The 140,494-nt window shown below is 37.1% G+C and overlaps 14 protein-coding genes, 1 non-coding gene and 3 pseudogenes across 21 annotated transcripts; 6 read left to right on the top strand and 12 right to left on the bottom strand.

Moving 5' to 3' along the window:
- The first annotated feature begins 864 nt into the window (after positions 1-864).
- Positions 865-22,314, top strand: LOC149013280 (3-hydroxyisobutyryl-CoA hydrolase 1-like). Of its 2 annotated transcripts, none has more exons than XM_089158655.1 (14): positions 865-1,108; positions 2,315-2,398; positions 2,615-2,683; positions 7,820-7,883; positions 8,085-8,164; positions 8,317-8,400; positions 9,954-10,038; positions 10,282-10,367; positions 11,786-11,907; positions 13,242-13,302; positions 13,500-13,598; positions 21,245-21,346; positions 21,431-21,472; positions 21,570-22,314. In XM_089158655.1, exons 1-14 carry the CDS (start codon positions 1,070-1,072, stop codon positions 21,705-21,707), a joined length of 1,155 nt encoding a protein of 384 aa, XP_089014781.1. In that variant the 5' UTR covers positions 865-1,069; the 3' UTR covers positions 21,708-22,314. The 2 variants fall into 2 exon arrangements, with proteins under 2 accessions (XP_089014781.1, XP_089014782.1); XM_089158656.1 differs by having other exon boundaries at positions 2,318-2,398; positions 21,570-22,311.
- Positions 22,315-24,716: 2,402 nt separating this feature from the next.
- Positions 24,717-27,882, bottom strand: LOL1 (lsd one like 1). 3 transcript variants are annotated; one of them, XM_089158660.1, is made up of 6 exons: positions 27,555-27,733; positions 27,288-27,441; positions 26,716-26,829; positions 26,450-26,563; positions 26,099-26,208; positions 24,717-25,132 (listed from the first exon to the last, which is right to left on the bottom strand). In XM_089158660.1, exons 2-6 carry the CDS (start codon positions 27,343-27,345, stop codon positions 25,094-25,096), a joined length of 435 nt encoding a protein of 144 aa, XP_089014786.1. In that variant the 5' UTR covers positions 27,346-27,441; positions 27,555-27,733; the 3' UTR covers positions 24,717-25,093. The 3 variants fall into 3 exon arrangements, with proteins under 3 accessions (XP_089014786.1, XP_089014785.1, XP_089014787.1); XM_089158659.1 differs by lacking the exon at positions 27,555-27,733 and adding an exon at positions 27,746-27,875 and having other exon boundaries at positions 24,718-25,132; XM_089158661.1 differs by lacking the exon at positions 27,555-27,733 and adding an exon at positions 27,746-27,882 and having other exon boundaries at positions 25,121-25,209.
- A 5,702-nt stretch (positions 27,883-33,584) lies between these two features.
- EYA (eyes absent-like protein) lies at positions 33,585-40,530 on the bottom strand. Its single transcript, XM_089159519.1, has 7 exons — positions 40,422-40,530; positions 40,220-40,295; positions 39,643-39,940; positions 39,327-39,494; positions 37,911-38,004; positions 35,662-35,844; positions 33,585-34,241 (listed from the first exon to the last, which is right to left on the bottom strand). Exons 3-7 carry the CDS (start codon positions 39,898-39,900, stop codon positions 33,988-33,990), a joined length of 957 nt encoding a protein of 318 aa, XP_089015645.1. The 5' UTR covers positions 39,901-39,940; positions 40,220-40,295; positions 40,422-40,530; the 3' UTR covers positions 33,585-33,987.
- Positions 40,531-44,178: 3,648 nt separating this feature from the next.
- On the bottom strand, positions 44,179-46,803 carry LOC149013277 (uncharacterized). The gene is made up of 3 exons (XM_089158873.1): positions 46,185-46,803; positions 44,770-45,680; positions 44,179-44,653 (listed from the first exon to the last, which is right to left on the bottom strand). The coding sequence occupies exons 1-3, from the start codon at positions 46,660-46,662 to the stop codon at positions 44,549-44,551; spliced, it is 1,494 nt and encodes a 497-aa protein (XP_089014999.1). The 5' UTR covers positions 46,663-46,803; the 3' UTR covers positions 44,179-44,548.
- Positions 46,804-50,017: 3,214 nt separating this feature from the next.
- On the bottom strand, positions 50,018-52,110 carry LOC149013276 (E3 ubiquitin-protein ligase PUB23-like). Its single transcript, XM_089159470.1, has 2 exons — positions 51,549-52,110; positions 50,018-51,332 (listed from the first exon to the last, which is right to left on the bottom strand). The coding sequence occupies exons 1-2, from the start codon at positions 51,930-51,932 to the stop codon at positions 50,634-50,636; spliced, it is 1,083 nt and encodes a 360-aa protein (XP_089015596.1). The 5' UTR covers positions 51,933-52,110; the 3' UTR covers positions 50,018-50,633.
- Positions 52,111-58,758: 6,648 nt separating this feature from the next.
- LOC149013275 (MND1-interacting protein 1-like) lies at positions 58,759-62,244 on the top strand. The gene is made up of 3 exons (XM_089160175.1): positions 58,759-58,922; positions 59,025-60,741; positions 61,293-62,244. The coding sequence occupies exons 2-3, from the start codon at positions 59,098-59,100 to the stop codon at positions 61,809-61,811; spliced, it is 2,163 nt and encodes a 720-aa protein (XP_089016301.1). The 5' UTR covers positions 58,759-58,922; positions 59,025-59,097; the 3' UTR covers positions 61,812-62,244.
- Positions 62,245-80,129: 17,885 nt separating this feature from the next.
- LOC149013274 (aluminum-activated malate transporter 12-like) lies at positions 80,130-83,312 on the bottom strand (annotated as a pseudogene).
- Positions 83,313-87,035: 3,723 nt separating this feature from the next.
- On the bottom strand, positions 87,036-90,065 carry LOC149013273 (aluminum-activated malate transporter 12-like). The gene is made up of 6 exons (XM_089159405.1): positions 89,709-90,065; positions 89,478-89,618; positions 89,083-89,352; positions 88,641-88,762; positions 88,320-88,463; positions 87,036-87,802 (listed from the first exon to the last, which is right to left on the bottom strand). The coding sequence occupies exons 1-6, from the start codon at positions 89,986-89,988 to the stop codon at positions 87,164-87,166; spliced, it is 1,596 nt and encodes a 531-aa protein (XP_089015531.1). The 5' UTR covers positions 89,989-90,065; the 3' UTR covers positions 87,036-87,163.
- Positions 90,066-93,224: 3,159 nt separating this feature from the next.
- LOC149013272 (aluminum-activated malate transporter 14-like) lies at positions 93,225-97,087 on the bottom strand. Of its 2 annotated transcripts, none has more exons than XM_089158495.1 (7): positions 96,546-97,087; positions 95,861-96,148; positions 95,627-95,767; positions 95,238-95,510; positions 95,023-95,144; positions 94,663-94,806; positions 93,225-94,047 (listed from the first exon to the last, which is right to left on the bottom strand). In XM_089158495.1, exons 1-7 carry the CDS (start codon positions 96,730-96,732, stop codon positions 93,418-93,420), a joined length of 1,785 nt encoding a protein of 594 aa, XP_089014621.1. In that variant the 5' UTR covers positions 96,733-97,087; the 3' UTR covers positions 93,225-93,417. The 2 variants fall into 2 exon arrangements, with proteins under 2 accessions (XP_089014621.1, XP_089014622.1); XM_089158496.1 differs by lacking the exon at positions 96,546-97,087 and adding an exon at positions 96,441-96,534.
- Positions 97,088-97,640: 553 nt separating this feature from the next.
- On the top strand, positions 97,641-98,692 carry LOC149013271 (TLDc domain protein). The gene is made up of 2 exons (XM_089158497.1): positions 97,641-97,874; positions 97,957-98,692. The coding sequence occupies exons 1-2, from the start codon at positions 97,709-97,711 to the stop codon at positions 98,475-98,477; spliced, it is 687 nt and encodes a 228-aa protein (XP_089014623.1). The 5' UTR covers positions 97,641-97,708; the 3' UTR covers positions 98,478-98,692.
- A 7-nt stretch (positions 98,693-98,699) lies between these two features.
- On the bottom strand, positions 98,700-99,844 carry LOC149013270 (putative glutathione S-transferase). The gene is made up of 2 exons (XM_089158499.1): positions 99,401-99,844; positions 98,700-99,172 (listed from the first exon to the last, which is right to left on the bottom strand). Exons 1-2 carry the CDS (start codon positions 99,716-99,718, stop codon positions 98,813-98,815), a joined length of 678 nt encoding a protein of 225 aa, XP_089014625.1. The 5' UTR covers positions 99,719-99,844; the 3' UTR covers positions 98,700-98,812.
- A 3,111-nt stretch (positions 99,845-102,955) lies between these two features.
- Positions 102,956-104,093, bottom strand: LOC149013269 (putative glutathione S-transferase). Its single transcript, XM_089159294.1, has 2 exons — positions 103,723-104,093; positions 102,956-103,488 (listed from the first exon to the last, which is right to left on the bottom strand). Exons 1-2 carry the CDS (start codon positions 104,038-104,040, stop codon positions 103,129-103,131), a joined length of 678 nt encoding a protein of 225 aa, XP_089015420.1. The 5' UTR covers positions 104,041-104,093; the 3' UTR covers positions 102,956-103,128.
- A 1,856-nt stretch (positions 104,094-105,949) lies between these two features.
- On the top strand, positions 105,950-108,561 carry LOC149013268 (phospholipase D alpha 1 pseudogene; annotated as a pseudogene).
- A 2,181-nt stretch (positions 108,562-110,742) lies between these two features.
- LOC149013266 (P-loop containing nucleoside triphosphate hydrolases superfamily protein) lies at positions 110,743-120,698 on the bottom strand. Its single transcript, XM_089158570.1, has 8 exons — positions 120,336-120,698; positions 119,993-120,097; positions 118,254-118,331; positions 117,559-117,709; positions 117,364-117,434; positions 115,832-115,928; positions 115,209-115,423; positions 110,743-114,873 (listed from the first exon to the last, which is right to left on the bottom strand). Exons 1-8 carry the CDS (start codon positions 120,495-120,497, stop codon positions 114,622-114,624), a joined length of 1,131 nt encoding a protein of 376 aa, XP_089014696.1. The 5' UTR covers positions 120,498-120,698; the 3' UTR covers positions 110,743-114,621.
- On the top strand, positions 111,486-113,938 carry LOC149013267 (phospholipase D alpha 1 pseudogene; annotated as a pseudogene).
- Positions 120,699-123,312: 2,614 nt separating the features above from the next.
- LOC149013265 (NAC domain-containing protein 71-like) lies at positions 123,313-126,080 on the bottom strand. 3 transcript variants are annotated; one of them, XM_089159056.1, is made up of 5 exons: positions 125,369-126,080; positions 124,589-124,866; positions 124,175-124,504; positions 123,871-124,036; positions 123,313-123,675 (listed from the first exon to the last, which is right to left on the bottom strand). In XM_089159056.1, the coding sequence occupies exons 1-5, from the start codon at positions 125,523-125,525 to the stop codon at positions 123,509-123,511; spliced, it is 1,098 nt and encodes a 365-aa protein (XP_089015182.1). In that variant the 5' UTR covers positions 125,526-126,080; the 3' UTR covers positions 123,313-123,508. The 3 variants fall into 3 exon arrangements, with proteins under 3 accessions (XP_089015182.1, XP_089015183.1, XP_089015184.1); XM_089159057.1 differs by having other exon boundaries at positions 124,175-124,495; XM_089159058.1 differs by having other exon boundaries at positions 123,595-124,036; positions 124,175-124,495.
- A 2,936-nt stretch (positions 126,081-129,016) lies between these two features.
- TRNAE-UUC (transfer RNA glutamic acid (anticodon UUC)) lies at positions 129,017-129,088 on the top strand. Its single transcript has one exon. It is a non-coding gene; the product is annotated as a tRNA-Glu (tRNA).
- A 164-nt stretch (positions 129,089-129,252) lies between these two features.
- On the bottom strand, positions 129,253-138,178 carry LOC149013263 (protein phosphatase 2C 29-like). Its single transcript, XM_089158669.1, has 4 exons — positions 136,035-138,178; positions 132,215-132,328; positions 131,324-131,588; positions 129,253-129,993 (listed from the first exon to the last, which is right to left on the bottom strand). The coding sequence occupies exons 1-4, from the start codon at positions 137,904-137,906 to the stop codon at positions 129,869-129,871; spliced, it is 2,376 nt and encodes a 791-aa protein (XP_089014795.1). The 5' UTR covers positions 137,907-138,178; the 3' UTR covers positions 129,253-129,868.
- Between the last annotated feature and the right edge of the window lie 2,316 nt (positions 138,179-140,494).

Genomic DNA, 140,494 nt, shown 5'->3' with positions numbered 1-140,494 from the left:
CTTGTAAGATATGAAACCAAAATTGAAGAGAAATGGAAGAAAATAGCCACAAAACTAAAACAATTGATTAGAACAAGACCAAGTTAGTAACTAATATACACTAGTAGATGAAACCGAAGACGAAGATTCAAAGAGATGAAGGCGAATATGCCTGTTTACTAACTGTAACTAGTACTATGGAGGAATGGATAAGCGTGTTTACTAACTGTAACTAGTACTATGGAGGAATGGATAATGGTAGGAATTGATACTATCCATTTGGTGTTTCAATTTCCGTCACTGAAGACGAAGAGCCAAAGAGAGTCGAGAAATGAAAACAAAGTCACAAAGACATATGATAAAACTTAGCCTTAGGATTTATAAGTTTTAATTGATAAATTACAAAAATAACCCGATTTGGTACGATATTTGGTTTTGTACAATACATACCATCGGTACGGTTTCAATATATATTGACGGTATGGTACGTGAGACCAATACCGTATTGTATTTTATTGTTAAATTCAGTTTTTGTATATATTGTAGTGATTTTAGAACAATGTGGTTCGGCATGATTTAAACGGTATGATTTTAATATCGATTAATGGTTTCAGTACACAATTGACACCCTTAAGATTGGGTCTGCGTGGACGGGTTTTCTAATCATTTTACAAATATACTTAATACCTCTTAAATGTTATTGGTAGCTATGAGACCCAGGTATAATTTTTTGTAGTACAGGACCTAAAATTAGTTTATATTCCTAGAGGACCCACGCATCAAAAACTTTTTTTTTTTACTTTGTTTATATTACTTTTTATTAGAGTATAAATTTATAAATTTTCATATGTCGGGATCGGATACTCCTATCCGTATTTTCGGGTTGAAGCGCGCGAGACAATTGCCACGGCAGAGCATTTTAATCCGCCAAAGTGGGATACCAAACTGGCTCCGTGCCGGCAAGCATTTAGATAATAGATGATTCCAGAAAGACTCGAAACGGAACTCCGGCACAATTAACGTGATCAGCTTTTTACTCTACTTTGTTTGTAAGAAAAGAGGATTTGTGATAGGGCTTCACGTAGCAACTATGGCGTCTGGCTATTCAGCTACCAACAGTAGCGACCAGGTATAAAAGATGTTACCGCTTTATGATTCGTCTTTTAATTTATTTTTTATTGAATTGAAAATTTTTGCATGAGTAAATTTAAAAATGTGTATTCGTTGGGTCTGTCATGGCATAATTCGATACGCTTTCTGAATTATCGTTCTTATTAATTTGGTTGAGAAATCATTTGATTCAGTGGCTTGAGTGTGGCTTAATTTTTGTCTATCATGGCATATTTCGATACGCTTTCTGAATTATCGTTCTTATTAATTTGGTTGAGAAATCATTTGATTCAGTGGCTAGAGTGTGGCTTAATTTTTGTCTATCAGGTAAAAGGATGTATGAATTTTGTCTTGTGATTTAGTTTCAGTCAAGACTTGGGGCCTCACAATCACTAGCCAATTTGCTTTTCTCTCTAGTTTCAGTCAAGACTTGGGGCCTCACAATCACTAGCCAATTTGCTTTTCTCTCATGCCTTTCTTCCTTCATGGTTCGATATTCTGGTGTCCTGGGCTTATTGCAACCACACCAATCCATTTCGAAGTTGGTTTTTTCTATCAATTATCTTTTGATAATTGGTTTGAAACAGAGACGTTGTATTCTAGTTTGGCATTGTAGAAGACTCATGTTTTCTATCGGTCCCATTATTACTTCTAGTAGGGTTTCTTCCAAGCACTGTGCAGGTCCTAGTCTAATACTAATAAGACTCAGTTTCTTTTTCTTTGGTGGTTTGGGGGGGGGGGGGGTTATGCAGTGGGGGCTGGGGAAGTAGATTATAATTGGTTATGGTCCTTGTACCAGAATATCAGCTTGAAATCTAGCTTATGATAGAGAGGATACTATAGTCCATCTTAGAGTCTTAGTAATCCATTTCGGTTAGAGATTTCAGTTTTGTCTCCTTAGAGATGCTACAAGTTAGACTATGTTTGGCCTTCTTGACTTATCTATTTGCAATTCAGGCATCATATACTTGGTTAATAACTGAAATGCAGTAATATGTATTTGGATGATGACAGGAATTTATCTAATTAATGGACACAATTACAAATAAGAAAAACTTAAAAACATAATTCAGTTCAATAATGTACATATATATTGCCAGAAATGACACAAATTTCTCAATTTCTTGCATTATTTATTTATTTATTTTTTAATATCTTGGGATGCTGTTATTTCTTCTGTGCATTCTTTTTAAGTTAATTCGATTATTGTCCTTCCTTGGTTTAGCAGGTCTTGGTAAAAGAGAACTTGAGTGTGAGGACATTAATACTGAATAGGCCCCGACAGTTAAATGCACTCTCATTTCAAATGGTATGCTTACTGATATTTTGGATGTTTTATTTTCCCATAGAATGTCATTGAATATTTGTGTGTGTGTGTGTGTGTGTGTGTGTGTGTGATTCTTACTATTTTCTTTGGTCTGTAGAGTTATGTTTATTGTCCTTTTCTTTTACATCTATATATATTTTTTATTCGCATAAAATCTGTGACACCAGCATTTGGTTATTCTTGATTGTTCCTTTTCAGGTTGCTCGGTTATTGGAACTTTTTCTTGCTTATGAAAAGGATCCTAGTGTCAATGTAATTATTTTGAAGGTAATTTGCAAAAGCATGATGACACTAATTTCTTGACATTTAGAACTGGAGAAACTTGGGTGAAAATGCAACATTTCTTTTCTGATAACTTCAATGTAATCCCATTTTAGATAGCACAATATGGTGTTCCATCCCCATTTCAAAAAATATCAACTGCACCCCTGAACTAGCGGGGTTAACTTCAAGCATGAAACAGAAAAGAAGAAGACATCTTTGCCCCTTTTACATCCTTTCTTAATCCATCTTGATTGACTACGCTATATATTCTTTTATTTAACAGCTTCCATCAGTGGTATAAATAGAATTTGTTTATTTTTTTAACAGATGAAATTTTGGAATTATGAATGATATTGGTGTTTCAAAAAGTTTTAATTAATTAATTTATTTGTTTGGTAGGAGAAAGGGTTAAATGTATAGGTAACAGGTAGATTTCTTCTTTATATTTTCTTGTATTTGTCTTGTATAAATTATATTCATTTTCAATTTCAAACGAATAAACATTTATTAAAAGAATAAATGCACATCCTCCTAGAACAGCACCACCCACCATGATGTCAATCTCATCAATGGTAAAGTTTCCACGTCTGGTGGAAGTGGAAGAGAGTAGACTTACCCTTTGACAAGCATAGTAGCAGGAATACTGTGAAATATAACTTGCTGATGCCATCACTTAACAAGAGTCTACTAACGGAGTGGACTAATTTGATATTGAGCATAGAAATGGGAATGGTATATGATACTTTTTACAAGAAAGAGATAAAACACTATGTTACTTCTTTTACATGAAATTTACCCTTTCTTTTACTATGCTTGATGTGCAAAGTCTTCACAAAAAGAAGGATTGAATAATATAAACGAACACCTAATTATGTTCTTGATTTGGTGGGCACATGGCTAGTGCATCTGCTGCGGAATTAGCCATGGAAATTTATCTTTTCATGTGTTCGTAGTGAGGATTTTGTAGTGATGGCAAGGGCAAGGTCGAGCTGGGAAGGAGTGGTGGTGAGAGATTCTATGTTTTAGTTTAGAAGGGGGTATTTCTTCACCCACCTGTATGAGGTCTGGGATGAGTGATGGAGATATATCTTCAACCCCCCTTCCCCCCAAAGAGGTTTGAGATGAGGGCACTTTGGCTTTTAAATGAAAAAATTGACAATGATGTCATCACTTGACAGTTTTTTTAACAGAATGGGTTTTTTGTTATATTTGATGCAAAAGAGGGGAAGCTTGTGTCATTTTCAGATTAAGAGAGAGATGAGGCGGGTTGGCAATATGTAAGGTACTAGGAGATGGAAGATTCATTTACCCAAAATTCAAATCAAGTGAAGGCAGTTCAAAGGCCCTAGAACGACTACTCAAAACGATAAGCTTACAGAAAGCAAAGAAAACTGTGCAGGAAGGCTCTGTTCGGAACTCCTTCAAGCCCCTTGCATGGTTGAATCCACAGAACAAAAAGAACCCTAACAAAGAAAGTGAAGGCAGGTGGTTAGCATTATGTAAGGTACCAGGAGACGGAAGTGTCATTTACCCAAGTATCAATAAAGTGAAGGCAGTTTGAAAGCCTTGGAGCAAACACCTAAAAGGCCAAGAAAAAACACAAAGAAAACTGTACAGGAAGGCTATGATCGAAACTCCTTCAAGCCCCTTGCATGCTCGAGTCCACTGAACAAGAAAAACCCAGACAAATAAATGCTCTAGGAAAACTGAGTCCAGAGAATGGATCATTAGACACTCAGAAAAGTTAACTGAAAGGGGGTTTGGGAAAGATGAAGGCGGCTTTAGCCTGTGGCACTTTATTCATTGATTTATGCCTTGGCCATAACCGAAACCTTCTCTGTAAGCACTCCTACCTGATGGGAGCTGCAAATTGGAGAGACACATTGAGCTGATGGTGAGCCACATGTTGAGGGAAGAAGGGAGGGAAAGAGCTATGGACTGATGGTTCCAGATATGTCTGGTTGGACAAGGGGAAGCAAACAATTAGGTTGTATCTGATGAAATGATGTTTTCCAATATATTCAATGAATAACACATTACATGTATTTATAGGATAATTGAGATAACCGTGATCAGCTAGAGGACAGCTGTACGGTTGATCTCTCCTTTACATGCCCTCGCAAGCGTAACGGATCCTGAACCGTAAGCTTGTCCCGGAGTAGAAGAAAACGTGAATGAGGTAACCCCTTGGTAAAAGTATCTGCTATCTGATCCAAAGAGGAAATATACCGAACAATAAGCTGCTTAGTGGCCACCAAGTCACGAACAAAATGGAAATCAATCTCAATGTGTTTGGTGCGTGAATGAAAAACTGGATTGGCTATCATATACGTGGCCCCAATATTATCACACCAAATCACAGGAGCGGTGGGAAGAAATGCTCCAATCTCACCTAATAGAGATCGTAACCAAAGAAGCTCTGTTGAAGCAGCAGCAATAGCACGATACTCGGCCTCGGTAGAAGAACGAGAAACCGGTTCGTTGCTTGCGTGAGCCCCAAGAGATGAGATGAGAACCCATATAGACACAATATCCGATGAGTCGAGCGTCTATCATCCGGACACCCAGCCCAATCAAGCATCGAAAAGGCGATCAAGGAAATAGTAGATCAAGCGATTGAAATATATGCCATGAGAAACGATTGCCACAAAGATAGCGAAGAATACGCTTAACTCGCAGTCCGGTGAATATCCGTTGGACAATGCATAAATTGGGCCACTTTGTTAACAAGAAAACCGATATCGGGCCGAGTGTTGGCTAAGTATTGAAGAGCCCCAACGTGTGACGATACAAAGTACCATCGGGCAAAGGATCACCGAGAAGTGATACTAATAGAAGTCCCAGAGGCCATTGGAGTTGGCATAGGCTTGGCCTCATGCATGTTAACATGGCGAAGAAGATCCAAAATATACTTACGTTGAGTAAGTAGTAGCCCATCAGCTGTACGAGTAGCCTCAATACCCAAAATATAATGTAAATCACCTAAGTCTTTAAGGGCAAAGGCAGTGGAGAGAACCTTAAGAAGATCAGAGATAGCCTCAAATTGGTTGCCACAAGTATATCATCTACATAGATGAGGATATAAAGAGTGATGAGATCCGCTTTGTAGATGAACATAGAGGTATCCGTTCGTGAACCCACAAATCCAAGAGAGGTGATAAAAGTAGTCAATTTTTGAAACCAAGCGCGTGGGGCTTGCTTGAGACCATAGAGAGACTTGCGAAGATGACATACATGATCCGGATACATGGGATCCACATGACCCGGGGTGAGCCATATAAACGGTCTCATCTAAGTCACCATGCAAAAATGCATTGGAAATATCCAATTGACGAATGGGCCAATTCTGAGAAAGAGCCATTGAAAGAATAACTCTGATGGTGGTATGCTTTACCACGGGGCTAAAAGTATCTCCAAAATCGATACCAGGCTGTTGATGAAAACCCTTAGCAACGAGACGTGCTTTATAGCGATCTATTGAACCATCAGAACAACGCTTCACACGAAATACCCACTTGCATCCTATAATATTTTGTGTGGATGTAGAAGGAACCAAGGTCCATGTACCATTAGCTAGGAGAGCATTAAACTCTTCTTGCATAGCTTGCCGCCAATGAGGGGAGCGAACCGCTTGTGTATAACAAGTAGGAACCATGGAGTCATCAGAGGTAGCAACTAAATTCAAACGAGTGATGGATTTTAAAGACCCGGTTTTGGAGCGTGTGAGCATAGAGTGGGCTGGGGCAATATTATTATCCACTATTTCAAGTGGGCCCGTAGTAGATAGTGGTCCAATAGTTGAACTTGTATGGTGTGGGCCATGAATTGCTGGAGTTGGGCTTTGTGGAAGTGCCATGGATGGGCTTACAGGATCCATGGAGCATGCCAAGGGTCCAGATTGAACCATTAGGGGAGGGGGAATATCCACTATTATGAGTTACTGACTTGAAATTACAAGAGAATTATTATTACATGATGGGCTAGGGATAACAACAGAGGGAATACATGTATTGGGGTTGGGTGGAGATGGTACTATTGGGGTTAGGGAAATACCAACAGAGAGCCAAGTATCCTTTGAAAAATTCCCAATTTGATGCTGAAAATTGGAATAAGGAAAGATAGCTTCTTCAAACACCACATGCCGTGAAATGAAGATCTTCCCAGTTGATGGATCATAGCACTCATATCCTTTGTGAGCTGTAGCATAACCAACAAAGATACATGCTCTAGATCGTGGTTCCAATTTATTTTTATTGTATGGACGAAGCCATGGGTAACACAAACACCCAAAAATTTTGAGAAAGTGCAAATCTGGAGAGGTGTCAAACAAGGCCTTAAGAGGCGAAACATTACTAAGACACCGCAAAGGTAAACGATTAAACAAATAGACAGCAGTTTGAAAGGTTTTGGTCCAGAATATTTGTGGCAGATGTGAATGAAAAAGAAGAGACAAACCAGACTCAGTGATGTGGCGATGTTTACGCTCAGCCACACCATTCTGAGCCTGATTATAAGGACACGAGTGTCGATGAGTAATACCTGAGTTAGCAAATAATGGAGCCAACAACTTATACTCACTGCCTCCATCAGATTGAAACGAACAAATTGAACTATGAAAATAATTCTCCACAAGATTTTTGAAACGAGTGAAAACAGCTAACAAGTAATTCTAATAACACATTACATGTATTTATAGGATAATTGAGATAACCGTGATCAGCTAGAGGACAGCTGTACGGTTGATCTCTCCTTTACAGTATCAAGTAATTCTACTGTTTGTCCTCAAAGTTGAAGTGTTTTGGTTATTAATTGTGTTATTCCCCATCCCCCCCCCCCCCCCAAGAAGAAAAAAACAAAAAAAAGTTCATCTCTCACATCACCCAATATGATTACTGAAAGTTATTTTCATATATTTCCTTTTTTTGACCATTTTTTTTTTAAATTATTACTTTTGAGTTCATCTAGAAGGCAGATAATATTCTTAAATGCTAAATATTATTAATGTAGATGTGCTTTTGGAATTAGGAAGTCCAATAGCATGCTTTTGTGCTGATGTTTTCCCATGTGGGTTTAATATCTCTGCCCTTTTTGTGTTCCCGTCCCTTTTGGTTCTTTAATCCCTATTGGAGTTGGTTTCAGGGAGAAGGAAGAGCATTTTGTGCTGGAGGGGATGTTGCAACTGTGGTTAATGATGTTGTTAAAGGTAAACAGAACTTATCGCCTGCAATATCCTTGTGCTAGGGTCCTTGAGTGTAGGGTAAGGTTATATTTGCTGCCTTCTTTTATCATCTCTGATGGGAGGAAAGCTGTATTCTGTCATGGAACTTGAACTTCCCTCCTGTACTTGATTCACTGGTGACTGGAGAGAAGTTGGTACCACCTTGTAACTATCTTTATTCATCAGGTCACTGGAAATCTGGTGCAAAGTTTTTCTGGACCGAGTACATCTTAAATTATCTTATGGCAACATACAGCAAACCCCAGGTGGTTCATTATGCAGTTTTTAGATTCTTATTTTAGTTACATTTTTATGATCTTTATCATCAAGGTTTTATCATCATCTTTTCTTTTTTCTTCTTAATTTTGGTTTTGGATGTAACATCAAGGCCTTATGATCAAGATTTAAAATATTGAAGGTTTCACTTCTTAATGGAATTGTCATGGGAGGTGGTGCTGGAGCTTCTATACATGGCAGATTCCGTGTTGCAACAGAGAATTCGGTGCTTTACTCTTTCATTCTCAGAACTGTGATTTATTTATTTATAAATGAAGAAGAAATCCAGTATAGCAGAGTTTCTTTTAATTTTTTTCATAGCACTGAACAAGTTTGTGTATAATTAGAGGTCAGCCAAGGCTAAAACACACCATAACAGTTCACTGGCTGTTTCTGACCTGTTGTAGGTTCCCCTTGACATGACTCATGGTCAATATTCCACCCTCTTGCTGCTTGCTCTGTATTCTTGCTTTCTAGTAGTTCAGATCCTGTATGTTCTGTTTCGTATGACCACATGGGCTATTTTGGGAATTCGGTTGTCTAGTTGGAAGTTTATATGTATTGTAGTTATCAAGGTTGTCAAGGCGGCAAGACAACCAAAGCGATTGGGGCTCTGCGTAGGCGATTAGGCGACAAAGCTGCGCCTAGGCGGCAATAAGGCAACTAAAGTGGTTTGGTCAAAAATTTTTAATACAACTACTTTCTATAATACACTAAACAAACATTTAATAGTCACATTCATCCAAAAAAGAAAGTATTCAAGAATCATAATTATAAAAAATTATCCAAAAAAAGAACACAAACATAAGTTCATCTCATCAAGCATCATAACAATGACTATGTACTAACAGGGCCAACACGATAAATTAATAGATCTCATTATTCCTATTTCCAAGTCATTGTCCATTTAATGATTCATTGATTATTGATGTTGAGTATGGCTTGTGCTTCACATTCTGTTGCCGACGGGCACGGGGTGTGCCCCCGGAGCTTGTAGACGGCCTATGTCACTTTGGGCCTTGGAGTTCCTTTGCAATTTGGACCTTCATTACGAAATGATTAAGCTATTAAATTTATATACGGCTTTGTAGGATAAATTTTGATTTAAAAAATAAAGTTAAGAAAAAAAATATTATGTACAAAATGTAAAAAAAAGCGTCTGTTTTAGCATCTAGGCGGCAATAAGGCGCACAACGGGACAAAGTGGTAGCGCTTAGGTGAAAAAGCGGCAAAAAATAGCGCGTCAATTAAGCTGTTCCAAACAAGGCAGTTGAAAAATCACCTTGTTGCCTAGGCGGCCGCTTGACAACACTAGTAGTTATATCAAAAGTATACTTGTCCTTGTATGTATTTATTACATATAATTATAATCTAAATGGCTAACCCAGTGCCGAAGGCTTCCACACAAGCAGAGTGGGGAGGGGGGCAGTTTCCCAATGCAGTCTTACCCCCAACAATTTTCTGGGAGGCTGTTTCGATGCCTTGACCTCAGGGCCACAACAGTGGTCCACCAACTGTTGCACCAAGGTCTGCCCCACATATAAGTATAGTCTGACGACCACAGTTGGAGTATTCTGCCCAGCTATGAGCAACAGTCGTCGATCCACATGGCTTGTGGCTTTTATCTTTCTCTCTCCCTTCCATATATATATATATATATATATATATATCAATGTATATATTACTTTTCGTTTGTTAGATTTTCATACATGAGGTTGCATAATTAAATGTGGTTACTTTGACTTAGTTGCATTTCGTATTACAATTGACATTGTGCAGGTGTTTGCCATGCCAGAAACATCTCTAGGACTATTCCCCGACGTAGGTGCTTCTTTTTATTTGTCCAGACTCCCTGGCTTTTTTGGTAAGGTTAATTCCATGCTTGCTTTAACATTATACTTCCTAGAGCTGCTTTTATACTTCAGCTTCTCCTTTCATCTTCTTCCCTCAAGGCACTTGTGATTCTATCTTTCGTTTCTTTTTTTCGGGGGGTTGGGGGTTTCTAGGGGGCATGTTTCTTTGCTCATTTTAGGATTAGTTGGGATAATTATTACATTGTATATTCATCAATGCTTTATCGTCTTTGTCCTGATATGTCTCTTGTCAGGGGAATATGTTGGTCTTACTGGAACAAGATTGGATGGTGCTGAAATGCTTGTTTGTGGCCTTGCAACTCATTTTGTCCCTGCCATGGTATAGTTCTCGTATTGTTAAAAACTCTGCAGAGTGTACACAAAACTGCAAGCATCTCTGGTGGGAAATGTCTTATCCAATATTTTCCTCCCAAGTTGATGGATCTATTAATCCTTCAAGCATACATCATGCTCATTGATATTGATTTTTTAGTGTTTGAGGTGAACCTATTGGAAATATTGTATAGGATTATGTGGGATGCTCAAGATTTTTGCAGGTTTTGAGCCATAACCCAGACCAAGAAAGTAATTATCTCTTTGATCTGGGTCAGGTTATCACATGAGACAGACTTGGGCATTTAGACCAGCCCATTTCTCTCTGAATTTCTGATTCATCTTCAAAGGATCTAATGTATATCTTTTTCCAGAAAGACCAATGGAATATAAAGGGGATCTCCATAATTAAACCTCCTTCAAACTCAAAATTCTTCATATTCTAGCTGCCAGCAGCTCGGCTATATTGAGAGGAAATGTCCGAATAAATCTGACATTACAATAAGAAAATCAACTCTTTCGTGAAAACATGTGATGATTAATATCTGTTGAACAATACAGCTTCCTTGTTTGTGAAACAGTTTCGCACAATTATCTAGCTAAATGATTGATCAAGCGGTAGAATGGGCATCCGGAAACTACCCTGGTTGTTGAAGAATTCACCAGTTGTCTCTGCCTTTTTAGATAGATGGTAAAGGTATTCAGCTGAATATATACAACATTATGCATCAATTCAATTTCCAAAACCATGGGGATGTTGCAGGATTAAAAAGGTTTCAGGATTCAATGCAACTCTATTACGGTGGTTTTACTGGTTCAGTGTTAGGCACTCAACTGATATGGGCCATTCAACTTAGTTTTGAGTTAGTTTTTACAGGACAATTGTACTGATAAAGTTTCATTCAAATATGGGGATTCTTTTTATACGCAGTTTTACTCCAGGCCTTGGATGACTTTAGACATACTTAAATATACTAGTTGGTCCCTTCCACCTAACTGCTTAAGCTTTTGGGAGAAATGGTTGCAACATGGTATCAAAATAAGGGGGTTGAATGTATGACCACTTGGAAGTGCAAGAGGTTTCTCTAGACAGTCTTCCTTCAGTGCTATGAGATGGCATTTCCAATTTCCCTTGCATGTGTCATTTAAGAGCATAGTTGTTCAAGAGGGGGCCTCGACATAAGGTGACACCATCGAGGCAACCAAGGTGTCCATGGCAACTGGGTGGCTAGGACATAATACCTTGACAAGTATGTTACTGGGCCATTTATGCACAAGCATGTACATGTGGGTTTTTGATATGCATTGTTATTGCACTTACTAAACAGTTCCGGCTTTTCAGATTAGTGGTTGTAATAGCTATTGCATTCATCACGTAGATATACTTATCCTATGCATGCTTTTGTAACTTGTCATACTGAGCAGAGATTGCCTTCACTGGAGGACGCACTGTATAAGGTGACCTCATCAGATTCTGAAGTTGTTTCTGCCATTATTGATAAGTTCTCACAGCAACCGGCTCTGAAGGACAAGAGTCCTTACCACAGGTATGTCTGCTATTCTAGTTGTTCTTCGTCCAATTTATTGTTTTTGTATTTTTTCACTATTTTGTATATTTAATTACTGGTGCAGCACAATTTGAGATGGAGTTCCGGTCGCATGATTTTTTTGTCTATTTTTGAGGAATTTAATTGCCAAGAAGATAACTGATTTGAAGGGAAAATAAATCCCACAATTATCCGCTAATTGTTTGCTGATCATGTGTGCCCCGCCCCCTTGCTCTCCCTCCTCCTCTTCTCCTCTCCTCATCTTATCTCCTCTCCCTCTTCTCCTGCCTTTTTAAGCTGCCTCTCAATGTGGGGATCTAGAATTACCTCAAAAGGTTGGTGCATCCCTTCTAAACACCCATTCCCCTACCTTCTCTGATTGTGACCAGCTTAGTGTGCACCCCTCCTTGTTATGCAATGAGGTTGTCTCCAAGGATTCTCCTGAGTCCCAAAACCCTTCCCCTTCTTTCGTCTCTGATCGCGATGGTTATAGGGGAAGTATCTGCATCATTAAGGACCGTTACCAAGAGGATGGAGAGTTCATGGTCAATTTCAAGTCTCCTAGAAACAAAAAGAAGAAGAAAAAATATAGCTATCTTGTTTGTTCTGCAAGCTCTACTAGTCTAGCTTGGCCTGTTGGGTTTGTTGCCTTTTGTAAGTCTTAGTGCATTTGAGCATTTATTTTGCTTTGTCTTTATTTGGGCTTCGCCCTTGATTTGATTGTGTTCTCTCAGTCCCCCTTTCTCACCTTTGGTTAATGAATTTATTTATTCATCGAAAAACATAAGGGTAAAGAATATTAGAGCTGGCTTGAGAGTAGCACTGCTAAATGATAAGCTATGAGAAAGTCAATTAAGGTGGCACGGCCACATTCAACGGAGGCCCTTAAATGCCCTCGTATTGAGAAGTTATGTAGTTTAGATTGAAGATATTAGAAGAACTAGGGGCAGACCAGATAACCTTGAGAGAAGTGGTGAGAATGGATATGCATAGGTTATGCCTTGTATCTAATATAGCTTCAAATAAGTTGATTGGAAGGCAAGGATTCATGCAGCCGACTCCATTTAGTTGGGAATGGATATGCATAGGTTATGCCTTGTATCTAATATGGCCTCAAATAAGTTGATTGGAAGGCAAGGATCCATGTAGCAGTCTCCATTTAGACAAGGCTCGTTGTTGTAACGATTTTCATATATTTATCCTTTTATTATTATTATTATTATTATTATTATTATTATTATTTTAATGTTTTCTATTCTTCAATTATTTGGCTACGTGTATGGCTTCAAGCTAGCATTTTCTGGGGATTTAGTTTAGTTGCTTCTTGCTTGCAGACTTGATATCATCAATTGGTGCTTCTCCAGAAGGTCGGTTGAAGAAATTTTATCTGCTCTTGTAAGTAGCTGCAATTTGGCTGTCCCTTAAGTGAATGTTAAGTTTGGAGCTTTATTGCCTTTAAACTTTTATTGTGAATCTTTTCTACTGATTCACTTTGATATATTTCTTTCTCTGGGATACAACTTTTGATACCAAAGGTAGCCACAAATAGAAGTGTAGTTCTTGCTCACTGTAGTCTCATGCTGGTTTTGTAGGAGGAAGAGGCTGCAAAAGGCCCTGATGATTGGGTCTCTACAACAATTCAGTCATTGAAGAAGGCATCACCAATGAGTCTTAAAAATACTCTCCGACTGGTATATTCACAGCAATTTTCTCTGAAACATTGTTATTATGAGTCTAAATTTAATGGAAACTACTACCATACTATGCTATATATCTTTGAGGAAGAAATTATAATATATGAGTGCTGCACTGCAGTCACTTCACTCTTTTTTTAGGTTGAAAAATGAGGTGTTATTGGTGATCAATGTGGAAATGAGATTAAACTAGTCTTGTGGGTTCTTGTCAAAATTTTTCTGAAAGTATTGTTCGGCCTTGAGAAAAGGATAAACACAATGGGCGTTATGCTCTCCCTGGCACAAGGACACATGATTTTAAGTCATTTGGAATAATGATTTGGCCAAGAAAAACCATTGAATATATATGGTGCACACTAGCGTGACAATGTCTGACATTTTGTGGCCAAACTTAACCTATAGCCCACATTTATTGGACTTCTCCTGATGTAACCAGGGTCAGCAGGCCAGAGACAGCCTGAAAATTGGGCTCAAAACAGCCCCCAGGCCTTGCGGCAGCCAAGGCTGGCCGAATACCCTAAAGGGTATTTTGATCATTTTGACAACTCTCCTTGGGTCTCATGGGTCCAGTTAGCTTCCTTGTCGTGTTAGGAGTTAGAATTTGTTTTTAATTTTTATATGTCATAATCAAGTTATTAAAGAGTCTTAGTCTATGTGCGAGTCCCAAGTGGAATGAATTTTAGAATAAGATTCCTGCTGGATAATCGTTACTTTATTTTGGTTATTTTTGTGGTCCTTAGAAGATCCCTTTTGTAAGTTGTTAGTTATTGAGTTGTTAATTAGCTATTGAGTTGTAAAGGGACTCCCAATCCAAATTGGATTCCCTAAGTGGAGTCCAAGTTTATTAGTTATAATTCAAGTCCAAGTGTCTTTCCTTCTTTGTAAGAGGCTATATAAAGGGCCCCATACTTCGTATGAAAATTAGCTTGGATTAATAAAATTTGAGCATTGAAGGAATTGGAGTCATGGGTTCCAAGACGGGTCCCCATGGCTGAGAGTGTTCAAGCTTCTTTTTCAACTTCTTCTTGTGGCAGCTTTGTGATACCACCCACAGCAAGCTTAGAGTGAACCAGTCCACTCTACCATCAAGTAACTGAAACCCAGCCCTTCCCTACTCCCATTCCCTCCCTTGACCCTTACACAACCAACCCCACCCTCTCTTTCCCTTGCAACAGCAAAACCAAACCACCCACCCCTTCTTTTTTTCCCTTGTGGCAGCAGCAAACCACCCCTTCCCCTTCTTCTTCCCCACCCGCAGGCCTTCCCCAACCCATTCCCCCCCTTCTTTCCTTCTTCTTCCCCCATTCTTGATCTTGCGGCAGCTTAGGAAGCCAAGAAAGAAAAGAAAAGAAAAGAAAAGAAAGAAAGAAAGAACAAAAAGAAATCAAGAGAGAAGAAAGGCTCCAAGAAACCATCAAGAACCATTCAAGAACCTCAAATCAGTCCAACCCCTTTCCCAAGATCAACCACAGGCTTCCCAACCCCCTCTTTACCTTACAACAAGCTTCCCCCTTCCCTTCCTTTCCTTTACCATCTACCCTATTCCCATTTTCTTCCCCAAAACCATCCCATCTTGGGTTTGTTAAGACCCTAATTTTCCCCAACTCTTTCAGTACCCTAGATTAAGGGTGCCAATTGTGTACCGAAACTGTTTAACCGTACCGAACTGCCCCATCTAAAACCGTGTCGTACCGCACCGTTCAAAATTCGGTACGGTACGTACAGAAATTGAATTTCTTCGGTACGGTTCCGATTTCAGGTACTCATACCGTTGGTATGTACCGAATTGGTACTGTACCAAATTAAGGGATATAAATGTAATTTTACAATTAAAACAATTTACTTTACCTTATCCTTAATTAGATTTACTTGCTTTGTCCTTCACTCATCTTCTTAGATTTACTTGCTTTGTCTCTATTAATTAGATTTACTTGTTTTGTCTCTATTAATATCAGATTCTATCGATTGTTTGATTGCAATTTCATTAGGATCTTAATAAACAAATAACAAAAGTGGCATGAGTTCAACGTACCGAAATTGTGCCGCACTAGATACTATGTTTAAACCGGTTTCCCGCATTGATTTAATGCTAAAACCGTACTGAACCGTTTTTGCAAATACCGAAACCATACCGTGTCGTGTAAATTCAATATGGTACGGTCTTGGTTTTCAGTATTCAAAGTTGGTACCGTACCGAAACTGTACCTAATTACTAAAACCGTCGATTGACACCCTTACCCTAGATACTGTTTTCTTAATTTAACCCAACCCATCTAGGGATCTTTTTTTTTTGGATGAATAAATAATAATATTAAAACCAACTAGCAAAACAAAGACACAAACAAAGATAGCTCAAAGAGCTCAAGCAGGGGAAATAAAAGATGAGCGGAGACCCCAAAACTAACAGTTAACCTATTTCTTGGGGAGGCCGCCACAGGGGGATGGGGAATAGATAGCAATCTGGAGGAACCATCAAAGTAGATGGCACCAAGGAACTTAATTTCGCCGAATTTAGGCGAAATTCGGTGGTGTTGCCCCCTGGCGAAACGATACCAGGGGGCGAAACGATATTTGCAATATATCGCCGAGATTTCGGTGAGATATCGCGATATATCGGTATTTCTTGCTATATCTCGTGCTTTTTACATTTGTGGTTGAGTGGTGCTTTTTACATTTGTGGTTGAGTGAATTTTTGAAATTTGAGCCACTTACGTGGTTGTTGTTAAACCACGGGATTATAAAAAACAAAAAAAGCAAAACGTAAAGTCCTAAACATCAGTGTATTGATTTGACAAGTTAAATATTTTATTAATTTTTCAAAGTTTCAATCGGCGTTTTGCAGTTTGCAGGTACATGATGTGACTCATTGAAGTGCTTTTGTTATTTTTTCAAATTTTGTATTAATGATTTGTAGGGAAAAAAGTCAGATTAATATTATTTTATGTTTTTAAAATTTTACATACTGATTGATGTTGACGTGTCCACGTGTTGCATTATATATATAATATATAACCAAGGAAGTAGGAACTTTTTTCCAGCGAATTTCGTCGAAATATCGCCGAAATTCGTTGGTTTCGCCCGGTTCGCCACCCAGCGAACCGGGCGAAACGAACAAAAGTTCGATCCTTGGATGGCACTCCAAATCAAATCAAGAGAGCGAGATTTGGAGGTCCATCTTCTAAGGTTACGCTCCCACCAAAGATGGTGGATGGTGGCACCGAAGACTAGCTTGCCAAGGCGATTGTAAATAGAGTGTCGAGCAAAGTTTCTCAAGATCCAAGAACAATCCCTTGAACCAACGGGGGTTGGTCCAAGTGGTAAGCAGCTTGGTTCGCTTAAACAAGGTTCCGGTATTGAATCCTTGTGGATGCAAAAAATCTCCGCTGGGAGACTCCCCCACCATAGCCAGGTGTGTGACGCGGGTCGAACCACCGGTTTATAAAACCGGGGTTGGCAAACCAAAAAAAAAAAAAGAAGAACAATGCCTTGCAAAACCATGAGATCGTCGCGAACGAGGCCAAATGGAGACAAGGGCTCTGTCCCAAAGAGATCGGGAAAGGGAGCAGGAGAAAAAAAGGTGCTCAATGTCCTCAGAGGCATTCCAACAAAGGGAACAATTAGGGTTGGCGGGGATATGGGGGCTAATGAGGAATGATTGGGTAGGGAGGGGGATGTGACCTTTAAACCAAACCAACTGGGACCAGGGAACAGGGGGGTGATGGGATCGAAGAAGGTTCCAAGCGGAGGCTGTGGTGAAGGATTTGGTGGGAGAAGGGGTCCATCTAGGGGGATCTTTGTTACCCTAAACTTCCCCATTTTCTTCACCAAGACCATCCCATCTTAGATATAACTAAAAACCCTGACCTTCTCCCATACCCTATTATTTTCTCAATTTTCATTTCCCGTGGGTTATCATAATTTGAAATAAACCTCCCAGGGATTAATTATTTGTTAGCTGGTTCAATTTAAGAGGATCCTGAAGACTGGCCTAGGATCTAGGCTACATCGTTTCCCTTGTGCTTTCAGCCAATGTGATTTCTCTTTGCGGCTACCTGGATAACTCCTCCATTTTTTCGGTTGCTTTTAACTGTGGAAATTGTCTCACTTTTGGTGCAAAGCTAGCTGCCACTGTCAGTTATAAAATGTCTGGTGTTCAGCTGCTGAACTGTGATGTACCTTGGAGACAGGTTTTACTGTATAAAAAGAATAAATAAAGACATGAGACAGAGAATCACAAAATGCCTCCTCCTTAGTCCAGTAAACTTTTCCATTAGTGATTTAAGATGTTGAATTTCTTTCCAACTGAAAAACTACCAGACTGGAGAAGTTAAAGCTGAGCATTAAGAAAGTAAGTTATACCATAAAATTACAGGAGACTGTTATTGGAACCCACTTGAGAGAAGGTACAACTATTACAGAGAACAATTTGGTTTTGTGCTATAAAGATCTGAAATGGAAGCTATTTACTAAGAGACTTACGGAAATGGTTACAAGGATCTCCATATTGTCTTTATTAACCTAGAGAAAACCTATGATATAGTCTGTGGAGAGTTAACCCGAAATATACTAGAGAAGAGAAATGTTTCTAGTAAATATGTGGACGCATGAACATTGACAAGAGTAGAAACCGACATTAAATTCCCAATTAGAACTGGGTCACATAAAAGATCAGCTTTACACCCGTATCTTTTTTTTGTGTCATGGAATCATGGGCGACTTAACCAAAGAAACTAAGATGTGGTTCTTTGGTGGATTTTGTTTTTTGGTGGGATATTGCTTTGGTAGATGAGACAAAGGAGAGATCAACACCAAGTCAAGTTATGGAGATCAACCTTGGAATTAGAAGGTTTTAAGCTAAGTAGAACAAAGGCGGAGTATCAGTGTGTAACTTGGGTTACAGTAGGATAGATAACGCAGTGGTGAGGATTCCTCTAAAATAATGAGGATGATACAAGATGCATGGTGGGATAGGTATCTTGGCTCAGTCAGAAATAAAGAGGGTGATATACAAGATGGCGTTCCATACAATCCATAGAGAATTAAAATAGTATGAATAAAGTGGAAATGTGAGTTTGGAGTTCTATTTGGTGAACCTACTCTTGTAAAACTTAAAAAGGAAAAGTTTGTTGGACTGTCATCTAATCTGCTATAATTGCTGGTGTAAGGCTGCATAGGAAAATTGCACCCCCCACCCTCCCGCGGGGGGGGGGGGGGGGGTGTGGAAGCATTCAGCACTGGGGTGACCCTTTTTGTTATCTGAGCTGCTATGGTATGCTTTCAAAAATTTTAAAAAAGAGCTGCTATGGCGTGCTGGAGAATGTTGGACAGTAACAAAGCATCATATGGATTAACTCAATGTAGAGGAGGTGTGGATGTTTAGATGGATTTTGCAAAAACTACAGAAGATAATTAAGGAATCATACTAGAGCTGGTTTTGAATGTAGCTTTGGTGCATGATAAGCTACAAAAAAGTTGTTTGATATGCCATACCCATGTTCAATGGAGGTTTTTAAAGGCTGTTGTACAGAGGAGTGATTTTATTCAGATTGACGGACTAAAAGAGCTGGAGGTAGACCCAGAATAATCTTTGGAGTAGTGATGAGAAAGACATGCATGGATTAGGTTCTTCGCTCCTTGTATAAAGTAAAACCTTCAAATAGGGCTGATTGGAGGGCAGGGATCCATGAAGCGGAGCTCCATTTAGTTGGTATAAGTCTGAGTTATTCTTGTTGTTTGTTGCTTTTTAGAGTGAACTAGCTAAAATCTTTGCTTCTTTTTTTTTCTGGCAATCTTGTAAAACCCAGATATTTTGTCAGTTCATATCCATTCCTAAATCTGTCGGATTTGGTTTAGAAAACAAAATGTCCATTCCATGGGAAACAATTGGCCCCCATGATAGGATTTGGAAGCTATTTCTACTTTCCCTACCATTAACGTAGTAACAGCCTAACAGGCTGTAAGAGATTTTTTCACAAAAGTATAGTCATTGAAGATTTTTCAGAGAACCTTTGGCTGTGATCATTCATGAAATGGAAGTAGTCAGTTATTCAGTATCCAGGGATGCACATGTCAATAGTGAAGTATACTCAGTGAGAAGGCATTTTTGCATATGGATTAATGTAGATGTTCTCAATTTATAGCCAGATGGATACGGCAGTTCTGTTTTTCCCCCTCTTTGGGAGGGGGGGGGACTTTTTTTGGCATTGTAGGAGAACACCAATAAGAAAAAGAATGGGACCCAAAGAACCAACTGAAAGGTCCAAAGATAGCGCACATGTTGAGAAGGAAAAGGTTAAAAAAAAGTTACAAGATTAATTCTGCTTCACGTGATCCATTCTATTCAAGTAAATTTTAATCAGATCCAAATTTGTGTTATTTGACATGGACAAATACATGTCAAGCCAGAAACATGTCAGATACAGCGACATTCCTGAACCCAGTAACAGGGGAATGGCTATATTAAGGATGATTTACCGTCAGGGGAATTAGCTAAGTTCTAATGGATGATTGCCATCACGAAGTCAGTGAATGAAGAAGTTGTAATCTCACTCTTTTTGCCCTATTTCTATTCCCAAATTGATATAATGCAAGGTTAATCTTGTTATCTCACATGGACAATGACAGTTTTTGAAATGAGTCAATGATGTCTCTTCAACTTACTTTTTGTATTCCCTTTTCTACAGATGACTAAAATCTTTTGGAAATAAAACCAAGGGGCAACAAAGTAAGTTAACAATGTTGCAGTAACCAGCTTTGGTGATGACAAGATATCTGATACTGAAATGTCCAAAATAGGTAAAAATGTTGCTCAAAGAGTCAAAGGTCAAGGGGTTACCAATTCTGGGAATTGAGGCTCCAGTTATTAAGAGTAACTGATCTTAGCTATCATCTAAAATGATCTAAATTAGGCAAAGGATTTCAATGCACAGCTCTGTATGGTGCAGAGTTTTGCTTAAAAAGTTTGGATAAGGACAATGGCCCCATTGAAACACCAAAACCGCTAATTATTTACGAATCATTGATGTGAGAATCCCTCCAGTGTATGAATCCCTTTCCCTTCAAATTATGTGGGTTGGATGGCAATCCAGTCAAAATGACAGTGATGTAAACTTGAATTGGCAGGGTATGGAACATGGGTTGGATAGCTTTGTCAGCATGAGGAAGAAACTAAGAATCGATTGAGCATCACCTTAAATTTCTTCTGAGTTCCTTGAACTATAATTTTTCAGATAAAAACAGTTACTTCTTTGATTGAGAAACTATAGGTTAAAATTGAACTGTTAAGGGTGTCATGATCTTTCTTTTTTTTGTGGCTTAGTAGATCATTTTTTGGTGAAAGAACTAGAGAATTATAAGGTGCAAGTCCATGGAGGACTCTCGTCATTGTAGTTTGTCAACTTTCAAATGTTCATCAAATGCAAATTGTGAGCGTGCTTTGGGTTTGCTTTTGTCATTTTAATTGGCCTGCTGTAGTCACAATAAGCATATAATTGGATAAGTTCACTGACCACATCAGACAGGCAGGATGGTTACCTGGTGGACAAACTCATCAGATTTGTTGTGGACTTGTCCATTAATTTTGAATTTGGCTTTGTTTTAGATGATGCTTCTGCTCTTATTTTAATTTCGTCCTGCAAGTCCAGATCAGAGAAGGGAGGCTGCAAGGTGTCGGCCGATGTCTTATTCAAGAATACAGGGTCTGCTGTCATGTTTTGCGGAAAGAAGTCAGCAAGGATTTCTTTGAGGTTACTGGAACACTTAGTGTCACTGATATTAAAATTTCTCACTGCATCTTGTAGATTTCTCTGAATATCAAACTTCACATGCAGGGTTGCAGAGCTATACTGCTGGACAAGGACAGAAACCCCAAGGTTGTACAGTTCTTCCTTTTTCCTGCCAAACATTTGATCCCAATTTCTGTTGAAGTCCTTAGCTTATAATTGGGATTCTCTTTTTTGATTCTGGCAGTGGGAGCCCGCTAAACTGGAGCAAGTTAGTGATGACATGGTGGAACGATATTTCTGTAAGGTGTATGATGAGGAATGGGAAGATTTAAAGCTCCCAGCTAGGTCCAACCTGCCGGTCTCAGCTATGGCAAAGCTTTAATACTCATTGTACACAATATTGCAATTAGAAGAAAGCCAGTTACATATCTATTGAGCAGTGAAGTGGAGGGCATCCATCCATCACATAATAAAGGGGAAATCATTATCCTTTGCCAGACTGGTTGATAAACTTTTGTCTGGAAAAAAATCCTGGATCACAGTTTACACAGACGATGCCAATGTAAGCATCCATTATACTTGCAACATTATCTACAGAAACAAACTTTCTGAATCAAATTGGAGCATATAAAAAAATTGAAGCATGGTTTCCAAGAGAAAACTTGGTGGTTGATGTATATCAAAGGATCTTCAGTTTAACCATAATTCATCGTCAGTTCTTTCTTTTCTTTCTTTTCTTGAGTGGGTAGTATATTTCCTTAGTTCATAAATGGGTAGCGACCTGCAGTGATAAATTCTCGTGCGAGAACTAAATATATTGTCAGGAACATGGACAAGAGAAGAGCTGGTAGCATCTTAGTCTTTTAACTGGCGCAAATCTTTAACTAGGATGTTTAATTATAGAGCATAAATTCTGCAGTTATGGGCATTTTCAATTATCTGATTATTAATCTCTGCAAGAGCAAGTTCCATCTTTGAAGTCTGTGGACCGGAATTCATTCCCCGACAGTACCTATCAACCTGCTCAGGTTCTTCTATTTTAAATTGCAGCATGCAAAACATTTTCTGGTTCAAAATTTTGCGAGTGATTTGCTGCTCTTTCCCCCATTTATTTGACATGTTTCAATCCCTGAATCCACAATTGCAGAACACCTCAGACTGCACCATTGGCTTCATGAGCATCTCCCTAAACAATTCCAGCTTGTTTCAAAAACACAGCCTTACTGAAATCAACCAGTTACGCCCACAGTGCTCCAATTTTGGATCATTCCACATATATTCTACATGTTAAGAAAGTGGTGTTCTCTTCTTGAGTCAATCCATGCATGGCTACTACCATTACAAGAAGATTCGAATGAAGGTGATATCATCTGGTATTATTCCAGCCACCTGTGTGAGGGAAAACAGAGACAAACCCTGCTCACTGAGATCATGAAGGACAATTCTGTTGCTCATGGTGTTTCATGAGATACCACCTCTCCTTTTAACTCCAAAATGGAATTATTAATAGAAAAAACTTGGAATCAAATTGTTATCTTTTATCAGTGAGAGGCATTTGCTTTCATCATGCTTTTTCATGACACAATAAGAGTAAGGCCTTTAAGGGTCATACTTCCTAAGCATTTTGTCAGAATTCAAAAGTGAACCTTCTCCTATGAGGGGAGCATAGGCCTCTATCTGATGACGGTTGAAAATCCAGTCAAAAATGGAATCAACTTAGAATCAACCTAAATTGTTTCTTGAATTGGAACCTATAGGTATTTCAGGAATTGGGATCAACTCATAAATCGGTTCACATCAGGATGGTTTATAAAGATCGGTCGACCAAATTCTGATTCATGAAGTGACGATTAGGATTTTGGATGGGTCTCAGCCAATTCTGATCCGAAACTGATCCTGTTCCCGTTCCAGATCCCTTCATTCTGAACCTTTTTTGGATACTCGCCACTTAGCCAGGCACTTCATTGGGTTCTGATCCTTGTTCTTCCATCTCAGTAACGAGAAGTAATGCCTTTTTATGGGTGATGATTCTTCACATGCGAATCCCAGACAACATGGTTTCCCTGACCCGAGAAGTGATAACATTGTAATCGATGTGATATCAACATAAAGATCAGTGTCTAGGCCAGCTTCTCAGTTCGAATTGTAATCCCATTCCCTCATTGAAAGCCAGTGACTCAACGTAGCCCTTATGTAATAAAAGAAAAGTGAATCTATTAACTTATGCGATTCCAGAAGCTAGACCTGCTGAGTATCGAGAGGGAAGGAGCGATGAGTTCGATAACGGAATAAACTGATGCTGGGTTTGGATTCTTTCGACAAGTTCAAACTGGGTTTGTCGCAGTTGCAGTTGGCAAGTCTTGGAATACGAGTTGGGGAAAAAAAACTGTGAATGGCAAATTGACCTTCCAAATGGGAGAATGTATCTTATAGAAGAGTTAAATTGGAGAACTTCATATCCATACTGATACCTCCCGTCGCCTAAGGCTTTAATGCTTAGCTGTTTCCTTATTGTGGTTGATGCTGATTCACCAGCCGTTGTCAGGGTGAGATGTTTTTGTCAGTTTCAGGTCATTTAAGCAGACCGGAAATTGGGAGCTGGGGACCAGCATGAAAGGCCAATGTTGCAGAAAAAATCAGGTTTGATTCCCATCCCTTCTATGTTCATGTGAAAATCTAGGACATTAACCATCTACCTGGTCTCCAAGGTTTTCATATCACTTTTATAAGCCAATCTGTTCGTTATATTTTGTGTAAGCTGTAACATGTCGGTCTTTATTAAGATAATATTTAGTATTCAGGCAATGAGAGGCTCATAAAAATGGAAAGTTAAGAATTATAATTGTGGGGTATTGGATGTTTCCTGACCTTGAGAAAGACTCTTTGGCTATAAGTATGATAGACAGATGACTGTCTTAATCTGGGAGAGTGACTGCGGCTGTAGAACACTGCCACCTCATTATAGATATTAGGTGAGGATTGTTCGACTTCTGATCTTCCCTTCAGATTAGTCATGAATGGACAGACTGATAGAGATTTCATATGTTGGCTACTGAGAATACATAGCTAATTCTTTTTCAAATCATTATTTCTTTTTTTCTACAGATAATCATGCTGTTTAACGTTAGAACAACGTTGATTGGTTGGCATTACATTTGAGAGAGTCTATTTTCTTTTGATCAAAGTTGCTATTTTGTCTTGAGAGGGAAAAAAAATTCTAGGTCAGACAGCATAACAAGTTTGTGTTTCAGCAAAACTTGGAATTTACTTAAAATGTTCTAGGAAATTAAATTAGGTTAAAAGTCAAAGTACCTTTTTGCTGAACACCTTCATAAGTATCTTTGGACATAAACCTAGTTTGGGCTAATAACTTACATTCTATTTTTAACCCAATGTATAGATTTTTTTAATCAATCTGGTTTTGATCTGGGATTGCCAAAACCTAGTTGCTGTTGATCATTCAAAAACCCACCAACATAAATATTGAGGTAAATATATGATATGAATTTCATGCCACTAGTAGACATATAAAATTGGAAAAATTATTTACCCTTACCAGTTCTAACTGCAATCACACTGATAGTTTTTTAATGGAATAATTTCATGCACACTTAAACCAGCCAAAACTGCTTATTCTAAAAGCAAAAGAAAGAAGAAAAAACAACTCTATACATCCAGCGGAAGCCGCCTGTTGATAAAAGCAATGAGTGAGATGCCGTGGGATGAAAAACAAATTCGTAGTAGTCTATAACTGGCAGCTTCACAGTCTCAGTTATTGAACTTTTGCTCAGTGGTGCTTGGTGAAGCCTGCATCATTCATAGGTTTAAATTATGGCTCGATGACATGCAACTAGACGGAAATAACTTTTTGAAAATTATATTCCCTGAAAGTCACAGAATCAAAAGCATCTTATGGGGTGGATAAAGACATTCAAGCCTGTTTACAATAAAAATCTAGATATCCTATGGTATAATAAGCTGTGTTAATTTGCAATGTGTATACACAAGAATCTAGTTAGTCACTTAGTTTTAATCTACTGACAGAAAAGTCAAAATTTACTTTTTTTGTTTGACAAAAATGAGGGTATCTAATCTGGCAATATCTGGAAACCCAAATGGATGTTTTTCTCATAGAAATTACATGGTTGAAGCATCTTTAAGTTACCAAAAAGAAAATTCATGTGTGTGGTAAATGAATGGATGAAATTAGAATAAGCTAATAACAGGAAAACAATATAAAAGGTACTGAAATGATAATTGAAAACATCAGTATATATCTGTGTGATAAATTTAAGCTAACCCAAATGAAAGGGTCAACATCTAAGATATGGATGGCTTACCTTGTTTAATACAGCCATTTCCAGAAAAGTTAAATGTCCTTGTTATCTTGTTTAGCATAATGCATTGAAGGCAATTGCCACATGCAGCAACTGCATGGGGAAGGTAGCTTTTGCTAGCATATAAATATTGTATGGAAAAGGTATTTATGGCAAAAGCCTCAGTATCTTATGCTGGTATGTCGATTTAAAAGTTTACAGACCATTTTTTCTTTCAAGCAGGCATCATGGGTAAATCTAATGCTGAGAGACTATGGAAATTTCTTGTAGTTGGTCTGCTTTCTCTTCAAATAGATTTTACAGTAAATCATGCTCCTTAACCAAACCTTAGTTCTATTACATGCTTCTGTTTTGTACTTTTGTTTGTTACAAAAAAAAAATGTCAGATTGGAAACTTGAAACCTTGCTGGAGAAAGTTTTGAAGAGATATACTTACCCCAACTGATGTCACAAAACTGCAAACTGAACATTTCACAGAGTGTGCTCCATATTGATACATCAATAGCATCCGGCAGTTCCCACAGTTGACATGTGCGACCTGGTTTGCTGCCAGTAGATGTATATTCAGTACTAAAGTATGTACAAGAATACAAATTCTGTTTGTTGTTGATTTTGGATCTATTTTAGTGATCCTTCAGACCTTCTTCAGTCATTACATGATGATTATAAGAAACAGATCCACTCGCCCAAGATAACCTTACTTCAGGCTAACCCAGGTGAGCAAGAGGATATATTTTATCAAACTGAAGGATTCAGAGGTTTAACTGATCCTCACAGATGTTTATACCTTCTAAGGCTAGGTTTATCGTGTGACAACAAGAACACTGTACACTTGTAGCTCCACGGATGTACATCAGTAAGGTGTGACAACCTCCACAGACTAACTGAGCCATCTCTGTGCCTAATCAGAATGCAAAACAATATATTAAAGCAACATTGAAGTGTTAAAACTGCTTAATGGGGGCACAGTCTTAATTCGAAAAACCTGCAAACTTTACAATTTGAGGAATTATCAACGGAAAAAAAGAAAAGAAAAGAAGAGAAGAAACATACCTGGAGGTGGCACTGCTGTCACTGCATTGCAAACGGCACAACAAACAGAGGTTGCACCTACTGGATAGAGAAGAAGATTTCGACAGCCAGAACACACAAGTTGGCTCTGTGCACCTGAAAGAATGAGTTTGCATAAATTTAGGTGAAGAAAATGTTTACAGAGTCTCAACTTGAAACTGGTGAGAGAAGACAATAACAGATCTGAAGCGCAAGAATGCTTAAAGAGTCTTCTCATCCCCAAGTTGCAGAGCTCCCTGATTTTCTGAAAACCATATTTACTGACATGATGGGATTTAGAATTGAATCTTGGGTATTTGTCTTAGATTCCACTAAGTATGCTGCCTATTGGTAGTCTTTCTTTAAAAAACTAAATTTTAGTTACAGCATTTATAGAATGAGCTGATTTCCAAAACTTGTAACAATTAATTCTCATAAGATAATTTACCATTGCCTTAGAGCCTGTTTCCTCAAAAATTGCACATGAAGAAATGAAACTACCTTAAAGTAAGATAAAACATGATGAAGTAAGCATGGTTTTGATGGCAGAAATGGCCGAGAATAACAGGATATACCATTTGGTGGTGCAGCAGGTACCGGAGGTGTCGGATATGGAGCAAGAGGAACAGGCATTGTTTAGCTGACAACTTATTTGATTTCCTCCAAGCACTTAAGGACTAGTGCCTCAAGCAGAGGAAAACAGAGGTTTATCTCCCATCTCCAACATTTCTGGATCAGTGTGGAAAGGAAGAAAAAGCATATCAAATACAATAAGATGAAGAACAAATCAAATAGCTCTGAGAGAATTTCATAGATAACCCCAAAGGGAAAAAAAAAAATACCATCCAGGCAGTCACAGAATTTGCAATTACAAGAGAGATTGATAACAACCAAAGGCAGAAAAAGAAATCAACCAATGACTGACAGAGAATTTTGAACAAAAAAGCAGAGAAGGCAGAGAAAATATTGAAAAACCCAGGAGAAAACAATTGTCATGGTTACTAGGAAAAGGAAATTAGATGAAGGGCCATACATGGAGCTGAGATTTCCCATGCCCACAAGCCCAAAGTCCCCAGAACACTCTGCAAGCAATGAGGTTATTTCATCCTTTTTAAAGTGGGGCAACAAGCACACACCCTCAAAGTTTGCAGATGAAGAGAGAGAGTGGGTGATATTTTCTAGGATAGTTAGATAAAATTAGACCAGAGAAGGAGAAAAGATAGAGATTTTTACCTTTTCTTTGATTCTCTCTTGAGTTTTCACGTTGGTGTCCAGGGTATAACACAGCTTTCGGATAAAAGAAGATGACTTTCTTCTATTATGCTGCTGGTGGGGTTTCAAGATCAGCTTTGTCAGAAACCATGGGCCACCAAAACACGCACGCATTCCCTATTAATCTCTCTCCCCTCTTGTGTGAGTGTATTACTCTCTCTCTCTCTCTCTCTCTCTCTATTTGCACCGTTATTATGTACAGTAAACTTCAATGCATCCTGGTCTGAATTATTAGAGTTGCAGAGGCAATATACGGTTATTCCATGTAGAGATGTCCTCATCCTATCTGTTTTTACCGTGAAGAAAATGAATGTGGTGTGGTCCGTGACTCCTTTGTGGCACTGTTGCTGTCTTGGGTTGGTGAGAATGGTTTCACTACAATAGTACTTAGCTTCAAGTGGTGGTTAACTTTATTTGCCATGAGAAGAAGAAAAAGAACAAAAAAGAAAAACAGAAAACACTTTTGGTGGTTCCCTTGACTACCATCCTTGAGAACTGGGGTCCCAAACCAAGTGGTGTGGAGTTATTTTTCCACAGGGTCTAATAATTCAAATCTCAAGTCTAAGATGGCAGTGGGTACTCTGGTTTAGATCCTTGTAGTTGTGTGAGTTACGCCTTGGATTGCAATGCTCTGTTGAACTTCTATTGCCATGGATAGGAATGGGTGCATCAACATGGAACCGGAACAAAGGGACTGTTCCGGAACAGTATCCTCTTCAAAACAAATTCTCATCGGAATGCTGTTGCTAGGTTTATCCTGTCTGCTCTTCTAGCACAATTAAAGGATAAAGAGGTCAACTGATATGAAGTGATGGTGATAGATTAGTCACAGATGATGTGAGAAGAAGAGAGTTAGAGAAAGATGCTGAAAGGTAGAGGAATATGATCTCTGATTCTCTTCACATTCTTTCACTACATATTTAGGAGGGGCAGTTCATGAGTTTGGATGACCTCCCTCTCCACTATATAATAAGTATGAGCTACAAAGGACTCCATTTTCAGTTTAGCAGAGTTGCATCGGTGATGGTTCTGACCTGTGAGGCATTTCTGTCGTTGAAGTCGGAGAAGGTGAAGGAGAAAGCTTCAAACCATGGTTCTCTTCCTCTTTTCGAGCATCCAACAACACCTGCAGCAGTAGAACTCATACTACCGGTATCAAAAGTTTCGATTTTTGCCGATATTTTGCCCATTTGGCGATTTTCTATGATTTACTGGCGACTTTTGGTTGTTGTCGTTTTGATACTTGGTTTCTTGTTTGCCCTTTAGCGACATGCTGATTTTTCGCCGAAATATCACGACATTTCGGTGACATAATTTATCTTGCTTACGACATCCTTATGTCATGAGAACATGTAACTCTTATAAAAAAATAATAATAAATAAAATAAAAGAGAGAAGAAAAGAGTCACTTTTGAGAAAAAATTTCTAATAATTTGAAGAGCTTTCATTGAAAATTCACCACATGGGTGGGCCACTCTATGTCAATATGCCCAGAGCCTCAGGCACATCATGGGCCATATCCTAGTCATGGTTTGGGCAGGAGTAAGGTGAAAGCCGGACACAAAGTACTCCGGACTAATTGTCGTCAACAGGGTCTGCCCACCCAGACTTTGCCACCAAACTTAACCACACTATGCCTTACGATGTAGACAAGAGAGAACAAAGTGAGAAAGATGAGAACACTCTGAAATGGCTGGTGTCAACTGGGAAAACCTACATAAAAGAAAAATGGAGAATCTGTGAAACAAGAAAAACAAGAAACATGCAAACATTGGGAAATGTTCTCTATCGGCGAGTTCCGAAACTCATCTAGGGCAAAATGATTGAGCAAAAAATCCGAAACACATCGAGGGGCAAAATGATTGCGCGAAAAACCCGACTCCGTTCCCCCCATGATGCGAAAGTGTGCTTTTATTGGCCCTTTACGCGTGCAAAGGCCACACTTTCCACAGAGAATGCCAAACCAGCTTACATATAACAAGAAACTGTTGACATTTTGGAGGCCCAGAAAGGAGGAGAAGATGCCCATAAGGAGCAGTCTTCAAATCCATGAAAGAGAAACAACAAGCTTGTTGGGAAGACTCCAAAAGCTCATTACTGGCAGAAAGATAAGCATGGAGAAATGGACCACCACCCTGTATTTGTAATTTTGCAAGCTTTTCTCCGCATTCACAGTTGATCCAAACTGGATATTCTCACCAAATATTCTGGAAATCTAATTGAACTTTTTAGCTTTTTAAATCTCTCCACTATTCTCCAATTTTCCCTCCACTCAAAACACATCTTTAAAAAAGAAAATTCTCTTTATTGTCATTCATAATTGCATAGCCCTACAACTGGATGGTGTTGCATCAAGTGGGGAGAATGGCTTGCCTCTTTAGCCAGAATGGACAATTCATAAACCACGCTTCATGTGGGCTTGGCCCTGGAAACCATATCTTTGGCCTTGAGTTGGCCCAAGAGCAGACAAAAAGTCCAAGCCTTGCAGCTTGCAAACCCAACCCACACCTCACTCCACCCCTTCTCCCCAAGTTGGGATCCTCTACTTGCAAGAGTTGACGATTGGACTAGTCTTACATCCTCCACCACACATTCTTTGGTCAACTTTGTTGGTGCGCAGAAGTGGATCTTCTTCTAAATGTGTGGTTAATGTAATACTGGATCCTGATTCCTCCTCTTCTCGGTGGTTGAGCTGATCATAGATCATTGTTGTTCGAGTTTGAGCGAATTACGTCCCTACCGTGTGATGTACTCAGATGACGGGTCAAATAAGCCATAAAAAGCATTACTTTTCCAACGTTCGGAACCCTACAGAGTTTTAGTTTGTTCAAAGAAACATCCTCCCACTTCACCATGAATGGATCTGTGGGCAGAATAAAAACTCTTTTTGACTTTAACTTTGCTTTAAGAAAATGCAAGAACGTATGTCCATACGTTTTTCAGTAAAATTTCAAAAGAGGGAAACATTTAGTCCATCTGAGGTTGTCTTCAAACTTAATGCTCTCAGAGTTGCCAAGTTTGAGACGAGTTCCCACTGTTGAATTTCAATTCAAAACCAAGCCTCTTTATTCTCATGTCCCTTATCCTACTTATTTGTGTGGTTATAGATGCATCGATCAGTCTTCCATAGCCATCAAGAGGATATATTTCCTTTTCATAGAGAGGAAGAGAAGAGATACCATAAGGCATGTTAATTGAAATGTTGTTTACAGGGGACAGTAAGAGCCAGGAACAATAAACCATGAAGGAAAGCAATGAAAACCAAGGAAAACTGAGTCAACACAAAGAAAATAAATGTAAAATGCAGCTTTGATAGCTACATTCACAAACTTTACTAATCTAATGATATAAAATGCCTAAATCTCTTTGATCAAAATCTGCTAAACCTGGATAAACTAGATTAGAAATTTGACATGAAAGGTTTCATTTTCACAACCTGATGGTAAGCATTTCCATCATCCACAAAAGTTGGAAGAAAAAAGAAGATTCTGCTTAGGATAAGAAGGGAGAAACAAAACCAGTGTATGGCTTGACCACACATAATTAACAGATACCAGTTATCCCAAAAGATAATTAAGAAGAGATCAAAATCATCCACTTGGTACTTGAAGCAGACAGAAAACAAAAGCTGGGTTTTGGAATGCTTGCTAAAGTAGATCAGGTCAAGATATATGATCAATAACTTTTTCTCATGCTTTAATCTTCATATCACCATCATCAACTAGGCCGGCACTGACAATGCCCACCTGGAAAATCTTCAAGATCCTCTTTGCCAAAATAAATTAGACTAACTGAAGCTTTCTAACCTTAAAACTTCTTCATGTATTGTTTATTGGATTAGGTGTGCCCACACAAAACTTATAACAATCTCTCTGTTCTGCCTTACCTTCCCATATGCAGCCACACTTGCAAGCCATGGGATCTACGCTTCCAAATCAAACACTAATAAAAGACTGAGGAAATGCAGCATTCCAGAAGTATATCTGTGTTTAGGCAATGCAGCATTCCATATTTTATCTGTTTTAAATGCAATAACTGATTTCTTTTTCCTACTTGTTTTTTTCCACTCCCCATACCAATCTTCCATGCATAGTTATCTATTTCACCTGGTTTTAATAACATAAAATAAAAAACCTCTCTCCAACCCACATCCCCATCCATCCCTCCCCCACCCCAATCCAAAAAAAAGGGAAAAAGGAAAACCCAAAGAAAGAAAAGGAAAACCTTTCCAAAAGAACTATACCCATCCCTTTTATCTCAACTTTTCCATCTTTTTTCCTGTCGTTCCAATATATGGTGCATTATTTTGATGTTGATTGGTCGCTCATCTTCATAATTGCAGAACATCCCAAATCCTGTTTCACTTCTTTGATGAAATGATTTCAAGGATAAACTAGTTTTCTGAGAAAGAGAGAGAGAGTAATAGAGACAATTTTGATTTATAAAGACAACCCTAGAAGATATCTACATCTAATAATTACTGTAAAAGTAAGACCACTCTACTATGGTCAAACGAGGATAAGGTTTTATACATTATGACCGCCCTTCTAGAACCCTGAACCGCGTACGTGCTAGGTACGCCTCAAGTATCTCCTTCTATACCAGGAAACTGTTTGTCAAATAATTATTTGAATGTTTTTTTCTTTCTCCCTTCTACTTGCTGTTTTTCAAAGTGAAGCTATAGCTTTCAAATGGACCATACAAGAAATGCTTTATAGTGAACTTTCTAAGTGTCGACATTGACATCAAAGAAGGAAAACATGCTGACCACACAGTTATACTTTCAGGCTTCATTGGGTTGTGTAAATTCCAGAAATTTCTCTATCAACAATTTGGAGCTCCACTTGCATGATGGTGAAATGTACATGAAAATCCAGGCAATTGAGAGAAAATTTCTCTAAACCCAACTGTTAAACGTATAAAATAAACCACAAGTGCAGTTGTTGTAACACACCCTTAATGAGAAACGTGAGAGTCACATATCACCACAAAGTGAGGTGCAGCCAATGTGGTATCAAGGCTGCATGTAAAAGGAAAGAAATGTTCACCCTATTGATGGCTATGGAACATATGCTCTGCAGAGACCTTCGAATAATCCAATATGGAGGAGTGACTTGACTTAGGTTAGAACAATAAAAGAGTTGAGGATTGACTTAAAATCCTGAAGAAAAAAAAAGTGAAAAATCAGAGACATCTACAATTTGTGAACTAGGTTAGCCAGCAAAGCAAATCAACTACAACTCCTGTACATTCCAACTGCTTTCATAGAATCATATCTAGTGATTATCCAAAATAAAGCAAAGATTTGGGTGTTTATTGCCACTGGGTTTGTATGATCCTGAAGAAGGTGCGCCATTGATTCGTATCAGATCCAGCTAGCACACATTGATACCATTGGCAAGACCGCTAGACCGGCCTCATGTGGTTGAACGGATTCTTGATAAAGACATTGATAGAATTCAATGTCGGAATCCTGTACCTTGCAAGTAGAGGATTATATTCCCATCATGCCCCTCCTAAATGTGTGGGAGAGGAGTGTGAGAGGAGCACAATGGGATAGCAAATCTGGACTCAACAGAATCCCATTTTCGAAAGGAACAATTATTTAATAGAAGGGAACAACAAAGAATTCTGGAAAAAGTTATTCATTATTGAGCTTCAAAGAGTTGCAGGTAAAAGGACAACCTGATTGAATGTACATCTGAAGGGCTGAACCCTGAACCTACTGCAAACTTGTACACAAAATACTGGCTAGACATGAGGGACCCTGTTTTTCCCAACAGTAACCTTAAGAAATGCAAGCGCCCATGAGCTTTCAATGGTCAAAAATATTGAGGATAAATATTGCACCAAACAGAGAAAATGACTAGTATTGGCAAATGATCACCCCAGTGTAGTGGGATGATTCTATGCACTTCCCATGAAAGGCCTAGACAATCATTCATCTATATACAGATTTGATACAATACCCAAAGATGAGGAGTTTGCATGTGGTGCTACAACTTACTCATCATCATCTTTAGGAACATCATACACAACATCAAAATAATGGGCGATCATTTTCATTGTAAGGCCTGGAAACCTGTGAAAACCCACAGGTCGTGGATCAATTCTGACAAACGGCCACCCCATCGTCTGTGCAGCATCGCATTCTTCCCCTCCATCTCCAATCACACAGAACCTAACATTTGGTCCACTAAAACGCTCCTTGATCCATGTAAAGCATTGGAGCTTACCAACATCCCATGAACTGTAGACTGAAGAAATCAGAAACCATCAGTAGGCAGATCATGATATTAAAGCAGCCAGAAAGCCATAAACAGGCTAAGGTAACACCCTTAGGCGTTCAGAAAAAATTTACGAGGCAATCATCATAAAAAGAAAAAGCCCATCAGATTGCTGATGAAGTTTCAATCAAGCTCTGGTGAAACAGTATAGGATCATAAATAGTAAAGCATGACCAAGTCCAACCCTCAAACCCCGTCACCCCAAAACTGAAAAACAGAAAACAGAAAACAGAACAGAAAACAAAAAAGCACCCATCTTACAATCAGAAGGATCAAAAAGCCTAGCTTTTGCAGTCTCCAGCTAAATATTTCATACAGTACGCGTCATAATACTTTACCTTCCATAACTTTACTGACCAGCTTACAATAACCTCCTCATACCAGAAAGATATACAACGGAAGCTATTTTTAATCTAAAAGGCTCGTGGAAATATATGGAGAGAGCAAGAAAAATCTCCACAGGGTTTTTGTTTATCTATTCCAAGCCTACAACAAAGTCCCAACTCCCAAGAGATTTAATCACATATCTAGAGAAGAGAAGGGTTTCATGAGAATTTATGGACATAATTATAAATATGTATGATGACGTGGTGACAAGCGAAAGAATTGTGAGGGTCAAGATAGTGAGTTCTCAATCCCATCTGGGTTATCTCAGGGATCATCCTTAAGTTCTTGATGTAAACTCTGTCTGGGATTTACTTGCAATTTTGTTATGGAGATCGGTATCTTTGAATCCAGGGTTTCACCCAAACCATTCCCCACCCCTGATAACCCAACATCATTGCTTAAAAAAGCTTTTAAAGAATCTTTGAAATATGATGATACAACTAAATTTGTGCAACTAATGACAATGGGGATATAGGAACAAAATTAAGGGTGGAACAATAAACATTTTATCAGATTAAATGATGAACTACAACCATGCCATTTTAATGTGTAGTTCAATTTTTTGGTTGGAGTTTCCATTTTACACTTCGTAACGAATTGTTCACAACCCTATAAAATTATATAAAAGGGGAAAGGACTCTGAAGGCCCAATTCAACTTGCTTTTCCAGAAATCTGAATTCCATTAAAAAAAAAAAAAAAAAAAAAGAAAAGATAAAGATTCAACTAACTTAATAACCACAGGTATCTCAGTAAGAAAAAATTAAATTCATGGTTTCATGAACTCCAGATGAATCACTAGGGTATTCAACTTAGCGCATTCATTAATATGGTATATTTTTTATCAAAAAATAAATAAAAAACTATTCAAAATGCTGGACATACAAAGTACAGAATTCAGTAACGAAACAATATAAGATATGCAGAAGTCAGAGAATATATAATAAAAACACAAAAATTATTGCCGACGAATAAAGTTGAAGGGAATAAAAGGAATTAACTAACCATTTGAAGTAGTTAATACATCATCCAGTCGAAACAGCAAACATTTAACAAGGCTGGGTATTAACGATCCAGAAGTCACTAAAACATTAACGTTCTGGTATCCTGTACCAGTAGAGATGTCAGATGATGCAACATGAGGCAACAATTTGTTTTCTCCTGAACACTGCTCCAAGAACCTCCTTGCTGCATGGCCAAAAGATAAAAATTATTAGAACATAGAGTTGAAACATAGTTGTGCACATGCAAGTTTGGTAAAATTATTCATCAAAAAGAAAAAAAAAGTTTGGTTGAGTTCCAGATCAAGTTAGGTTCTTTTTCAAAAAAGAATTTATTGTAAAGGGAGAAGGAAAGAAACTAAGAACTCTACTCATGATGATCAGTACATAAGAAAGACTCTAACAATAGGCTAAGTAAGGCACTGTTTGTTTGCTGAATCTGAAATGAGGTGAGAAAAAGTTTGAAAATTTAAGTTTTTCTATGAAATCCCAAAGTGTGGCTTGTTTGGTTCACTGGGGTGGGAAAGTTGGCAGAGCATCCTTAAATTAAGGAAGCTTGTCTGCTAACGTGGCATGCAAACTTTCCCACCCCATCCCTTTTCAAAGTCCCACAAAATAGATGGAATTTTGTGGATTCCACACAACAAAAGTGGGACCCAAATTTGAAACTTTTTCACAAAATCATTTCCTTCTCTTTCCTGATCCCCCCAACCCATTACATATGGGTCCCACGTGTTTATTTTCCTCACCCCTCTTTTCTCACCCCACCTTTCCAAACAAATGGTCCCTAAGAGAATTCAAGAATTTCAATTCGAAGAAAGGCTTATATTTAGAGATGACCCTCCTCACCCAAGTAGTCTTGCATGTGAACGAAAGGGACCAAAAAAGGAGGTCAGCTTTTAATCTCAGATGGTTTTAAGATCCTACAAGTTTTGAAGATAATGGACCCAAGGAACCACCTCTAGGGTATCAATATCTAAAAATGATTTGTCAAATGAGAAGCAGGGAAAAGAAATAATGATTGAATGAAATTTTTACTAATAATATGATGTTTAAACACAGATTAGCAAAACTAAATAAAGAGTAAATGAGAAAATTAAACAGAGGAATAAAGCAGAGGATCTCCTGAGATCTGGCCTTCCAAGGAGAATATTGAACTCTTGTAATACAAGTGAAAGTAAACTAGATAAGTAATATACACCAAATGGTGTTGAATATGGAAACAAAAATAAATAAGCAAGACTACCCATGGGTCAAAACTAACAAAACAATAGAAAGCATTCAGCACAAATGGACAGCCTAGATGACCAAAAAACAGAGAGTAAAAGACAAAGCCCTCAGCTGATCTACAGAAAGGTTTCCATCAAGCAATTTTGCATGGATCAGAACCAATCAATCTCTCATGAATTTCCTAGCTGACTTATAAAGACTCTTCAATTATCGAGTCTAACAGAAAAAGAGATCTACTACTGCTACACTTCACTACCAAATAAATGAAATTTTCTAATGACTGCAACTACAATTTCACTGAACCCTATGAGTGCTTTAGCCGCTTCCTTAACAAACAGAATTAGAAACTTAATACAGCCTCTAGCTCAAAATAGTATTTTTACCTGAACAAAAGTTGGGGGTTTCCATTCCTAATTAAGTTAAATTCCCATAACCCATCACAACCTAAAAACCCATTGGCAACTTGTTCATTACTTCTCAAAAACAACTAGGTCTGTGAGGTATTTTCTGATTTATGTCTTATTCACAAGCTTCAAGCCTCAATAAAGTCATGCTATGAAGAAAGTTTTTACCTTCCAAAGTTAACCTGAAGAAAGTGATAAAATCAATGCACAAATTTGACTTAAAATTCAAAGAAGTTGCTCAATGGATTATATAACCAAGAACAAGAAAACCCACTCTGTTGTCTAAAAGATCCTCTGGTACCCTACCTTAATTCAGAAACCAACTAGATGAAGCTATTTCCGGTGATAAGATGAGAAGACTAGTCAAAGCAACTACATGGAGACTAAGCATTTCAGACTCCAAGATAAAAAGCTTTCCACAAGTATCTCTAGCTATGAATACTGTTTATATGTAAGTGCGAGTAAATGGTAAAATCAAGTAATAATAACACAAACTTCTAAATTCAAAACCTTCACGAGTGCATTATTTATTTATTGTGTACGGGATACACCAAAAAAAGGGATATTTAGCATTGTAGTTATTGTAATGAGGGAGTGGATGTCTTGAAATTGCACACACCTGAGGAAAGCCATCTATCTGTGTAATTGTCAGTCAAATCATACAGATCATCCCAATGCTTTGTCATCTCTTGATCAAGAACTCTATGCAAACCCTGCAATGATGGAAGGAGTTGAGCTATTTCTTAAAACATACTACAATACTTTACGTGATCACAACAGGTTTCATGATAGTAAATCATTTACTAGATCTCTCAGCAACATTTATTTAATCAAGTGTAACAAAAAAACATTCCACTGACCTTTTCTAAGTATTGAAAGATGCATTTTTGTAACCGAATTGCTAGAGATTCTTTGTACTTACAAGAAGAATTTACAGCTTACTAATAACTGAGTATGTCATTCATCAATATGTTTGACCACAGAAGAATAAACTCCAAGTAATCATAAACTCCCTTATTAGCTATTCCTGTAAATTCCTACCATCCAACAACTTGTGCCTTAAAAAATAAGACCTGGTACATTGGCATCTTCAGGTTGCATCAAAAAAAAGAAATTTCTCTTTGTAATTTCCCCAGACATAAGAAAGTTGGGTCGGTGGAGACCTTCCAAGAATCTGTATAGTTTTGTTGAACCTCTCCTTCATACTCATAGGCAGCCACTTCCAGCCCTTCTACTTCCTAACATTGTACCCCAGCCTGGCACCCTACCCTTGCCCCCTCATCCTTCCTGTACCCATCGTCCCCTTGGCATCTACAATAAGCACGATTGTAGCTTCCCCTTTTCCCAAAAAGTGGCTCCATTTAACCTATTTGGTGCCTGTCAGTGAGAAGATTATGCCCCTAACTAAGGAAATTAGAGGGCACACCATTTTTTTGTGACCCTATTCCAAATGGATAATGGTTGTCCTGGTGCAGTCCAGGTCTTTTGCCCGTGAGGCTTGGTTCTCTTGTGTTGCTTTAGTGTGCTTTCAGGACGCTCTCATATTTTCATTACAACCCCCGCACCCCTTTTTCTCTCCTTTGGTTAGTGATTTTGAGGGGTTGGGGGGAGTCTGCTTTTACTGTGGTCCTAGCCTTCTACTAATTAGACAAGATATAGTTTACTAAAACAAGGAACAGAAGAAAAGGGGCCTTGCTCCAACACTCTACACGAAAAGGGAAGTTGATAAAGTCAAACAACACTTTACCACTGAAATAATTAATTTTAAAAGAAAAAATAGTTCTTTATCACCACCAAGAATTCAGATTGACAAAAAGGTGAATCTGCAATATGAATACGAGCGCAAAACTATGATAAAATATGGAAAATAAAAGCATACATAGTATGAACCTACATGGATCAGTATACAAGAAACTAGGGAAAAACAAATGATGGCACTTTGCTCAAATATTGGATTAAAAAAAATAAACACCATTAACAAAAAGACAGACATATCAGGGAAAACACTGAAGCATAGCAGTTACATACTGAGTACCTGAGTGTACTTTTCAGCTATAAGTCTATGTCGATATGCCAGTTTCCTTCTATTGAGATCATCATATGGAGGACAGAGATTGTCATTGGCAAAATCATAATCGGATAGATCCAGCCCATCATCATACTCCCGTAATGAATCAATAAATGGTTTATTATATTCCTCAATCTGATAAACATGTACAAAATAAAGTCAGTACCCATTGAAAAATTACATCTCAAAAGAGAAGTGAATGTTCTAATGGCACAAAGAAAATGGAAGTCCCACATGCAAAAGAAAAAGGGAGGATAGAACCATATATCAAGGCCAAACTTACTTGTTCATAGAAGAAATATTCATCACAAACACGCAGAATGTGTTCCTCCCAAACTTTTCCAATCTCAATACCCTTCTGTACATCCTTTGAACCATGGAAAGCTTCTGCATATGTTCCATTCAACAGTGACTTCAATAGTATAAGCGTCTCGTCCATGTCCCAGATATATACATTTATCTTCTGATCCATCGTATTTTTAGCCTCCACTTCCACACTCTCAATATCATTTATTGAGGTACTTTCCAACGATTTGGCCATTTTCACAACTCAAAGACAGACTTATGAACTCATTAAAAGCCTGGAACAAGAGTAAACTAATATTCTCAATCCAAAATGAGATAAACACCCAAAAGGAGCAGAACAAAAATACCCAAAATCAAAAAAATATTCTATTATCCGGTTGCTTAGCTAAATTCGATTTCTCCTTTGACCTAATGTTGTCATGATCAACTTATTGGCGAAAAATGCCATAATTATAAATTTTTTCCATAGGAGTTCATTGATTTACAACATTTATCACCAATTAATGGGAAGTGAACATAAACAACACTACCCAATTTGACAAAAACTGACTTACAGATGAAAAAGTTCAAAACTTTTTGCCGATGATGGAAACTGAGAAGATCATAGAACGGCTCCAAATACGAATTACCCTGAAACCAAAACAAGTCACAGCGTGCGAGAGGGTCCTTACCTTATACAAAGATTTAACGTAAAAACAACAGTTACTTTCTCTTAGACCTAACAGAAATTTATAGATCAATTGGAAGAAAACTCACCTTTACTTTGGCAGAGCATCGAAGCTTGCGATTTGGTTTTGCGAGTGAGATTTCTGTGCCAGGAAGAGGCTTCGAACCTTCGGGTCGGAGACGAGTACGGAAAGGGGAGGAGAGAGAGAGAGGTGCACGAGTTTTTCCACACTTTTCCTACCAATCACAACCGTTTGTTTATTGGGCCCCATGTTTTAAATGGCGGTTCATTGGTGGGCCGTATCTTTGGACGGCCTTGTTTTGCCAAAGTGGGTTTGAACTAGGGTTTCACAAATCGGTGAATCGGATCTAGAATCGGTGGATTCTAATGGAATCAGTCTGGATCACTTTGAGACTTTGATTTCAATCTTTTTAGGTTGGAATATTCACAACAAAACTCCCCCATTTCTACCTCTAACCAGATTCAGAGGTTCCTCAAACTGATGCAAGCCAGTTCTGATTCGATCTGAATCAATAAAAAAAAATTCAATAATACATTTTGATGATTTAAATTCAATTTTTATGTCCACAAAAAAAAAATTTCATGGAGCCACCTTAAGTGGGGGGCTAAATTCTTGACTGCCCCCTTATATACAAAAAAAAGTTCTTCTCACCGGCAAATCAAATCCTATTTTATGTCGCAGGTTGATGATTAGGTTAGATATTCTCCTAGTGTGTAGAGAAGAAGATGAGTTAGAAGAGAGAGAAATTAGGGTTAAAGGATTAGAGATTATGGACACTTAGATTAGAATTATACTCTAATCATTCATCTAATGGTTTGTGAGGGGTATATTGGTTTTTTTTACAACTAAGACTGTATATAAGTCATTTTTTATTTATTTTTGGTAAAGTATATGAGTCATTTCACAACCTAAGCTTAACAGTCAAAATACTTGACCGCTTAGGGGAGTAACTTGAAATATTTTACTTTAAGCAAGGGGGCGCCGTAGAATTTTTGCATATAAGGGGGCAGTAAAAAATTTGACCCCTACTTAAGGGGGCCCATACAAAAAAAAATTTCAAATTTTATATATGGTAGTATTGGTCCAATAACACATTTGGATTTGTATTTTGTAGTTTGGAATTAACCCATTTTAAAAAAATTAGAATTTGTAGCTTGGAAACCCACCTAAAAAACCTAGAAATTATGGTGCAGACAAGACCCATGTAGGCGACCCCGTCCAAAGTTTCTTCTTGATTAGGCCATTCGCATGGTCTTTTGGAGATCAGCCCAACAAAAACTAAATCCCAAGGTAAAGCCAAGCCCAAAAGAGCATAAGTCCAGCCCAAATTTAAGCCCAATAAATACCATGAAAAAGAGGTGGTTACTCTATTGACATGAACATAGCAATGAAAAAAACCCATCCCTTAGCCTAGGTGACCTTGTCTATTGCATGTACGACAGTTTGGTCAATTTTCGCTCCTTGGTTCGGACCGAACCTTGTGTTTCATGCATCTATCTGTTGTATTTTTCCCTTCTTTGATGTGTCTGTATTTTTTTTTTTGTTCTTGAATGAAGTGTTATTTACCCAAAAAAAAAAAAACCAGAATTTCTAATCCATAAAAAGAAAGGCATAAATCTAGCTGAACCATTGTATAAATAAACCTTACCATTAAATCTATTGAACTAAATCTAAACCATTTATGATGGGCGATTCAGATTTAATCCTACTAAATTCAATGGTAAGATTTTTAAGACTGTTCAGCCAAACAATTTATACGAACGTTCAACCACCACTTTCCAATAAAGAAAATTCCAAAATTAAAATTAGCTATGATTACTCTTGAATAGCAATTGGGTAGTAATCAATAATCTTATTTAAAGAAAAGTATTAATTGGATTTGAGCTGGAATTTTTTTTTTCTTTTTTCAAACTGCCGCACTGGTATCTCTTGTGAATCTTGGATCACAATACGTGACATTTTTTAGATTCAACGGCTGTAATCTTTCCAGTCCTTGTAATCCCACGACCCACATGTACTTAACTGAGGAAGGCATACATGGAAAAGGTAGATGGCAACAGCGAAATTGCTAGGACCACCATGCTATGGGCTGGTCTTCAGGCACATATTGGTGGTCCTAGAAAACAGAATTTTTTTTTTGGGGTAAACAAATAGATTATTTGTTAATCCAAGTAAATTTCCAGAACAGAACAGAAGATGATTAATTTTGATGTTGACTTTAGGCACCATAAATGTTATCATAGTTGCTAGCATCAGCTGAAAGAGAAACTATTCCCAAGAAAAATATCAAGCTTTGAAAATATTCTAAGGGATCATCTTTTTTGACTCATTTATTTCTATTATGAGAGAAACAAGTATACAACATGACAAAGGAACAGATTCTCACCCACAAGCTTACTGCCTTACTGGATATTCACAATTTGAAAAAGCTTGACGTGGGGACCAATACGGCAATACCAAAACCATAAAAATAGCTCAGCAATGATTGACAGCTCCATGCCCACAGTTTTCTAATGGTGGAGAAGAAACCTCCATGGCCAAATTGCAACTTGCACTTCTTTCCAATTTTAAATAAGTCGAGCAGAAGTTGCATGAACCATGTCTTGATTCATATAAATACATAAATTACTATTTTGATTTATCTGCAACCACCCATTCCAACTGGACTTCATTCATGTGACTTTTTTTTATTATCAAAGAAAGGCAAAGTATTATATTAGTTAAAGCCACAAGTACATATTTTGGTTGTATCTATTACAACCACTCTGTTGTGATACTCTAGTGCAGAAGATTCATATGCTATATGGTTAAACCATTGTTTGAGCATTGGCTGGTTACACCCACTAAGGTGAGAGTCTTTAAATTACATCTTAGTTAACCAAAATGGGGACTATATGAGGTTGGCCTAAAGTTGGGGTTCCGTGGTGGGGGGAGGTGGAGCACATTCTTGTCATCACACCAAATTCATCCAGATTCCTTTTCTGTGCTTGATCCAACCCATCCCTCCCCACTAGTATGGCCTCGTCTACCTTTCCTTCCCTTATTCTTCCAGACTAGCATTATTTTTCCTTTTCCAAAAGGCCAACCCCCCACCCCCCCTTTTTTTTTGTTGTTTTTTGCCCCCCCCCCACCCGGGCAAAGAAAAAAAATTTTTTTTTTTTTTTTTTACAAATAAAAAAATTTTAAAACCCCCACCAAATCTTTTTCCACCTAAAGGAGGTTGGACTAAATTGTTTTTTTCCCCCCAATTTTTTTCTGTTTGATGTCATACTAGATACAAGGCCTCAGCTATGTATATCCTTTCTCACTATTTCTCTAAGGTTTACCCTAGCTTTTAAGTCCCTTCAATCTGGACTATATCACCTCTCCGTATGTGGGCATTTATAGGTTTCCGTTGAACGTGGTCGTACCACCTCAAACGACTTTTTTGAAGCTTATTACTTATCTTATCCTTCTTAGTGTTGCCACTCATCCATCTTAGCATCCTCATTTCAGCTACACTAAGTTTATTTATATGATTCTTTTTAACAGCCCAACACTCTGCACTGTACATCATAGCTAGTCAAATAATGATACAATAAAATTTTCCTTTAAGCTTTAATGGAATACGCCTATTAAACAAGACCCCGCCCTCCCTCTTCACTTCATCCATCCTATTTTAATTCTTTGGGAAACATCATTTTATATATCACCTTCTTTTATTTATGATTGAACCTAAGTATCTAAAACATTCACTCTGAAGAATCTCCTTATCGTCAAGTATCACTAGGGTTACAAACTAGATATTTTATCTTCATTCTACTAAGTTTAAAGCCTCTTGATTCCAAAGTTGCCCTCCATAATTCTAATTTGGTATTAATTCTCCACTTGAGTTTCATCACTAAGTAACAGAAACATGTAATTGCAAAATGCCAATTCTTATTAATCATACTTTTTCAGATTTTTTTTTTTGGGGGAGAAATTATGTTACATGAGGAATACAGGACAAGGAGAGTTGATGAGTTTTACATGATCTCCAAGCAGAATTATTACAAGCAAATTTACAGTAATGGAGGACAAATCCACATGACTCTGTAAACAAAAATCACAGCTCCAAGGAAAACTAAAAAGAACACAAAGTATACAAATTGCATTATTGAGGAAATTGTAGAATCAAGACCTCACTGCTTCACGAATATGTTTCTTTTGTAGGCACTACACTACTGTGAAAAACCATGACAAGACGCCCTTCTTCTTCTTCTGTGGTTGAGATTGTACATCCTTCATTGCAACTACATCAGCCATGTACTGAACAACTTCCTGATAAGCAAACATGAGGAAGAGTTACATAAGAAAATCTGATGTTAGAAGAAAAGGGTAGGGGGGGCTTAAAGCCAAGACATCATGGTTTTGAGCAAAGTTAGATTGAGCTATACCTGAGCCCCCAGTTTAAGTATTTGTCTTGGTGGCACTTCCAATGGAGTCCCATCTGCATGAATAACTCTAAGCTTTGACAAGAACCTGAAAGATTCTGGAAGAATTCTTATCTGGTTGTTGCTAATATCCAATTCTTCAAGCATGATAAGATCACCAATTGACCTTGGTAGGGCTGTCATATCCGCAAAGTTATTACTAATGTTCAATTTAACAAGATTGATGGCAAGACACAAGTTTTCAGGAAGATTTGCAACTCCATTGAAGCTGATGTCAAGTTCTTTCAGACTAATAAGATTACCAATTGTTGTAGGTAATCGTGTAAGTCTGTTGTAGTGCAGTGTAAGAATCTCCAAGCATTCAAGCTTCCCAATTGCTTCTGGAAGTGCTTTTAGTTGATTGAAGTCCAATCTCAGCTCCACAAGTGATGAACAAGACCCAATTGTGTAAGGGAGTTCCTCGAGCTCATTCGTTTCCACATTCAATCTTTTCATACGAGTTAAATTTCCCAGAGTTGGTGGCAGAACAGTTAAATTGTTTGAGCTCAAATCAAGAACAACAAGATTCATCAAATTCCCGAAAGAAGCTGGCAGAGAACTTAATCTGTTTCCACGCAAGTCTAGCTCAGTAAGGTTGACAAGCTCCCCAAATGATTCAGGAAGGTTTATCAGTTGGTTTGACTGGATGTCAAGCTTTGTCAATGCCTTGAGGCCACCAATGCTGGATGGAAGAGTCATAATGCGATTTGCAGACAAATTCAACTCAGTTACATTGCTTAATTTCCCAATTGACACTGGAGGACTCTCAATCTGGTCCACTAACTTTCCTCCCAGGTCAACAACTCTAGCTCCAGTTTTAGCCAAGTTTTCGATTAAGCCTGCAACCTTCATTAAGCTTAGTTTGCCTAAATCTCCTGCACCCACACAAACATCCATACTACACTTAAGACCATTGAAGGTACTTCCACATTTCAAAACCATATGGGTAATTAGGGATGCAAATATACAGAACCCAGGAACAAGAAAAAGTGAGACATTACAGAATAAGTCAATTTCAGAATGGTCACAGGGATAAGAAGAAGATGCCCATGTCATTAATAGGCCCCCTTTTTATTCAAATTACATTTGTTAAGATGCTACCAAATTTGAGCATCTATTCTTCTTGAACAGTAACCTAACAGACATTTCCAATGAAAACCCACTAAATTTATCTTCATATAAATGAAGACATGACAAAGTTCTAAAGCAAACAGATCAATTTAAGAGATTAAAAGCAAAGCATTTAAAGTTTCATATCATGTAGATCCATGTATATATGAGGGTAGGAAAGTATATCAAGCAGAGCAATTAGTACTCAAAAGAGAATAACAATTAAAGGCAAAAGAAAAGAAAAAAAAAAATGTAATTTCCATGCTCACCTGCGGGGACATCTGAATCAACTCCTGCGATACCCGTTTCCCTGACCAGACTGTGATCACTAATTGTTTTACTTCTAGAAACTGGGGTACCCAAATCCACCGGTTCATGATCCTGGGTATCTCCAGAAACAAACCCAGAAGCCCTCTGAATGAGATTATCAATAGTCTGAAACATCTTCTCGAGATCAACCAAGTAACGAGCCTCTCTTCTTTGTTCATGATTCTGCAAAATGACTGAATTCTTCTTCACTTCCTGCAATACAGAGAAAAGCTCTTCTGGGACATCCTTGGGTTTCTTCTCACTGGAGATATCCTGAAACTTCATCTGTTCTTCACTGTCTATAGTTCTGAGAACAGATTCAGCTGCTTCAACCTCCTCAATGGTGGGTCTCGGTGGTAATGATCTGTAGATTCTCATTATCTCATCAACAGTCTCGGTAAAAGCAGGCGATGGGTTTTGTCCAGATTTTACAGCCATCTCTGAAATCAGTATTTTCAGGGATTGGGATTCACTAGAAGGGTTTCAAAAGATAAAACAGTGCAGCAAGGGTTTTGGTGGAGAATGGATTTTCTATGTAACACTGAGGGGGAGAAGAGGAGTTCTGCTCTTCTGCTTCAACAGAAAATATGATTCGAGGATTCGCTTTCTACTTTCAGTTTTTATACATAGAGTGGAAGACAGGAATTCCAAAATCATTGAGTAAAAGAAAACCGGGTTCGATCTTCACATAACCGGGGTTAACCACAATCAACCCGGGTCGGTAGGATTTCTTGTATCATCCTATGAAATTTTATTTTTGGAGAAGATCTTAATCATCAATTAAATAAATAATAATAAATAAAATAATTTTTGATGTTTGGGTTCCTTTAGTGTAATATATTACGTGTGGGTTCTCCAAGTTAGGGTTCTCCAAGTAAACTAACATCATTAGCCACTATTAAGCATATTCAAATTTTAAACATGAACTTACTAAAATACTCATTAGGTTATTTAATATATTGTTAATATATTGTTTTAAAAAGAGATAATTGCTTATAATTATATGGTTAATATATCTATATATAAAATAACAAAATATATTAAATAGCTTGAAAGGCATTTTGGTACATCTACGTTTGAATTTTAAATATATTTAAAAACAATTAACAGTTAGTATCCACAAGTTAACAAATATGATATATTTTTCATAAACTTGTTTTATATTTTATATTTATTTAATCAATTATTTTTCTATTTCGATTCTTATATAGAAATAGAATCATAATCTTGTAAAATTGGGGGCATGAATTTCTTTTCTTTTTTTAATTATTTTTCCCATGTTTTATAAATATTTGTTCAGGTGATTCGACCGACTAAACCAACCAAGTTGACTTCGAGGTTCGACGTCATACTCTTGAGAAAAAGTGGTGCAAGGTCAAGAATGAACCGACACAAAGGGCTGGAGCCCTGGAGCATTAATGCCATAGAAGGAAAGAAAACAAGGGCAATAATCACGCCTCATGGAATCAAGACTCTTAGGATATGGCCATCATAGATAACTCACCAACTAAAGAGAGTACCAGTCTAATAGGGAAACTAAGGATAAGGCGAATGTGGATGACGCATTCATGATACAAAATTTGTTTCATTTGGGATCTAACGTGTCAAGCAGGTCGGTCTATTCTCACTATTTGTCTTGTCAAATAGGCGTAAGATCGATTTCTAAGGCTAATCCATGATAAAAGGTCAATTTTAGATGCAACACCCCGTTAACCTCAACTTAAAAAGGTTACCTACCAAGAAAGTAACTTTGATGTTAACTAAATTAAATTAAATGGATCATCTAAAATGGTATGCAAAATTTATAAGATAGTTCTAGAATCATTCATTTTGTATCTCATATGACTCCTTTTCGAGTCCGGATCCTCACCTCGTCGGGGGAGCACAGACTGCTCCCCAACGGCTTCCCAACCACACAAACACGTGGGGCCCACAGGTGAAAAATTTGAAGTTTTTTTTTTAAAATATTTTTCAAAAAGTGTTTTTCACCTGTGGGCCCCACGTGTTTGTGTGGTTGGGAAGCCGTCGGGAGCAGTCTGTGCTCTCCTGACGGGGTGAGGATTTGGACTCCACCTTTTCACCCGTTATTTTGACTAGTTAAAAATAAGTTAGTAGCTTTCTAAAGTTCATTTTTTATCAAAAGATAATAACTGAAATTGATGTTTGACAAAGGTTTATACAAAGGATCTTCAACTGATGGTTTACATTTTGGTTTCGCCAAGGCCTAAAACACGCATTTAAAAAAGAATTTTCAATTTTTTTTTTTTTTTTTTCAAATAGAGATTTGCCTAGAAGACATTTTTCTTTTCTATGTTGACATTGATCATTATCCATTTAATTTTATCTTGGCAGTTGTCTCACCTAAGTGGTCCCGTGACATGTGGATGACACGTAAGAAATATAATCTAAATTCTACTCATATATATTTGATAATAAAAATAAAATAAAATATTATTATTAACATTAAGAATTTATCAATCTTAGTAATTTCTTTTGTTATTTATTTTAATACTTTTCACTGCTAATGAACCAAAAGGTAAATTTTGAGAAAGCAAAAGGTCAAAAGATCCATGCATTAGTACTTATCTTCATTGTAGATAAAACCTAACTTTATGGTAGATCTTAGGGGTGTCAATAAAACCTTATGGGCCTGAACACTGAAACTCACCGTGAGACTGGTCCAAGCCGGGCCCAACTTTTTAACTCGACGAACAAATTTGGATTACAAAATAACTAGTCCCGACGAGGTCGGATAGGATTTGGATTACAAAATAACTAATGGTAATATGGGCTTGATAGTCTTACCCAAAAATATGGGCTAGACTGTGGGCCTTATAGTTTAGAAGTGGGCATACAGAATTTTGGCCCAAATAAATGTGTTTATAGTGGGCCATCATGTGAACAGATTTCTTCAGTATATAAAAGGCTCGTTTGACATTTTACATGGGCCTTCTATGGACTACAATACTTTTGTAAATTTTATTTTCATTAATTTGCAAAATTTCATGTATGCCATCAATTATAGGAAAATAGGGTTTTCTTTCTACTAGAAAAATTTTCATATTTATTAATGATATATAATTTTTTTTTCAATAACTCTCATCGGTTTTATTTATCTTTTATAAATCATTTCGTAATAGATTGAAAAATTTCTTGTTCAATTTCTCTGGCTTCAGTCTCCTTAAATGAGTTTGATCAACCTAAAATTTAGAGTTTAGTATGCAAATTTTTGTCCATCTTCCCATTTTGTTACCTTCATCAAAGTTTCCATGGATGATGAACTAGTAAGAGAGATCGTGACTTATAAACTACAACATCGAGTTTTAATATTAACAAAGCCCACAAGTTATTCTTTCATTTTCATGTTCCACTAACCTTCCCATAAAAAATATTCTAGGTTATGAGACTTTTCGAATATTTGATATAAAGTAATAAAACCAATAGAACTAGTAGTGAAATGCATTTTAAGAAATCATACCACTCTTAATTTAAAAACTCTATGATATGCTATTAGATTTTATTTTTGAATATGTTACCTAAAATTATTTGTAACCTCCTAAGAGGTTGAGAGGAGATAGAAAATGGCTAAAATCGTATCTTCTCTTTTTTTAGTAATGAAGCACTAAATCTCTCCTTAGCCGCGGACATAGTCTTCAAATGGACCACATAAATTCTCAAGATGGCTCACTTTTCTATACATTGTTTTCATTACAAAAATGTATAAAATATCTAATTTTGATGATCTTCATTTGTTACTCTTGTTATACATTTTTGTTGTAATAAAAACCCCACATCGATCTATTACTTTGAAATTTCATATTTGACTTTCCAACACCAATGTCACCTTGAAATGTAACCCACCAAGAAAGTTATGTTTTTATGCTATTAAATTAAGTTGTTCATAGAGGAGAATGACGATTATTATAGTCCATCATGCATAATCATACTTTTCTAGTGAAATTTAATAGATAAATTAAAAAATTATTTGGCTGACCATTGACCAAAGAATACATCTTACATGTTCAATAGGTTTGTTTAATTGCTGAAGTATATTATTAACTCTAAATTGCCAAGTCTATTCAATGTTTTCTAATGTTCATCTTCATCTTTTAAGTTAATCTCACAAACCATAACCTGCATGAAAAGAAAACTGGAGCTAGACTAGGCTAGGTTGAAGCATTACAAAATTATATGTATGTTCTTAATTGACAAGAAGGGAGAAAGATGTATATATACAACTCTGCAACTAATCTCTTCCCTCCATCCAAACAAAACCCAAAAAAAAGAAGAAAAAAGAAAGAAAAAATCAAGCCCCCAGAAAACAGATACACACACTTAACTAATCACAACCACTCTTGATCAGTACAAAATTTGTTGAGATTGATGAATAGAGATGAAGATAGATTAATTCATGGGGTTAAACAATTCTTCAATTCACAAGGGAAACAAGGATATTGCTGCCATGTATTTCCATGTAATTTAAGGATTTTGATTGCTTTGTTCTTGATTGATGACTGCCCAATGTTAACATAATGCACCAAAGCCAAGAACTTCTTCACAGATCCTAAAACCAACATATCCTCTAAAACCTTGATTGATGGATGTGAATTGCAAATCAACCAGAAAATCTTCAAACCAAGCTTAGTTGCTGTATCTGAAACTCTTAATATCTTCTTAGAAACTGCTGCAATCCCAAACCCATGTTCAACTAAAGCCAATCTTCCCTCTGCACATTCACATAGCAATTTGATCACCATCAATATCTTCTCACATTTGGGTCTGTTTGAATCTGGAAGAAGCTCAACTAGAACACAGATTGCACCTGCTTCAACAGCCTTTATTCTGTTCTTTTTGGATGGTCCAATGATGTGAAACAGAACATCTAAGGCATATGTAAAGACCTTACTGTTGATGTTCTCATCTGATAACAAATCTAGCAAGGCCTTTGATAGATCAATGCTCTGATCTTGAACAACCCAACTGAAATCATACTCCACCACTTTAACCATTTTCCTGAAAATTGAAACTGAGTGAAGCCTTCCTTCTGCACTTCCTCTTTGAAGCACCAATGCCATTGCTTTGATGCAGTCAGGTTTTGGAATCATAATCTGAAGCCATATCGATTCGTCTGAGAAAACTAGTTCATCTAAGATAGATATAGCTTCTTCACAAGCCCGAAATGTGATGAAATTATCAGATCTATGCTCATAAAGTGTTTGAATAATTATTTGACTGAGTACTTCAATACCTCCAGATTGAACAAAATCAGTTTGGATTTCATTACCCAATTCTAGAATTGATCTAAGCTTCTTGAGTAAACTTACCTTGAATGGTGTTGACTGGATGGTGGAAAACAAGGAGAGCAATTCATCATGCTTGCATGAAATGATAATGGGCGCCTGCGTCTGCTGTGATGATGTAGAACTTGGAGATTGAAGAACATTGGTTTTTTGCTCTTGCCATGAAAGAATGAGACGCTTGAGGGTATGGTTAGGAGTGATGAGATCAAAGTGGTCAATTTTCTGATTCGTTGCAGGGCAAGTAGTCTTCTTGTAGGTGAAGAACCATTTCTCAATGTTCTTCCTTTCATATGTGACACCAGTGGAGATTGTAACTGGATCTTTCATGATCTCCATTGAAATGGGACACCTGAAATATAAAGGAACCTCCATAGAAGGATCTGCAAGTTTTTTCTCCTTTTCCATCATCCAATCTTGAATTTGCAGAGAGAGGAAGAAGGGTAGACAACAGTACTATTCCATCTAGATATAGATAGAAAGAGAAAGAAATGATCAAAGTCAAACACAATAGATGCTCTTGCAAGTTGTAACATGGATAGATTATTTGGTTCTCCAAAAGATACTGTTGGAAGATTTGAAGGGAATTCTTTTGAAAGAAATTGTTGTTTTTAGGGGAAACTAAATAATAAACCATTTTGGGTTTTTGACTTTACAGAGAAATGAGATTATTGGGAGTTTCAAGCTGACATCTTCCACAAATTTACTTAGATTCAAATTCAAACTTTCCAAGAAACCGGCGCCGAATGCGAAGAGTGGTTTAATTAGTGATTAGTTAAGCTAGCTCAGCAGGACAGTTGAGCGGCCATTCCTCTCTCTCTCTCATAAGAAGTAAGAACAGAGAAAAATTTTTATCAAAAACAAAGAACAGAGAAATTTCCTTCTTTTGGAATGAAGGTGGTTTTATTGTTAAAATAATAGAACCAGGATTACAATCTATAGTATTTCTTTTTGTTTGCATCACTTTGAACTAAACGAGATAGAGTCGTAGGAAGGGAAGAAGGGAGAACGTGAATTTCTTGGGTGGAAATTGGAATGGAAAAATCCAGCCAAGAAATCTACACACATGATCGTAGTGGTGAAGCTGAAATACTTCACATCATTCACAAGAGTTCAAAGAACAGAGAAAAATCTAATTAAAATTTGCTTGGATTACTAATCATATGAAAAAAGACTTAAGATACTATACGTGACACATATGTTTCATATCCGGCATCAATTTATAGTACATGGTTTGATCTATGTGATGGAAGACCCACATACATCTCAAATACCCAAATTTAAGTATAGAGTAAACATTGTAAGTTACTCAAATTTTCATTCAAAGACTTCGAGAACCATATGTCAATAGGTGAAAAAGAAAAATTTAAGGAATACAATTAGAAAAATACACTCAATATCTTTTTCCTAGAGATAACCTGATACTAGTAAGACATCTAAGAATAAGAAATCGACCGAAAAAAAAATCAATAATACCAAATTTCGGATATAGAAGAGAAGATTACCCCGTAAATTGCTTGTCATGTCCTCTTCTATAGTAAATAATGAAATATTAAATCTCAACATGTATATTAATTAGAAGAAAAAAACCTGTATGAATTTAGAAGTATATGTCAACTCAAAATTTTGTGGTCCACTTGATCTATATTTACAATTTTTTGATGGGACCAAATCATGTATTAAGAAATTAAAGTAATTTTAATTAATTAAGAATTTGTGTTAAGTTGAATAATATACAAATACCAGCTCATATTGAGTTGAAGTAACAAAAAAATAAATATTGAATAGTTGAAGAAACAAAGAGTGGTGGATGCACAGGATTTTAAAAAAATATTTTTATCCGTTATGTCTTTCCCTTTTTGGTTATATTAGTGGAATGGTTGCTAACTGCATCTCTATCACCCTTTAGTTAGCCAAACCCTCAACTTCTGGTATGCATTTTATAAAAAATTTATATGAATTCAAGCAAATTTTGCCATTGTTTGGTGTGTATATCAATTTTTTTTTTATAAATAACAATTTTAAGTTCAAATAAAGGAAGTGGGTTAATGCAACAGATCAACAACCAGTACTAAAAATATTTATATAATTTTGACCTGTTATATAGGAATTCTACACTATTGCATTTATATAAATCTAAACATATAAAATTGATTGGTTCCACATAAAAATTTGTTCCTCCCACCGTTTTTTGCCCCTCTCAATTTTTTGTCCCAGAGTTAAAAGATTTTGCTCCCTTCAAACCTTTCTATCACAAAATACAAAAGAGGGCCCACACATTAACAAGGTGGGTCAGAGATGGATGTCCTCCTAAATATTTGGTAGAAAGGAGTGAGAGAATACAGTCCCTTATTCTGAGTTTGGATCACCTCACCATCATGGGAGAACAGTGTGTTCCCCTATGCTTCTCAAACATACAAAATAGATACGACCCACTAATCCATTTTGTCACTATTTAGAGGTAGGTCTCACTTCTAGTATGTGATTGAGAAGCGTCATGAGAGCACGTTGTTTTCCTGACAGAAAAATAATCTTTTTTTGGGCAAGGTGTCTTGCCCTTCATGATTATAGGCCTAAACCTAACTTGGGGAACTCATGGTCAGGCCGTGAGATCTTAAAAGGCCCAACGCGGTCCAACATGACTCCAATATCTTGACATCTAGTGCCTACTACTTCCCAACGTTTTACACATCAAAAGTCTTCGTTTTTAGTTATATATCAACTTCAATGAATGCTTGTGTTTCTCCTTATTTGAAAAATCTTGTCAATCATTCGTCAAAAGAATTTCATGTTTCTTCCTAACTTGACTATTAGGATGTTAAATTCTTATGAGATTCAATCTAATGTGAATCAAGATTGATAAGTATTTTCGATTGAAAAAATAAAAATAAAAATTGGATAGTGTTTCATTAAGAGGAAACAAAAATACGAGAAGTAAAGTACCATATAAGAACCAAATAAAAGAAGCCATACTATAACTAGTTCCGTATCCATATCGGGATTGATTGAGAACAAATTTGGTTTTCAATTTCAATTCGATTTGCCTAAGGTTTTGGTTAGATAAATCTAATTCACATAAAGCTCCTCCACTCAATATCTTGGGATAAATGTTGGTTGCCCAAAAATAAAGGAGGGCTTGGCTTAAAAAAGATGAAACCGATGAACAAGGTTCTACTCCCTAAGTAGGGATGGAGGCTCTAATCAAAGCCCAACTCTATTTGAGCCAAAGGCCTAAAAGCTAAATATTTCCCTAATACCTCCCTGTTTGACTCCAAGGTGAGAAACAAATCTGGTTCACTAATATGGAATAGTTTGCATAAAATTATCCCTCCTCTTGCAGGATTGGTGTTCAGGAAAGAGGAAAATGGACGAGAGACCTCGTTTTGGTGGGTCAAATCGATAATCAACCAACATTTTCAGTCAAGGAAGGCCACAATGTAGTTGTGGTGGGAAGTCGAACTAGCTTTACGCAAGGGATATCACTCACTTTTTCTCATGAGGTCATCAGTGCGATCAATGAAATTTTATTAAACTCGGAGCAAGATTCTTGGATCTTAAACTTTTCCACCTTTGGCCACCTTTCTACAAAATTAGCATATAAGGAATTGTTGTCTTCAATCAATGCATGCCCACACCCTATATCACCCTCTTGGTGGAAGTTGTTTTGGAAGATTAGCATCTATCTAAAATTTAAAACCTTTTTCTGGAGTTTACTGAATGCAGGGATACCAATTAAGGAACTATTATTCAAATGGACTGTGATTCCTACTCATTATGTGCTTTGTAGTCGAGGTATCAAATCAAGTTGGCATCTCTTTATCAATTGGGAGTGGACCATAAGGATTTAGGTAGTAGGACCATTAGGTTGAAGAACAGAAAGCCTTTCACATTCTAATAATATCCATGAGTTTTACATTTTCTCTTTTTGATAACTCTCTGCTTGATCAAGCTAAATTATGGTGGATACTTTCAATTATGATGATCACACGTTATGGTATTTGGTTGCTACATAATGACATTATCTTCCGAAAAATCTGAACCTGACCCTTTTAAGGTGATGAAATTTGTCCAACATTGGTCTAAAGACTTGAATCTTAAACCACCTGAAGGAAATAATGTTGAAACTCTAGAAAAAAAGATTTAGGCCTAACAAAGTTAGCATATGTCATGCTATTAGAAGCCCTAATTAGCAATAATATAGCCTTAATGTGTGCAAGAATGGGTCACAACAAGAAGGATAGTTCGGGGTGCTGTTGGGGAATCCTTCTCAATGGCAAGTTAGAGTTTTGCAAATTGGGAGTGTGTGCAAGATCAGATCCAATCACTATAGTAATTCAAGAATTTGAAACAGCTTAGAAAAATAGTATTAGGACGGAAAAAAATCGTCTGCTATGCACAATAGTGCACCACTAGAAGGTGACATGTGGATTATACCTAATAAATGGTTGAGATCAAACTTGCAATTTTTAAGTGATTTAAACCTAGTTGTAAACTTGTAATACACCTTTATATACCCGTCCATTCTTGAACTCGATTAATTAGAAATTCGTTGTTTTCCCTCCTCTTTCTCTTTCTTTTGAGACTAGGTTTCTCTTTGATTTCTTGTTTCCCCTCCTCTGATTTGCAAAACCCTATTTTTATTTTTTACAATTTCAATTGAATCACTTTAAACACTTTCATAGTAACAAAGAACCACAAGTTCTATACACTACTAAAACATCATTCAACAATTCCTTTACAGAGTTCAGATACAACTATTGGAAGAGTAGCCGGAGCTTCTTGTTTATGAGGGGTTGGAATCGTTTTGTCAAGGAGAAAGAATAAAAACCCCTGACCAAAAAAAAGAAAGAAATCAAGCACGTATTCCACCAAAGCCTCTCTGAAGCAATAAATCGAGCAAGTGGACTGCACTGCACTTACCAGACGTGACCTCTGAGTCTCTAATCTAATTTGTTCCATTGCTTTCTTTAAGAAGACATTCATAGCTTCACTTCCCTCTTCATCACTCCATCGAATTGAAGTGTTTTGGCACGAAGGAATGCTTAATCATAATGCAGGAAGAGGCGTTTTTGAAACTGCCATCAATTCAGGGTAGGGTTCCTCCATGTATTGGAAAAACATCCTGAAAACTCTAATCGGGTGAAGAACTTGGTTTCTATTATCAAAAAGGGTCATATCTCTCCCTACATCTCCTTATTAAAGTGCCACAATCACCAATACCGCCTCCTTCTCCATAGAGGTCTGATGGGAAAACAAGAGATAGAAGAGAAAGCTAGTCTTAGAGAAAGAAGAAGAACTCGTTGGAGAAACCTAATCTTAGACCAAAAAAAAAAAAAAAAAAAAAAAAAAAAAAAAAAAGAAAGAAAGAAAGAAAAGAAGAAGAAGTCCTTGGAAATGATGAATTTTTCATTAATCGGGTTCAGAAATGGACGGGTATAATTAAAATGGGTATTACAACTGGGTTTAAATCACTTAAAAATTATAAGTTTGATCTCAACCATTTATTAGGTATAATCCATGTGTCATCTTCTAGTTGTGCATTGCTGTATACAACAGAGAGATATGCACAATAGAGGATTTTTTTTCGTATTGAGATTGACTTCATATGACAAATTTGGAGTCCTTAGATTATATTCCACATCCAAGGAAAAAGGTCAAGCTGTTTGAGAGTAGGGAATTGCTACAATTGTTTCACGGACTAGCCACACATGCATTGGGAAGAAGGGGAAGTACGGTGTGGGATACTTTTTAGTTCATGAAGAAATTTGTAGTAGGTGTTTCCTTGAATAGTATTTCTTTGAATAGTATTTCTTTCTTTTAAGCAAAAAAAAAAAAAAAAAAAAAAAAAAAAAAAAAAGAAGAAGAAGAAGAAGAAATTTAAGAACCGGCTTGGTGAATTTTAATTTGTGGCTAGGATTTTACCACGTATGAAAACTTGGATTGGACGACCATGAAAAAACTTGTGGGATATATATGTAAATATAAAAGTTTTAAATTTACATTCAAAGGTTTAAATTTTTTATATATTTACAAGTGAAGTCCCTAAGCCATGGCTTTTCAACCTCAAAATTTTGGCGGCTCTATTGCTTTTGGCTCTTGAAATTCCTCTCCATTCTTCCATTGTCCGCCATTTTCAGTGTTTCTTCGAGTTTTCTTGTCTCTCTTTTATATCTCTGGTTATTGGGGTTTTCGTTTTGTACTTTAACTTCTCTTTTTGCCTTTTCTTCTCTGGGTCTGTAGTTTTAAGTTTTAATGGTTAGTTTTCCTCCCAACTTAGATGACAGAGAACTATGGCTTCCTTCTAACATTTTTCCCGACAAAGTAACTCCAAAGATTAGCCCCAAATTCCCATTTGAAGTGCTTTCAAATTCCCTCTTGAGCGATTGGGAGGTTGGCGTCACTTTTTTCTACTCTTGCGAGCGTATAGTAGAGGCGTTAGGTTTACATTAGTAAATTGAATACTAACCTATTTTTGATGCAGCTGGAATGCTCACTCTAACAACAAATATGGAGACAACAGCTCCTAATGGAAGACTTACTAAATCTCGATGCACCGCTTCTTCAACTATTTCGGCCGCCCCCAATGTAAAGTCTAAACTAGGAAAAGTCATTTTGGTTTCAATGCAGAGTAAGCAGCAGAGCCAATGCATTACATTTACTTGAGGACCATCTCCATTGTTTGATCTTGAGGACCATCTCCATCCAAGTCGAGAGGACCTGAGGGATAGGGATTGGGAAGTTCAAGTGAGGGTTTGGAAATTGGGGAAATAAATTGGGCAGATTAGGGACTTCACTTTGTAAATTTAGAAAATTTTAAACCTTTGAATGTAAAATTAAAATTTGTATATTTACATATATATATATATATATATATATATATATATATATATATATATATATATCTTGCTGGTTTTATCACAGTCGTCTGATTCAAATTTTCATATGTGGCAAAATCATGATCGGCAGAAGTTTCCCACAAATTAAAATCCAGGGTTGCCAATGATGGGTTAGTTAAGTGGTTAATGGCCCAACCTCCCACAGGAAGGTCTTGGGTTCGGACCATTCGGTTGGGACTCACTTGGGGTCTTTCATTTGAATTATTTTATTAATTTTAAATAATATCTAATTATATGTGGTGAAAAAGCACGAGAGCACCGGAGATCCAGATCCAATAGGACATTTACCATCATAGATGCTGTGTTTCGGGTACTAGTGTGCCGTTCCGGGTTTAAACAAGTGTAACAGGAAATGTAGAGATGGAAATTTCCCATCGCGTATGGATTTCCCACTATTCATCATCAGAGCTTTCCTTCTTCTCATTCTAGCTTCTCTCCAAGTCTAATATCATTTCGTTGGCTCCACTGCAATTCAGAAGAGAAGAGCAAGTTCTATATCCAATTGGTGAGATTTCTTTCATCTCATTTGTTTTTGTTTTTCATCTTCTATATCAAATTCGCCCATTAATATACGCTTTATTCTTACTCTTTCAATCTGCAATTTCAGTCACTTGTGTTGGTTTTAGGGTTCTTCTCCAATCTTGTATTATTCCTATCTCTATTCCGATTCTCCCTTCAATATGCGCTGCACTGTAAGAGAGAAGCATATCCGTAGCAATCGAAAATCTCGATCCATAAGAGTTCATATCAATACCAACAACACAGATGGAACCGGACTTGCCACTGCTTCGCATGAATTTGGCCTAAAACTACCTGATCATCGGTTTGTCGATGATGGTGAACGTCTTAGAAACCCTAATCTAATCCCTAGTTCTAGCGACGATGAGGTTGGTTGGGGTTACTGTACGGAAGACCAGTTAGAAGAAATGCTGTTGAAGAATCTTGAATTATGTTATGGTGATGCGATTGCGAAACTAGTTGCCCTTGGATTTGATGAAGATGTTGCATTAAAAGCAGTCCTGCGTAATGGGCATTGCTATGGTAGTATGGATATTCCATCTAATATCCTTCATAACTCGCTTGCTTATCTGAATAGCTCATGTAATAGTCACAATCTGGATTCTGAGGAATCCCCTTCCGTTTTCATCGATTTGAGACAAATTGAGGAGTATTCTTTGGCGGGTATGGTCTGTCTGCTCCAGCAGGTTCGACCACATTTGACTAAAGGTGATGCTATGTGGTGTCTCCTCATGAGCAAACTCCACATTGGGCGAGCTAGCACCTTGGAGGTTCCAGTTCTGCCTCTTCCTAATGCTGGTATTAGTCCTACTCTTGATAATGATGAAACCACAAATACTCACAGTATTGGCATTTCTCCTGGTCTCTGTAAATTTCATGGAGGTTGGGGGTTTGGAGATAGGGGACCTTGTGATATTCCTGTTTATGGGGGTTTCTCTTCATGTTTTGGAGCTACCTTGACAAAAGACATCGAGTGTCCGAAGAGGTTTAATCTATCACCATCAATGAAGTCTCTGCTGAGAAGGAATGTTGCAGCATTTGCTGCAGGTTTCCGTGCTAACACAAAACCAACTGTGGTCCAAACCCAGGTACAATCACAGTCTTTGCCGAGTGCTTTGTCAAATGGTGAACAACCAACAGATAATGTATCTAGATTTGAAGTTCATCCTGAACATTTTAAGGAGCCCCAAGATTCACAGACTTCGGATGTGGTGAACACTGTCTTGAGTAGTTTGGGTAATTTGAGTCTTCATGAGAAACCAGATGGTGGGGTAGCTGATCAAAAGGATGAGGTGATCATGAATCTGATCCATCAGATTACGGAATTTGAGGGACAGGTGAAGGAGAGGAAAGAGTGGGCCCACGAGAAGGCAATGCAAGCTGCTAGGAAGCTCAGCAATGATCTTAAAGAGCTCAAAACACTACGGGTGGAGAGAGAGGAGACACAACGTCTGAAGAAGGGTAAACAGGCTTTGGAAGACACTACCATGAAGAGGCTCTCAGAGATGGAGACTTCTCTGAGGAAAGCAGGTAGTCAAGTTGATCGTGCAAATGCTGCTGTGAGACGGCTTGAAAGTGAAAATGCAGAGATCAGGGCAGAGATGGTAGCTTCCAAGTTGAGTGCATCAGAGTCGGTGACAACCTGTTTGGAGGTTGCAAAGAGGGAAAAGAAGTGTCTTAAGAGACTTCTGGCATGGGAGAAACAGAAAGGTAAGTTGCAGGATGAGGTTGCTGAGGAGAACAGGAAAATTTCTGAGTTACAACAGCTGTTGCATCAGATCAATGGGACTCATAAGGAAACCAAGGTGAGTTAGGCAGTTTTCTTATCTCTGGGTTTTAATTTTGGTTTTTTATCCTTTATGAGGCTCAAGTTTAGTTTAAAGCAATTAAGCAAAGGAACATTAATGATGATGTGCATCCCATAGTTGTTAAGGTATTGCCTAGGTGGCTGCCTTGGCATTCAGGAGCCTTGAAAACTAATGTCTCTTTGGTCACCTAGGCAGCATATTGGTCACCTAGATGTCATGAAAATTATGGTTTAACCAACTGAAAAAGAGTTCCAAAACATATATCTCCTGAGGCTTGTCATCCATTATGGATCACTGAGCCTATAAGGCTATACTGAATACATGTAGTGTAAGTATATTGATCACCATTCGATCAGCTTGCCAAATCTTGTAATGGGCTACAATTCTTGTATTAGCTTTGACCAACTCTCATGAGATGCAGTCCCATCAAAGTTTTCCTTTTGAATATCGTTGTTGTGGTAAATGTTTTCAGTTCCACATTTCCACTTACTCTCATCAATTTTGTTGAAGTTGGATAGTATTGATTGTTTTGGAATATCTTTTTACAGGGAAAGTGGAGGCAAGAGGTTAAGGCTAAAGAGATGGCAATGGCTCAGGCAGAGGATGAAAGGAGATCTAAAAATGCAGCCGAAGTCAGCATTAAGAGAATGCGGGAGACCTTACGAGGTAAAATAGAGATAGACTTCCAGCGCCATAAGGATGATATCCAAAGACTTGAACAGGAACTCTCTTTCCTGAAAGCATCATTGGAATCTTCTGCACTGAACTGCACATTGAATACCTTGTGCAGAGGAGACCCTGGAACTGTCAAATCCCCTAGAGCATTAAATGTAAGATTGCTTCATGATCTGAACAAATTGCTAGATTCTTCAGAGAATGAGGATGACTTTGACAGAAAATGCTCAATTTGCATGAAAGACGAAGTTTCAGTTGTTTTCTTGCCATGTGCTCATCAAGTTCTTTGTGCCAATTGCAATGAGGAATACCACAAGAAGACCAAAGCTACTTGTCCCTGTTGCCGTGTCCAAATTGAGCAGAGAATCCATGTTTATGGTGCAAGTTCCTAGGTACATTGAGCAAGGTCCCTAGACCAGTGGTTTGTGCATTAAAAATACACTTTCTTACTTTCTTATAGTTGGGGTCGCTAGCTTTGTTTTACCTAGCACCATAGAAAATATCCCGGTGTTTCAGCATCACTAGTATCAAATAAAAAATATATTCTTTCAGGGTGTTCTTATTCTCTCATATCAAAAATGCATATTACTTGGAATAAAGTTGACCTTCTGAAGTTTTTTTCAAAAATATGATTGAAGATAATGCTTGTTACATCTTTCTTAACGTCCATATGTTAGATGAACTTGGGTGAACTGTTGTATCAAATCTCCAAGTTTGGGTGTTGGTTGTGACTTGAATCAAACAATCCTGCATTTTTTTTGGTGCAATAGGAATTTATTTAAATTTAAAACCAGGAACCTGCTTACAGCTTAAATTATCAAATAAGAGATTCTGAGTAAGGAAAGAAAAAAAAGGAGGGGGGGGGGGTCATTTCAATACAGAACTTGTAATCTAGCTCCCTGGAAGCCAGGATGATCTGCTGCATGATTCCCTTCTCTTAATGTGTGATCAAACTGAACTGAGTCAAAACTAGTAGATAGAGCTCTAGTACCCTGAAAGACTCTTCTGATTCTCCAACTAGGTCCTCTGTCATGATGTGCAAGGTCTGTAACACCTTGGTTATCTCCTTCCGATATGAACTTTGTCAGGCCAAGGGCTTTTGCCATATCAGTGCTTTTTTAGCTGCTAATGCTTCAGCCGTGCTGAATTCTCATTGCAGCCTTCATAAAAGGACAACAACATCTTCTGTATGATCTCTGATGATCCCTCCAAAGCCTGCTCTTGAATTTGAATCTGCAGATGTTAAACAAGACCCATCAACATTAATTTTAACCCAGCCCTCTTGTGGGGCTTCCCATCGATTTGTTTTTTTTTCTTCTTCTTTTTGATCTCCTGCTATTCTTCTCTATTACCACCAAATCCCATGTTAGCTGACTCGCTCTTCTGAGTATTTCCCAAGTTGTGTTTGAGCTTCGACGAGGGATCATGTTGTTACAGTTATTCCAAATCACTCATAATCCATTGAAATGAAGGAGAATATTTGCTTTGTTCGAATCAGCCTTCTGACTCTCTGACAGTGAAGTTCTTCACTTGAGTGAGTTTGTAATGTTTCTGATGTGTTAAAAGTGAAGGAGTGAGCTGTGACCAAAGCTGTGCACTGAAGCTACAATGAAGAAACAAGTGCTCTGTATCATTGTTATCTGCACAATAGAATTTGCAATTAGTTGAGACATAAAACCTTGATAATAAGTCTGGTGTTGATACCCTTGCATGAAAAATCTTCCATATGAAAATTATGACTTCCAGTTGTTGAGCTAAATGCCATAGAGTCAACCAAGTTTTCTTAGCTATTCCTGTGTTACTGTCCTGTTTGAGTCTGTAAATAAAGGAGACTCTGAAGATCCCTGGACTCGTAGGATGCCATACAAGTTGATCAAGGTCTGATTTCCACGAACTCCTGATATTTTATTTTGTGATTTCAATTTCTTGCTGTTTCATCTATAAAATCTGCGACTATTGAATGTGCTTCAGATGAAGTTGGTGTTAGATATTGACTTGTTTTCACCCCTAGCATCCATGGATTAGTCCGTGAATTGATTGAATGACCATCTCCAACTAGGTATAGTAAGCCGCCGTTCACAAAATCCCTTCCCTTCAACTTAGCTTATAAGAAGCTCACAGATTTAAAGCATCTCTGTTTCATTATATTTCTGCAAAAAGATTGATTGGGATTGTAGAGCTCCCAAGCCTTCCAGGATTTCAAATGTCCAGTCTTCCAAATCTTTTTCCAGCTAATGGTGTGAACAAGGGTTTTCACCCAAATGATCCTGCATTGGATGACACATGCTTTTGGCGATGCCCGTTATGTAAATATTTTCAATATTGTTTTCCACTTCTCTGTTGAACATCTAATCATTCTGATAAGTTTCAGGCTTGAAATTACTATGCTCAATGACATATACAGGGTCACAATTTTGCATGTAGTTCGATCACATTTGATTTTCAAATTAGCAGTGGAGTAGACCATATCTGTGATATAAAGAAGCTATTGGTAAGGATCTTTATGGGAAAAAGAACATTATCTCAGAACACCTGATGCTGTACATAATGGAATTTTGAAGGAGCAATACAATCAATTTAAAACCTTTGCATTTGGCCCCAAAGATGATATTCCAAGCTTGAATTACAAATATCCATTCCCTTGTTTGATTTGACTATTTAACCTGAAGACAGGAAAAGAGAAACAGAAAAAACAAACATAACTGATTGAGATCTCAAACACATCAACCATGCACTAGTCCATGCATCAATGGGTTAACCTAATTAATTACTAATGAGTCCAATATGCAACCATCCTAGCACCATGGTTGAAGTAACGATATCAATCACATCCCTAAAACAAAATGCTGTGGCTGCAAATTAAATCTTCAGTGTCTTCTCTTAGTGTTCTTTTAGAACAATCATGATTTGATCTTCACATCCTCCCCCAAAACAAAATGTTGTAGCTGCAAATCTTTAGTGTCTTCTCTTGATGTTCTCTTAGAAACAATCATGATTTGATCTTCACATCCCCCCCAGCAAATGTTGTAGCTGCAAATCTTCAGTGTTTTTTAGTGTACTCTCAGAAACAATTATGATTTCTTCTTCAGATTTATAATTTTTGAAGCATGCCAACTCCCCCAATTTGTCAACCTCATTAATAACATCAATTCTAATAACTGTCTCCAGTGAAGCAAAGGCAGCAAAAGGGAGTGCTTCAGAGAATTCCAGACTGGTGATAGCAATCTTACTCAATGTGTCTTAATTTTTTTCGCTCAGACTCCTTGAACTGGTCTCCGAATGTTCCGATGATCTTGATTCTTCGAAGTCGTGATTAACACAAACTGCAAGATTAACACCCATAAGGTAATGGGTAGAAAATAATTTGTTGATGATAATAGAAGAAATGCCAAAATGCTTAAAGAAAAGATCGGCAAAGTGGGTTGACCATATAACTTGGAAGCAACCTAATATAGACAGTAGACAAACTGATTTGTCTATCCTGTAAAAAACTTGTCTTCACCACTTGAACATGGCAAAAAGTGAAATTGACAATATGTAATGCTAACTCAATATTCAATGGTGAAGATTCAGGTGTTAATGCACAGATATTAAATGACTTCTAATTTGACTCCAATCCAAAAGTAAAAGAAACTTAAAAAATAGCTTAAAACTAATCTAAACAGTAGAAAGCATACTTTCTTAGAACAACTTTCCTAACCAAACAACTTATCAAAATGGGATCCACAAACTATTACAACTAATAGAAAATTGGGTAATTTTCATCTGGACCCCCTGAGGTTTGATTCATGTCATTTTTAGTCCAAATAAATGGACACTTTGCATCTGCCTCCCCTAAGGTATCCAATTAAATCAACTAAGGACAAATTGTGATTTTTATGACGAAAATATCCTCACGTCTATTCTACCATAGGATTTGCATCATATCTTCACAATTAAATCCAATGGTAAAAATCAAAGAGTGGGTATTTACGGTTTATAAATTTATGAATTATTAAACATTTGAATGTAAAATCAAATTGTGTGGGGTCGCCGGAAGTACAAGCAGGGCAAAGGTACGAATTGGATTGCCGAAGAACCCTAATGTCTTCAAGCCAACTTTCAATATGCCCCCGAAGCTTCGTTCCCTCCTTGGTGATTCCTTCGAGTGGGATGATAAGGCGAGTGTTCTCCTCAACTACAAGTCTTTCGGTGTCGTTTCTAACCCTAATATGCTTGGAGTTCGATCTCAGACTTCGTAGATCGTAGAAAGCGATTCTCTGCAAGTCCCTCCTCCCGCTCCTGTATCTGAGTTCGACCCTATAGATTCTGGTAGCGATTTGGAAGAAGATGGGTCAATACATCTTCTCTTTCCCTCGTGATTCCATTTTTAATTTATCTTCTTACTTTTAATTTATAAAATCAAATGGATTGAATGCGTTTGGTTCCTAAAGGACAAACCCTCTTTCTGTAACTTAGCTTATCTGGTATTCTTTCTGTAAATGTAAATGGGTTGATTTTGTAAATTAAGAAATTTTAAGTCTTTAAATGTAAAAATAAAAATGGTTTTGATGAGTGAACCCACATTATTTTTACAAAGAGGGTATTTTCGTCATAAAAATTACAAATTGTCCTTAGTTGATCTTATTGGATACCTCAGGGGAGGCAGATGCAAAGTGTCCATTTATTTGGACTAAAAATGACATAGACTAAACCTCAGGGGGTCCAGATGAAAATTACCCTAGAAAATTTTATAATCCTCCTTGAAAGGCCTATTTTGGCCCATGAGAATAATCCCCAAACCCTTTTGTACTGGGAATAGTATCAAGTAGTTAGCAATCAGCTAAAACACTAAAATAAAATAAAATAAAATTACAAAACTAATTTTAGTTATTCAGTACTTATCAAAACACCTCTTTATATTCAATATAAGTCTCCTTAAAAAAATAAAAAAAATAATAAAAAAAAAACTAATTTTCATTTTCATAATTTGTTCTAGACAATAGTTATTGAAACACTTTTTTTTTTTCTTATCAAAAAATGACTTAAACGTTTATTTCTTTTAATAAGGAAAAATGAGAATAAATATTGATCAGAAAGGAGCCTAAATGATTTCTAGGGACTTTGTATAATAAATCGTATTTCTTAAAGTAATAAATGGTTTATGTTTGGTGTTTTCTTTGCCAATTTGTGTCATTCCACCACCAAAAATAAAATCCAAAAAATATATGCATAAAATTCAATAGGATAGTAGTGACCTTGAGAATCTTAGTATTCAACAGTGTCAATACCACGCGTTAACGATGTAACCATTACATAGAATAATGTATGGATCAATTACCAAATGATATATAGATTTGTAACTTCCTTTGTAATACAGAATATACAACTGGAAAAAACTAATACAAACAACCAAATAGAATATGGCAACGAACTTATTTACTACCTCATGATTGTCGCTCAATATAATATTCTCTGTACTGAAACATTTGTGAAACATGTAAGCCGACACTATATAATTGTTTAAATGGATTTTTAAAATGATTGTGAAACAGTTTTAATTGTTTAAACAATATTAAAAACTCCTCTTCTACTTTGATTTCTGTCAGTTGTTAATGGCTGCCGGAATGACGCCTCTGTTCGAGCTCCTTTGGGCGTTAATGGCACCTAAAAGAGTCGATCTTGAAACGAGTCGCCAGATTGACTGGTTCATTGGTAGATTTCTTTTCACTCTTATGTTTATTTGGTCTCTTATGTTTATTTGGTTTATGGTTGAAGTTACCTCCAGTGTGTATTTTGTGGAAGGATTTTTTGAGCATCAATGGTGTTGAAACAGGTTACTGTGTGGAATAAGCAACAAGATTCCTCAATCATAAGAGTGAGAATAAGAAGAGAGTCTTGATCTATTCTTAAAGACCATATTCAAATGCTCTCCCGAAAACATTCCACTTGTTATTCCACGATTGTAATTCCCGGGGTCTATTATCTGGAAGAGAGAGAAATGTATGAGTGGAATGCTTGAATAATCCCAAAACCCTTTTGCACTAGGAATAGCATCAAATAGTTAGCAATCAGCTAAGCCAAAAATCAATAAAAAATAAGAGAATTTACCAGACCACTTGTTTATAGAAATAATCAATAACTGATTCAATAAAAATCAGAAATAAACAATCATAAGAAAATTAAAAAAATGCAAGATACTTACAAGATGCTTGTTGCCGAAACTACCCACTCCAAAGAGACATTTTCCTAAGCATCAGTTTAAACGAGCTTGACTATTCTCCACATAATAGAATCTATGTTACCTGCGTCAAAAGAAAGAAAGAAGCATAACACAGGCTCAAGCTTGAATTTGTTCCCTAACAGAGACATGGAAATGCTTGTTGTCAAGGTAAAATTTGAAAAAAATAATAAATAAACGGTTTTTTCCCCTCTCCTGTAAGAGGTTATCGATCTTTGGAACCGCTGGATCTGGTTCTAGACGAAGCCGCCATTTATACAGGAGAGTAACAAAGGACTGAAAGTGAAAGGGCAGAGAGAAAAGAAGTGAGGGGAAGGTAAAGAAGACTCTCTTCCCAAAGGCCCCGTACGTTAGGTCTCCATTTCGGCAAACCTAGTGCGCCTCAAGCGCTTCTTCATTTATAAGATCGACGAGCGGGGAGTGAAGGAGACGGTGGTTTGGTTAAGTTGGTGTAGGGTTTCGCCCTTAAAAGTCCATTAAGCTAAGCAGATCAGAGGTTGGTTCTACTAAAACGAGAGCAAAGCAGCTTAAGATTCTGAATTCGACTTCATGAAGTTTGCAGAAATCTAGGATGGTTGAGGTGACAGTATTTACCGGAAAGTAGTGCATCCTACTGGAGAGAACGCACAACTGCTGCTGCTGCCGCCGCCGGACGGTTGGATCGGTGAAGTCGTCGAGTTTCTCTTTAAGCTTTTACAAGGCATGAATGAGCCACAAGAATAATAATAAGAAGAAGATAGTTACTATCGTCTGAAACCCTAACTTATCGATGAGGTGAAGTCTTTACTGTGATCTGCATTGTCACGCATCTTTTATGAAGGAAACGGCATGATCGATTCAAATTTCATTTTGAATTTGGATTCATTTAGGCTGCATTTGTTTGCAAAGGTGGGGTGAGGAAGAAAAAAACATGTAAATCCCATGTAAAATAGGGTGAAGAAGAAGGGAATGAAATAATAAATGAATTTTTTGTTTTTTAGAAAAATGTTAATGGTAGATCTAACTTGATGTTGTTTTACATATTTTTAGGGCCTGTTTGGTTAGCTTGGCACCTCGAGATCAAACAAGCTTCTTCTTTCAAATTTGCTTCCAATCTCTAGAGTAACGGTAAATAAATCACTGTTTGAATTTTGGAATGAAATTTCTAGATTTACCTAAAAAAATATTTATTGAATTATGGTTCAAATCTTTATTTACGCTTTATAGTATGGTGAATCTCGGATTTCACCTCATACCCATTTTAAGATTCACGTAGCGTAAGAAACGTGAACCTCTAGATTCTGATCTAGAGTTCACCCCCCCCAACGGGAAAAATTTCCCATTTGTGAATCCACGACAAATCCGATTCGAACAAAAATATTGAAGTTGGGTTAGAAAATTAGCTTGCTACCTCACCGGACAAGCTTCTTCTCTAACATTTTCATTCCAAACAATTAAATAAATCTCACTTTTAGAGGAGTGATTGATTATGGTAAGTGTGTCGCTGGCCGCAGCAGGGATTTTGTTTTTCAGTCCACATGATTTGTATTTTAGTTATTATTCAACATATATTTTTTATATTATATTTTACCCATCTGAGCATGAATTGAAAGTTCAGATCCTATTGTTCACCCATCTTCCACTCTCACGATGGGTTTGACATTTGTCCAGTCGTGATACAGACAGGCCTACGTGTGAAGGTGGATGAGGAGTTTGGATCATATCTCCATACTTTAATCTTGTGGGCCTCTATAATATGTGGTCAATAGTCGTCAGGGAGCACACTTGTCCGGGGAGACGATCTGGACTCGTGGATGAGAATAAAGGATAATTATTATTGCCTTCCTCTTTGTTATAGCTTAATCATTATTTTATTTTTCTGTACTTTTTAAAATTATTAATTCAAACTTGAATTTTACCCATAATTACTGTTGTCCCCCTACAGTTAAATTATGTTAGTTAAATGATGATGTGGACAATTTTAATTTATTTAAGAAACTTCAAAATAATCCTAAGGTTTTATTCTATTTATTTATATTTTATATTAAATTACAATACTACCTTTTAGTAATTAGGAAGAAAAAAACCCTAATTTGATAGATTATTATTTTTTAAGTTTTTTTTTATTTACTTTCCATTTCGGTGTTATCAATTTTTGGAAGTTCCTACCTCCTTTAATTTTTTTATTTGATGTTATCAATTTTAGGAAGTTCATTTCTTAACAAAAAAAAAAAAAAAAAAATTAAATTAGGTAGGGTTTTTTTTTTTTAATTCAAAATTATAAAAATACAATCCCAAAACTGATACTTGATATGGTTTTTTCTAAATGAGGATAGTATTGTGTTTTGACTTCTTAATTTAGAAGGGCAAAATAAAAATTAAACATTCAAATATAATTGTCTCTTAACAATGTTAGAACTGAGGGGAGCAATATTAATTTCATAAAGAGTATGGTCATTTTAGTAATTAAATTATAATACAAGGGGCAACCGTGATGATCCCCAAAAATAAAGATTTCATTTTTTAGGATTTATTAACTGCATAAAAAACTTGGGAAAATTACGTAATTAGCTACTTTTAGATTTTCCTTTACAAAATAACCATTCAATTTTCACTTAAAAAAATTAGTTAAAACTGAATTTGTATTTATAAAACGAACCAAAATTAATTTTTCAATCCTTTAGACATTTTTAATCCCTAAAACTAACCACATTGAAGAGGAAAAATCACTATTTTGTCCAAAGGGGAAAAGTCACAAATTTTCATAACCTTTGAACATTTTCACCACCCATTTTGGTATGGTCAATTTTAGAGGAAAAAATATCCAAAGGGATGAAAAATTACTATTTTGATGAGTTTTGTGAATGCAAACTCAGTTTTAACTAGTTTTGTTAAAATGAAACATTGAATGATTACTTTTGTGAAAGTAAACTTAAAAATAATTAATCACATAATTTTCTCTAAAAATTTTCCATTATTTCTTGTTAGGAAAGTGTTTTTTATTCAATCCCACATCGGAAAAAGGTGAAATTAGAATCCAAGTTAATCAATAAGTGTTGCCTATTAATTTTGATTATAATAATAAGACATGCTAATGTGTGTTTTGTCTACGAGTGAGGACGATGTACTGTTCTAGAGCGTAATGTGGCTAACTTATCTAAACTGTATATTTTGATCAACGGTAAAACAAGAGTGATGGAAGTAAATCCATTATAGGATGATACCCATATCCATTCTCAATTGATCAATTTGGACCGTCAAATTGTGTACAAATACCTCAATGTTTATAAGTATCCTCAAGCTTCACAACAATGATGGATAGAAAAATCCAAAATTCTCTCTGTTTTCGGGTTTTGTCAGTGTTTTGCAAAACCCAGGAATATAAGTATCCTCAAGCTTCACAACAATGATGGATAGAAAAATCCAAAATTCTCTCTGTTTTCGGGTTTTGTCAGTGTTTTGCAAAACCCAGGAAAACAACAGCTACATGGGCTTCTTTATTTTCTGGGAGACGGTTAATTGATACCCTATCTCACTTTCTGTAGGGGTGAATTACGTCTTAAAGACATCAACTATAGTAACGCGGCTAGCAGTTTCAACTTTCTCACTGTGCTATCTCTTACTCCTGATACTTCATTCGTTTACACCCCTGAGTTACCCCTTGAACATGGCAAATAAGTGAAATTGACAATATTGTAATGCTAACTCAATATTATTCAATGGTGAAGATTCAGGTGTTAATGCACAGATATTAAATGACTTCTAATTTGACTCCAATCCAAAAGTAAAAGAATCTTAAAAAATAGCTTAAAACTAATCTAAACAGTAGAAAGCTTACTTTCTTAGAACAACTTTCCTAACCAAACTACTTATCAAAATGGGATCCACAAACTAATTACAACGGCCAAAATAATAGAAAATTTTATAATCCTCCACGATAAGGCCTACTTTTGGCCCATTAGAATAATCCCAAAACCCTTGTGTACTGGGAATAGCATCAAGTAGTTAGCAATCAGCTAAGCTAAAAACGAAATGGCTCCAGCCAATGTGAGTGTGGTGTCGCCTTCAAAGACATAGTAGATAATCTGTTTTCTTCGTTAACAAGGGAAGAACCACTAGTAGAGTTGGTCATGGTCATCGTTTCAACTGTGTAGCATGATTTTTTGTTTCTAAGAATCGTCATGTAGAAGATGTCTGAAAATCCATTATGGAGCAAATTAAGAAGCAGACATGAGCTTGTTGTTCCTATTGCTTCTGTTGTCACTTGTCAGTAATACCTTGCAAGGTAGTCTTATTATTTTAGATGATTTATAGAAGAAAGTAAACTGAGAGAGGATAACCAAGGCATTTTCAAAGTCACCCAAAAAGAAATACAGGATTCTCATAAAAACCTAATTGATGAAATGCAGGGTTAAAATTCATTAAAATCAATCATTTTTATGGTACTTTTAATGAGCGTTGCTTACTTGATTTGAAAAATAAAGATAAGAATGTCATTTACTTTGACATTAGAAAAATGTCACTCCCACTTCGTTTTCTTTCCCATAAATTTCAGTTTGACTTTTTATAAGGCTATCACCAACTTGCATCCAATGTATACATAAAATTAAATTAAATTAAAAATTACAAAACTATTTTTAGTTATTCACTTATCAAATCTATGTTTCACTTTCATAATTAGTTCTAGACAATAGTTATTAAAACACTTTTTTTTTTAATCAAAAATGGTTTTGAAGGTTTATTTCTTTTAATAGGAAAAAAGAGAATAAATATTGATAAGAAAAGGAGCCTCAATGATTTCTAGGGACTTTTTATAATAAGTCGTATTTCTTAAAGTAATAAATGCTTTATGTTTGGTGTTTTGTTTGCTAATTTGTGTTTGTGAAAAATCAAAAATTCCACCACCAAAAATAAAATCCAAAAAATATATGTATAAAATTCAATAGGATAGTGACCTTGAGAATCTTAGTATTCAACAGGGTCAATACTACGCGTTGGGATGTAGCCATTACATCCAAGTTTAGAATATATAATATAGATTATGAGCAACATAGAATAATTTGCAGATCAATTACCAAGAAGAAAAAAAATGATATATAGATTTGGAATTTCCTTTATAATAAGAGAATATACATCCCTCATGATTCTCGCTCAATATAATACAAAAAGAAACAACCAAAAAGAACTTATTTATTTCATGATTCTTGCTCAATATAATATTCTTCGTAAAACATTTGTGAAATAGTGTAAGTCAGCACCATATAACTGTTTAAACTGATTTCTAAAACATCTGTGAAACAAATTTTAACGGTTTTAACAGTATTAAAATCTCTTCTTTTGTTCTGATTTCTTTCAGCTCCTGTTGATGGCGTCTGTAAGAATCAATTTTGAAACAAGTCGGAAAATCGGCTGGTTCATCGGCTGGTTCATTGGCCGATTTCTCCTTCACTCTTACGCTTGTTTGATTTGTGGTGGAAGCTACTTTCAGCGCATCTAATGGGTAAGCATTTTTTGGAGCGTCAACGGAGATGAAACTAAATTACTCTCTGAAATAAGCAGCAACTTGGAACTGCATTGATCATGGGCATGACGTAAATGCTATGGTTTCAGACATTCCACCAACTGGGACAACAAGACTCCTCCATCAAGAGTAACCTTGTTTTTCAGCGTAATCCAAGATTAGATTCATTTTGTTTCTTTTGTATGATACTGTAATCTGATCAGAATAAGGGTTAAATGGGACAAAATGTTTAAAAAAGAGAGGGGGGAGAAAAAGAGGAGAGTCTTGATCTTACTTACAAGATATTTGTTGCCGAAACTACCCACTCCAAAGAGACTTTTTCCTAAGCATCAGTTTAACGAGCCTGACTATTTTCCACATAATACAATCTGTATGTTACCTACGTACCTACGTTCAAAAGAAAGACAAAGCATAACACAGGTTCAAGCTTGATTTGTTCCCTTACAAACAAAAGACATGGTAAGATGGAAATGCTCGTTGTCTGGGTAAAATAATAATAATAATAATAATAATAATAAATAAACGATTTTTTTTCCTCCTGGAAGAGGTGATCGATCTTCGGAACCGCTGGATCTGGTTCTAGACGAAGCCGCCATTTATACAGGAGAGTAAGAAAGGACTGAAAGTGAAAGAGCAGAGAGAAAAGAAGTGAGGGGAAGGTAAAGAAGGAGTCTCTTCCCAAAGGCCCCGCCGTTAGGTCTCCATTTCGGCAAACCTAGTGCACCTCACGCGCTTCTTCATTTGTAAGATCGACGAGCAGGGAGAGTGAAGGAGACGGTGGTTAGGTTAAGTCGGTGTTAAGCTAAGCAGAGCAGAGGTTGGTTCTACTAAGACGAAAGCAAAGCAGAGGTTGGTTCTACTAAGACGAAAGCAAAGCAGAGGTTAAGATTCCGAATTCGACTTCAAGAAGCTTGCAGACATCTAGGTTGGTTGAGGTGAGAGTACTTACCGGAAAAGTAGTGCAATGTACTGGAGAGAACACACAACTGCTGCCGCCGCCGCCGCTCCCGGCGGTTGGATCTGTGAAGTCGTTGAGTTTCTCATCAAGCTTTTGCAAGGCATGAACGAGCCACAAGAATAAGAAGAAGATGGTTACTCGTCGACTCGTCTGAAACCCCTAACTTATCGATGAGGTGAAGTCTTCACCGAGATATGCATTCTCACGCATCTTTTATGAAGGAAACGGCATGATCAATTCAAATTTTATTTTGAATTTGGATTCATTTAGGTTGTGTTTATTTGCAGAGGCTGGAAGAGGCTGGAAGAAAAAGCATGTAAGTGTCATGTATAATAATACTATAAATGGGTGAAAAGAAGGATATAAAATAATAAAGGAATTTTGTGAAAAAATGTTATCATGGTTTTTTATAGTGTGTTACATATTTGATGGGGTTTTGAAAAAGTATAAGGTGAGAAAGTTAATTTGCCGCTTTACTAGACAAGTTTCTTCTTTAACTTTTCCATCCCAAGCAACTAAATAAATCACTACTTTTAAAATTTAATGAATAAATATGTTTTTTCAAAAATTTTCCACCCACTTTTTCCCACTACACTCCGTATTCCAGCAAGCAAACAGAGCCTTAGAGTTCAATTTTACTTTTTTACGTGTCCGATCAGCAATAAATATTGGGGCTGTTTGTATTTTCAAAAGAGGTAGACCGTAGAAGTCAGGGATGGAAGCGATATAGAGGAGTGACCGATTATGGTAAGTGTATCGCTGGCCCCAACAGAGAATTTTTTTTTTTGGGTACACTGCATGATTTGTATTTTAGCTATTACCTGTATGAGCATGAATTGCAAGTTCGGATCCTATTGTTCACCCATCTTCCACTCTCACAATGAGTTTGACACTTGTCCAATCGTGATACAGACAGACCTATGTGTGAAGGTAGATGAGGAGTGTTGATCTCTCCACACCTTAATTTTGTAGGCTCCCTGTAATTTGTGGTCAATAACCATCGAGAGCACACCCGTTGGGGGGAGATGATTTGGACTAGTGGATGATGATTTACACTCATCAATTGCAATAGACTTACGATAATTTAAGATAAAAAATAAAAAAAAGGGGGAGATTTTTAGCGCCTCCCCTTTTGTGTTATATTAATATAATAAAAATAAATGATAAGTATTGTTGCCCTCCTTTGTTATGAGTTTGGATCAGCTCCCCCGACGGTTTCTGACCACACAAAGCAGTGGGGCCCACGGTGAAAACACTTTTTGGAAAAAAAAACAAAAAAAAATATTTAAATTTTACCCGTGGGCCCCACGTTTTGTGTGGTTAGGAACCCCCCACGGGGTGAAGATCCAGATTCCTTTGTTATAGCTTAATTACTATTTTATTTCCTGTATTTTTTAAAATTGCTAATTCAACTTTAAACTTTACCTATAATTATTGTTGTCCCCCTAGTTATTCACAATGTCTTTTCTTTATTTCTAGGAGATCCCTGTCGCGACCCGCCCCGCGTTGGCCCCTCCGTGTTTCTTTGTTCTTCACCTTGGTTTGCCCCTATGCTTCGCAAAAAAGTTGTCCCCCTATAGTTAAATTCCCTTAGTTAAGTGATGACGTAAAAATATTTATTTATTTCAAAATTTCAAAATAATCCTAAAGTTTTATTCTACTTATTTATACCTTATATTAAATTATACTATTACCTTAGTAATTAGGAAAAAAATAACCTTTAATTTGGTAGTTCATTATTTTTTAAATTTTTATATTTACTTTTTTATTTTATATTACTTTTTAGTTTTTGTTATTTACTTTCCAGATGTTATCATTTTAGGAAGTTCCTTAGTTTTTTCCTTGATGTTATCAATTTTAAGAAATTCATTTATTAACAATAATAATAATAATAAGTTAATTAATTTTTTTTTAATTCAAAAGTATAAGAATACAAGTAAAATTGATACTTGATATGATTTTTTCTAAATGAGGATAATATTGTATTTTTGACTTCTTAATTTAGAAGGACAAAATAGACATTAAACATTTAGATGTAATTGTCTCATAACACTATTAGAACTAGCTAGGGGGTAAGAGTACTTTCATAAAGAACAAAATCCTTTTAGTAATTAAGCTATAATACAGGAGCAACAATAATTATCCCTAAAAATAAAAGTTTCATTTTTTAGGATTTATTAATTGCGTAAAAACTTGGGAAAATAACACGATTACCTACTTGTAGGTTTTTCTTTACAAAATAACAACTCAATTTTCATTTAACAAAACTAACCAAAATTAAATTTTCATTCCTTTGAACATATTTAATACCTAAAACTAACCCCACTGAAGAGGAAAATCACTATTTTGTCCAAGAGAGTCTTATTATTTTCTATGATTTATGAAAGAAAGTAAACTAGGAGAGGATAACCAAAGCATTTCCTAAATCACCCAAAAAGAAACGCAAGATTCTCATAAGAACCAATGAGTGTGTGTTGCTTACTGTGATTTGAAAAATAAAGGTAAGAATGTCATTTACTTTGAGATTAGAAAAATATGTCACTCCCACTACTTTTCTTTCCCATAAATTCCAGTTTGACTTTTTATAAGACCATCACCAACTTGCATCCCAGGTAAATAAAATAAAATTAAATTAAAAATTACAAACTATTTTTAGTTATTCACTTACCAAATCTATTTTTCATTTTCATAATTTGTTCTAAACAATAGTTATTAAAACAGTTTATTTTTTTCTTTTTCTTATCAAAAAATGGTTTTAAACGTTTATTTTTTTTTAAATAGGAAAAAATGAGAATAAATATTGATAAGAAAAAGATCCTACATGATTTCTAGGGGCTTTGTATAATAACTCGTATTTCTTAAAGTAATAAATGCTTTATGCTTGGTGTTTTCTTTGCCATTTGTGTTTTTGAAAAACCAAAAATTCCACCACCAAAAATAAAATCCAAAAATTATATGCATAAAATTCAATTTGTGTTTGTGCTCTATTTGCAAATTCCCTGAAGATGGCTGACCACTTAACTTAGCTCCATGCTTTGGTTTCTTTGCAGCAAGATACTCGGTCATTAGAGGATGGAACTGTCAAGGCCTTAGAGTAGTCTGAATATGAAATGAAGGAAATACCCACCAAGTATGCCTCCCTTTGAGATCGTAATACTTTAATTCTACCACCTCTTCCATCAGCTCCAACAGCAATCAGGTCTACCACCTCTTCCATCAGCTCCAACAGCAATCAGGTTTGCAACACCAGTGCCTGATCCATGCATAATTGATGATGAAACTGGTTCCTTACTCTGAATGCACCATTTTCCTAAATATCTTTTTGTACCATCAGGCCTAAGAAGTCAGCATCGATCCCCTGTGTTTGGTGAGGGTTAGGATAAATTAAGTCTAGAAGTCTAATTCTTCTGTTTGAGCAAAACTAGAAAGAAACAATTAGTCAGTGAAATTGCCACTACATACATATGCACAATACTAACACTCACTCTCACATCTCCAGCCATTTCACTTTTCAGGTTGTCCCTTTCAATAAAAAGAAGTGAGGGGAAGGTAAAGGAGTCTCTTCCAAAGGCCCCGTTAGGTCTCCATTTCGGCAAACCTAGTGCGCCTCAAGAGCTTCTTCATTTATAAGATCGACGAGCGGGGAGTGAAGGAGATGGTGGTTAGGTTAAGTCGGTGTAGGGTTTCGTCCTTAAAAGTCCATTAAGCTAAGCTAAGCTAAGCTAAGCTAAGCAGAGCAGAGGTTGGTTCTACCGTTCTACTAAGACGAAAGCAAAGCAGAGGTTACGATTCCGAATTCGACTTCAAGAAACGTTGCAGACAACTAGGATGGTTGAGGTGAGAGTATTTACCGTAAAATTAGTGCAACGTACTGGAGAGAACACACTAACTGCTGCCGCCGCCTCTCCCGGCGGTTGGATCGGTGAAGTCGTCGACTTTCTCTTTAAGCTTTTGCAAGGCATGAATGAGCCACAAGAATAAGAAGAAGAAGAAGATGGTTACTCGTCGTCTGAAATCCCTAACTATGATCTTTAGAAAACTCAATTTCATTTTCTTTACGCGTCCGATGAGCAATAAGTATTGGGGTTGTTGTATTTCTGGAAATGGTTGAGCGCAGGAGTCGGGGGATGGAAGCCATGCAGAGCAGTGACTGATTACAGCAACTGTATCACTCGCCGCAGGGGCTGGGTTTTGGGTACACCGTCGACTCGATCGGGGGGGCGCCCCGAACAGCAACTGTATCACTGGGCCGCAGCTGGGAAAAAAATTATTTTTTTTCCCCCTGATAGGGTGGGGGGGGCCGCCCCCCCCGGGGGCCGGTTCACACCGTACACGCATGCTTTGTATTTTGGCTATTTTTTTTAATTATATTTTACCTATCTAAGCATGAATTGAAAATTAATATCCTAATATTCACCCATCTTTCCAATCTCACAATGGGTTTGACACAAGCATGTCTGACCATGACACACAGGCAGGCCTATGTATGGATTTCCAATGAATGCCATATAATCATGAATTGCAATAGACATATGAGAATTTAAGATAAAAAAATAGGGAGATTTTTAGTGATATTGCATTATTTTGAAAATTCCCTTTTCTCCCCTTTAACCTCCATAATTCCCGTTGCTATGCTAAACATGGACAAAAGTCATTTAAAAAGCAAATATTCAAATTATACCAATGTTTGATGGAAGGTTGGTTTCTTCAAAAATAATCTCCTATAAAGTGTTCTAAATAATATTGTAGCATTGCCATTGGCATATCTCTTTTCTCCTCAAATTAGGAAACGTAGATATCATTTTTCTTGAAAAACTTTTCATTATTTCTTGTCAGGAAAATGTTTTTTAATTCAATTCTACATCGGAAAAAGGAGAGGTCAAAATCCGAGTTAATTAATAGGCGTGCTTATTAATTTTGATTTATAATAATAAGACATGTACAAGAGCAAGGACTGTGTACTGTCCGAGCACGCAACGTGGGTAGTGCGCCCTATTTAGGCACTTTTGGTTCATGTACTTAACACTTTGCACTTATCTAAACTGTATATTTTGATCAATGGTAGAGCAAGAGTGATGGAAACAAATTTATTGGATTTCAAGAAAATCCAATGATTAGATTTGTTGTTGTACTCTATCCATTATAAGATGGTACCCATGTCTGTCCTCGATTGATCAATATGGACAGTCAAATCGTGAGGCTAAACGATCAACCCAAATCTAAACATGGCATTGGTATCCCTACAAAGAGGTGCACTTGTATGAATAGAGTCATGAATTGTTCAATACAAGTACCTCAATGCTTATAAATACCCTCAAAATTTACAAAAGTGAGAAATAGAAAATCCAAAATTCTCTTTTGTTCTTGTGATTTTGAGGGAAGGGGGGGTTAAAAAATTAGAGGGGGGGGGAATTGGGGGAAAATTTTTTTTTTTGCATATGTTGGGAACTTGGGGGACAATTGTATCAAATTGCCAAAGTTGCCTGCTGGGTTTGAATGAAATAAAATAATCTCATGTTGGATTATGCATATGCTTTTTGGGGTATGCTTGTTATGTAAATATTTTCAATATTATTTTTCACATTTTTGCTGAACATCTAATCACTCTATTTCACTATGGTAAGTTTCGCGCTAGAATTTACTATGCCCTATGAAAATTTTGCACATGGTTCAAAAATACAGAGTGGTTCAATAACAGTCTTCCTTTTCCTTTTTTTGGTTAGAAACTCTTTTCTTCCCACTGCAAGGTAGAGTGAAGGCTAAAATGAAGTTAAATGTTGGGTTACCTTAGCTATGGTTTTGGATCACTTGTAACAGTGACCAGAGCATTTGTTCTAGTGAGTGGTACTGAATATGGACATCTACCCATGAAATGAAAGAAACCAGTAAGACTCTTGAGAACCAATCCACTAAGAGTTGGATGAATGTAAAGAAAAAACAATCTATGTACATGTTCATATTTTGAGACATGCTGATGCACCATCTCTATCTAATGTGGCCATCAGAGTATACAGATGCTGGGTCACTCTTTATCAATCACATCCCCCAACAAAATGTTGTGGCTGCACATCTTTAGTGTTTTTTTTTTGGGTGGTCTCTCAGAAACAATAACAATTTGATGTTCAGATTCATACTCTTTGAAGCATGCTAACCTTCCCAATTTGTCAACTTCATTAATAACAAGATCAATCCTTGCAACTGTCTCAATCAGCAGTGAAGCAAAGGCAGCAAAAGGGAGTGCTTCAGAGAATTCCAGACTGGTGATAGCAATCTTACTCAATGTTGGTCTTGATTTTTTAAGCTCAGACTCCTTGAGCAGGTCTCCAAACTTCTTAGTTTTTTTCCGTTCGAGCAACCGTGTCGCCTTGTTATCTGGCTTCAAGGAAGGTGAACCTACCCCGACGTTCATGTCGGACTTTTGATCTGTAATTGCAGCAGCAACATCATGCATCTTGATTGCTTCATTATCTTTTGAGCCACCGAACAACAAAGGTTGTGATTTTATTGCAGTATTGAGAACTTGCAGTGCTTCATGGAGTTGATTAGAAAGTTTTCCTGTAGAACAGTGTCGATGGTCTCTAATGCTGTCAGCAAGTTCCATCAGTATCTCTGATAGTTTTCCTGCCACTTGGATACATGGATCTTTAAAGATGGCTCGAACAGATTGGGGAGTCTGAGTATAGTCAAAACAAATAATGAAAGATCAAAAGTTGAACACCTTATGAAGATCTATGCAATCATCCTAGAAGTGCTTGTATTTGATCTCAAAATAGAAGAATCTAAGTGGTTAGTTTTGAACTTTTAATATATCCTCGAAGAACTAGAATGGGTAATCATAAAGAAGCTCTAGCTTAAGGAGTTAACTAATTAACTTAAAACACCCCAAACAGAAAGTTTGAGGGTGATAAAAGCTTCCTGTATAAAGTCTCATTGGAAAGCCGTTCCATTCTAGTGGTGATATATAGATTCTTTCACAAAATGGGTAAAGGCAGCATCATATGCCACAGAAATTCATAAAGCATAACATCATCTGCTGATACAGCCTCCCCAACGAAATAATCATGGATAATGCAAGAAATCTGAAGAACAAGCAAATGAGAGAGATGTTTGAACAGTTCAAAATCACTCGCCGCAACGACGAACAGTATCGAGCCGTGTCGCCTAAAAGTGAATGGTGCTGTTGAAGCAGCAAATAAGTCAGTCTAAGCTGACCTAATCTATAGCTTGAATTACAAACATCCATTCCCTTGTTTGATTTAACTATTTAACCTCAAGACAAGAAAAGAGAAAACAAAAAACTAGCATAACTTGGATTAAGATTTCAAGCATGTCAACCATGCACTAGTCCATGCATCACTAGTTTAAACTAATCAAATAGTGATGAGTTCAATATGCAACCTTGATATTTGCACCATAGTTGAAACATTAATTATGTAAGATATCTGGGAAGAGGTAGAAGGATGGATTGAAAATGAAAATTAAAAAGTGATGTTAAGTTACCTGGATTTCAGAATACAAACATCCATGTAGACCCACAGCTGCATATGTAAAATGGCGAAGAGCAGCCCCCACTTTTACATATTGTTGCCATGGATAACTATGTCTTGAATGCCTTGGTTCCCAACTTGCGTACAGTGCCTAGTCAATTTAAACTTGTTAATTAAAAAGTCTGATCTAGTAGTAATCAGCAGTTACATATCATAAGAAATTAAATTTCCCCTAGTTTTGAAGAAAGTGAAATAAATCACAGTTATCAGACACTACTGACTTAAATATAGACAACAGAGAAAAATGAAACTTACCAAGGTCTCATCACTGGATTTGGAGTCCAAAACTGCCTTGCAATCCTGGTAAATGGGGTCTTCTAATAATTTATGTTCAATATGATGATCCTCGGGTTCTTGAAAGTAGTGATTAACACAAGCTACAAGATTAACACCCGTATTAACAAGTAGAAAATAACTGGTTAATGATAATAAAAGAAATGCAAAAACACTTAAGAAAAGATAGGCCAAGTGGGTTGAGCTGATAACTTGGAAGCAACCTAACTGTGCAAACTTAGTCTTCACCACTCGAACATGGCAAGAAGTGAATCTGACAATAATGTAATGCTAATTCAATATTCAATGAATAAGATTCAGGGGTTAATGCACAGACATCAATATCCTTCTAAACAATCATCCTAAATGACTTCTAGTCTTTCAAAAATGAAACAACATGACTCTGTCAGTTCTTTTCTCAAATAAGCAAATCAGAAGTTCATGAAAGATCTATTTACAAACTTATCTCTAACATTCACATACCTTTTATTGATCTTGCTATACTTTCAAGCTTGTTGGCAGCAGAATTATGGAGATCCTCCCCAGACCAATTTGGAAAAATCACTAGGCTCATGAAAAGGCAGATAGCACAGCCAATAATAATTGTGTAGAATCGCTGGTATGTCATTTTTAACACATTATTTCGGTAACTGGAGACAGTTATCAGATTAAACGTTAAGAGAAAAATCACAACTCCATAATCATAGTTCTTCTTTATTTCAGGAAAGAATCTTGTGTAAGTGCTTGCAGCACCTGTCCAAAAAAAAAAAAATGAAGAAACAGGGGAAGAACACTAGCATTAGACTCTGGAGTTTTAACATGATAAAAACACTGTACTTCCAAGATGAAGGGAGCAGCCACATTACATATAGAAAGAAGATTACCTATCAATAGTACTCCAAATCCAATGATAATAGCTCGACCTACATATGTAGTTGTATCTGCTATGCTGCCAATTAAAAGCGCCAACAAGCCTGCTATAAGTGTACCAACTCCTCTATTCACTCCTTTGCACAGAGTTGCACCTAGAAAACCAGTTTCCCACTCATGGATAAGTAGGAATAGAACAAGTAAACAAACTAATACATATAATATCTACTGTTTGAGACTCTTACCTGCAGTGAACTCATGAATAACAACAACAGTCATGACAGCCCAGATTGCATTCGATCCAATTCCTTCAAACAATGGCTCCAAGAGATACAACAAGCTTACCAATGTCAATGAAAACCCGACTTTGAAGGAATGAATAATTCTTCTTGGGTCTTCTCTACCAACCTTCGATGTGGTTCTCCATACCTTTCTTGAAAATCTTCTCATCTTCTCAATCAGAACCTCCACGCTTGCTTGTTTTGCAGATACAGTAGCTTCACTGGGAACCTGATTTCCTGCCATATCATTTCCTGAAAGCTTAAGCTGTTCAAACCAAATTGTCGATTGCCTAGAACAGTATGGCAGTAATAGAAAATGATCCGTGATCGATATGTTTTGTGTAATATCAGCAGACGACTCTAACTAACTCTTTATATAAATAACCAGCTGATTTTTCGGAGAAACAGCAGAGACCCATATGAATAGATTATCAGACAATTAAATGGAGTACTATTTAAGGAAAAAATACAACTAGCCAGGTTGTACTCATAAAGGTGTCCATATAGAAACTGTTTAACCATACCATTTAAAACCGCACCGTACCATACTGGTTCAAATTCGCTACGGTATGTACTGAAACCAATTTTTAGAATTCGGTATGGTACGGTTTCGATTTCAGACAGTATACCGTCGGTACATACCGTATACTGTACAGAATATCGTTTTTCATACCATTTTCATATTGATCCCCATTGTTCATAAAAACCCAAGAAAGTGATCTTCTTGGAAGATGAAATCATAAACTGAAGCATTCAACAAAGATTGACCTATTTTGATTTTCTAATTCTTGATGTCAATCAAAATCAACTCATTTATCAGTCAAGAATTGAGATCGGTCCATTCTGATCCAATTGAGATAGTTCCAAAATCATGGAGCCTGGAAAATGAAAATTCCATATATGGTTTTCAATAATTGAATTGCTTAGTCCAAGGCATGAATAGAACATTTGTGGATCGGATTCTGTGGATCTCAACACGGATCTAGATCCAAGTCCGACTCACGTAAAATCATGTTAGAACTTAGAAGAGGGCGTCTACGTTCATTGCTTTTGCAAATTGCAAGTTCTTCATTTCAACCTTGACTTCTATTTTTAAGCAATCAGAAGATTCAGAACAATGTAATCAAGTGGGTATTTTAATGTTTGGTTTGCAGCAATTGACATGGTTGATGCAAATCCCATAACTAGGAGATGCTTTTGAGGAAAAATCATCTTATGGCAGATTAAGAAAAGTTAAAAAATCAGTTAAAACTTCATTAGTAAATTGGAGTGCCCTTTTAAATTAGGGTTCATTAGCAAAGTGATATGATTTTATACCGAATTCATACCGTACCATATACTGAACCGTTCTGTTTTTATCGTACCAATTTCATACCGAACCATTTTTAAAATACCATTTTCATACTGTACCGTTTAAATTTGGGGTACGGTTTTGGTTTGATGGTTTGAAATGCGGTACGCTACAGTACCGTAACAAATTACCGATACCGTACCATATTGACACCTTTAAGTTGGAGAGAAGAGTTTGTACACAAACATTGAACTTGAGAAATTACCTTCTAGCTTCATTTGAAATTTTCAATTCAATTTGTTCTTCTCTTCCTTGTTTGTGATTATTATTGCAAAGACAAACTCGAATCAAAATAGAAAATATAAACTAAAAAACTTGTTTTTTTCTATCTTTCTTCCTGTCTCAGTTTCACCATACATTCCTGTCTCAGTCTTACCATACATCTACAGTTTAAATGAATTTTCTTTTCTCTTCTTTTTTTTATTCACACCTTTTCTAGCACGCGTTTTTCCTTGGTGGACTTGTGTTTGAAAATTTTTCCTTCGGATCAGTTGTCCTTATTAATTAATTATTAAACAATCACATCTCCATTAACTATGTATGGACCTTGGCACTGCAAGTCTGCAATATTAAATTTAAGGGGTTTGACGGCAAAGTGTGTGCAATGCGTCATTGGTGATCAAACTCGTCTATGATACGACTCTTGGTTTAAAGGGTGGTCCAATATATTATTAAGATATGCTGATTTGTGAGGCATTTGGGAGAAAAAGAGATGATAGAGTAAACCTGTTCAGAAGAGATAAACTGGAATGGCATTAGTGTAAACAATGATTATGTTATTCAAAATAGATGGCAGGAAGTGGGGAAGGAGCAATGCACCACTAGATTCAATTCTTGATATCCCACTTTGGAAGGCGACTACTTTTGGATTCACATCTTCTACAATTTGCAATCTTGCAATTTCGTAACAATTTAATTGTAGAGAAGTGCAAGATTGCGAGTTGTGGAGGACGTGAATCACTTTTTTTATGGCCATTGTCAGCTGAGTTGTGAGGGATTACATTGGGTACCTTAATGGCTTTCGGAGGAGAAGACTCAACTCATGGACGCAGGAATTGTGACTTGGTGTCAAACCATTTTATTGGGAGATCACTACAAATCAACTTCGTTGAGGGGGGTATGGGTCAATAGGGAGCAGCACTAATATAGACTGGTACATGGAAGAGCCGGCGTGGAAGATACGGGAGATGGCATTTCATTTTCGGGGGTTTGTCTTGCAATTTCATGTGCCAATGTTCTGGTTGGATTTGTCAATTCTCACAAGAAATTCATATTAGCCCATTTGTTCTTCCTATAGAACTCTTGAAAACAGTACGAGATGATGCTAATGGCAAGAAATATTATAGACCATATAATCTTTAGCTTTAATTACTTAATAAACCTACCTTTGCTCAAAAAATAAACAATCACGTCCATTTATCTTATTTTTTAAGCAAAAATATATCAAAATTGGATTCTTATTAGATATATCAAAGACCCCTTAAAAAAAAAAAAGTAATCCAATCCTCAAAAAGTTTTTTTTTTTTTTTGCACAATTTAATACTCAAAAAGTTAGAATACATTTATAATTCTATTCTAATACATTTAGAGGATCAAAAACCCAGGTTCAATTTCAGTGCTACCCATCACCTGTTGCTAACAGTTAAGATTGAAATCTTGACCTTCTGTCTCGCTTTTAAACGCTTGCAAAACGGACGATCGAGATTTCAATTTGGATCGTTGACAGCAAGGTGTTACACATTTAATGCGCAATATTCAAATCAACAAGAGATAAAATTTTCAAAAAAATGATTTTTTTTTAGAGGTAAAATTTTCAAAGAGGTAATTGACTCAACAAAAGATTATCATCGACAAACACATAAGGCCTGAAGTTGGATGCAACTCACATGGAAGGTATTCCATGTTCTTCACTGTTTAAGTCTTTTGCTTATAAAAGAAAAATATATTAAACGCTAACCACATGTAAAAAGATCAGCCACATACACATTGTCTCATTGTTTTAAACATAACCTTCATGAAATTGTAGATCCATATTCGAAAATCAATTAAAAAAAGGAGTTCTTGAGAGCTAAAAATTTATTATTCCAGTTCTATTCAAAATGTCCTTAAAAAAAAAAGGAAGGTTAAACCAAGGCATGTGTTGTTTCAGAGTTTTGATAGTAGATTTAAGGACCACTTGTTCATTGCACTAAATTTTTTTGAATATGGTATGAGAAAAGTGGAACGTGATCCATACCAAAACAAGTGCAGATAATCAAAGCCTCCAAAAAAATTATTGATTCCTATCTATTCCATGCTAATAACTTAAACCCAAAATTGCCTTGAAGCAGGTGGCTGTAGGGTCGCTAGAGCTCAAAGAGACCAAATCAAAAGCCTAAACAAACTCACCAGAAAAATTCCTCTCTTTTTTTTGGTATGATCAGCAGAAAAATTCAAAACTAAGGCACAATGAAAGGGATTGATTGCCTTGATACTTGGATCCAGGAAGAGTAATTAATGACAGTTCAATCTCCTGTAAGCAGAATATATAAGATACATCCAACCACAACAAAGGTGGAGATAAGAGTGATGCAACCTTGAGAGGTCAAAAAATTGATCATGTTGTGTGTTCTAAATTCTAATAATTCAACTTCAAAATATTCAATAAGAAAAAAGTTCTTCTACAGCTGAATCTTGAGACATGGTGATGCACCATCTCTATCTGCTGTGGTCATCAGAGCATGCAGATGCTAGACCACCCTTTATCAATCATATCCCCCAGCAAAATGTTGTGGTTGCAAATCTTCGGTGTTTTTTCTAGGTGTTCTCTCAGAAACAATTGTGATTTCATCTTTAGATTCATACTCTTTGAAGCATGCCAACTTCCCTAATTTGTCAACCTCATCAATAACAAGATCAATCCTAGCAACTGTCTCCAACAGCAATGAAGCAAAGGCAGCAAAAGGGAGTGCTTCAGAGAATTCCAAACTGGCGATTGCAATCTTACTCAATGACGGTCTTAATTTTTGACGCTCAGACTCCTTGAGCAGGTCTCCGAATTTTTTACCTCTCCTTTCAACCAACTGTGGTGCCAAGTTGTCTGTCTTCAAAGAAGGTGAACCTATTTCCAATTCCTCCATGTCGGACTTTTGATCTGTAGTTGCAGCAGCAAGATCAAGCATCTTGGTCGCTTCATGATCTTTTGAGCCACCAAATAAAAGAGGTTGTGATTTGATCGTAATATCGAGAACTTGCAGGGCCTCATAGAGTTGATTAGAGAGTTTCCCTGTAGAGCAACGTTGGTGGTTTTTAATGCTGTCAGCAAGTTCCATCAGTATCTCTGATAGTTTTCCTGCCACTCGGATACATGGATCTCTAAAGATGGCTCGAACAGTGTGTGGAGCCTGTGAATAGTCAAACAAACAATGAAGGATCAAAAATTGAACACCTTATGGAGATCTATGCAATTATCCTGAACTGCTTGAAGGCTTGAGTTCTGTCTGATCTCAAAATAGAAGAATCCAATCCAACTCTAGTTAGTGTAATGAGTAATCACAAGGAAGCTTTAGCTCAAAGAGAACTAACTTACAAGTTACAACACCCCAAACAAAAAGTCTGGGGGTGATAAAATTTCCTGTACAATGTCTCGTGAAAGCATCAGTTTTTCCAACCTGACCAATATCTTTAATTTTAAGCATCCATGCCCCAATAGGCCATATCAATATATCCTAAATCAAGGATAATATGAAATAGAATGCCAACTCACCTCCAATATCCATTGGTCAAGAGGCAAACGCCATCCACATATGCCAACGATAATATGAAAGAATGATGACAATTATAGCTTGTCCTCCTATAAGATACTGAGAACTTGGCAGTAAACTAGTGATTGAAATAGAAAAATGATGTCATTAAAGTTACCTGGATTTCAGAATGCAAACATGCATGTAGACCCATAGCAGAATATGCAAAATGGCGAAGAACAGCCCCCAGTTTCACATATTGTTGCCATGGATATCTGTGACAGTGTCTTGAATTCCTCGGTTCCCAACTTGCATACAGTGCCTGGTCGATTAAACTTGTTAGTTGCTGTTGGATATTCTATTAAAAATTCAAATCTAGTAATAATCAGCAGTAACATGTCATGAGTAATTCTCCCCTAGTAGTGAAGAAAGTGGCATAAATCACAGTTATCAGGCATTATTAACTTAAATGTAGACAATAGAGAAAATGAAAGTTTACCAGGGCCTCATCATTGGATTTGGAGTCCAAAACTGCTTTGTAATCCTGGTAAATGGGGTCTTCTAATAAATTATGTTCAATACAATGATCCTCTGGTTCTTGGAAGTAGTGATTCACACAAGCTGCAGGATTAACACCCATACCTTAATGAGCAGAAAATATTTTGCTGAGGATAATAAAAGAAATGCCAAAATGCTTAATGAAAGATAGCCAAAGTGGGATGAGCTGATAACTTGAAAGTGATCTTAACAGAATATGTAGACAGCGGGCAAAATGATGTGCCTATCACATGTAAACTCAGTCTACACTACTTGAAATCATGCAGGATGACTTCTAGTTTTTCTAGAATGAATCAGCTTTACTCTATCAGTTCTTTTCTCAAATCAGCAAATCAGAAGTTCATGAAAGATCTATTTACAAGCTTGTCTAACATTTCACATACCTTCTATTGATCTTGCTAAACCTTCAAACTTATTGGCAGTCGAATTATGGAGATCCTCCCCAGACCAATTTCGAAAAACCACTAGGCTCATGAGAAGGCAGATAGCACAGCCGATAATAATTGTGTAGAATCGCTGGTACGCCATTTTTACTACATCGATACGATAACTAGATACAATTAACAGATTAAATGTTAAGAGAAAAATCACAACTCCATAATCATAGTTCTTCTTTATTTTAGGAAAGAATCTTGTGTATGTGCTTGCAGCACCTGTCCAAAGAAAATGAAGAAACAAGGGAGGAAAACAAACATTAGACTCTTGATTTTATGCATGCCAAAACACTGAATTCCCAAGATGAAGGAAGGAGCCACATTACATATGGATAGAAGATTACCTATCAATAGTACCCCAGTTCCAACAAAAATAGCTCGACCTACGTAATTACTCTTCTCTGCTATATAGTCGATTAAAAAGGCCAACAACCCTGCCGTAAGTGTTCCAACTCCTCTATTCACTCCTTTGTATAGAGTTGCCCCTAGATAATCAGTTTCCCATTCAAGGTAAGTTCGAAATAGAGTAAGTAAACAAACGAATACAAATAACATCTACTATTTGAAACTCTCACCTGCAGTGAACTCAAGAATAACAACAACAGTCATGACAGCCCAGATTGCATTTTGTCCCATTCCTTCAAAAAATGGCTCGAAGAGATATAACAAGCTTACCAATGTCAATGAAAACCCAACTTTGAAGGAATGAACAATCCTTCTTGGGTTTTCTTTACCAACCTTCGATGCGATTTCCCACACCTTTCCTGGAAGTCTTCTCATCTTCTCAATCAGAACCTCCATGCGTGTTTGTTTTGCAGACACAGTACCTTCACTGGAAACACTATTTCCGGCCATATCACAGCCCGAAAGCTTAAACAGTTCCAACCAGTTCGATTGGCCAAAACAATAAGGCAGTATTTATATGATGATCGATATGATTCGGGAATATGAATAAACGACATTAACCAGGTGATTCTTTAGAAGAAACAGCAGAGACCCAGGTGTAGATCATGAGACGATTAAATAGAGTAAACTATTTAAGGGGAAGATACAACTAGGTAGGTTGTATTTGAGGTTGGTGGGAAGTCCAATGATTCGTAAACAAACCTTCCCCAGGCAAGTTCTTGAGTTTATATTTAATTGAGAGCACCGAAGCTTTTGCCATGGTACCAAACGCACCAACCCCACATTAAAGGACATAGTAGTTTAATCTGCTCAGCTGGTTTCATGTATGAAAGTCTGAAAAGCAACAGAAAACCCCAACTCACTGAAAAGTTAGGCGGCCAAATGCGAAGGCACGGAGCCCATCAATTCGGAAGAAAAAGTTTCCAGATTGATCTTATCAAAAAAGAATGCAGGGAAGGGAACCCATGCGGGCTGGATATAATTTCCAAGGTGTTAACATCCCGTCCCTGAAGAAAACACTGTTTATTCCCCGGCATTCCTGGTTTTGAAAATTTTCTTATATTTGAAGTTCAAGGGTTTGTACAGAAACACCATTGAGATTGATTGTAAAGATGTGGTGCAGTGAATCACCAATGACCGAGCAGCAATCCCTTCTGTGATTTTTTCCATTATACAAGACACTGGGTTGCAAAGTCACAGAAACAGATCAACTAGAGGAAGTCATGAAAGATCGCTTCTAAATCAGTAAACTCGAAAGTGTTTTTCCTTGTTTTATTATTGCTCCTTGGCTGTACTGATATGAAAGCACCGTTCAAGAAGACGCTTCTAATTACGCTTAGGGTTTGCTTATTCCGTCAGCGTGCCTGCCTGAGAGGAAAGGAAGCTTCATACGAGGAATGATAACCTATTGCCTTTTTTAAACCGAAGCGAACGCTGCAACTGATACGACCAAGACGATAACTCACTGGAAACCCTAGTTGGTAGGAAATTCATCGAAGAGCATCCAGTTTCAGAATGATCAAAAAAACACGACATGTTTCAGGGCGTAAAAAAAATATAATAAATTTGATGCATCACTTTACAAAATGCAGTTGCAACTGCATGCCTGGAGTATCGACTCCAATCGATGGAGAAGAAGAAGTAGATGGGTTTCATTGGTTTGGTCTGGTTTGTTTGGTCTTAACTCGGGTTCAGTCTGGTTTCTTTCACTAATAAATCTTCACATGTTTATTTCAACGGCAGGGAGAAAACTTTGCCACTTGGTGCAGTCCTAGCGGTGGGCAGCACGTGCAGCTGCAGGAACCTATCTCGATTGGTTCTTCCCTTGCTTGTTTGTGTTTATCCTTGCTCCAAGAGGGAAGGGGATTCAAGGAGCAAAATTTATCGAAATTTTGCCGAGACAAATTCGCCGAAATTTTGCCGATAAAAAAACCAACTGCAGAACCTCTGGGGCTCCATTACCTAAATTCCCACTTTTTTTATTCATTAATTAAATCGAAGAATGAAAGTTACTTTTAGATTGGTGTTTTGGTGACATGAATACAACAAAATTGCATTAAATGCATAGAAGATTTTGAAAGAAAAAAACAACAAAGTTGAAGAATGAAAGTTACTTTTGGGTTGCGTGTGGTGTGAACAATCACATTGCTTTGTCTTTTTCATGGTGGTTGTAGACTTGTAGGGATGAAGGCTGAAGTCATATGGGCGATGGTGGTTTCGAGTCAGCGTCTTTAGCCTCTGGTGATGAACCGACGGAATTGGTGAAGCTCAGTAGGAAATCACGACGGAAGAAACAAAGGCATTTGAAGTGGTGGAGTTCGTTGGACGAAGAGAAGATTGCAAAGAAGGATAAGAACCGAAGGTCGCGAGAGTGGTGGTGTGAGGAGTTTTGCGAAAAACTTGTTAAGAAGAAGAAGAAGAAAAAGAAAAAAGGGCTTAAATCTAGAAGTGGTAGTAGTGTTGGAGAAAGTTGGTGGTTGAAAGCTGAGGATTCGGTACTCGAGAGGAAGAAGAACGACGGAAACCTGTTTTAAAGAAGAATTGCCTGTATTTCACCGAATGGCCGGAAAATCGTTGGCGATATTCCAGCAATATAGTGAAAGTTCGTTTTGGTGGTGGATTTCAGTTCGCCCACCATCGCAGGGGGATTTTTACTTGCGGCGACAACTGCCTGCTGCTACCAACGCTACGATTAGGCCACATAAGCAAAAGAAAATCAGACGGTTGTAAACTGTAAATGCAAATTTTGATTTTCTTCAATTGCCTAAAAGAACTTTCTTTGCTTTTTGCTTCACATCTTTCACGTACTTTATAACATGCCATTTTCCTTTATTTCTTATAGGACTTCGTGTTCAACGTCTTTTCCTTTGCATTAGCCATCGTAATCAATAAATTATTAAATATGACTAATATATGTTGACGAAGAGATCACCGATTTGACACTTTCATTAGAAAATTTCAAAATTAAGGAAAAATTAAAGTGCTTGATTGTCCTAACACTTGGACCGGGAAAACAAAATGAAAATTCAATATACTTAGGTCATCAAGGATCTGAAAATGAAAAACCATATTTCACGTGGCCAGCTATTTGGATTCCAAACTAGATCTGCTGATTAATGAAAGCCTATATATCGTGTTAGTTAGGCTCTTTTTGGTATCAATTATCATTGTCAATTATGAGAAATTTTCATTATTTTAAATTGTTTGGCATCTATTCTTAATTTATTTTTATTTAAAATAATAGGCCCATAATGACTTTTTGTCCATTATGGATTATAATGAGATTTCATATTTCATTTGGAAGTACTAAGTTTTATAAGGAAGATGAGGTAAAAAGTCAATACCATTCTTATAACAACCATCTTTTCCTTCTTCCCTTGTTCTCTTTTTTTTTACACCCAAACTTTTTCACTTTATTTTCGAAAAATTCCCCCAACCCTTTTTCTTGTTGAGTTACTTAGTTTTTACTTATGTATGTTAACTTCGCATAAAAGAGATGAGAATTGATACCAAAAAGAGCCTTAGTTATATGTTGTTAACTTTAAAAAATGTTTTAAACCAATTTTCAAGTAAATCTTTTCTAGCCAAAACTAGCCCCCAATAATCAGATGGATCGATGTGGGTTCTCCAACAGATTTACCTCATCCCAAATCGACCATTTGAATCATTCCAAGAAGGAGATAAGAGTGATGCAAACTTGCCAGGTCAAGAAATTAATCAAGTTGTGTGATTTTTGTTTCCTATGAATTCTCAACTTCAAAATATTTCAATAAGAAGAGTTCTTCTACAACGGAATTTATGAGACATGTTTCAGACCAAAATTTTGAAACATGGGTGATGTGCCATCACTATCTCTACTCTGTGCCAGACCAACCTTTATCAATCATATCCCCCAGCAAGATGTTGTGGCTCTTCAGTGTTCTTTCTTGGTGTTCTCTCAGAAATTATCTTGATTTCATCTTCAGATTCATACTCTTTGAAGCATGCCAACTCTCCCAATCTGTCAACCTCATTAATAACAAGATCAATCCTTGCAACTGTCTCCAATAGCAGTGAAGCAAAGGCAGCAAAAGGGAGTGTTTCAGAGAATTCCAGACTGGTGATAGCAAGCTTACTCGATGTCGGTCTTAATTTTCTACACTGAGACTCCTTGAACTGGTCTCCGAATTTTTTACTTCTCCGTTCAACCAACCTTGGTGCCAAGTTATCTGTCTTCAAAGAGGGTGAACCTGTCCCCAAGTCCATGCTGTACTTTTGATCTGTAGTTGCAGCAACAAGATCAATCATCTTGGTTGCTTCATTTTCTTTGGAGCCAACATATAATAGAGGCTGTGATTTGGTTGCAGTATTGAGAACTCGCAGTGCTTCATTGAGTTGAACAGAGAGTTCCCCTGTAAAGCAGCGTCGGCGGTCTCTAATGCTGACAGCAAGTTCCATCAGTATCTCTGATAGTTTTCCTGCCACTTGGATACATGGATCTTTAAAGATAGCTCGAACAAAGTGTGGAGTCTGAGTGTGGGCAAAAAAACAATGAAGGATTAAAAGTAGAACACCTTATGAAGATCTATACAATCACACTACAAGGGCTTGATGGCATGAGTTCTATTTGATCTCAAAATAGAAGAATCCATGCAGTAAGTTTTTGAGTTATGAACTTCTAATATATCATTAAAAACTAGAATGAGTAATCACAGAGAACCTCTCGCTTAGAGAGTTAACTAATTAACTTAACCACCCCAAACAGAAAGTTGATGTTTCCTCTACAAAGTCTTCTAGAAAGCTCAATCTATCCTAACTTGATCTTTAGCCTGAATTACAAACATCCATTCCTTTTAATAAATCCAGGCAAGGTTGTAGCTCAACATGTTTTCCCACCATCAATATCAATTTTAAGATCAGAAGGCAGGAAATTTTTTTCCCTTTTTTTTTTTGGGGTAGAATGATCAGGAGGCATCATGCTACATGATATCAATGAAGGATGCCAATCATTTTGTCTAGGTCAAGAAGACTCCTCCATAGGCCAAAATTGAGTAAGATGACAATTAGAGATTGTCATGCTACAAGATACTAGAACTTGACAGTAAACTAGTGATTGAAATAGAAAAGCGATGTTATTCAAGTTACCTGGATTTCAGAATGCAAACATCCATGTAGACCCATAGCTGCATATGCAAAATGGCGAAGGACAACCCCCAGTTTTACATATTGTTGCCATGGACATCTGTGACAGTATCTTGAATACCGTGGTTCCCAACTTGCATACAATGCCTGGTTCAATTTGAACTTGTTAGTCGCTATTGGATATCCTGTTAAAAATTCTATCCTTTTTTTTTGTGTGGTAAACTGTTAAAAATTCATAGCTAGTAGTAATCATCAGTAACATGTCATGAGTAATTTTCCCCTAGAAGTGATGAAAGTTACATAAATCACAGTTATCAGGCACTATGGACTTAAATATAGACAACAGAGAAAAATGAAGTTTACCAAGGTCTCATCACTGGATTTGGAGTCCAAAACTGCCTTGTAATCCTTGTAAATGGGGTCTTCCAATAAATTATGCTCAATACAATAATCCTCTGGTTCTTGGAAGTAGTGATTCACACAAGCTGCAGGATTACTTTGTCAGTTCTTTTTCTCAAATCAGCAACTCAGAAGTTAATCAAACATCTATTTAGAAATTTTTCTAACATTTTACATACCTTCAATTGATGTTGCTAAACCTTCAAGCTTATTGGCAGTTGAATTATGGAGATCTTCCCCAGACCAATTTGGGAAAACCAGTAGGCTCATGAAAAGGCAGATAACACTGCCAATAATAATTGTGTATAATCGCTCGTATGCAACTTTAAATATATCATCAATACGGTAACTAGATACAATTATCAGATTAAATGTCAAGAGAAAAATCATAACCCCATAATCATAGTTCTTCTTTATTTTAGGAAAAAATCTTGTGTATGTGCTTGCAGCACCTGTCCAAAAGAAATTGAAGAAAACAAGCATAAGACTCTAGAATTTTTGCGTGCCAAAACACTAGATTTTCAAGAGGAAGCAGCCACATTAGTACATTACACAGAAAGAAGATTACCTATCAGTAGTACTCCAGTTCCAATGAAAATTGCTCGGCCTATGAAGGTAGTCTTCTCTGCTACATAGTCAATTAGAAAGGCGAACAAGCCTGCTGCAAGTGTACCAACTCCTCTATTGACTCCTTTGCACAGTGTTGCCCCTAGATAAACCAGTTTCGCAATCATGGATATGTTCAAAAAGACTTAAGTAAACAAATTAAATACAGATGAGATCTACTGTTTGAAACTCTTACCTGCAGTGAACTCGAAAACAACAACTACAGTCATGACAGCCCAGATAGCATTCTGTCCTATTCCTTCAAAAAATGGCTCCAAGAGATACAACAAGCTTACCAATGTCAATGACAACCCTACTTTGAAGGAATGAACAATCCTTCTTGGGTTTTCTCGACCAACCTTCGATGTGGTTCTCCACACCTTTCTTGCAAATCTTTTCATCTTCTCAATCAGAACCTCCATGCGTGTTTGTTTTGCAGGTACAATACCTTCACCGGAAACCCCATTTTCGGCCATATATATCACTGCCAGAAAGCTTATACAGTTCAAACCAGTTGTTGATTGGCGAAAACAATAATTAAAGCAGTAATGTATGATGATCGATCAACTTTGTGGGAATATCAAGGAAACGCCACTAGTACAACTCTACAACAAAACCAGGTGATTCTTCGGAGAAACAGCAAAGACCCAGACGAATAGATGAGAGATAACGAAATGGAGTAAACTATATTAAAAAGATAATAAACAAAATTCGCTGGGACCGCTGGGTTGTAGTTGAGGTAGGTGGAAGTTTGAATATTGGTAAACAAACTTTACCCTGGCAGCTTCTGCAATTCAATTTAATTTTGCATCAAGAACAGCGAAGCTTCATCTCTATCCACATGGCACCAAAGCCACTACCCAAATTAAGGGAAATAGTACCTAATTTGCCCAGTTGGCTTTCAGAGGCAACATTTTTGTCCCTTTCGAAGTGAGGAAATCCATTAAAGAGGCCAGCTGGAGAGCTCTGAAGTAACCTTCTACCTAAAAGATCTCTGAAATATTGTAACCCAACGAGTAAGGACCATTTATTACCCAAAAAAAAAAAAACGAGTAAGGACCATACCATTCATAAAGGTCGGTGAAAAAATTCCGTATTCACACCGAATCGAGTCTTGAATCTCTGCAGCCCAACTCTACTGATTTCATGCAAAGCATATGATCAACATACTTGGAATCAGCCAAGTAATACTCACGGATGAATTATCAGTGAAGGTAACCTGCTTGTCGGCATTTTTTTTTTTCCTTCTCGGGTGGGTTTCAAAAATCAAAACCCAGAGTACCAGAGCTTCTGGGACCTGGTGGGAAGCATCCGTTGGTGGCATTTTTCTGCGCATTAAAGAAACAAGAAAATTAACATAACGTCGAACAGGTTGTGGGCAATGGATGCCAACTTATTAAAGAAATAAAAGAAGATATAACGTTAGATCCGATTCGATCAAATAGGACAAATTTCTAAGGAAAACCAATAGCCACAGTCATATTTACATTGACAATGGAGAAACTGAAAAAATGTTGGGTTACAATTGAAACCTCCCCCACAATAGTAAGCATACTGAATGTCTAGCGGCAGCTTTCTTCCACGTAGCCAATAAAACCATGGAGTAGAAGTAGAACGCATTTGTTTCTGAAAGTGGTGAAGATGAGTGAGGGGGAATTTTCTCATCCACGACGTGGGTTTTTTAGAATTTAAAAAAAATATATTTAACAGCAAAGGACAATATCAATTTTTTGTCACCCAATTTTTGAAAAAAATTCCCTGGTACAAATTTTTTTAAGTTCTTTTTTTATATGTTAAAAAAAAAAAAACGAATCGGAAAATTAATAACCATATTTCACGTGGCCTGCTGTGTCAATTCCAAGCTGGAGGTAGCACCGACTTCTCTCAAGTATTACCTTCTTTTTCTGGTTGAGAGTTTCTGATGCAATCATGCAACCCAATGAGAGAGTGACACAAGGCATCCTGTGGAAGATAAAGAATTGAGTTTGGGTGGATGAGGTAGAGAGTGAGTTAGGGAGAGAGTTATCTCCATAGACATAACTGGATGGCTTGTTTGTCAAACTCCATCTTCCCAACTTGGAAGAGGAGCCCATCTTGCTTCTTCGATTGGAACAGAACTAGCAAGAGAAGTGAAGAGAAACCACAATCCAAGTACCATAACATTGATCTCTCCTTCTCACCTGTTCTGCTTGACAGAACTTTCCTGCAAGGTACTCTCTCTTTCCTTTGTATTTGCAGTTAAAAATAAATGTTACCCTACTGTTGATAAGACCTGTATGATGATATGGGTAGGTAGAGAACTCAAGTGTTGTTATAGAGCTTCCATTGATGGATTCAGTGCAACTTCATTCCACAACTGTTGTGATTTCAAGGGACCTTGTGTAGTAATTGGCTATACAAACAAGGATTTCAAGTTTGGTGCATTCAACCCAGAAGGTTACCGGAGCACTGATGATTACTATGATACATTTGATGCATTCCTCTTTTATTGGAACAACCATGAAGAGATTGAGCCTATTGTCCTACCCAAAGTAGGAGGAAGTGGTGCTGCACTCTTTGACTATGCCAGGGGAGGACCTCAATTTGGGGCAGATGGTCTGCTTATAGGACCACCACTTGCCCCTGTCATGGGTGGGTTTGCAGGGCCAGATACAAACTCAGGTATTGGTGACCTTAGGCAGGCCAAGTCAAGGTTAGGGTTGTCATATGCCAAAAGGAAAGATGGAAAAGAGTCCTTGTTTGGGGATGACTCTAGGGCTACCCTAAAGGAAGTAGAAGTCTTTTGTAACCCTAAAATTGCTAGCTTATACTAACTGAGTTAGAACATAAACACAAACATTCCTTTCCTTTTTCATGCAAATATTTGATATCTGAATTACTTTTAGCTTTTCTTTCATTCTTGTGGGAGCTGCAAAGGAATGTTGCCTTACCCACTTAAGAGACTTATATCTTAAATTGAACTTATGATCACTTGATTGATTACAATGGACCAAAATGTAAATTTTAAGCATTAATCTCCTCGACCCATTCTTAATGGCGAAATTCAAATTAAAGTAACTTCAGTTGTTCATACATCGAATACTACTAACAGAAGCTAGAACAGATTGACAAATCTAGAGACACAGAGAGAATCCTCAATTTCCCCTAGTTAGTTGGTAGCAGATGCCAGATAAAATTGGCGAATACGGTGGTAATAGACTAACAAGTCTTCCTTCGATGGTTTGTTTTCTTTGATGATGGGTTGTTCTAAGAAGCTGTCCTTCCACTCATTGAGGAATATGAATCTGTGAGAATCGTATATTTTGATGGATGCAACCTCCTCTACCACATCAAGAAGAATAGTAATCCAGCCCAGAACAATATCCAGAAATCCAATACTCTCTCCCTTAAAGAACTTCTTGTTCTTGAGCTCTGTGTCAAGGATTCCTAGGGCCTCTGTTGCCTTCTTTGCTGCCTCTTGCTGCTTTTCTCCTGATGTCAATAAAGCTTTCCTTGCGGATTCTGTGAACTACATGATCAACAGAAAGAAATGTTAACAGAGAGTATCAATAGGTGACCCATCTAATTACAGTATTAAGGCTCTGCTCAGCCACCATTTAGGCCAGAGGAGAGCAAGTATTTCAAGCTTGGTGGTATAAACATGCCAACCCAGTAGTCCTTGCACCCTGTCCATGTACCATAACAGTGTACCAGTTAAGAAAAACAAATCAAAAGGTCACAAATGATAGAAATTTACCCTCTCTTCCACAAATTTAGCCCAGAAAAGTGCCATGGCTCTTTCATAAGGATCTTTGGGCAGTAATGGATTTTGTTTCCATGTTTCATCAATGTACTGGAGGATAATAAGTGATTCAGCTATGGATTTCTCACCATGAATAAGCACAGGAACCCTCTTATAAACAGGGTTATGTTGGAGAAGCAATTCGCTCTTGTTTTGAAGATCTTGTTCAAGGTGTTCATACTCCACTCCCTTCAGTTTAAGAGCCCATTCAACCCTGCGAACAAAAGGGCTGTACCATGCTCCCAAGATCTTCAAATCATCAGAACTCCCCATGGCTCTTGTGTTGTTCACTGAGAGCTTTTGACTAAGTTTCAGACAACCAGCCGGCCCTAATTATAGATCTTCTCTCTTGCACTACTTTCCTAGATCGGCAACCCAATATATTTTTTTATTGATTCCCCTTGTCATGGTTGACTGCAATGAGAAAACAACAAACAAATGCTGTTGAGAACCGGATCAAGAGATCTGTCATCACAAACCTTAGAAAATCATATACAATCAAATCAGTTAACAATCACAATCAGAGCCGTAGGTGGAAGAAACTTTTTAGTGGTAGGGGTGTAAATGTAACACAAAAAATGTAAGGGTATGTAAATGTAGTAGCTTACAACCTTGGGGTTTATATGCAATTTTAGGGGTGTCAACGGTTTGAGTTGGGCCGGTTTCGGGCTTGGCCTAACGGTTTCGGGCTGAAAAACACTCGGCCCAAACACGATTCATTAAGAAAATAATGGTTTCAGGCCAATGCGGTTTGGGTTCAGGCTGACTAATAGTTTGGACTAACGGTTTAGAATTAGGATTTACTAACGGTTTGAGTTCGGGTTTACTAGCTGTATGTATGTTTTGAGTACTTTGTTGATGTGTGTAATTTATTAAGACCATGTGAACACATATAAGCATTAAGTTCTCTCCAAGTCTCTTGTGTTGGGTGTTCAAAATCAAAAACATTTTTTTAACAAAGAAGTAAAAATTATAGAACTAATATACAAAAGAAAGTTGGCATCTTGATTAATTTTAATGGGCTGTCTCTGCTTATTCTCTTCCCCTTCTTGACACTTGTAAAAGTGGATCAAAATAAATCATTAAAAGATTTTCAAATGATAATATACTTGCTAAATATTTACTAAGCCCATCTTCCAAATGGCGAAGGCTTTGACAAGCTTGATGTTTGCATATTCCAAAGCAAAACAATTAAGGAAAACAAATGGATACTTGGGGGGTTTTCTTGTCTTTTGCATTTAAATTAAATTTATTTTATTTATTTATAACGGGTTTAACGAGTCGGTTCGGGCTGGTTTCGAGCCAAACGGTTCGGGCTAGTGAGCCACACACAAGCTGGCTCGGCCCAGCTCGAACTAGTGCAAGCTAAGGTTGTTTAGCCCAAACACAACCCATTAAGCTTCGGTCCAGTCTTAACCGTTCAGGTTAGATTTTGACACCCTTATGTAGTTTGATAAAAATTAAAGAGATTTTTACATGTGAGTCCTCTTAGTGGACCATAAACTAATGTTGGGTCCCCTTAATGCAATATATTATGTGTAGGTCCCATGTTGTAGCTCGTCCAATTAATGAAGCTATGAAGCATCTACACTTGATGGGGTCCCCTCCCCCACACATAGTCATGATGGATGTGAAATGACTGATGTGCGCCATGGGATCCATGGTCCCATTATAAGCTGTAAAAGTGGGGGTACGAAAACCTACTGGTAAAGGTGCTGCCATTATCTCAAGTACAAAAGGATCTTAACTCAGTACTAGTTGAACTTCATCATGGACTTTTTTGTCTTGTTGATATAGACGCTCATTCATGTCCTAGACTTGTCAGTATAGACTCTCATCACGAACAGATGCATAAGACTTTGAGACTCTGTCATCAAGTAACGAACCTTTGGACTTAGCCACACGCTCCAACACTCGTCGAGGTTTCGAAGTTTGAGGTAGCTTTGTCCCAACTCCAAGAAAAGAGTGACTGTGTGCATGGGTCCATAATCTGTCAAAGACATATCTGTTTCCACCTTCATCCACAATCTTGGTCTTTCCTTTGCCTTTGCGTTTTGCCTATTGAGCGTGAAACATATTTGCTTTGTCTCCCTAGGCCCTATCATTATGATTGATAGGGGAAGGATGTGTGGTTCTAGGAAAAATAGTAACAAGAACAGAAGAAGGTAGGAGTTGGCTCCAATGGTTCATCATTGACTGGAAGGAACCCATCACTTCTAACATTTTTTGTTGTAGATCCATCAGTTGTACATGATCTGGTGTAGAAGTGGGAGTAACTCCCTATGCAAGGAGATTTGTAGGTAACTCAGCAGTATTTTGCTGATGCTCATGTTCCACAAGGGCCTACATATCTTTTGAAATTCCTCCTTTGCAGTTAGCCCCTTTTTTCTTGGCACAGGGATTTTCTTGAGACTTAGAACCACGATCTCTTGAGTTGTTTCCAGCCATATTCCTTTTTTCCAACTGTTACACGATAAATTCAAGGGGGAAAGCTATCAATGGCTTTTTGCTAGCGTATCCCACAGACAGAAGCCAAATGGAGTCATAGTTAAGAGATTAATTGAGCATTAGTGATGTGATTAGTAGCTCCGGAATCAGGAAACCACTGAGACTCTTGAGTAGAATTGATTTGAATAGCATCTATGCCTTTGGTACATCCTCAGATTGATATGAATGATACATTTCAGGGCTCATGTCCATATTTCTTGCAAACCTGGCAACGAATAGGCGACTTGGAAGAAGAAGCACCAAAAGATTTATTTTCTTTATCGATGTAGAGTTACTAAAAGAACTCGATTCAACATAACCAAAAGCTTTAACAAAGGGAACAAATCCACGATTTTGAGAAGAAAAATAACTCCGACCTCCTCATTGAAATCGACCACTACGACCTCCATGCATACCTCTACCAACAGAACGAGCACCATGGAAAGCAAGATGAGATTCAGAGAATCAAGAACATTACCACGACTACGCAGATCGTGACTGTGAAGTAAAGGAATTAACTCAAAATAGGATGGGACAGGGGGTTTCAACATTGTTGTAGCAAACTAATCATATGCAAAACCAAGATTCGTAAGAAGAATGAAAACCTTTCGTTGATTAGGCACATGTTTACCAATCACTACAAGTTGATCGCACACGATTTAGAAGCAAATCAAAAACTCACTTAGAGATCGCTCCTTTCTTCAATTTATTTAACTCACCCTAGATTCTGAAAATTCTCTAAAACCTTCCACAACTCGAGAATCTACCGCAAGACCAACATAAATGTTGTTTTTTACGTTGTTGTTAAAATTAAATTAATACTTAAAATCTTTTTATTCTAGGATTCGGTTGTTTTATTTTTGGAGAGAATCTTCATCTTCTAGTGGAGCATGAACACAAGAAAGTAAAGAAGAAAACAAAGTAACAAAAAAAAACACTCGTACTAGAGAAGTCAGTGGCCTGATATGATATGAGAATACAAAACACTCTGTATTTCATTAACTTACAATACAAGATATACAAGGGTATTTATAGGAATACATAAAGGACACGTGGTCATAATTCCCTAATACCATTCTTTATGGCGAAATCCAAATTAAAGTAACTTCAGTTGTTCATACATCAAATACTACTAACAGAAGCTAGAACAGATTGACAAATCTAGAGACAGAGAAAGAATCCTCAATTTCCCCTAGTTAGTTGGTAGCAGATGCCAGACACAATTGGCGAATACGGTGGAAGTAGACTAACAAGTCTTCCTTCGATGGTGTGTTTTCTTTGATGATGGGTTGTTCTAAGAAGCTGTCCTTCCACTCATTAAGGAATATGAATCTGTGAGAATCGTATATTTTGATGGATGCAACTTCCTCTATCACATCAAAAAGAATAGCAATCAAGCCTAGAACAATATCCAGAAATCCAATACTTTCTCCCTTAAAGAACTTCTTGTTCTTGAGCTCTGTGTCAAGGATTCCTAGGGCCTCTGTTGCCTTCTTGGCTGCCTCTTGCTGCTGTTCTCCTGATGTCATTAAAGCTTTCTTTGCGGATTCTGTGAACTACATGATCAACAGAAAGAAATGTTATTAGAGAGAATATCAATGGGTGACCCATCTAATTACAGTAAAAGGCTCTGCTCAGCTACCATTTAGGCCAGAGCAGAGCAAGTATTTCAAGCTTGGTGGTATAAACATGCCAACCCAGTAGTACTCCTTGCACCTTGTCCATGTACCATATAATAGTGTACCAGTTAAGAAAAACAAATTAAAAGGTCATGAATGATAGAAATTTACCCTCTCTTCCACAAATTTAGCCCAGAAAAGTGCCATGGCTCTTTCATAAGGATCTTTGGGCAGTAATGGATTTTGTTTCCATGTTTCATCGATGTACTGGAGGATAATAAGTGATTCAGCTATGGATTTCTCACCATGAATAAGCACAGGAACCCTCTTATTGACAGGGTTATGTTGGAGAAGCAATTCGCTCTTGTTTTGCAGATTTTGTTCAAGGTGTTGATACTCCACTCCCTTCAGTTTAAGAGCCCATTCAACCCTGCGAACAAAAGGGCTGTACCATGCTCCCAAGAGCTTCAAATCATCAGAGCTCCCCATGGCTCTTGCGTTGTTCACTGAGAGTTGTTGTTATGAGAGCTTTTGACTGAGTTTCAGACAACCAGCCGGCCCTAATTATAGAAATTTTCTTTCACTACTTTCCTAGATTGGCAACCAAAGATAATTTTTTTTTATTGATTCCTCTTGTCATGGATGATGACTGCAATGAGAAAACAGCGTACAAATCATCAGTCATCACAAACCTTAGAAAATCATATACAATCACAATCACAGCCGTAGGTGGAAGAAACTTTTTAGTACTAGTAGGGGTGTAAATGTAATAGAAAAAATATAAGGGTATGTAAATGTAATAGCTTACAACCTTGGGGTTTCTATGCAGTTTGATAAAAATTAGACTAAATTGCATTGACTCCTCAAAATGGATGCCTATAACTCCATAAGGCCTCCATTTTGAGTGCCAGTACAATTTTCTCTAAAAATTAAAAGATATTAACCTTAATGGAGCCCACTAGCCATTTAACCAGAAAATGTAATGGGCCTAAAGTCTGGACCAAGGAGAAAAACCAAGCCCACATAAACTAACTAAAGTTCCCCGATAACATTAAATTAAAATCACTAACTAAAGTATGCATTTGGTTAATGGTCTTTCTTAAGAATGACATCCTTTTCCAGAATTATTTTATAGCATTCTCATCAAAAAAAGTGGTCTGAGCACAATTATGGTCGTTTGATAAAATCTGTGCTAAGAATATTTGAGAAGGAGACTTTCTGTTTTGAAGATAGGAAGAAGGCTGAAGTCTTGAAGTCGTGCCTGAATGAAATTTGCATTGAGTGTTCTTTTTCATTTTTAGTTTTGCAACTTACCTTATGATTCGAAGGCGATAAAACAAATCAAAGTTATTTTGTAAAAACCCTTTTTAAGCACAAAAATTGGACCCATACATCTCCTATGAATGCTAGAACGACCCCTTTTTCAAGTTCTTTTAGATCATTTAAAATTGTGTTCTGAGAATGATAGAGCATAAAAAATTATTCTTTGACCCGTTACCACACGTGCCTTATATAAACGTGGGAAGAACGTCTCCAATGTTTTTTCTTTTAAAATAAGCAAGAGTTTTGCTGTGTCTGACTTGAATATTTATAATTATTGATTTGGAGTTTGAACCAGAGAAAGTAAGATCACCTAGCTTTGCTTTGTCATACTTGTGGGTCCAGAGATTCACCAGAAGATGTATTCTTTGACCTGAAACTATGAACAAAGGAGAGAATCTTAACCAGAAGCAAAGGATTGCTTATTGGAATGGAACTGCTGATGAAGGTTTCTTGCAGTGTAATATCAGTAACAACAAAAACATAACTTGCTTTCAAGGACATCTTCAATGCTTTCAGATCCAACATGCCTCTGTTATATCTCTGTCTTCCCCCCAACTGGGATATACCCCTGTGCTAGAATATTTGAATTTTTCATCATGTTTCACTTCCAGAAAGCTTAAACAAATGATAGCCTGGAGAACCTTTATAATCATTGCGTGGGCAATTTAAAAAAGAGTAAATCTTTCTTGTAGTGCTTTCCATTTCACTAATGAAAGACCAAGTCTTTAATGACATTAATAAATGATGTTTACATGACCGTGAAGAACATGGATTACCTGTATTTCAATATTACAAGTGATGTTCCTTTTAACACTCCAGAATTTTTCTTAAGGAATCATAAAGATATTCTCAATAATATTCATATGGTCTCAGTCAACTTTCTTCCTTCCATCTCAGAAATTTCATCTCCATTGGAAACAAAACCAGGTACTCCATTTATTTTTCAAACATACTGGTTTTATCATTTATCTCCACCGGAGAACCTTGTTCAATAAACATATATCTTTGAAGAGAAATCCCTTGCAGTTGTCTTCCCTGTCAATCCATTTGCAAAACAAAGAGATATCCCTTGCAGTAAGAGTATTTATATTGACATGGCTCATATTTTGATCCATGGAACACTTCATGTCACCATCTTTGAGGTGGATAAGCTGTACTTGGAAGGTGGCCCAAATTTCATTATCAGGCTTGTGGAGAAGATAGAAGATGACATTGGATTTGGCAAAGGGACTAGCAGATTATATGCAACAGTTGATCTAGGAAGTGCTAGAGTTGGTAGGACGAGAATGCTGAACCGCGAGCATTCCAATCCTCGATGGTATGAATCCTTTCACATATACTGTGCTCATATGGCTTCCCATATTATTTTCACTGTTAAAGATGATAATCCCATTGGGGCAACACTACTTGGAAGAGCATATTTACCTGTTATTGACATCATTGGTGGGGAAGAAATAGATAGATGGCTTGACTTCACATATGAACATCATCAACCCATTCGTAAACATTCATCAAAGATCCATGTAAAGCTACAATATTTTCCTGTTACCAAAGAACTCAATTGGTCTAGAGGAATTAAAAGCCCAAGTTTCCCTGGTGTCCCTTTCACATTCTTCTCACAGAGACAAGGATGCAGAGTTACTCTTTACCAAGATGCACATATTCCAGACAACTTCATTCCCAAAATCCCTCTTTCTGGAGGCAAGTATTATGAACCACACAGATGCTGGGAAGATATCTTTGATGCAATAACAAATGCAAAACATTTGATTTATATCGCTGGTTGGTCTGTAAACACTAAGATTACATTAGTAAGGGATTTGAACCGGCCAAAGCCTGGAGGAGACATTACACTTGGGGAACTGCTCAAGAGGAAGGCCAGCGAAGGTGTCCGGGTTCTTATGCTTGTTTGGCATGACATTTCCTCTATTATGCAAACCCATGATAGAGAAACTGCAGCATACTTCCGAGACAGTGATGTTCACTGTGTTTTATGTCCCCGTGTACCTGATGTGGGGGATAGCTTGGTTCAGGCTGCTGAGACATTCACAATGTTTACTCATCACCAAAAGATTCTGATTGTGGATTGTGAGATGCCCAACAACAGAGCATCAAAACAGAGGAGAATTGTGAGTTTTATTGGTGGTATTGATCTTTGTGATGGAAGATATGATACACCACAGCATTCTCTTTTTAGGACATTGAGCACAACTCACCATGATGACTTCCATCAGCCCAGCTTAGATGGCGCTTCAATCTACAAAGGTGGTCCAAGAGAACCTTGGCATGATCTTCACTGCAGGCTAGAAGGACCCATAGCATGGGATGTTCTGTATAACTTTCAGCAGAGATGGTGGAAGCAAGGGGGGAGAAATTTTCTTGTTCAGCTCCAAGACCTTGACATCATTATACCCCCATCTCCAGTTATGCACCCAAAAGACCGTGAAACATGGAATGTTCAGTTATTTCGATCCATCGACGGAGGTGCTGCATTTGGCTTTCCTGCAGTACCAGAGGATGCTGCCAGAGCTGGACTAGTCAGTGGAAAAGACAACACCATTGACCGAAGTATTCAGGATGCCTATATAAATGCCATTAGAAGAGCAAAGCATTTCATCTACATGGAAAATCAATATTTCATGGGAAGCTCATTCTGTTGGAGACCAGATCATGACATCAAGGTTCAAGATTGTGCCTTGCAACTCCTTCCAAAGGAAATCTCTCTAAAAATTGTGAGCAAGATTGAAGCAGGTGAGAGGTTTGTGGCTTATATTGTGATTCCTATGTGGCCAGAAGGTCACCCAGAGAGTGACAAGAGTGTCCAACCAATGCTGGATTGGCAGAGGAGGACAATGGAGATGATGTACACTGATATCATTCAAGCCCTCCATGCTAAGGGGCTTGAGGCAGACCCAAGGGAGTACTTAACTTTCTTTTGCCTAGGCAATAGAGAGATGAAGAAGAAAGGTGAATACATACCTCCTCAGCAACCAGAAGATGGTACAAACTATAGCAGAGCACAGAAGTCACGCCGCTTCATGATTTATGTTCATGCAAAGATGATGATAGTTGATGATGAATACATAATAGTTGGATCTGCCAACCTCAACCAGAGATCAATGGATGGTGGTAGGGACTCAGAGATCGCCATGGGAGCTTATCAACCATATCACCTAGCAACCAAGCAACCTGCAAGAGGTCACATCCATGGCTTCCGGATGGCATTGTGGTATGAACATCTTGGCAAGCTTCACAATGAGTTTCTCCATCCAGAGAGTCTTGAATGTGTGCATCAGGTGAACCATATTGCAGACAAGCACTGGGATCTTTACTCGAGAGAGTCTGATGATCTAGACTATGACTTGCCAGGCCACTTGCTAAGGTACCCAATTCAAATTACTTCCAGTGGAGGAATCACTACACTTCCAGGGTTCGACTGTTTTCCTGACACCAAGGCCCGGATTCTTGGAACCAAATCTGCAATAGTTCCCTCAATTGTCACTACATAATAGCAAATACTCAAAATAATTAAAGTGATGCTGACTTGTTTTTCTGTACAGTAGTAATCCTTGCAAGTGTAAAGATTCTTACATGTTGAATTCATTTGTACAGCAGTGTTTGTAATTTCCAAATTGTTCCTAAACCATGACTTAGTTACAGGCTAATTGGTAGTACGAACATCTGGATTCTCCAACCATCAAATTTTCTTTCTGAATGTGAATAAGAAATAGTTACTGATGGGAGTGCTCAAAAGGAAAGTCAACCAGCCACAATTAACATGGTAAGCTAATTGAAGCAGACGACATTTGAATTACTGTCAGTTTAATCTCTCCCCCGTTCACAGAAGGTAAAACTACCAACAAAGAACACTACCCAAGAAACTAGTATTAGTTATTAAGGAGAAGTGTATTTGTGGGAAAAAAATCATCTACTGTGCATAGCAATGCACTTATATGCCAAATAGAAAGTTGTGATTAAATATTTAATTTTGAACTAAAAAAAAAATTCTCAAAACTCTTTTAATTTTTCAGTTGTTTCAGCTTAGCATAATAGCAAAGAGATGTACACAGCAGAGGATATTTTACCAGTATTTACTGGGCAAGGTTAATTGATGCCACCCCCTAAGTCATCCATTTTATCAATTAGACCCTTTATAGGATGAAAATATATCGAAAAACCCTCCATTGTTAAAAAATCACATTAAGCACTGACATAAGCAAGTTACATCAAACTATATATATACATATATATATTATATAAAAGTAAAACCTCAAAATTAGTTATGGCAAATCTTTCAATGGACCAAACTACCCTTCCAACAAAACAACATACGTTTTCTTCATTGAATAAATTCTTTCAAAGCCACTCATATGTAATATTCATTAAACTATGCCACCAATGAAACAAGTTCTCTCAAGAGGTACATATCTTCAACTAACATCTCCTTAACTCAAACTTTGTGTATCTTCGCCTACCTCACTTATTTCTCTCCTATAAATATTATTCACAAAATAATAAAAAAAAACAATAATAATAATAATAATAATAATAATAATAATAATAATAATAATAATAATAATAATAATAATAATAATAATAATAAAATTCTATCACTGTATTATATCTGACCCCAAAAATCAGCTCAATATTCTATTATGAAAAACACATTTAAAAATCATATCATACTATACTACTATATAAAAATACAACCTCAAATCAATTATAGCAAGTCTTTCATTGGACCAACAAACCCTTCCTCCAAAACAAAATACATTTTCCTCATTTAACAAAACCTTTCATCAAGTCGCTCCCATGTAATATTCTTTGAATCATGCCACCCACGAAACATCTCACCTATCCTTAACAAGTTCTCTCAAGAGCTACACCTCTTCCACTAACACCCCCTTACTTCAAACCTTAGTCCCCCCCCCCCTTTACATCAAATTAGTTATAGCAAATATTATATTTTTCCTCCAAAATACCATACCTTATGTCTCTTTGCCCCCTTCCTCATTGAACAAATCATTTCAAGCCACCTTGTGTAATATTTATTGAATCACACCACCAACAAAATGTTCTACCTATCATTATCTCAAACCTTATGTCTCTTACCCCCTTATCTCAAATCAGTTATAATAAATCTTCCAAATGACCAAAATACCCTTCCTCCAAAACAACATACATTTTTCATTATTGAACAAATGCTTTCAAGTCACCTTAATGTAATATTTGTTGAATCACACCACCAATAAAAATGTTCCATCTATCCTTTAACAGGTTCTTTCAAAATATGCACATCTTTACCTCAAACTTTATGTCTCTTCACCCATCTCTCTTATTTCTCTTCTATAAATATTATTCACAACCAAAAAAATTCTCACTTTATTCATCCAACGCCAAAAAAATCCTCCCAATATTTTATTTTCAAAAAAAAAAACCTTTGAAAAAAGATGAAAAAAAAAATTAATTCTTAAACAATTATCATATTAATAACTCATAAATGTTTAAAATTTTAAAAACCATAGACGAAGAAGGGATAATTTGACCTTGAGCTTAAGTCTATTCTTCTCAAAAAAAAAATATATATATATATATATATATATATATATATATATATATATATATATATATATATATATATATATATATATATATATATAAAATAACTAAAAACCATGTGCATATACACATGAAATTTTGCAAGTATTTCAAAAAAGACAAGAATAATCTTGAATGAAGAAACCCTAAGCTCGATTCGTTTCTTTGACTTCCTCTACCGTTTGCATCTTCTTCATCTCTCAATCATAATTCTCACAAAGTTGGAAAAATATGGTTTGTAGATGGTTTTTTAAAACTTAAGATGTGAGACTAATATTGAAAATAAATAAAAATTAAGACTAATGATGTTAGCAACAAAGTGTCTGGTTGATAAATTGGATAATTCGGGGGTGACATTAATATTAGAAGGTAACTCAAGGGTAGACTGAAAATTTCCCTTAATTATCCGGTTTGAAGTTTGAACAAGATGATGTAAGGTCAGATGGCTTCCATGACCTGCAACTGTAAGCAAATGATGTAAACTGATGGTCAACATATTATTGATATTGATATTAGTGTCTTTCAAGGCAAAAAGATTACTTGACTGGAATGAGAACGGTGAGAGTTTCCATGCTGGTCAGTACCAATAAACAATTGAAACATTGATTACTTCTTCAAAGGAAGAGAAAGTTTCAACGTTTCTAGTTGCAACCTGCACCTCTTGTTTCTCTCTTCTGGATTGAAATTGTTGTGAGTCAACTATCCACTTAGAATATCCCAAGGATAAAAGATTGTTCCAAAATGTAACTTATGGGTGTCAACTACTTCTCTTAAACCATTTTGCATTAACAAATACACTTTCTTGATTCAAAACCAGATCGGGTCATCCTTTCTCTTATATCTAAACTGGTTTTGTAACAACTTCTTGAAGCTCTTCCATCTGATTTTTCTGCTGGAAAACCTTTTCTGGGGAGATAACTTTGAAGAGATATCTGTTGCAGCATTTTCCCCTTTCAGATCTTGCAAAGCTGGGTGGTCAGACATATCTAAATAGTTGAGGTGGCTTGGGCAGTATGAATACTTCAGAAAAGGCTCAAATTTTGATTCATGGAACCCTTCATGCAACCATTTTTGAGGTGGACACGCTGCACTTGGGAGGTGACTCGAACTTCATTGACGAACTTGTGGAGAAGATAGAAGATGACACTAAATCAGGCAAAGGGACCAAGAGACTATATGCAACAGTCGATATAGGAAAAGCTAGAGTTGGGCGGACAAGAATGCTGAAACGCAAGCATGTCAACCCTCAATGGTATGAATCTTTTCACATTTACTGTGCTCATATGGCTTCCCATATTATTTTCACAGTGAAAGTTAATAACCCCATTGGGGCAACAGTAATAGGAAGAGCTTACGTACCTGTTGAGGACATCATTGGTGGGGAAGAGATTGAGAGATGGGTAGAGATCATATATGAAAACCATCATCCTGTTCATGGACATTCAAGAATCCATGTAAAGCTTCAATACTTTCCTGTTACAAAGGAACTCAATTGGTCTAGGGGAATTAGTAGTCCAAATTTCCCAGGTGTCCCTTACACATTCTTCTCACAAAGACAAGGATGTAGAGTTACTCTTTACCAAGATGCACATATCCATGACAACTTCATCCCTAGAATACCAATTTCAGGTGACAAGTACTATGAACCCCATAGATGCTGGGAGGATATTTTTGATGCAATTAGTAATGCAAAACATTTGATTTATATAACTGGGTGGTCTGTATATACTAAGATTACCTTAGTAAGGGATGTAAGAAGGCCAAAGCCTGGAGGAGACATTACTCTTGGCGAGCTACTCAAGAAGAAAGCTAGTGAGGGTGTCAGGGTTCTTATGCTTGTTTGGCATGACATTACCTCCTATTGGCAAACCCACGATAAAGAAACTGAAGAGTACTTCTGAGACAGTGATGTTCACTGTGTTCTGTGTCGCCGTGATGCTGATGTTGGGGACAGCTTGGTTCAGGCCTTGGAGATATCCACAATGTTTACTCATCACCAAAAGACACTGATGGTAGATGCTGAGATGCCAAACAACAGTTCATCGCTGCAGAGGAGGATTGTAAGTTTTGTTGGTGGTATTGATCTTTGTGATGGGAGATATGATACACCATCACATTCCCTTTTCAGGACATTGAATACAGCACACCATGACGATTTTCATCAGCCCAACTTCAAAAATTCTTCCATCCATAAAGGTGGTCCAAGAGAACCCTGGCATGATATTCATTGCCGGCTAGAAGGACCCATAGCATGGGATGTCCTACATAATTTTGAACAGAGATGGTGGAAGCAAGGTGGGAGAAATGTCCTTGTTCAGCTCCAAGAACTTGAAGACATCATTATACCCCCATCTTCAGTTATGTTCCCAGAGGATCATGAAACATGGAATGTTCAGTTATTTCGTTCTATCGATGAGAGTGCTGCTTTTGGCTTTCCTGCAACACCAGAGGATGCCACCCGAGTGGGACTTGTTAGTGGAAAAGACAACATCATCGACCGAAGTGTTCAGGATGCCTACATAAATGCCATCAGAAGAGCAAAGCATTTCATCTACATTGAAAATCAATATTTCTTTGGTAGTTCATTCTCTTGGAAACCTGATCATAACATCAAGGTTGAAGATATCGGTGCCTTACATCTCATTCCAAAAGAAATCTCGCTTAAGATAGTAAGCAAGATTGAAGAAGGTGAAAGGTTTGTAGCCTATGTTGTGGTTCCTATGTGGCCAGAAGGTATTCCCGAAGGTGACAGCGTTCAGCCACTTTTAGATTGGCAAAGGAGGACAATGGAGATGATGTACACTGATATTACTCAAGCCATCCATGCTAAAGGGCTTGAGGCGGACCCAAGAGAGTACTTGACTTTCTTCTGCCTTGGCAATAGGGAGATGAAGAGGAACGGTGATTATGTACCTCCTCAGAAACCAGAGAAAGGCACTGATTATAGTAGAGCACAGCAGTCACGCCGCTTCATGATCTATGTTCATGCAAAGATGATGATAGTTGATGATGAATACATAATAGTTGGATCTGCCAACCTAAATCATAGGTCAATGGATGGTGGTAGGGACTCAGAGATAGCCATGGGAGCTTATCAACCATACCAGCTAGCAACCAAGCAGCCAGCTAGAGGTCAGATCCATGGCTTTCGCATGGCATTGTGGTATGAACATCTTGGCAAGCTTGACAATGCATTTCAACACCCCGAGAGTTTAGAATGTGTACACAAGATGAACCAGATCGCTGACCAGTACTGGGATTTATACTCTGAAGAGTCTGATTGTCTAGACCACGACCTCCCAGGCCACCTGCTTAGGTACCCAATTCAAGTCACTGTTAATGGAGAAGTCACAACACTTCCAGGGTTTGACTGTTTCCCTGACACAAAGGCCCGCATTCTCGGCACAAAATCTGCAATAGTTCCCACAATACTCACTACATAATAGGATTGTTTGAATAAAGTAATGGCAATTGTTCTCTCAGTGCAGTACTAATATTTTGCAAATTGCAGAGACCAGAGAGCATTAGTGCTCCTGACTACCTAATATGATTCATTGGTTATGATACAGTCATTGATAATGATAGTTAAACAATCAGATTATGTGATTACTGGTTTCTCCTGTGTTAGTTTTTCCTTTGTCTGCCTCAATTATTTAGTAGCTTATATGTTGATTCACCAGTTTTTTCCTTTCCTTACCTATGAAAAAGGGAAAACAAAGAGAAGGTGCGGAAATTCAGAAAAGATGCATTTTGGTTCTGTTTTTCACTCTAATTTCTATCATGAAGCAGTGGAAGCAGTTTCTTTAGTGGACAACTCTACTGAACATATTTAACCACAGGTAGATTAGTCATCAGTATCTCTCTGTACTTATTAGTTAGATTAAATTATTTATGAGACAATCAGATGGTGATAATTGAGAGGTCAATAGTTCACCAAGCTTCACCTGTAACCATGGTCTCTTATATATCAATTTATCGTCCTACATATCCATATCCATGTTCTTCGACTTGTAGGTTAGTTAATTTATCAAATACTTGTGTTGTTTTTCAAATTGATTTTTCTCAAGGTCCATAAAAATTTTAGTTTTTGAGGAAAATTGTGTTTCCTTCTTTCTGTGCAGGAAACATTATAATTCATAACTATATGGACTAGTGAGAACTCCTCAGGATAGCATCCAAAGTAAAATGACCAAGTCTACCAGTCCGATACAGATTGAGTAGCTTCATTGCAACTTTATATAATCCATCCTTATCTGATCCCACAGGCACCCGAAAAACTTCCCCCAAGGCCTCCAACTGGGCATTGATCAGCCTGCCCATCTCCTTATCATTTTCCAGGTTTCCCTTGAATGAAGAAACTGTCTCAAAAAGGGTTCTCCGAACAGACCGTACAACAAAATCCTATAGATCAATGACAAAATATTTCTTCAGTAAGTGGGAGAGTATCAAACATAATGTAGTTTTAAATGCCAACTTTGTTTCATAAACAAACAGTTGGATATTCACCAAAGAAATTGCACCGTAATGGCTGAATAAGAGGTGATCTCAACCATCAAGTGAATATCTATTATCCAATGGTTTAGGAAGAATTTGAATCCTCAGAGATAGGAAACTTCATTACTAATGGAAAATATAACATGTAGGTAGACAACTGCTCAATTTCAATTGAGATCAACCAGCTTCTGTGGCATGCAGATCCTATTTGGTAATATAACTGAGACAGAAGTGTTTTGTACCTGTGTGTGATCTGTGGGATACTGCCTGCGTCTCCTTACACCTGTCTCAGGGATTCCTAAGAGCTTCACTTTTTGATCTTCAGATGATCTGTCACTCTCCTCAGCATCCTCACTAGGCAAGTTCTTCCAGTGCTTGTACACATCACTTGAGTTAAAAATAGCTAGAAAATATTGTGCGAGTTTTTGTCCCTCAACCAAACAATCCTCAATAGCTCCTGCAGTTTCAAATAAAGAAAATAAAAAATTCAACACATGGATGTAAACCCATATCTAACAAAGAACCTAGAACTCGGGAATGACTAACCCAAGTAAAGAACCTCATTTAGGTTACCCTACTGGGTGGCGTTCATGAGGAACAATGTCCATCGGAAGTAAGAATATATTTGGAACACTCAGTCAAAGCAAAATATTTTCACAGTCGTGACTTATGAGTATGCTAGAAATTTGACTCAGTGCGCTCAAAAAGTATTCTCGCCCAGACAAGTGCAAGTTGACCCACATAGGACATATATATATATATATATATATATATATATTCACAAAAGAAAAAGACATTTATAGAAATCAACACACCTTATATATATATTCACAAAAGAAAAAGACATTTATAGAAATCAACACACCAGTTAAAGCCAGTTTAGCACCCACTTCAGCATCCAGAATCTCAGGAGGCAACACACCTGGTGTATCCAAGATATAAATGTTGGGATGACTTGCAATCTGCAGGCAAATCAAAGTTTTTACGTGGGTGAAGTACTGAAATCAAGGAAGGAAAAGAAAAAAGAAAGGAAGTTTCAAAGAAGATTGAAAGCTCCTGCAATTAGCCATTCAGTAAACTTTTTCAATGGACCCAGCTTCTCCCAACAGAAAAATTCATGCAAGAATAAAGAGGAAGAAAAATGCTGTTTACTCTTGTAATGTCACTTAAGCCTCATTATTTTGTCATAGAAATGTATTAACACCTTTATTTTGAGAATTTCTGTTCCTGGTTTAAAATGTATCACGAGAAAGGATGACTTTACCTATCAACGGTTATATTTGAGATTCTGTACAAGAGTCATTTATCTGGTTCATAGAATAATTTCTCTGAGATTGTGACAGTTGCTTGTCAGCTACTTTGACAAGCTTCTTTGGCAGTGAAAATTTTTTAGCATGGCAATCTAGTTGACGCTAAACATGTTGTCCATACCACTCAAAACAAGTGTAAAGTTTCACCTCCATGCATTTTTTTCATGTGACAGATGCAAAATTTTTAAAAATAACTGAAAGGTTGGCAACTAAGACAATGGTTCTCCTGCTGAAAAAGTAAGGGAAAAAATTTATTATTGGATAAGCATTAAGTTCAAGAAATGGATGATCCAGTGGGTCTCTTCTGTGAACTCAACCATATTTCCTCTCCTTTACTGGACCTGTTGGTTGTACATTTTGTGTCAACAACTTTTTTAAAAATGTTGAATTTTCATGTCATTTTAAGGCTTGGATTTGACATGTACAGAGTTGTGCTCTGGTGATGCTTACCATATGCAAGTGACAACCAGTGCAAGATCATATCAGTACATTATAAGCACATCAGCAACTGCAATAGTATCAACAACTAAACCCTCCCCTTATTCTGAGTGTAGAACCCCTAAAATACAAGAGATGGCACTACATGTCCCTTTCGGTAATGCAAAATAGGCAAACTAACTTAATTTTATTCAAAACTTCCACCTCACCAACTCCAGCATACATATGCAAAAGATTTTCCTGTGACACATTTTATAGGTAAGAAGACCCACCACCAAATTATTAGACAATTAATTATAACTTGGCAACCAGAACAACTGTACTTCTATTTCTTTCTGATTTCTATCTAGAACCGAGTTCTTCATCTCAAAAAACCCAAGGAAGCGTGAAATTTAGGAACACTCCCACACAAGTCTTTGAAGTATCACATTCTTCAAAACTGAAATTGGTTACAGATTTATCAGTTGTTTTCTGACCATGATTTGTTTACCTTGCCTTCTCTGATTCATCTTTATCCTTGTGTGAGTAGGTTCTCTTGGAAAAAAAAGGTGTCAGAAATTTCTTTTGTATGTTCATGGACATTAAACATCTATTGTATGTGCTTCAAGAAGATAATATACGGTGGGAGCTAAAGAAGAAAGTTTTTCACCTTTAAACTACTGATGTCTTTAGTCTCCCCTGGCACTGGACTTACTATTGCACGCTTCAGCCTTCCCTTCTCTTAAAATTAATTTTTTCCCCATGGTCATAAACCAAGGAAACAATTTAGCAAAGAGCACTAATCCACAAATAAAGACACTCCCAAACTCAAAACTTTGCATGGATAAATTAATTAGCTATTTACCTGCAGCACTGATCCGCCCAATCTGATGGAGAGAGTTGGCCAGAGCCGACTTACCAACATTAGGAATTCCAACCAGCATCATGGTTATGGTATGTCTCGGCTGACCAAGCTTGTTTAATTCTCTGACTCGAGCTTGTAGAAAGTTTAGAAACTGTAAGACATGAGATTCCATATAAAGTAAGTAAATATTTTATAATGAAATGACTGTCCCTGTGAATAAGCTTTAAGGAAGACATCTAAAAGACTCAGTAAAACATGCAATCATTCAAAAATGGATTGATGATAACGGAACCATAGTTTCAATTTCAACAATTCAAGATAGTAAAGCAGATCTGTTCATGAATGCCCAGGAGACTTAAACTCCCCCCACCCCACCCCAAAAAAAAAAAAAAAAAAAAAAAAGAGAGAAAAGCCCATGGTAATCTGATAAATTTTATCTGATGAAATTCTTAGAGGTTGAGTAAGGTCATATATCAAGCATGCATATGTTTGAACCATAGGAAACAGCCACATCGTGGCCTTCACAGAAATTCCTTGGATTTCCTTCTATTGATCTGAACACAACAGAAAACTAAACAAAACATCCACAATCCAATACAAGGAGTAGAAAAGAAAAGGTAAAATATTTGTGAAACAGCAGGAAAAGTAGTTATTCACTTAAACATGTTCTTAAATAATAGAAAAAGGAAGCTTACCTCTTTTATATTATCCTTGTTATGAGAATTGATTCCATAGCAAATGCAATTTCGTTCCTCAAAATGCTTCAACCACTCCTTAAGGTCAAAAGAAATGCTATCAGAAATGTACAGAACATAAAACAAATCCCAATGCACCACGTCAAACAACGAACTTGTACCAAACCAGAAAGAAAGGAAAACAGAACAATATGCAATCTGCATAGATGTGAACTTTCATTTCTTATCCTTTTAGTGTTTTTTCCCCCCTTGAGATATTGTAAAATTTGAAATTCTGAACTATTCAATAGGGAATAAAATATAAGGCATATAAAATTTCCTTCAGCAGTATACATCCCATTGGCAGCAACAAGTTAAGCAGCATCAGATGCTTCATATCTTTTTCTTTTCCCTTTGTCATCATTTCTTAGAAAAGAACTCCATATTTTCTTCTTCTAAGTTTTCTTGTCGTGCCTTGTATTGTCTAATTTCCCTAATATTGGCTCAGATGTGATAGAGGTGCTCCACTTAACCGAGCTATTATCCTTGCATTTGTGATTGATAATTATATAATATAGAAACTTTATCTACTTCATTCATTTATTCCTTTCTAAAGCTTTTAGAATTTGTCTTCAAGTAAATCTACTAGGATCCAAGTGATCAAATGAAATCAATAAATCATCATCTCAAACAGCTAGGCTTCACTTTCCATCATTAGGCATAAAATCACAAACTGATGAATTTTCAGGAACAAAACAGTCAAATACTCGAACTGTATAGGGCTTCCTTCAGTCTAACATATAAGATTTTGAAATACTTCAGTTATGCAGTAAGAATTGACTAATTGAGCTATGGGGCATAGAAGTTATCAGCCTATCATTGACAGTACTGATACCCCCATTCAGCTTTACAAGTTATAGCATCTTATACAATAGTGAGTGAAGCCATTTTGTCTTCTTCCCACGGTAATTTTATTTTATTTATTCATCATTTATTTATCTTATTCTTTTGAGAGACTCATAATAGTGAATTGGACTGCTAAAGTACAAAGAAGATGCTGTATGTTGTACTTTGGATTCCCAAGGAACAAGCCCTATATATGGATAATTCTCAATTTGATTCCACTATTCCAGTGAATTGATCCCCCCAAACCAAAAAAAAAAAAAAAAGGGGGAGCTTAGTTGACCATATTTGTTCTAATTATGTAAAATTTAAATTAAGTATTCCCCTTTTTTCAAGTGAGATCTCTAGTCTTCAATCAATTAAAATTATGATAGGAGATGCATGCTTTTACCAACTCAAATTTGCATAAAGGTTCAGGAACCAGCATTAGAATTCAGAAGTTATATATTTAAATTTAAAAGGGTCATAAATGGTTGAGTAATTCAGCAAAAAAAAAGGCTGAGAAATTCAGCAAATGGAAAGTTTTCTGCTTGACATCTTTGTTCTTCTCAACAATTCAAAAAATCAGTAAACATCAGACCTTTCCTTGAGACATTTCAATAGTTCTCTAACATCTCAGCACATCATTTAATACTGATATTGCGGATTCATAAAGCAACTTGTTCTTCATTTTTATCCAAGGTTTTGCTTTGCCACTTTCTGTTAAGTTTAAACATTGTAAATAAAAATCTCAAACCAAAATCATGTAAGCCACTTAATTACTCTTACAAAAAGGTATATAATCTAGCCTTAGTAATGAAGTAATTATCCAAAAAGAAAATCACCCAAATAAAGGAATTATCCAAAAAAGAAGATACCTGTGTTTGCAAGTGATCAGCAAGGTCCATCTTGTTCAGCACTATGATATGCATTGAGGACGATGAGAAGTGACTCAGGCTTTCATATGCCGATGAAATCGGAATCTTAGAACAGACAAATTTACAAGTATGGCCAGTTAATAAAAACATAAATAACCTCACTCCGGGATCATCGTCTAGACTAATATGACTCTAGAATAAACAGCCAGGAATTTCATCGAGCAGGTTGAATACTTAATAAATTAGTGAAAAAACATGGAAATGTCAGAGGTTTTATATCGCTGTATATAAAAGCCCAGAATCAAATACAGAGAGAAAGAAGTGACAAGTGAGAAATGCGAACCCTTGCATCTCTGACTTCGAGGGTAAAATCTACCAAAGGAATTCGTTCCAGAATAGCACGAGAAGCTGCAGCCATGTGAGATGTATACCATCCTGACTCTTTGCTCGCTCCCGCCTTCTTAACGGCAGCTCCCAAACACCTTGCCAATGCAGCAGTCGCCATCACGAAGAACTTCAAATGGCTCAAAGTAGAGTAACGGCAAGAATTCAAAATCCATAGCCATGAAAGTTCAACAGATTCCCAGATTCCATCCCTGACTCCTCTCTCTCTTTCTCTCTCTTTCTCTCTCTCTGAAGCAGCCCCTTCGAGTTGAGAGTTGAGAGTTGAGACCTTCCATCCTTCCTGCGTCCAGAAGAGTCAGAATAATTGAAGAAAACAGTGTCTGCTCAAAGACAAAAATGCCCCTATTATGCAATATTTCTCCCTCTTGTTTTGTTTCAAAGAATATATTTGCACTCTGTATCAACATGAATCTTCCTTCCCCAACCATAATTAAATCTTCTAAATTTAAATAGAAATAAAAACATTATTAAAAATAAAAATATTAACAAAAAAAGAAAATTTATAAAGTGGCTTTATTAAGCCGGAAGATAGGGATATTAGTATTGCCTTAACAAGAGTCCAACCCACGACATCTTCACTTAAAATTGAAATAAAAAAGAATAGTTATAACAAGTAGATTCTTCATGAGGTGTAATGACCATAATGTCGTTCAATTCAACCTTTGAAGTAAGTGAATAGTGAACACCTTCTTCTTCTTATACCTTCCAGAAACTAGTTTCGACTACAACAAACCCCCACACTCCCTCCCCCTACAAGCGACCGCCCCCACCTTCCCTGTCCCCCGGCCAAAAATCACCCAGGACATCATCTCTGCTTACCCAAAGTGGGCCACCATGGCTTTGAGGATCACATTGTATTTAAACCCAAGTTGAACAGCAACCCATTTTGTCATGAACTTCCTTCCCTCGAGAGTCTTACCCACTTAAAAAATGCTCACCCTTTTACCTTATTTGTAATGGAGAGTTAGCCATAGGGAATCCATGGTGGGGTTTAGGATTTGTAGAATTCGGCCTTGAAATTATGTAGTACATCTTTCTTTCTTTTTTCTTTTCTTTTTTTTTTTAGAACTTTTATGAGAATTAATACGTTTACTGTTGCTTTGATGCTACATTCCTGTTTTTGTATCCTGATATAGATCAGCATTAGAACTGAGACATGACACTTTACGGGAGTTCTTCTGGTTCTTACATGTTTGGTTGGTACTATTGGTTGTCATTAAGGTATCTGTTGTTCAACTTTCTTTTCAAATCTTGGTTGGGTGGAGCATACTAGATAATGCCTGTCTTCTGTTCATTTTATAGGACGATTTGGGCTTCATGGGTTCAATCTGTATGTTCATGCCACCAAGGGTTTGCATCTGTACCTTCCTGGAGGTTTTGTTTATGCCACCAAGATCCAGGGTTCAATCTAATGTTAAGTTTATTTAGTTGAGCAGCTGTTCTACAGGGGTTCTTATCTCCCTGCCTGTACAGCTGATACTGTACCCTGTCCCTGTAGCTCTCACGCATGATTTTTCCACCAACTTGCTTTGACTTTTTTTTGGTTTTTTTTTAACTTTCTGTATCTTTCTTCAACTTTTTTTTTTTTTTTTTTTTGGCTGGTCGTATCACTGAAGAATGTACAAGCCCAGGCTTATTTCCTGTGTATAAACAAACCAATCAAAGTAATCATCCATCTGTAAATAATTGGGAATCAAGTTTCTCTTTTCATTCTTTGAGCCTAAGTTGACCTTTTGACTGTCACAGAGAGTGGCCAGATGCATAGGTTACCTATACTCGAGTACACTAGTACAGTTCAGAAAGAATTCTGTAAAGTAGGTTGGGGTGTAAAATTTCTCTGCAGACCTCTTCTAGAACTCGTGGTATGGAGTGAATGATTGAGCAAACGCTTTATACTGAGAATTTTCAGCAAAGTGGGGGTTGAGGAATTCATCATATCGCTGTTTTAGATTCACAATAGAAGAATAATATGGAATATAAATTCAACAATGAAAAATATAACTTGCATGCATAAATAAAATGTTAAAGGCTTAGGAAAGAAAAAATCAGATTTACTCAAATCATTCAACATGACGAGACAAGGGAGAATAGGGCAAGAAAGGGGGAAGAAATGGATTACTGGCTGAAAGTGGTAATGCTGTGGGGCAGGGGAGAAAAGAGAAGAGCTAAAAGAAAGGTGAGGAAAGGAAATTGATGGCAGAAAAGTTTTCTGCCGTTAGGGATATGTGTTGGAGAGGAGGAGATAAAAGAAAGGGGAGAAGAAGGCTGTCGACAGAGGGGGAAAAAGCAGCAGTGCTGCTGCAGGTTTTGGGAGAACAAAGGGCAAAGAAAGGAGAAGGAAACAGGGGAAATTAGGCGAAGGCTACTGCTGGCTCTAAAAGAGGGGGATTGCAGGAATTTTCAGGGTCAAGAACTCATGGAAGGGGGAAGAAAACCTACCTGCCTGATAAATAGATTTTAAAAACCACCAGTGAACTATACTTGGAAATAAGGGTGACAAACCAGATTTAAGAGAAATCTGATACCATGTCCAGCATTGCACAGCTAAATCCTTAGATTCTTACACCACACTAACGTACAGGATAAACTGAACACCTGGTCAATCATCATTCAAGGTGAATGTGACCCACCCCATAGATCAAACATTGAAACTGTTACTCTCACAAGTATCATTTTCTTTTCCCAGGATTTTGGCTTTCAGAGAGTACAATTCTACCTGTTGTGAAGTATTGTACAATTGATATTTTGGCGTGTAGATTTCAGTAATGTTAAGCATTTCCTTATTGGCTTTAACTATAGTGTGCCTAGAGTTGGGCATTGTCTTCCATTACATCAGTTTATCTCATCTCACTTCTCCAATTGTTCGAACTTTGTCAGTCCTACCAACAAGATTCATAAGAGGGTAAAGGTGAATAAAAAGATTTCACACTTTTCCTCCATATACTTTAGGAGACAGGTGATGAAACCAAGTTCATTATTATATTAGAGCATAGATAATAAACTGTTCACACTTTGCCATTGAACTACAACTACAAGTGCAATCATTAATAGTGATTGGCACCTTCTTTCTACCTAGGATACTAACAGCGAATAACGTTGAAAGGCAGGGTCTCAGAAATCCCAATCCTGTTGATCAACGACATAGTAGCTCGTTGATATGTGCCAAATCATACTCAGGGCTGTCACTTGCTCTTTCTTTGGCTTCCGTCTCCATTGCTTTGTCCGCAATTTTTTGTTTGTTGGGGGGAGGGGGGGGTTGTGTTTCCAAGCTTCATACCCTGTGTTTTAAGCACAAACAAACAAGAATGATCTTTATAAGTGAGGCCTATTAGAAAATGTTGTATATAATGTCACACCATTAATGAACTGGTCCTGGTTTCTTAGTAAATCAGTTGGGTTGAAGCTTTGATATGCTCTATCTTCATTCCCATGAGAGCTCATGCAGTTTATGGGTCCTGGGTAAGGTGACATACTGCTTATTTGGCTAAGATCATCTGCTACATCAAATTCTTCCATGAAGTTAGAGTAGGATGCTGCAGGATACGTTTCTGCAGAATTGGGATGTTCCAATGAAATCAAGTGTGGAAACTCTTGGTGATGAAAGCTTGCAGATTGGACATCTTGACCTTGTGGGTAATCCTGAGATAAGTTGTCAAAAAGTTTTAAGAAATGATTTCAAGACCCAAACAGTCTTTAAGATAAAAATCATGTGATACACCATTCCAAATATCACACTTGAATTCTGCAGTTTACTGTTGATTTCTGTGAATATGTTACCTTTGAAGTGTCTAGAATTAGACTAGGTGAGACCCAGAGGCCTCCTTCATCACTCTTGCTTGATGGCTGCTCAAACTCTGACACTCTTGTAATTTCAGATGGTGAAGCAACAGGGCTTGAATAGTTGTTTCCCATCTGTAGGTTAGCTGGTTGACATGAACTTCCTTTGGGGTTTCTTAAGAGCTCATTTGAGAATAATGTCATTGATTTCCCTCTGGCAGAAGTGACCCCTGACCTCTTGGCTTTGGGTCCTCCATGGTGATCTCCTATCTTCTGTCCATGATTGTTCCTCTGAACTACACGACACAAAGCAAAAGCTCCCTGGGAGGACTTCAATAGCCAAATATTATTAAAGATCATACTTAAAAAGTTGAGCCCTTGAGTCTATTCCAAGTATGAGATAGTCAAACGTACCTGAAAACCAGATGATCCTTGAGAAAGATTATCACAAAGACGATATTCTTGCATCACCCAATGTGTCCGCTCTCCTAAGGGCGCTCGACCAAGATAGAATACGAGGGTCTTGCGAAACCCAGACACAGCAGACTGACATTCTATTTTCCTGTCTTTTCCGGTGGCTTTCCAATAGCCAGCTCCAGTGGCTCTATTGGTACGTGTGCCATTTGGATACTTACGATCCCTGGGACAGAAGAAGAACCACTCCATATCCCCTTTTGGGAGGAATGATTTGTCTGCAATTCATAATAATCAATTCAAATTTCTATAGCTTCTAACTTCTAAGAATTAAGCAAAGCCACAAAACAAGATGTAGCATTCTAATTTTCAGGAAAAGCAACAGAACTCAATTGAGCCTGTTTCTAAAACAAAAGGTAAGATGCCCCACAAAAGTTATTCTTGGAGTGCTAGAAGTTGTAGAGAACAACAAGAGCCACAACAAAGGCCTTCTCTCACAAACCTGAAGAAATACTGAAAATTCAACCTGTTGCTGATTATAGCAGCAGAATGATATAAATCAGCAACATACTAGCTAGATCCATCATGGAATTCAACATATATAGACTCATTTTTCTGTGTCTTCTCTAAAATATTGTAGGATAATATTTATTCCAAATTCTTTTCCTGTTGTTGAACATGAAAATTTCAGTATGGGAGAACTTATAGCCAAAAGAGATACCTGAAAGAATAATATACAGTTATCTACTTTCGGAACTATTAAAGAGTGTCAAAATTTACCTGGTAATTCCCATGGATCAAATTTATAGAGATTGATTTCTGGAATAACTTCAAGCTCAATTTCCTTCCCTTCAGTCTTCCTCTTTAAGTAATACTCAACCAACTCTTCATCCGTCGGGTGGAACCGGAAGCCAGGGGGGAGTGATGCTCCTCCCATCTCCAACTCCCAAGTTATTGATTCTCCAGAAACAATAGAAACAAGGTGGCAGCAACTGCAAGAATTATAATTTTGAGACTTCCAAGTAATTGGCAGTGCAACACCTATTGAAGATTTGGAAGATCCAAAAATAATAGCCTTTATCAACACAGACACAGAATTTCTTCTCAAGACCACAGGAGATCTTCCATGGGATGTACCCCTTGTACAACAGAATCATTCTCTTTGAATTCACCCTTGTTCTTAGTAATTGAATCACCCCACCCAAGCTACCTTTGAAAGACCCAGAAGTCAAAACCTTCAGTAACTCTTGAAAACAGTGTTTACTTGAAGGTGTGAATAACCCACCCAAAAACCACCCCAGTTATAATGTGAAGTAGAGTTGACTGTGAAGAACACTCACAAAAACCCAACTAGAACTTCTAATATTGCAGCTTTTTGCAGTACCCAGAAGCCAAATTCCAACCAAAATATCATGAAATTTGAAATTTTGAATGAGAAATGGCTTCAAGATAGATCTTGACAGAGTACAGGGATTGAAGAAGGAAATGCTGAGTGGAGTAGAGTAGAGCAGAGGTGGTTCTGACAGTTATAAATAGAAGGGCAGAGCCACACAGGGACGCGGCCATTGGCAACCCAAAGCAACACCGAAAGGTTGAGATTGCTTGTCATGAGCAAACCCAAAATTCCACAGGAGTACCCAAAACCAGTTCACGGTTCACACTATGTCCCCACTTCCCGCCAATTCCTTAATCAAGCATTGTTTTTAATAGGGACAAAAACACTTTTGAGTTAATTAATAATTATATATGTTGTCACTTGGCACTGGATTGTGGTACCCATAGAATGTGTATTAAGAAACATTCAAAAAACATCTTTATTTGTTATAAGGCAAATTGGTTGGAATGCTTAGGATTTTGAAGCTGGTTGGATAACCAATGTGTCCTTTCAGTCAAAGATCTCAACAGTAACTATTTTCTTAACAACCTTTTTCTTCTCCTTCTTGGTGCTAATCACTGTTGATGGCTTTTGATGACATTTTGTCTTTACTAGCTTTGGTGGTTCCACTCTTGACAAACGCAATTTTAATTATGGTTTTCGCCTACCGAATCCAACTAATTGATCATGACTCATGATTTCAATTCTCTTTTGAATAATAGGGAAGCGAAGACTTGCGCACAAACAAAGTTTTGAAGTCTTACCTCAATAATTTTTACTGAAAAACTATTTTGATGCCTTGATCTCAAGCTATAATTATGATATATCCATCGTTACATCAATAAAACCCTAATCTGCTTTCTACCCTTAAGGGTTTTGAGTTTTTCCAATCAATTGGTAATTGCTTCTAAGCCTGTATAACTCAGGGTAAACATTTCCACTGCAAAATACCAATCAAGATAATTAAAAAAAAGGGCTTTTCTGAATGTGAACGGTTAAAAGGAGAGAATGTAAAGGTGAATTCATAAATTAAATTAAATAAGATAAAGAAAATGGCTACTTTATTACTTCACTTTAATAGCTTAACCTAGTGTATGAATCGAGGTTAGAGGAGAAGACTTGAAAAGATTGGTCAATTTTGAATAAGAAATGTGAGAAAATTTGTAGGGTTGATAGGTGTTCTTGTGGGGAAAATTGAATTGAATTGAATTGACAAACCATTCCTTATCTCTTGTCATTGTTAAACTTCTCCTTTCGGCCCCCTTTGTCTTTGCTATTACGCCATCACTCACAAATCAACTAGAACCCTCCATTTTGAATCGTTTGAAATTATAATTACATTTGACTGATTGAGAACTTATTGTAAGTTAGGAATTAAGACTCTTCTCAAATCTTGCTATGGAGAGAGTCTCATGCTTAGTATTAGTCATCGAATCTAATCATAAACAATGCAAAGAACGTGATTACAGCTATTCGCTCTCACAACTCTTTTAGATTGACCATAGAAAAATAACCCCTGCGTTGAACTTACAGAGAAAAACATCGTATCGATAGTTCATTGCAAAACTCACATAAAAAAGAACAAAATACATGAATGAATGTGAAAGATTCTAATATGATGGTGTTAGCCCATTGTAGACTTATCTGTTTTGATTTGGTTTATTGTATCTTGAGGTAGAAAACAATTCACTTTTGGCACTCTATACAATCAAAAAATAATCAGAAATTAAAGGGCTTTAAGAGAGGGTTATTGAGGATAGAGGATTCCAGTTGTTTCTTACTCAAATTACAATGAGATTCTTGAAATGATGATATGAATTGCTTTTCCACACGTACGTGTGGATTTGATTTGAGAGTGATCTTTATCTGGAAAAGGTAGTTCATCCCAATGCACTAGAAATTTAAAAAAAAAAAAGCTAAAAGCCAAGTTTGGCCACCTTCAATAATCAATCAAAGCATGTCTCTTCCAATGATTTCACATTGGAGTCAATTCATGGGGGGTAATAACTCATGAAACACGAAGGAGAGTGAGAATCCAAGATCAGATTAACATTATGGGTTTGTGGATTGACCTAGAAAGACCAAAATTGTAATTAGTTAAGAGTCCTTTTATGGATAATTTTGGATTAAGAAGAATTAGAAAGGAGATCATACTTAAATAATGAACTTCTTTATGGTGTTTGGGTTATGTGTTAAACGCGGTTTTAAACGCGTTTGAGCATTGCATATGAGCTTTTGAATCAAGCTTAACATGGGCTTGAAAATGAAAAAGACATGCAAAGGAGAAAAAGGTGAGTTCTTTATCGATCTTGGATTCTGTTTAACACGGTTTTAACACGTTTGGATACTATTAAAATGCAAAGTTTGAAGTTTGTTTGGTAAAGTAATTCTTATGTTTTTTTTTTCTTGGTAAAAAGTAATTCTTATGTAAAGGCACTTAAAAGTGAGATGGTTTCTAAAATATTTAGAAAGGCTTCTTTTTCTTTTCATTATTTTTGAGAGGTTGGGTGAACAAAAGTTTATTTGTTAGCTAGAAGCTTATTAGGAACCATTGAATTCTGATTCTAGCAAGATAAATCATAGGTGGGATCTCTCATAGGCTCCATCCTAATGTGTGTTGAAAAAGTACGAAGAAAGCATAAACCTTTATCTTGATAGATAAAAAATCTGGACTTAGTAAGTATTGTTGGAGCAAAGAATGTATACTATCATTGGTCAAATTCTCTCACCAGTTTAACCAATTAACCTCTCCAAATTTATAGTAAGGTAGATATAGATTTCACCTGAGCAAGGGATAAAGTGGTCATTTCATCACTACTAGTGGATGGTTGGGAAGGAGATGATCAATTGATCTATTGGAGAGGATTTGAAACCAACAAACATGGTAGAAGTCTAAGTGATGAAAAGATTGAACCTAAATTAGGGTTCAAAGTGGAAATCAATTGAGTCAACCAAGCAGTTCAAATTGTTAAACTCCGTTGTGGTTGTGGTGGACTTTCAAAATCAAGTTTTCACTTATTAAATATTATTTGAAACACAAGTTTAATATCAAATCCATTGTCGTCCAGTGGTTAGGATATCTGGCTTTCACCCAGGAGACCCGGGTTCAATTCCCGGCAATGGAAATATTTATTTTTTTCTACAAATTCTTAAAATAGTACATGCATATTTGACTATCGATACTGCAACTTCATTTCTGAATGTCGCTCTGAAAAATCCCTATCAGTTAAGCAAAATCTGCGACAAAGAACCCAAACCTCAGAAGAGGGAAAAAGAAATCCAGAACCCTTGAAAAGAAGAATGGGTAACAGAGGGTCTTAAAATTTTAATTTTTATACCTGTGGCTGAATACCACCTACAAGATTACAAATGCTCATTTTGGAATGTTCATGATTTTTAAGAAAATACAACACTCACCAACCTTCTCTTTCTCTCCTCCTGTTGCTCAACATATTTCCTCCCGCTAAATATAAGATGGGAAAAGAAGAAAACTAAAAAGCACAAATGAATCCCAGGAGCTCCCTCCGGACCCCTTCTCTTCCCTCTCTCATTTCTGTGCAAAAAAATTGATTCCAATATGGAAAAACCAGCCTTGTACCCAAAATCTCTTCCCATGCTAAACAACTTCCAAGCTCTTCCAGTGTTCCTCCTGAACCCATCCATGGCAACTGTTTGGGAGAAGAACCAGTCTCATGCACATTCACCATCAGCCCCAACCAACCCACCACACATGGTTTTTTCCCCATACCTGGTGCTTATCGCAGCAAGTGCAAGATCAGAGAATTTGCATGAGCGCATGAAAAATGTCTCCGTTAACCGACCAACTTGGATGAATGCTGGCATACCTAATCAGAGCTCGTTTAGCAAAGAGATTGCTGAAGTGGACGCAGACTGAATTAGGCACCTTATAAATATTTTCCAGATGATTTCCATATTCTTCCTTCAAGGGAGACCACCATAACGGTAACATCATCATGGTACTTCCTGCGGTCTCCTTGTGGGATGTCCAGTAACTCATGGAAATCCATTCCTGCAGGGAAGGACTAGTTAGCTATAGAGACAGAGCATAGAACTTAGTACTTACAAGCCAGCCAAGGCAACATGAAAAACAGACAAGTGCCTATATAGCACAAGAAAGTGTCATAATCATGGTTAACTAATCTGGCAAGCATGAATGTTACACATCCCAATCTGAATGCCAAATCCAATAATGTTCACAGTGCACTCAAGATACAGCCTAAAACAGCTCAATATTTTCAACACCAAGTTTCTGTGATCAAAGTGCTAGATTCAGCATTCGTTGTCCCTATATGTGGACCACAGGTGTGCTCCAAATTTAGGGTGCTGCTAGTTTCATTGACACACTGATATGCTTGTCTTAGCTTTCACTAGTTTTCTTTTATATGAAGCATACTCAGTATAAGTTGGGATCTGTTTTGCTGCAAATTTGTTGATGTAACAAGACTACCCTGTATGAGTCATGGAAGCATGAGCTTATTGAGGAATAGACTGCAAGGACTTTACTAGATAGGGTAAATTTCATGTACCCATTTTCTGCATGGCATAATATATTGTTCCATCCCCTGTTTGCAAAAATATCGTATACTACCTCCATTTTTATGCCAAATATCAGATTAATCCATTCCGTTAGTAGATTCTTATTAAGTGACATCAACAGGTTATATTTCACTCCATTTTACACTTCCATCAAACGTGGTGACTTTACCATTGATGAGATTGACATCATGGTGGATGATTTTGTCCTAAGGACGAGGATGAGCATTTATATTTTTTCTTTTTGAAACTTTTTATTTATTTTAAAATTAAAAATGAATATAAATTGAAGTAATAATTTGATAAAAGAATAATAGATAAGAATCAAACCCCCTTTTTACTTCAAATGAATATAATTTGAATCCGCATCATACCTGGTTTTCTCAAGTCTCCTTGTGCTGTTTCTCTGTGATACTATCAGAAGTTAATCCCCACTAATCGCTATCTTTCCCCAGCAAGGGAAAAGTTCCACATAAAAGAAACAACAAGACAGTGATCGAGGTTGAAGGAAATTGCAAACAAAATATGCCATACTTAGGCTGTCTGTCAGCCTCTTAAGTTAATAAGTAGATTTTAATTTTAGGAATAAAACTAAAAAATCGAACAGATTGGGTTTACATGTCACCACAAAAACCACAATTTGATATTGCAGTCAATAAATAACAATGACTGAGATCATGCTTATGCACAAAATCCTCAAAAATACTAATCTTTTCAGACAAATGAATTTTTCTTCACACATTAGACGATTTGAGTATGGGATAGCAATGCTCGAACATAAGATATATGATCTAGAGTTGTCTTACCAGCTTTCTTGGCTGCCCGGGACAGAAGCTCCTCAATCAAGTGTTGAGCTGGATCTCCATCAGGAAACTTCTCCATGAACTCCTCAACAAGAGAGACTACTTCCTCATTCGTTAAATACTGATACAGACCATCAGATGAAAGGACTAAAAATTGGTCACTGGCACCGAGTTTATGGTGACGGAGAGAAGGATGGCAGGATATATATGGTGCAGTACCAATATAATCATTCCGGAACATCTCCAGCACCGCACCATTCAACTTTGGCTGCATCAGTACACAAAAAATCAAACAAGTCAATAAACTAAAGGCATCCATATACAAAAGCTTAAAAATTATTCCAGTAGACGCCAGGATGGACTACAAATGTTTGGTCTCACATACATGGCACATCCTGTACCGCCACAATTTGCCAGTGATGGCTTTTAGAAGTGTTCATCTACATCATATCCCATTTTGACAGTAAATCAGTCTTCTGGGTGGTAAATGGTATGAAAGACACCAACTATGCAGGATAACTGAACCAGGTAACCAAATCAGCTTAGATCACCTAAACAAGACATCTAAAATGGAGAATTCCAAGTTTGGCAAATTTGCAATTTATACTGCCACAAAGTGCCAGGTCATTATTTAATCTTTATCTAGTGGTTGCATCTACTAAAACTGATAAATCTCCAATCATTAGTAGACATTACACAGGATACTTGTGCTTTTAATCCTTAAATTATTATACTTCTAATCCTTGTTCTCTTGTTCCCTTTTCTTTTAATATATTTATTTATTAATCCAAAAAAAATTTATTCTAACACAAACAATGCCTCAATGTGGCCTTTCCTTTAAATTGCATTCCTTCAAGCCATGAATACCAAGAAAAAGATAAACAAAGAACAAACCTGTTTGAGAAATCCAGCACCAAATGCCCGGGTCACCTTTAGACGACCTTTAACCCTATCATTGACAATGCACTGGCTGTCATCTGGGTGTTCTTCCTTGATTCTTAAGACTTCCTGAACAAGTTGATGCACATCAAGAGATAAATATAATATCTTTTGAACCATGCATTAACAATAAAGGATTATGTTGCAAAATGAATCAGAGCAGATTGGTTATTAAGTGGAGAGGTGAGTGTAGAATGCTGTGTGACGGCAGAATCCTTTAAAACTTTAAAAGAAATTATCATGGGACAGATTATATAACCAGCAAAGATGTATGAAGCTGAATGTTAGCCAATAAAGAAACAACATTACTAAAAATTTGGCATATCTGCAACGAGGATGTTGAGATGGAAGTGGTAAAAACAAGAAAATATAAAATAAAAAAATGGACAAATTAAGGTAATTTTAAAATAGATCTGATGAATAATACACATTGAGACAGTGCCATTTTGAGGTGGCACAGAACTGTACAACAGAGGCCTCAAATGCAAGGAGGAGAAGTTATGTGATTCAGGTAAGAGAGGTTGTTCAATAATAGACCTAACTTTTGGCTTAGGAGAAGTGGCTATGAAATACATTCAAAGCGTAGAACTAATAATGAACATGTATATGAATAGAATCAATTGGCAAAAGAAAATCCATGTAACTGATCCAATTTAGTTGGGATAAGAATGAATTGAATTGAGCTGTCTGTATTAACAATAACTTAAAGAAACCAATGAATAACACACATTATTGATGTTAGAAAATAGTTATCCATGAGAACCAGTGAAAATCAGGAGACTGGAGGGGATGAGAACAAATTGACACCAACAATGGGAGATGAAAGTTGGTTGGAACATCATAGTCAACCAGTCCACCCTTACAAACATATTTTTGAACAGCAGCAGATGTTCACAAATGGGATCACTTCAGCAATACACAGCATTGACACTTATTCGGACAATCACTAACAAATTTAGCACATTCAACTGCAGAACAAAAATGGCGTATTAAAAAGCTTTCCACTGCTCCTTTGTCATTGTAATGCCCAACTGTTTCCGGCAAATCAATTCTCACTGTAAATGCACATATGTTTCATGCATTTTAATACTCATGCAAATGCACATATGTGTTTCACGAATTTCAATTAACAGTAATGACTTTATTGACAGTTTTAAAGGTTAAAACTAACCTTTCAGGTGATTTAGTCCTAAACCAAGTAAACTAGAATATTATGAGTGATATTAATCTCTTGTTCCTTCAAATGCATTGATACAAAAACCAAAAGAAAGGGAGCACAACAGTATATGTGTTTATTCCACTCAAACTCAATTATTTCTTCCCCTTCTGTTGATTGTACAGGATAAGGCAACCAAAATGATAACAGCATAAATGTTTATCAGAACATAGTTGTCAAGGCATCACCTAGGCATGAGGCAGAAAATCAGGACGCAGGCACCTCAACTATCTAAACATCAATTGGTGGCACCTAGAATGTGTTGGCAGTCACATTGGACACTTGAAGCTTGTTTTTATTTTTATTTTTTGTAGTAACAATATGATTTTTCTCTTTTAAGATATTATCAGTAGCCTGTTTGTGACTGAAAGCCATCTTTTCCTTCTGTGAGTGTTTTTGCTTTGGCGGGGGGGGGGGGGGGAAGGTAGCAGTGACTATCTTCCATTTCTCAGGCAATTTCTTCCATTCGAGTGGGTAAATACTGCATACCATCTTTTCTCTGTTATCCTCCACTGAAAATTTGACCATTACTTTTCAAACGCTGGCAGCAGTGTTCTCAGCTCCCCTTATTTCAGTAACCATCTTCCATTCCTCTGGCAACTTCCTCAATTCCAGATGGTAACTATTATCTAACCTTTCTTTTCTTATCTTCTTCTCCAAACTTATCTGGTAAACCACCTTCTCTACTTCTAGTTTTTTTACCCCTCCCTTCACAATGACTAATTATAATGACAGAGTGATACTGCTACTGCTTATGTTCCTAGTCTCTCTGTTCATTATTATAACTTTTTCTACTCTTTTTCTTTGTAGCAGTGATGAGTGATGTTGCTTGCTGACTTCTCTGTGAGGCAGTTGAGTTTGTTGGCTGGGCTTTAGACTTTTTGACTTCAGCTGTGTTTTTTAGTTAATAAAATAATATTTCTCCCCCCACCGACAAACACCCCCCCCCCCCCAAGAAAAAAAAAAAAAAAGGAATTGACATCTCAGTTATCCTTTTAGTTGCTTCTTAAGAATTACGTGTTTTTCATGAGAAGTTATTGCATTTGTCATTCTATTAACCTACTAGTAGTAAATATAACTAATATATCAGAAAATAATACCATAACACAACTTAGACTACCAGTGTGCCACGCAAGCACTAAGGAAGGACCTGGAACACCTATTATGAAATGTCTGGCAGTTTAAAAAAAATCACATATATAGTCACCAACGCAGATATAAGGAATGTTGAAATGGAAAAGTGGCAAAGCTAGGAAGCTCAAGGCAAGGATGATCAAATTAGAGCAGGTTTAGGATTAGGAGTAGTTCATATACATGCTTGCCTATGAGAAGGTAATTTGAGGTGGCACGGCCATGTTCCGTGGAGGCCTTTGGATGCTAAGGATTGATATGACTTACTTAGACCAAACAAATGTCAAGACCCAGTGGCAGACCTAAAATAACAAAGAGGAACAAGGCCTTGTATCAACCAAGAATCCATGAAGCTAACCACTAATTACTAGATCTGGACATGATTGTTGGTTTATAAAGTTATGATACCCAAATAAATGAAAATAGGCTCGGTCAAATGTCCAAACTCCAAACAACATTACTGAGAGGAAAAACTTAACAAACTTAATATCCATGCCACTGCACAAGTGCAGCATGCAACCATGCAGTAGATAAGTTGGGATTACAACTGCCTGCCACCCTCCACCATAAGAGGTAGCATGGTCCTATATGCTTTTCTTTCACAAGACAAGATAAACATTCCCAATCAAATAGTACCCTTGAAATATCTATAGGGACTCCATATGTTCAGTACCAAAGCCCTTTCAAGTATCCCCATTTTATCTGCAACCCCGAATTCTTGAAGCTGAAGCCTAAGGCAATCAGTTGGGTGACTTACAACTGTCACAGCTAACTTGAAAGAACAAAAATATGATAACTTTTTTCAGATCAAGATTTCCTTCAACACTTATCAGGGCCATAAAATCCTTGGAAAACCTAAATTTTGCTGGATCCTACAGTTAGTAAAACATGTTTTCCTTTACCGTCACAAATTAATGTTGAAACAATAAGGCCAAGAGGTCATGCATGAAAGCAATGTTCTCCAGTTACATAAATCTTGTACATGCAATGTGCTCCTCTTCTGCCAGATTTATTATTCCAAAAGCCCCTTGCAACTGATAAACTGCATTACACTTTCTTGTTTTTAACTGTGGCCACATGGCTAATTTGTTGAGTTAATAACAACCAAGGCCTATGCAATCAAAGAAACTGAGACTCTAGAAAAACTGTCCAAGTTGGATACTCAAGACCATTAGGTTCTTCCTTGTATGGGGAAATTCCCAAGGATATTAATGCCAACGAGTGGTTGGGTAAACTACACTACAGAAATGAAATGACCAATTTTAGATTAGATGGTGTTTCTCTTAAGTCTTAACACAAGCCCAAGACCAAACTTCGACAGTAACCAGTTGATATCATTTCCACCTAAATAAGGTTGCATTCCTTAAGTCCCCCCAACAGATCCAAAACAATGAAAGTAAACTTCAGTTCTTTCAAATTAAATCTTACTTCTTCGATGCTTGTGCTGTGATCAGTGGACAATTGCAACGCAGTCAACTTCATTCTTTCAGCATGAGCCTCGTTTGCCAACCTATCGACCTGATCACCAGCAGCAGCACCGCTGGACTCTTCCACAATACCCTCCATCTCTCCCCCATCATTTGCTCCTCTTTGACTACTAGTATCAGTTGCCTGTGGTTGATACTGAGCCACAACCGCGCGACTGTCACCCACATTCATCACATACACATCTTCATCTCTCATCAATACAACTAACAAACAAGAACCCATTAAAGCCAACTCTGGGTATCGGTCAAGAACCTTATCCGTCATCTCCAAGTATGCAGATTCGGTAATCTCCAAAGCTCTTGATAAAGCCCTCAAGACCAATTCATGATCAATGGGACCGACCGTACGTTTCCTGAAATTCCGGCAGGGTTTCTCATCTGATCTATTCTCAACCTCAATCTTCTCTTTCTCTTCCCAATCGTATTTCCAAGGGAACAAGTCTCTACTTCGACCACCTTCTTTGGTGCTCTTAGAGAAGCCATATCTCAGCTTCGACAACAACAGTGACCTTCTTCTCCTCCCTGTACCGGCATTAGAAAGGCGGAGCGCATCATCAACGGAAAACGCAAATCTGTTCGACCCAGAAAGGTCAAGCCCATCATCTGCGCCATCTTCTGCAAGTAACTCCCAAAGAGGCTTCCTCACAGGTACGCTCTTCTGCTCTGGCTCAAACGTGACTCTCTTCACTGACAGCTGCGGATCATTCACTTCCTGCGACGATAGTTGCTGTTCTGTTTCAGTCAATGAGATATTTTTACAAACGTCTTCAAGCTGTTCTTCTTTCGGAGCTGTAACCATCGAGCGGTCCTGGTCGTCATCATTCTTCCAAAATAACCCATGGAGCTCATTAAAGACAGCACGGTAAAGATTACCCATCAAGAATTCCGGCGCATCTGGGCCATTAAAGCCATCATAGATTCCGACGAAGAGCCACCCGTGTTCTTCAGACACCACCACGTGAACCCGATCCTCCCCGGCTTTTCCATGGGCCCACTGTACACTATCATTCTTCCCTTCCAGCTCACCACTACATCCACCACCGTAAGCGGCCGTCGCCGCCGCCGCCGCCGCCGCCGACTGGGCCTCTTTACGTCCGACGAAATTCAGGACTGGTACGACCCAAGGTCTCTTCTTGTCGGAAAAGTTCCGGTAGAAAGCCTTGCGGATATCCGAAATACCCTTCTTTCTCCTCCTTTTTACGTAAAGGCCACCAAGCGGAGCTGAGAAGTGAACTCCGCCGCCGTCGGAAGCGGCGTTCACATCAAGCGGACCGGAGAGGGCGCCTCGCTCAATCGGACCGGACATGAAGAAGCCCCGATCGATCGGACCGGAAGCGTCGCAACCACCACCACCACCACCACCGCGAGGAACCGGTTGAAGAGGGAGAGCAGTGAATGAAGAAGTGCTCTCAAAGCCATTAACAACTGTGCTGGACCTCGAAGCAGCAGCAGCAGCAGCGGCAGTAAAGTCAGTGGCATCTTGTTCATAAATATGATCTTGTTGGAGAAGAGTTCTAGGAGCAGAGGTGTTGGCGCTGACGGAAGCGCCGGAGATGGACTTGAACAAGGTGGTTTTGGGATCGTGAGAAGGAGATAGGCGGAGAGAGTTCGAAGGTGAGAGACGGTCAGAGTGTGAGGGAGAGAGAAAGCGAGCAGAGGAAGAAGGAACGTAGCAGAAGCTGTGGCCTAGGGTTTCGTCTAGAGGCTCTGTGAAGAACAAATCCGGTTGGTGACTCTGCTGAGTCTGAATCTGAGTCTGAGTCTGGTCGGCCGGTTTGAGACACGGGAAGAGACGCGAAAAACCGCCTCCCATCACATTTGATTCGGTTTCTGGTTTTCTCCTCCGTGGCGTTTTAAGCGGAGAGATCGGAATGAAGAAGCTCCCCCCCCCTTCCCTTCCCTTCCCTTCCCTTCCCTTCCCGGCAACTATTCCTACTACTACTACCTACGATAAAAACAAATTTCAGGAAAAATAAAAACAAAAACAAAAACACAAACACAATCACAAGGAGAGAGAAGGGTAGTTTGGTTTGGATTTGGTTTGTGCTTCATGAAGTTTTATTGTTTATTCAAAAAATTACACAATTATTCAACCCTGAATCTCGTATAACTTTTTTCTTTTTTTTTTTAACTCGTATACCTTTTTATAATGTCTTCGTGTTTTCTTTCTCTGTTTTTTGTAAGGAGTTGATAACTTATTATCTATCAAAAAAAAAAAAAAATTTTATTTCATGAATTCAAAATGAAATATAGACATACACTTCAAAATATATATAAATACATGAAAATACAAGATTTGATTCGAACTAAGAAGTAAAAATTGATCAAACTGTGGTACATACAATAGACAGATCTTCTTTGTATTTCTTTTCTCATATGCTTAAAATTACTTTTAAGTCACAATAGTTAATTTAAAATTAACGATTATTTATATAATTTTAAATTAATAAAATAAAATAAAATTACTTTTTATATATTATAATGATTAAAATATATTTTATGACCAAAATATTTTTAAAGTATTTAACAAATGCAAATTGATTACAATACCTTTATATATTCCAATGTCTCATTTACTTTCTTCACCCTGTCAAAATTCTTCCACCACCCCTTAAAAAAAAGTTAATAAATAACCTTATGTTTTATTATTTTTTATTATTTAATCAATGAAACTAAATTAGTTACATAATTTTGAGCAAATTATTCCTACTTAAAAAATTATTTAAGCAAATTAGGGAAACAACACGTGGATTGATATAGTGTAGACAAATGTAAATTTTTGTTGTTTGTTTTAGTGGTGATCCAATAAATGTCACTAGCAGTGGTGATAATTGTGTTTGTCATTGGACTGAGAATGCCCATGGCGTTGAGTCAGTTGACCATTGGGTAATCATGAGTTGTTTGCATTAGAGGAGAGACCTGTCAGTTTCTGTGAGTTGAGAAATGGCGTCAAAATAATGAGGGTCGAGGTTAAAACGGTAATAAAAATGATTAATCAAGAAACTGAACTGTAGTAGGAGATGAGAAAGAAAACAGATCCAGATGCGAGAGGTTAAAAAGGGAAAAGGAAAAAAGGGATTTGTTTATTTTACTAATTTCCAGGCTTTGACTATTTGTACCACGTTAGTTATCCACGTCAGAAAGGAAGAAATTGTTGCTTTTTTTTTCTTCTGACCCCTTCTGATTCTCGAATTGGCGAATATATCCTAACTAATTGCTTTTTCTTTTCGGATATCGTGGGAAACCTAAACACTCCAAGTCTTTTTCTGTTTTCTTTTTTTCTTTTTTAGAACCGAGCTTTAATCAAGGTTTAAAATCTTAATCTCCTATTATGAGGTATTAATTTTTTATTATAGAGACCATAACAAGTAATGCGTGAGATTTCACCGTTATTTCATTGATTAACTGTATAATTATGAGGGTAAAATGATCATTTTATCCCTAATCGATTAATCAACAGCATCAAATAAAAGACACTTGGTATCTTTCTTGTCAACCTATAAAGGCTTCCTTCCTTTATATAGTTTACCTTGTAACTTTTGTTTTATTCTTAAAAAAAGCCAACACTTTTAACGAATTCCTTAACCCTATAAGACATTGACCATGTATGTACCTTCTCCAATTCTCTCACTAAATGATGCTTGGATTTCTCTCCCTTGTTAACCAGTCCACACAGGTTTATTACTTGATATTTTATTTACACAAAATGGAAAAAATTTTTAGTATTGAGACTATATTTTGTAACTCATACTCAATCCCCCCCCCCAACAAAACCCATCAAACAGTGAGAGTGGACCGCCTCTGGGACAGAAAGCCATATCCGATGGTAAATTCAGATTCTAGATAACACAAGTTCTCGTGGAAATGAATAAATGCCCAAAAAGAATGAGTGCTATTGGATAATTGCAGGAATAAATGGTAGGCTTACTTGGCTTACCTATTATGGAAGTAAAAATTTACTATTGTAGGCAAATATGATGTCTTTTTTTGGAGAAAACAAACCTCAATCATCAAATGCTTCTAATTTGAATCAAGGCTTCAAATTGGGGATGACACCAATATGTAGGAGAAGCTAAAGGCCTAATACACATTTTCCTAAATCTGTTAGTGATTATGACCAACTGGGCTTCAGATGTAACGTGTTTACTCCTAAACCCCAAACAAACCGTAAGGATGCAATACTCAAGAGGATATGGGCAAGTTGACACATCCCTTGATAATCAGAGAACATTTAATATATCGGCATAGAGCATTTAATGTTAAATTTAATGCTCTAACAAACGTGTAGACACATAAGGTCAGTCTTCCATTGACTTGCTACTCTTGCTGATAAATAACAACCGAGAAGTTCATTGATCGCTTACGTTAGTATGTTAAAACCTCCACATGGCAATTCATGAT

Source organism: Hakea prostrata, chromosome 6 (assembly GCF_041222555.1).
Source record: "Hakea prostrata isolate BN-2017 chromosome 6, UWA_Hpros_2, whole genome shotgun sequence".
NCBI classification, from domain to species: domain Eukaryota; kingdom Viridiplantae; phylum Streptophyta; class Magnoliopsida; order Proteales; family Proteaceae; genus Hakea; species Hakea prostrata.
The sequence above is the reverse complement of the archived record's forward strand: the minus strand, read 5'-3'. Positions and strand labels throughout refer to the sequence as shown.

Bases quoted from the DNA above. Each gene is read 5' to 3' on its own strand.
- LOC149013265 (XM_089159056.1), bottom strand. From the start codon at position 125,525: ATGGGAGGAGCATCACTCCCCCCTGGCTTCCGGTTCCACCCGACGGAT. The intron at 124,867-125,368 runs GTAAATTTTGAC...TATGAATTGCAG, and splicing joins TGATCCATGGGAATTACCAG to ACAAATCATTCCTCCCAAAA. The intron at 124,505-124,588 runs GTACGTTTGACT...TGGCTATTGAAG, and splicing joins AAGGATCATCTGGTTTTCAG to TCCTCCCAGGGAGCTTTTGC.
- LOC149013270 (XM_089158499.1), bottom strand. From the start codon at position 99,718: ATGGGGAGTTCTGATGATTTGAAGATCTTGGGAGCATGGTACAGCCCT. The intron at 99,173-99,400 runs GTAAATTTCTAT...TTGATCATGTAG, and splicing joins CTAAATTTGTGGAAGAGAGG to TTCACAGAATCCGCAAGGAA.
- LOC149013275 (XM_089160175.1), top strand. From the start codon at position 59,098: ATGCGCTGCACTGTAAGAGAGAAGCATATCCGTAGCAATCGAAAATCT. The intron at 60,742-61,292 runs GTGAGTTAGGCA...ATCTTTTTACAG, and splicing joins GGACTCATAAGGAAACCAAG to GGAAAGTGGAGGCAAGAGGT.
- LOC149013266 (XM_089158570.1), bottom strand. From the start codon at position 120,497: ATGGCGACTGCTGCATTGGCAAGGTGTTTGGGAGCTGCCGTTAAGAAG. The intron at 115,929-117,363 runs GTGAAAAACTTT...ATTTGCCTGCAG, and splicing joins AAGACATCAGTAGTTTAAAG to ATTGCAAGTCATCCCAACAT. The intron at 114,874-115,208 runs GTACAAAACACT...ATTGATCTATAG, and splicing joins ATCCCACAGATCACACACAG to GATTTTGTTGTACGGTCTGT.
- LOC149013271 (XM_089158497.1), top strand. From the start codon at position 97,709: ATGGCTTGTTTGTCAAACTCCATCTTCCCAACTTGGAAGAGGAGCCCA. The intron at 97,875-97,956 runs GTACTCTCTCTT...TGATATGGGTAG, and splicing joins TGACAGAACTTTCCTGCAAG to GTAGAGAACTCAAGTGTTGT.
- LOC149013280 (XM_089158655.1), top strand. From the start codon at position 1,070: ATGGCGTCTGGCTATTCAGCTACCAACAGTAGCGACCAG. The intron at 13,599-21,244 runs GTATATTCACAG...CTGCAAGTCCAG, and splicing joins TTAAAAATACTCTCCGACTG to ATCAGAGAAGGGAGGCTGCA. The intron at 21,347-21,430 runs GTTACTGGAACA...CTTCACATGCAG, and splicing joins TCAGCAAGGATTTCTTTGAG to GGTTGCAGAGCTATACTGCT.
- LOC149013272 (XM_089158495.1), bottom strand. From the start codon at position 96,732: ATGGTATGGTCCTTACTCGTTTTTTTTTTTTTGGGTAATAAATGGTCC. The intron at 94,807-95,022 runs GTAAACTTCATT...AAATTGAACCAG, and splicing joins AATCCAGTGATGAGACCTTG to GCATTGTATGCAAGTTGGGA. The intron at 94,048-94,662 runs GTAACTTGAATA...GCCCACACTCAG, and splicing joins GTTTGCATTCTGAAATCCAG to ACTCCACACTTTGTTCGAGC.
- LOC149013277 (XM_089158873.1), bottom strand. From the start codon at position 46,662: ATGGCTGTAAAATCTGGACAAAACCCATCGCCTGCTTTTACCGAGACT. The intron at 45,681-46,184 runs GTGAGCATGGAA...GTGTGGGTGCAG, and splicing joins TGATTCAGATGTCCCCGCAG to GAGATTTAGGCAAACTAAGC. The intron at 44,654-44,769 runs GTATAGCTCAAT...TTTGCTTATCAG, and splicing joins TACTTAAACTGGGGGCTCAG to GAAGTTGTTCAGTACATGGC.
- LOC149013273 (XM_089159405.1), bottom strand. From the start codon at position 89,988: ATGGCCGGAAATAGTGTTTCCAGTGAAGGTACTGTGTCTGCAAAACAA. The intron at 88,464-88,640 runs GTAAACTTTCAT...TTAATCGACCAG, and splicing joins AATCCAATGATGAGGCCCTG to GCACTGTATGCAAGTTGGGA. The intron at 87,803-88,319 runs GTAACTTTAATG...GACTATTCACAG, and splicing joins GTTTGCATTCTGAAATCCAG to GCTCCACACACTGTTCGAGC.
- LOC149013269 (XM_089159294.1), bottom strand. From the start codon at position 104,040: ATGGGGAGCTCTGATGATTTGAAGCTCTTGGGAGCATGGTACAGCCCT. The intron at 103,489-103,722 runs GTAAATTTCTAT...TTGATCATGTAG, and splicing joins CTAAATTTGTGGAAGAGAGG to TTCACAGAATCCGCAAAGAA.
- EYA (XM_089159519.1), bottom strand. From the start codon at position 39,900: ATGGCCAAATCGTTGGAAAGTACCTCAATAAATGATATTGAGAGTGTG. The intron at 38,005-39,326 runs GTACTCAGTATG...CCATCATTGCAG, and splicing joins TAGCTGAAAAGTACACTCAG to GGTTTGCATAGAGTTCTTGA. The intron at 35,845-37,910 runs GTGTGTGCAATT...TTGGCCATGCAG, and splicing joins AGATAGATGGCTTTCCTCAG to CAAGGAGGTTCTTGGAGCAG.
- LOC149013263 (XM_089158669.1), bottom strand. From the start codon at position 137,906: ATGGGAGGCGGTTTTTCGCGTCTCTTCCCGTGTCTCAAACCGGCCGAC. The intron at 132,329-136,034 runs GTAAGATTTAAT...CAACTTGTTCAG, and splicing joins ACAGCACAAGCATCGAAGAA to GAAGTCTTAAGAATCAAGGA. The intron at 129,994-131,323 runs GTAAGACAACTC...CCTTCCCTGCAG, and splicing joins CCGGGCAGCCAAGAAAGCTG to GAATGGATTTCCATGAGTTA.
- LOL1 (XM_089158659.1), bottom strand. From the start codon at position 27,345: ATGCCTGTTCCTCTTGCTCCATATCCGACACCTCCGGTACCTGCTGCA. The intron at 26,209-26,449 runs GTATAAACATCT...ATCTACTGGCAG, and splicing joins GATAAACCTAGCCTTAGAAG to CAAACCAGGTCGCACATGTC. The intron at 25,133-26,098 runs GTAAGTATATCT...TGAATGATGCAG, and splicing joins GTTTTGTGACATCAGTTGGG to GCTTCACCAAGCACCACTGA.
- LOC149013276 (XM_089159470.1), bottom strand. From the start codon at position 51,932: ATGATGGAAAAGGAGAAAAAACTTGCAGATCCTTCTATGGAGGTTCCT. The intron at 51,333-51,548 runs GTAAGTTTACTC...ATATGGCTTCAG, and splicing joins TCCAGTCAACACCATTCAAG to ATTATGATTCCAAAACCTGA.